The 144,179-nt window shown below is 41.6% G+C and overlaps 1 pseudogene; it reads right to left on the bottom strand.

Moving 5' to 3' along the window:
* Window positions 1–26,774: 26,774 nt before the first annotated feature.
* LOC102527126 (interferon-related developmental regulator 2-like) lies at window positions 26,775–87,710 on the bottom strand (annotated as a pseudogene).
* Window positions 87,711–144,179: the final 56,469 nt, after the last annotated feature.

Here is a 144,179-nt window from a genome sequence, read left to right as displayed (position 1 = left end):
ATAAAGATACAAATGGCAATTTTCACAGTACCGTGAACATAGGAAGAATTTAATCAATTGAAAGAGAATTACAAAGAGCTGAAATTTAAAAATCCAAAGATAAGAACAGAAAGTGAAAGACTGCAATGTTGAAGTATTTGTTTTTGATGCCATTCATGATGGGTTTTCTCATGTGTGGCTGAACGCAACAGACTCTGAACTGGGCTCCTGGCCCACTAAAATCTAAATGACACACAACATCTACCATGATTCTTTTTAAATGTTAAGTCAGATACTCTCAATTCTCAATGCTCAAAATTCTCTAATGGCTTCTAACCTCACTCAGAACAAAATCTAAAGCCTTCACCAAGGCCCCCAAGCCTCTCCTGAAATTTCCAGCTTCATGCCTACTCTACCACCCTCCTGGTCTTCCTCCAGCCTAGATGCACTCTGAACTCACAAAACAAGAAGGCAGCTCCCACCTCGGGTCTTGCACATGCTGGTCCCATCTCCACCCCACCCCCTTGCAAGCTTTCTCTTCATTCAGGTCTCTGCTCAGATGTCACCAACTCAGGTGTCACCCACTCCAACGTCACCTTCCCTGACCACTTCATCTAACAAGCTCCATTGCTCTTTACCTCTTGCCCTACTCTATCGTTCTTCTTAGCAGTTATCATTATTGCACATGAAATTACTTGTCCAGCTGTTAATCAGTTTATCTGTCTTGTCCTTTAGACTGGTAGCTGCAAGCTAAGGGATACTGAGGCCATAGCCTGGAATACTGGGTACCACCTAATATATAATAAATATTGCAGGAGTGGGGAGGATGAGAGGAAGGACCCCTTGTCTTCCTCACATGTTTGTGTCTTTGCTCCCCAAGTAACTGGACATGGGGCTGTTTGGACAGCAACTTCTTGTTGCCCTTGATCTATCTTCTAGAGACATTAACACCAAGAAAAGAGCATGGGCTTTGGGAGCAAAGAGACCAGAATTTAAATCTCATCTTCATCATCAAGTAGGTTTTTGACTTTGGACAAGTTTCCTGTAACCCCTCTATGGAATTTGATAGTTGATAAAACTTTAAACATCCATAAGCATTGGGCAAGGCACTTGGGGTACCTCAGAGAAATTATATTAGTTAACTTTCATTAAAACTAACTTGGCAAAAAAATGCATAATCGATAAATATTGGCTGTCTGTCCCCTCTACCCTCCACCCCATCCTCTCAGCAACCTTGCATGGTATTATGCCCAACAAATGCACCTAAGATAAGCTTTTGCTTTTGCTGCTGTGAGTCTAGGAAAAGCAGTGAGCAAACAGAATACGTCAGGTGAAAGTACGTGGGAAATGGTGGCACGATATACAAATAAACTGTGGGAATTATCATTACCGTTGTAAAAATTTATTTCAGACCAGTCTTCTGTGTCAGGAATTTCTAATCAAGTGAGTGAGCTTGAGGACAGCCCAAGTAAAGAGGACCTGAGGAAAAGAAGCCACGTGAAGATGAAACCAGGAAAAGAAGAGAAGGAGTTTCAAGTGGAACGGCTGCAAATGTGGAAGCACTGGGAACATCAGAGTCTGAATGCCGGAGTCTGGCCGGCCAGGGGCTTCAGTAAGTGCTCCATCAGATTCACTGTGACCAGAGTTTCCATCTTTGTAGAAGGAGAAACAGAAGCAGGCAACACTACACACAGGCACGAGGCTCCTCTGTGGCCATCTGTCCTGCTGTGGTGAAGAATGTGGCAAAGAGTCAAGCATGGGGAAGAAGGGGATGCGTGATTCAGTGCAAATCATCTCACCTGCTGACAGAGGTGAGTAGAATACAAGCAGCAGGAAAACTCAGCTCACATTCATCACCTGCCCACACGGATGCTCCCTGAATCACCTCCCCCAGGCATGCAGGGCTGCAGGGAAAGGAGGTAACATTTCTCCGAATTCCAGCAACATGTTGGGTCTTCTGCTGGACACCATCACATATCTCATTTCATTTTAGACTCACAATAATTCAAGTAAGCTTTAGGGTCCCCATTTTCTAAAGGAAAAACTGAGATTGAGGTAGCTCTTAAAATACTGGAAGTAGAAAATAGCATGGAGTTCTGTGGAAAAAAGAACCAAGTCATCCCTCGCATTTGTGAAACAGCACTTTATAATTTACAACATGTTTTCATGAGCAAATGCATGACCTTCACACATAGCTTGAGAGGCAAGTAACACGCTAAATAATGAAAGAAGTTGAGGCTTGAGTAATTGAGTGATTTGCCTAAAATTGCATGGGCAGTAAGTGGCAGAACTAGACATGGACCCATTTTCCTAATTCTAAGACTGGTGCTCTTTGCCCTAAGAAATGGTTCTCTACTTTTCAGAAGAGGCCTACGTTTGTTGAAGAAACAATATGTATTTAAAATCTGAGCTGAGGAAGAACACGGTCCTTGTCCAGAACAGCCTAAGTAGTAGGCCAAGCTCCATGAATTACCTGTGGTGACAAAAGCTGTTAAGACCTCAAAATCTCAGCAGTGAACACTGTAAGAGCTCATTTTTCACTCAGGCAAACATCCAAAGCAGGTAGTCCTGGCACGTGGTAATTCAGGGACCAAGGCTCCATTCATCCCCTCCTTGGCCCTAGAATCCTCTCCAGCCAGGCCAAAGGGGAAGATACAGACACACAGGCTTGCAGTAACTTTCCACTGGGAGAGCTAGTCACGGGCCACTTCCGGACCCGAGTGGGCCAGGGAGTCCGTAGCTGGGCAGCCACCGCCCGGGAACAACTCTGCGTCACATAGAGGGGAGAGCACACATTGTCAGTGAATAACTATTTGTCTTCACCACACCCTACTAATCCAACCAACACTGGAATGATAAGTGGCTGTGAGAAAATGCCCTAAATCAGAAGTCAGCTTAGAAAGTCTGACATCCCCTCAAGCAAGGATCACATTTTTACTTTGCTGTTGCTGCTGCTGTACATTCTTTTGAAGCACACAAATAATAACAAATAAATGTACACTTACCCCCTAGGATCATGGATTCTTATCCACCAGGGATTTGGAGATTACCTGGAATGCGTGCTTTAAAAAAAAATGTAGATTCCCAGGACCCAGACCCAGAAATATTTTTATGAGTGATTCTGATGTATCAGGCCCAGAGACCACACTTTGTGAGCTACACGCACAGACCACAGTTATTTCATGACTGGTGATTATACAATGGCTGCTTAATGCTAGATTGGAGACAGCCCCTCACTAAATGCCAGCAGAGGTCAGCTCCAGGAAGCAGCAGGGAATGGACGCAGTTTCAGATTTTCCACATTCAAGCAACACCCACTCCCACGAAGAATTTGTTTTGCTACCCAGGTTCTATTTTCTTGTCTCCTTGACAATGCAGAAACAACTTGGCATTTCACAGAGACTTGGCTTACTTCAAATGGCAGGAGCTGCTTCGCAAGGACAAAGGAGACAGAGATGGATTGGGCGGATCTAAGACCTAGAAAAAATAATGTCTATATCTAATAACTTCTATTTTACCTACAACACTGCAGCTCTCTCTGGAGCAGGGAGAAACTAGGGTACGCAGCGTGGGCCTCGCTCAAACCATGAAACAGTTGTTGCTCATTAACCTTGTATAACATGACATCTGATTCTTCCTTAACACGGGTAGCAAATCACTTCTCATATCAGGTAGTTGCCCCCAGAAGCCTTCAAACTATTTTAAGCCTAGCACTGTGTCCAGAAATCATTCAGAATCTTATCAACGGTGATCCTGAGGAATTCAAGAACAGCCAGCCAAAGAAAGTAATTCAAAATACTTTCCACTTTGAGTGTCCTGAAAAGACCTTTCTACTGGGGAAACAGAGAAGTAAGTTTAGATTCAGAATGCTTGGCTTCATCCTGATTATCAGATTTTACAATTATTTATTTAACTAGACAGGTTAAAAGAAAGAAGTAGTTGAGCTCCTGAATGTGAGCAAGGGGGTTTAGGGGACAGAAGTGAAACCAAAGAAATTGATTAGACCTGCAGCAGGGCCCAGCAACTGTGGGGAAGCCAGGAGTCGTGGGCTGGCCACATGAGGATGCCCCCACCTACCTGGAGCTCTCCTTGGGCATAACACTTTAGATAATGTGTCTTGAGAGCACTGGAGGGTAATCCAGTAAGACACGCACACCCTCCTCAGGACCCTGGGAAGACTCCCAGTTCTCCAGTAAGGTGCATCAAAATTACTGGCCGTAAGCTTCAAAGCACCCCTCAAGCTCCTGGCCTCTCCAGCACTCACAGCCATTATCTTCCCAGCTGCCTTGCAGCTCCAAGCAGTCAACCCTCCAACCATGTTGCTTTTCTGCTGCTCTGTCTACATACCTGGTCTGCTCAGGTCACCAATCTTCCCTCTTCTTTCACAAGTTATCTGCAGGCCTTCACCTACTAGGCAGGAGTGGTTACCTGCCTGTTATGATCACTGCCGCCCTCCAGATCACTGACTCCAGAGCTCACCTTGCCTCATTCATCTCCCTTGCACCCCTTCATGCATTGGGTAGCTGGGCAATATCTCCCACCGCTCCACTTCCATTTTCCCAGCCACCCCAGATTCAAGCATTGCTGTTGCTCCCCTGGACACGTTCCTGTCCATGCTCCCGGCCTCCACTTTCTCTCCACTCCAATCTACCCTTCAAACTATGCCCAGACTATTGGCCAAATAGGTAATCCTTAACATTCCAATTGTGTGTATAATATGTGGTGTTACTAATTGTATTAATGGCCCCAACTTCTTCCTCTCTCTTTGAATCCATGTGCTGTACCATGCAAACAAGCAGTTTCCCTCCACACGACTCTGGGCTCGGTCATGAGACTTGTTTGGCCAAAAAGATGCTTGATTAGAAAGCACCTGCACAATTGGTCTTGACTGCTCTCTCTTCTACAATTGCCATGAGAATAAGCACAGGCTGGCCTAATGGATGGTAGACATGGGAACTGCTGAGCGGCCCCGGTCATCCCAACAGGAGCAATCTCAGATCAGCCAAAAGCCCAACACCAGACATAGGAGTGAGCCTAGCTGAGACCAGAACAACTCAGCCAAGTCCAGCCTATCTCACCAACCCACAGACTAAATAAATACTTATTGTTTTAAACCCCTGACACATGGGGTGGTTTGTTATGAGGCATTATTGTGGCAATAGACAACCAATACACAACACAACAACCAATAACAGAGGCTATCTAGCCCCATCTTGGTCAGAATTGAAGCTGGCCCTTCACATCACCATCATCTCTCCACCCGCCCCCACCCTGGAGTTTGCACACCCCTGGGCTAGCAGATAGAATAGGTCAGATCTGGACAGACCTTCTCATACAGACAACTGTGGCTCCACACTGGATGAGAAAAGAGGACTCCTGGTGACTGGTGATATTCAAGGGTTAACAATGAAACCGGTAAGGCACTGGTGACTAAGTTTCCTCAGACCTGTCTGCACCTGATGAGAGAGGGTGTTTGCGTCAGTAGCAGCTGAGGTTTTATAGTCTAGACTTTCAGATCAAGGAAAATGAACACTAAAATGTGTATTAGAATCTTTGCCTTACACTAACTAGCAGCTTCCTAATTAAATAGTCTAGTTTCTTCAGGATTTGTTTCTGGTTTGTTTTATGCCTCTATGTGTGTGGGTTGCAGTGGGCAGAGGTTTCCAGGGGAGAGAGTAGGCAATGGATAATCAATACACAACACAGGAGAAGTCTTTGGGGGCACGTTGAAAGGATTTTGTGAGAGAAGGGAAGAAACCAACTGGTACTTTGAAATATTATCCCATAATATTTGTATTTTCTCTCTCCGACTTGCATATGAATTCTTTGAAAACAGGTTCCCAATCCAACACCGTTTTGAGGTGGCAGCAGAAGCAACGGAAATCAAACTAGATTTAAAATCATGAACTCTGCGATTCAGAAAAGTGACTTAATCTCTATTTTCTGATATTCAGTAGGAGTCATCAAGCCGTCTTCTGTAATCAAGGAAGACAGACAGGGCAGATGGATGACAGAGTAGCCAGACCAGCTAAGCGTTACCTCCTCACTCTGAGAACTCAGGCCCTGCGTCACCCCAGCCTCTTACTCTCTGTCACGTTACTACTTTTTATTTTCTTCATAGCGCTTCATCATTCTCTAAAATCATCTTATACATTTATTTACATATTTACTTCTGTTCCCCCTAACGCAAACATAAGGTCCACAGAGGGAAGGTCTCTGTGATGGAGGCCCCCACGAGGGCATACTACTTTACTCCTGCATCTCCAGGTTTTAGAAATATGTTATATGGTAGCTACTCAGTAAATAATAATCATAGGGAAGGAAGGAAGGAAGGAAGGAAGGAAGGAAGGAAGGAAGGAAGGAAGGAAGGAAGGAAGGAAGGAAGGAAGGAAGGAAGGAAGGGAGGGAGGGAGGGAGGGAGGGAGGAAGGGGAGTAAATGCATGGAATACTTTATTTTTAAGGTTATCTGACTCCTCATTAATAACATCCAATCTGTCAAAGAAATTGTATTTCTTTGGGCACACTTGGGCTTATAGAAATAACATCAATTCATAAAAAGAAAGGTAATATTTTCTATGCATTATAGAAAATTACTTGGTATTCATAGACATATTTCAGTACAAAGATTTCTGTGTTCTCTGATACTTAATTCATTCTCTAAATAATTATGAGTTTGGTAATTCTGCATATAGATGCACACCCAGACCCAGACCATAAAATAAGCCAGTTAACCCTTCTGAGCATACTTCCTTGTCTGCATAATAAAAGAGCTGAATATCGTGATTTTTATGGTTGCTTTTTAAATTCTATAAATTAATGATAATTGGAAAAACTACCATTTCTGGCTGCAAATTCTCCTCTAAGAACCCATAATCTCTATAGGCATAGTCTCAAAATTAAGTAGCACAGAAAAGCACCAAGTAAGGTTGGGTCAGCCATCATTGAAAACTCCTGATTTAAAAATACCCCTCTGCCAACATTAATTTTGAATGTGAGAGTCAGATGCCTTTGGCCAGAGCCTAAAGAAGCCTTCTATAGCCAGGGGCCTCAACCCTCACCAGGCAGGCCCTACCAAGAGCTCCAGCTATAGTGTGAAAGTACGAGATGCTCCCTGGCCTACAGAATAATCACATTGCTCTGAATCTTTCTCTGGGCCTCCGTGGAATAAAGCACAAGGAAGACCCAAAATGACATGAATGGAAACTCCCTCCCATCCTCTTGATTCATCTTCACCCCAGTAGGTGTTTCAGTCAAGGCCCTTTTGTCTGCGAGTAACACAAAACCCTCAGCAAGGTTAAGGAAAATAATTAAAAGGACATTTTTATGATAGCACAGTGTTATCTTGTGGAATCTGGGGCAGAGGTAAAAGTGTTGACTAAGAGCCGACAGAGTAGGAACATGGCTGTGACCTTCTTGGTCTTTCTTTCAGACCCTCGTTTCTGCTCTGTTCTGTCCATCAGCCTCAGGCCCCTATCCCTATAGATCTAATTTCTACCATCTTCATGCCTGTGGCCAGCACTCAGCCCCCAAGTTTCCACCATCTCAGTTCAAGCCATATGCAGAGGCTGAGACTAACTTCTCCCTCAACCTAATCCAAACTCCTGGGAGAGAGACTCTGATTGGCCCACAATGGGCCAAGCAATCTCTTCAAATTAACTGTGACCAAGTGGGCAACCCTATGGTGCAAACAAGACTGTGAGTGGTCCATTTGTGAGTCAAAAGGGGGCAGGCCAGAGAAAAATGAGGTCAATTTTAAGACACTCCAAAGGGAGGCTAACATAGCATATCTTCAAAAGGACTCTATTAAGAGGGAGGGTCTTACCATAAAGGCTAAGAAATTAAGACTATTCCCAATAGGAATCTTGAGAACAAAGGAAGCTATACCACTACTACATACACAAACTTATTATTACCATACAATTCTGTAGATCAAAAGCTCAACATGGGTCTTAGTGGGCTAAAATCAAGGGTCAGCAGGGTTGTGTTCCCTTCTGGAGACTCAAGGGGAGAATATATTTCCTTGCCTTTTCCATCTTCTAGGGATTACCCACATGCTTTAGCCCATAGCTCCTTCTTCCATCTTCAGAGCCATCAATATGGCATCTCTCTGATCACTGTCTACCATCACATCTCTTTCTATGACCACAGTCTGAAAGATTCTCTGATTTTTTCAGGACCTATGTGATTAGATTGTACCACTCAGATAGTCCAGGGTAATTTCCCATCTGAAAGGCTTTAACTTAATCCCATTTGCAAAATTGCTTTTAGCATGTAAGATAACATATTGACAGAGTCCAGGGATTATGATGTGGACACATTTGGGGAGTCATTATTCTGTCTACCACAGATGAGTCCTTGAAATTAAAAGACAGTTACAGTGTTTTCTTTCAAGCATTTTTTTCTCATTCGCCTAAATCTCATAATTATTTTCCAACTTTTCATTCTGTGATCAATTTATAATGGAGATATATAATCCAAGTGCATATGAAACAACAAAGTTTTCAGCCTCATCTATAAAGTCCATATCAGCATTTGATTTGATTATTATCAAATACCTGCAGTCACCAATTATCAGTTCTATTAAAAAAAAAAAGTAACACATTTTGAACCTCAGCTAACTCTTAAGCATCTTCCTAGGCACTTTAAATCTCTCATTTCACTTAATCTTCACTATCACCCTGCAACGTGGATGGTATTATCCCCATTTTACAAATGAATAGAACAACAGTAAATAAACTGTCCAAAGTCAAATGAATAGTAAGAAGCCAAGATTCAAATTCAAATCCTCTCCAACTTCAAAGACTTCCTCTTCTTTCCTTTACATCACACAACCACTACCCTCAGGTGGCATTATAATGGCTGTTCTCCCATAATCAGAAATAATAGCCACTCCACTAGGCATATTAATCATTCCATTAATAAGCAAATACTCTAACAATGTGGGACATGGAGATGCGAGGTTCACTATTGAGCAGAGCCTCAATGAGTAGGGGTGAGGAGATTCTGAGTATGATCAGGACCTTGCAAATGGCTGCTTTTTATGACTTGATTATCATGCTTTAGGTTTTCTTTCTAATCCTTCCTAAGTACTTAGACAGAAATAGACATGGAAATGGGGAAGAAAAAGAAAGAGAAGTGTGCCTCAGTAGCTTCATCCATAAAATGGACATAACCGAAGACATTTAACTAACCCCAAATTATTGTTGGGAGATTAAATTAGTTAATATATGTAAAGCGCTTAGAATAGCACCCAGCATACAGGAAGCAGCATCATCCTTACCACCACCACCACCATCATCAATGTCATACTTATCATCATCTTCTTCTTCATCAAGATTTCAGTCTTAAGGTACTAGTAAGTCAAAATATAAGGGCAAAAAGGTCTCTAGATATCAGAAAGAACTCCAGAGTATGAGCTAGATAAATTACCTTCTTGTATTTCTGGTATTCTTCGGTTTCAAATACAGGTATTGGTTAAACAATGAACATTCTTATTGAATTTCAATTGCTTTGTTACAATTACAGGATTTTACTCCTTAATGCTATTTCTTTCCCCTAGTAATCCAAGAAAATCCAATTCCCAGCATATCCTTTTTAAAAAAATTTATATATGTACAATTTTTCTTTTAATAAAATGGTATCTTAGGCTTCACTTTTGGGAACATCTTAGTTACAATATGGCCTTCTTAGTAAGCAGGTAAAATCAAAACATGTCATGCCACTTAAACTCTCATCCAAACTATTTTCTTTTAACAAAAATTACTACTATTTTCATTCAAAATGTATTTCAATCTCCATTTTCCCTACCTCTTTCAGATGCTCTTTACAGCTTTAACTTCTATCCCAAATGTTCTCTTTGAACTTTTTGTTTGTGCTTTTATTTTATTCCCTTCATCATCTCCCACTGTCTCCAATTTTTCCTTTCTTTTTTTGGACACTTAGGGCCAACTGTTCCCTGGCTTCTTGGCTTGAGTTCCCCATCTCTCTCCCCAGTAGAGCTCACCCTGCTGTGTCCATAGACTTCCCAGATTTCTCCCCTCCGTCTCGCAGCTTTCTCTCCCCTCTCATGCTGAGCCCCTCTGCTCCTTCTTGTTCCATCTGCCACCCCCCTCACTTCTCCTTGAGCTGTAGACAGTAAGAGACTGGCTAGAGATGCTCATCAACCTTCTTCTCATCAGCACACAGTTGTTTGCCTCAATAGAGTTGAAGCAATTTCAACCCTCTTTCTCCACCAGAGTCTCATGATTTTTATCCTGCTGTGCCACTTCCCACTTCCTCCCCTGCCAGGCTCCAGCCTCAGCAGACTGTCTCACCTGCTCTCCATTTCCATTTCTTCATCTTTATTCCTCCTCCAGGAGCTCCCAATGTCTCTCCCTACCTAAAGTCTGCAACAAAATCCTGTCTGCCAGGCTTGTGTAATTCATCTGCTCATGGCTTGCAACATGAGCCACATGTTCTAAGTAGAATGTGTACAATCTAAGAACAGAGGCCTGAAGCCAAGGTTTGACTACACAAACAGGCAAGGCTGACATCAAGAACTAGGAGGGTCCACGATGTAATAAACAGTGCACAGAGCTTCAGGCCCGGAACCCTGTGCTTAAGAATGAGTCTACCACTAAGTCCTTTTATAAATAAAATGATTTATTTGCACTCTCTGGACCTACGTAATCTCCAAAATATGACAGTCAAATTGGAATCCCTTGTTCCAATTATCTTTGCTACATAACGAACTACCCTAAATTCAGCAGCATGAAACAACCACCATTCGCTGTGCTTATGGGTTCTGTGGGTCAGGGGTTTGGAAAGAACATAGTGGGACAGCTCTTCTTTACCCCATGATGTCTAGAGCTTCTATGAAGAGACCTAAATGACGGGCTAGAATGGTGGGGTCTGGAAGATCTACTTGCAAAGTGGCCTCTTCATTTCCATGTCTGGTTGCCTTTCCATGTGGCTTGGACTTCCTCACAGCATGGCGGCCTCAGTAAAGTTGAATTTCTTACAGAAGACTGGGAACTCCAAAATGTGATGGTCCTGCTCAACCAGACAGAAGATGCATGGCATTGTCTGACCTAATCTTGGACATCACATAGTGTCTCTTTCCCTGTATTCTACTAGTTGAAGTAGTTACACACTTGCTTAGATTCAAAGGGGAAGAACTAGACTTCACCTCTTTGAAGAGGGGAACTGCAAGTCCACACTGTAGAAGAGCATAAAGGACGAGAGTGCTGTGGTGACCGTCCTGAAAAATACAACATGACCCATCCTTATACTCCCTTCAAGCTCTAAAAATCTGATTCTGAGCTTTATTTAGACCCTCAGTAAATGCACAATTAAAATTTACCTTCTCTCCAGAGGCAACCTGAAAAACACGGGATGCGGATTTTTTGTACAAACAACGTAAGTGGACAATGCAAAATCATTCTTATTCAAGCATCAAGGTGTGTGTCACAGACTGAAGTCTCGTAAATGTAACAAGAATTCTAACAAGGCAGGTGATGTTGAAAGGCAGAATAGTCGAAGAGTCCACCTTCAAGTAGACTGAAATTTACTGACCATTAATTGCTCACATTATCTCATTTAATCCTCATAATAATCCTGAGCAGTAAATATCACACTTCACCTTTTACAGATCATGAAGATGAATCCCACAGAGGTTAAAGAAACTAACCACTGCAGTTATGCCAGTCTCAATGCCACTAGAGGATATAGCACTAGACTGACCTGGGTTTGAAAGCGGGGTCTCTGTGTAGGGTTTGCTATGACTGCGTGCAACAAAGAGTCAATTTTAGCTTGGGGACAACATCAATAAAGACAACAAGTAGGAATGATCAGGATAAATAAGAAGGGCAGTGGCAGAGGCTGGAGGTCAGGGAGCATTGCCTGGACTACTCAGAGAGGAGAGCTGCTACTGGGTTGCAGCAAATCATAAGTTCTATCCTGGGGAATAATGTCCATGTGTAACAACACACAGTCTGAGGTGACTTTACTTTATCAGAGAAAAAGGACATTTGCCAGTCTCTATAAAGCCTCCCAAACACAGACTATCTTCTTGTTAACCACTTATGGCAATGGGATATAAAGACCTGGTTCCTGGTCATTACCATGCAAAATTACTATTATGGTTTAACATTTCATGTTTATAAAATATTTGCCAGTAATATAGTGGTACTACTCTCCATCCAAAAAGAGAAATGGGTGACAACCAGTATGATTTTCATTTGCCAAATGAAGACATTGGGTATTAAAGTAAAGATGGGTATTAGAGTTATAATTTCAAGTTTTTCATTAAATCCCTGGAGCCACAAAAACTCCCCCACTACTTCATCTTTTTAAAATCATTTTAAAATGTTGAGCACTCATGCGATTCTTTAAAATTTTATAATACCATGCAGTTCTGCCTTTGGTTTTAATTCTCGGTCATATTTTCAAGGTTTCTGCAGTTGCAGATAAAGAATCCAAAGGGGAATGGAATAGAAGTGAGAACTAATACCGAGAGCAAGCCCGTTCTTCCTTCATGGTTCAGCTCCATTTGGCATATATTTTTTGACTGTCCTGTGATGCAGGCCTACTAATTTGTTAGAAGGCAAACAACCCAAGGAAGAGAAAGGGTGTGGGGAAAAGTACTGGAGCCTGTAGGATGTTTAAATAGCTATCCAGGCTCTGCTGTTTAATCAAAAAAGGCTCCCCTCCCAAATGCCCATCAATTGGAGGACTAGTTGACCAGGCCATGGTACATCCACTCAAAGGAACATATGGTAAAAAGAAATGGGGAAGACTGACATATGCCTCCACAAGACATCATCAGGCAATATTGTTAAGTCAACAAAAGCAAAGTGGAAAACTGCACAGAATACCACATTTATGTGACAAGAAGAGGTGGAGAGCACATGTACGTATACTTATTGCCTCATATTTTAAACAATAAGCAATAATAATAAAATTGGTTATAAGTTGCAGGAGGTGGGGGAGGGGTCCCCTGCCCACAGGGCACCAGAAGCTTGAGCTGGAAATAGGAGGGCTTCTTAAGACAGCAGAAGTCCCTGGCAGAAGTCAGAGCAAGCCTCATCTCAGATCTCTCTGTCGCCATCACAGGCTCCAGAAGGCTCTGCCCCATTAATGTTTCTACCCCAGTCCTGAATGTGGCCCTGCAGCAGGTATGGGCATGATTTTGGATGCTGGGACTAGAGTTGTGGGACCCTCTGACTGTGACAGCTGCCATGCCTGTGCGCTTGTCTGGCTGAGCTGGTGTCCTCGCCCCTCTCTGCAATATGCATGTACCTTCTTAGGTGTAGGAGGAACATGTTTCAGCCCATGATATAAAAGTAGCTGCTCACCAGCCACAGCCATGGAACACATGGACTAAGGGCAGCATCTCATCACTCTCAGATCTACAAAGATTGGCCCAGATTTGCTAAAGAGATTCCAGCCTCACAGGTAGTCCTTACTCATTCAGGACCTAGACCTGTGGCCTTAGCAATGATAAAGACAGAGACAACTAACTCTTATCAAGCACATACTAAATCCTCGTCAATCTACTAAGAGTTTCAAACATTTATCTCACCGAATCCTCACAATAACCCTAGCACATATCTACTAATATCCCTCCTACTCTGCTGATAAGCAAAAGTGAGGCTCCACGAGGTGTAAAATGTCACTAATGAGTGGCAGAGTAGCATTTCAAACCCAGGCATCTTAAAACCATGCTCATAACCCCAGTCTGTCTTGCAGACTGTGAGGCTCTGTAACCCTCTGCTCAGACAAGGGTTAGCTGATGCAGAAAAAACAGCACTGAGTGGGGTGCTCTGGTGAAGTCAAAGGAATAATGCACGTGGTCCCTGTTCTCTAGGCAAAGGTACTGGCAAGAGAAGATACCCACACGAACTGGAACGAGTAAATAACAGCATGAGACAAGGCTACCAAACTATCCATCAGACCCTCAACATCCCAGAGAGATACAAGACACTTCCAAGAATCCCCGAACTCGTAAGTTCCCTGTTAGCCAGCAGTCTTCCTCATCAGTTGTGACTACACATGGCTGCACAGGTAGAATGGCCTCACCCCTGGTCAGAGCACAGACAGACCGGGCAGGAGAAGAGGCGTGCCCAGTCACTGGACGACTCACTCTGCCCATGGCTCCTTACAGACTGAAATTCATCTCTCAGCACAGTTATCAATCCCCAGTGGACCACAGGACACTCTCAGACTGTAAACAGTTGTCTGTGAATGATAATCCAGGAATTCCCAAGGCTTAGTATGTTTAAGGCCAAAACGAGAGGGTGTATACCTCAGCGAAGGTATTACCAAGTCCCCTTCTAAAGACTTGCCCACTCCCACCTCCTTGCCAAACTCTTGGTATTCACACCTACCTGTAAGGCTGAACTAGGTGCCTAGAGGCTCTTTTTGCCTTACTTTCAGCCTTCAGGACTCTTCATCAAAGGGGCTTTGGGCTCCATCAAACCACACACAGAGCATTTTACACCTTTCACCAAGACTGGGCAGAGGGAGACCAGCTACTGTTAATTACAGATGCTTTCTGTCATAATGGGCCAGATTAGGCTCAACTGCAAAAAAGGCTCAACTGCAAAGCTCCCAAATGCCAAGCACAAACCTGTTAATGGTCCATGCAAATTGAATACTTGGTGGGTCTGTGTGCATTCCATTCCAGGGACTGCTTTTGAAAATTTAGCCCCGTTAACTCCAAAGCATTTGTAGCATCGTAATCCGTCATCATTAGCAACAATGCTTGACTTAGTGCTCAACATTCTTATTAACCATGCAATTATGAATGCAGACAATGTTTAATCACTTTTACAAAAATACAGCTGTGTTGTTGGGGAGCTGTCATTCACTGCTCATTAATGATTGATTTTTTAAAACCATCTAGATTGTTTTTATGAGAACAGCAGATTAACTATAAAGAATTCATTACTGGTCATTAAGGGATATTAAAATGCAAAACCTTTACAAAATGTGTCCTGTCTTGCTGCATTCGGATGCCTGAGACTCTCCTGCCAATGTAGGGGAGGAAAAAAAATCTTTCTTCTAGAGCTCTGGCAAGGAGATCTGGTTGAGGAGAGGTAGAGGGAAGAGAGAATTAAGAAAAAAAAATCTCTTTTTGCTGTAATAAAACATTGATTACATTTTACAATGGCAATAATTTACCCCAAATAATTACTTCAGCTGTTGTCCAGCTTGTTTAAGGGCTGACTGAACTGTGGGTACCAATCGATTGGGTGCAGATTGCTAATAATGGGCTATTTTGAAAACTTATAGCTGTTTCTCCATACCTCCCATACATTGGAAGACACTAACTCCTTTCCCATATTGCACACTTAATTAATGATGAGTCAGGGCATTATTTCATAGCCAAACTTCCTTGTACCATTGATGCAGAGAGCTGGGTTTTACGCCATCGAATGTCTCCTGAACATATTGTGATAAAATGCACTTTACCACTGCCTACCCACAAATATAATAAGTTTTGAAACCTGTTCAGATATTGGAAAGATCAGATTGCTCAATGTCGTGCCCTTCCTGGGTTTACAGTTCTGATGCTCACAGCGTCCACACGCGGGGCTCTGTTTCTTCAATTGCTCAGTAGCTGCCAGGACCCTGGAAGACCTGGCCTGAGGGAGAGGTGTTTAATAAATCACAACTCCTCTCTCCTGTCCTGCTCACCCTTACTCTAGGTCTTCTTTGAGACTTCTGCTTTAGTTCTTTTCAGTATTTTGACTTTTTCTTTCTGATAGCAAATGGGCTACATATTTGTTTTGGAAAATACAGAAGAAATTTAAAGCTATCTGTAGTTCCTACACCCAGAAATAACCACTGATTACATTTGATATTTGCTCCCAGTATTTTTCCTATGAACATTTTTTATAGCTGCATGACCTTGGGCGAGTTTCTAATCCTCTCTATGTCCAGTTTCCTTCCCTGGAAAATAGGGAAATGAAAGCACCTACTTCATAATGTGATCATAAAGATCAAATGAGATAATATTTAGAAAACACTTAGAAGGGTGCTCAACAGAACGTAAGAGCTATGTGCACTTTAGTTACAATGAGCCTACAAATTGTTGACTGAGAGTATTATAAAGGAAAGAAAGACATGATATTTAATAGTAAACATTTTTTAAAGTTTAAATTCCTGGTGACATTGATTATGCAAGCCCAGGGAAGTACACCTTGAAAACCACTGCTTTGTGTTGTATTATTATAAAGAGAAAAAACAACCTGAAATAAGAAAAACAGTAATGAGGGATGGAAGTATATTTGGTCTAGTGAGCTCCTCCTTGGGAAAAGGTTCCAGAGGGATCTGAGAGGGGTGCTTCGCCATAAAGAATGTTGTAGTGAGTGGAAATGGTGACTTACATTAGGGAAAAGAGCTGTGAGTGGCTGACTGCTGAACTGTCACACCTCCAGTTGACTTGGGTCCAAGTCATTGCTGGGTAGAAAGCCTTTTAGTTGCATACCCACGTTGCCTAGCCCAAGATATTCCAGCATCATGCTTGGAAGGGATCACCAGAAATTGGAACCCCAGCCTAGGAAAAGCAGCAACTCAAACATCCTGTGCCTGGGTAAGCGTCCAAGGTCAGAAAACCACCATCCCTGAAGCCTACCAGCTTATCCATTGAAAGTCAAATAAACTGGGAGTCACAGTCTGTTCAAATTCCATAACTAAATAATGAAGGTGTAAAACTTTGATCTTAGAGTAAGAGAGTGACTTACTATCTAATTCACTTTATTACTCTCTCCAAATATATAGTTACCCAATGAAAATGTAAGATGGGCAGTTAGCAGAAAGAAGCACTGCTAGGTGGGGCTAGATTCTCATATAGGGTCTCTTAACTAAACAGATACTGACTCTAGTTAAATAATCTCTTTGTATCTCATTTTTTGCAATTTAAGCCATAGATAAGAGTAGGTAATTTCTTTGGTCCCTTCAATTTCAAAGCAAAACTTCTATGAAAGTTTATCACTCCCCCAGAAATGACCTTTGTGAGCTATGGGAGGATGGGTACATGGGAGACATGAAAGTCCGGGAACGCACACACCTACAATCAACTAATCCATGACAAGGGAGGCAAGAATATACAATGGAGAAAAGACAGTCTCTTCAATAAGTGGTGCTGGGAAAACTGGACAGCCGCATGGTAAGCAATGGGATTACAACATTCCCTCATACCACATACAAAAATAAACTCAAAATGGTTTAAAGAGTTAAATATAAGATATAAAACCATAAAACTACTAGAAGAGAGCACAGGCAAAACATTCTCTGACATAAATCACAGCAATATTTTCTTAGATCAGTCTCCTAAGGCAAAATAAATAGAAGCAAAAATAAACAAATGGGACCAAATGACTCAAAAGCTTTTGTACAGCAAAGGAAATCATCAACAAAATGAAAAAGCCTATGGAATGGGAGAAAATGTTTGCAAATGATGCAACCAACAAGGGGTTAATATCCAAAATATTCAAACAGCTCATACAATTCAATATCAAAAACAAACAACCCAGTCAAAAAATGGGCAGAAGAGTTGAATAGTCATTCTTCCAAAAAAGACATACAGGTGGTTAATAGGAACATGAAAAGATGCTCAGCATCACCAATTAGAGAAATGCAAATCAAAACCACAATGAGGTGTCACCTTACACCTGTCAGAATGGCTACCATCAAAATTCTACAAATAACAAATGTTGGAGAGGATGTGAAGAAAGGAGAACCCTCATACACTGTTGGTGATAATGTAAATTGGTACAGTAACTATGGAAAACAGTATGGAGGTGCCTTAAAAAACTAAGAATTGAACTACCATATGATTCACAAATTCCACTCCTGGATATATATCTGGAAGAATTAAAAAACAGTAATTTGAAAAGATACATTCACCCCCAATGTTCACAGCAGCACTATTTACAATAGCCAAGACGTGGAAGCAACACAAGTGCCTGACAACAGATGAATGGATAAAGATGTGGTGTACATATACAATGAAATATTACTCAGCCATAAAAAAGAATGAAATTCTGTCATTTGCAGCTACATGGATGGACCTAGACAATATTATTTTAGTGAAATAAGTCAGACAGAGAAAGACAAATACTATATGATATCACTTATATGTGGAATATAAAAATAATACAAATGAATGTATATAAAAAAACAGAAAAAGATTCACAGATATAGAAAACAAACTTGTGGTTACCAAATGGGAGAGGGAAAGAGGGAAGGACAAATTTGGAGTTTGGGATTAACAGATACAAACTACTATCTAAAAGTAATTAAGCAACATGGACATATTGCATAGCACAGGGAATTATATCTATTATCTCATAATAACCTATACCGGAATATAATCTGCAAAAACACTGAATCACTGTAATGTACACCCAAAACTAACACAAAATTGTAAATCGACTATACTTCGGTAAAAAAATAAAATTGAATAGGTAAATGACATTAAAAAAAAATATCCAAGGATTGCACAACCAAGAACCCAATGGCCACAGTCCTTCAGTTGCACCTGGAAAATGATGTAATGGTACAAATGCAGGGAATGGAAATATGATTTAACCTACAGAACTGTGATTTTGCAAACAGATTTTTCAGGAATATAGTCATAGTAATGTGAGCTCTAACCCTTTAGGAAACTTTTTCTTCAAAAATGTTTCTACTTATATTTATTAAGGAATTGATCAATATGGAAATTTTAATCAGGACCACCTCAAATCACAAATTAGATAATTTTGGAAACTTTATTCATGTTTCAAAGCATTAATAATAGAAAAGCCTAGTAGGTAATTAAAAGGCAGAAGATATATTATATCAAATTACAGATTTCCAGGGTGACCAGACTCTCACTTCCAAACCCAATCAATCAATGGATAAAGGTGAGATGTCATTTCCTCCTATAAAATGAGGCTTCCATGTTTTTAAAGGACTGAAGCTGGGCACTGTCATATGAATAAAAAAAATCAATAATGGTCCATCCATAAACAGTAGCTCTGGTGGTTTTAAGAACTTTGAATATGTTTTAAAGAAAGATACACACAGAGCTTTGAAAGGAATATTCAAGCCATGTCTGCAAATCCTTCAAACAATAGAATTCATAATGGAAACAATGGTAGACCTTTAATGATAGAAACATTAGCAGACTCTGTAACAATATTGTAAATCATTTCCAAATAACAATATTGATAAGATGGGCCTTTCAGAATCACCCAAGGCACCTCTTTAACAGCTAATTAAAACTAGGGAGTGAAGGCAGCTCTTTTATCATTCACAATATTGTAGCTCTGATCATCCCACAGTGAATGATTTTACTTCAGCAATAACCCTGATCTAATATTCAGTCAGCAATTACCACATCAGACTTTATCTACTGGTAACAACTGGCTGGGAAGATACTGCCCTGCATTCATTAATTTCATCATGCTAATAAAGTTCCCTGTTATAAAATACAGAAACATATTAACCTGTCTAATGCAATAGAAGAAACATATATATCTTTCTTGTAAAATGATGATACACCAGCATTTCATTTCTATTTTGAAACTAAAGTGGGTAAAGTATATGAGAGGAACAGAAAGTAACAAGCTATAATCTGCAGTGAACACAATAACATAACTAAGCACCAACAAATTTTCCCATGAGTAATTGCACTTACTATAATTTGTACACATTCTATTACCTTGGTGTTTGCATAACAATGCATGACTGTTTATTTCCAAACATTGCACTGTAATAGAAGAATCACCTGCATCTTATCCTTCCTACAGAATTCAGGGAAACCTCTGCTGAGTCCAGTTAACTCCCCGGGAGCACCTAGCAAGCATGGATTGATGAAAACATTTAATAAAGATGTGGATGTGACTAATGATGACAAGCTAGTATCCCCAGGGCACAATCCCTGGCAAGAGTAAGCAACCTGTAAAGATGTGCTGAATGAAGGAGGGAGGAGATCCATGGTCTTGCTCAGGAGGAACAAGCATTCTGTTTGCGATTCCAGAATCTGTCCTAGATACCCTTTCCCTTCCACCCTCTTCTTCCCCTCCCAAGCTTGCCACATCCCATCTCCATCCTCAAGTGAGCAATCCAAAGCAGAGATGTCTCCTTTTCCCCTTTCTGGTACCCTCCCCTGACCTCCCCCAACTTCCCTGTCCCAGTATTTACGACATGATCCATTACCACTGCCTAGACTACATTCAGCCTTGCTCTGTTTCTTCCTCTCCACCCCAGCTTCCCCACTGGCCTCTTTTCTTTCAGAATTTTAAACGCAAAGATGTTACAGTTGTTAAAATTCCAGTGGAAACATGAATCATGTGATTAAAGCTAATTCATGTGACACTGCACTCTCCTGTCACTAAGGACTCATCCACAATCATCAACTCTATTAAAGCCATGCCTTGACTTTCTACAGGAGATGGTTTCACTGCTGTTGCTGCCAACCTTGGGAAGCCCATTCATCCTGCTGGAATAAAAAAAAAAGTGTCTGTGACTCAATTAAACCTGAAGCAAAATGAACACATTGCCACCTTTCACAGTTAAAGCACAGCAGGTCACAGAGCCCACCGTCGGAGGCAGCTGAAGGCATCCATACACAGAGCGCCTGAGCGCTGCCCCAGGACACGGGTCAAAGGAGAGCACTGTATGAGCAAGAGCCGCTCCTGCTCCGCACCTGGAGGTTTATCCACACGGTCCAGGCGGCGGGGCCTAGCTCTCTTGGGAAATGTGGCATTCTCATGAGCGAGGTAGCACTGGCTGGAGGCCTACAGAACAGGCCCCGGCATAGGGGGGATTTATAGACTGAAAACGTGCACACAGACAGCAGCACCGTTTGCTCAGAAAACATATGTGCTGCGGCCGCACTGTGGGAGGCGGCGGTGGGGCCCCCAGAGCTTGGCAGAAACTCTAGTGGGGACCCAGGGTGGATGTACACAGATCAGAGCTGTAAATTTGGTAACAAACACTCTTAGTGGTCTTGCAAAGATTGTGAAAACACAGGCACTTTTAAGACCGCGATGTCAAGAAAGAGGAAGGCCATTTGGACAGCTGACTCGCACACGGAATCGTTCCTCGGCTTCCAGAGTGGACCCAGGACAAGCCAGAGCTGGGCTTTCCAGGGCCCCAAGGGGCAGCTGTGTCCACAAGGCATAACCTTCTGGAGTCTCCGAAGGGGAACACACTAATTTGATGACAGCTTCTTGTTCAGTCCAAAACGCTAGCCAAGACATCTCATTAAAATGTGTAATGAAACCCTACAAAAAATTATCCAGCCAAAAGCCTACCATTTCGTTAAATTGTCTATGCTGCATTAACTGTGGGGTCCCACTCAGAAAGCAACAAGTGGGCTAAAAGGAGGAGGAAGAGGTAGGGGTGGAGGCCCCAAGAAGACAACTCAGCGATTGTACTTTGCAATTCAGGGCAGAAAACTATGTTTACTCGGCCCCACACACACTTAGCCTGGGCTCTGGGCTTTCATAGCACTTTCCTTCTGGAATCCATTTCCAGAGTTTATGGCCTCCAAGGTTTTATGGTCCTTCCCAAGAAAGCTTTCTTCACCTATTAATATACATTATGGTTCCTCTTCTCGGAACAGTGGTTCCTGTGAACGCCAAGCAATTTTTATGTAATACACATGTTGCTTGAATGGGAACTTTTCAGTGGATTTGAATAAGATTTTTGTTTCGTGTTTTTGGAGTGTGTGTACACGTGTGTATATGTGTGATGAATCATGTACAGATTCTAATAGTTCTACCTGTGCATTTTACTTAGTCTGAAGAAAGAGGGAAAAAGAAGAGAGAAAAATGTTCAAACTATAATTTTCATTTCAGAGTCCTCTATTGCTTGTCTTGTGGGTTTTAATAGACTATTGGTCTGAAATTACAGCCCATTAACACTTAATTTGCCCAAACTTCAGCCTACAGACATAACAGAAAAACAGCCAAAACAACAACAAAATCTCAGGCCAACTGTTCTGCAAATAAAATGGCCAGTCATTTTATTTCCCATTTTATTTCTCCAGTCCGTTTCTCCAATGCACCCTCTAACAACTCACCTACCATCATCACAAAGGAATTCTGACCACCCAAGTAAGCAAATGTTATCACTCTGACTTTACTGATCAGAGGATGTTTGTCAATCAATGTCACCTCCAGGTCTCAGCTAGGAAGAATGACCACCTTCCATCAGGTTCTCCCTGTCTTTCCCAGAAGAGTGTTGAAGTTCATTTTCTAATTGTGTTTTGTTGTTTACATTTGACCAAACTGCAGCTCATAGATACAAGGGTTGCTACCTTCCAGAATCTGCCTGTTTTCAAATAAACATCCCTACCTTAAAATGATCGGATGGCCACTATGTAGATTAAACTAACTCTAACAGGAACATTAAAGAGGACAGGTGCCACCTGGGGTAAGCACAGTAAACAATGTCTTATCAACTAAGAATTGTTTTTACTGCTTTCCTGTGCTTTCTGAGTCCTCTCAATCATGTTCTCAAAACTATACGCCTTCCAAGGACCACCTCATGCCTTAACATACATATGCATGTGTGTACACACATACACACACACACACACAATAATAGAAGGAGATGGAGTGGTAATAATAAAAGCAAATTTCCCTCAAGTTCTTACAATGTACCAGGCAACATACTGAGTATTTTTCCATATATGCAATCTTATTTAATCCTTGAAACACCTCTGAGATGGGTACAATTATTATTACCATGTTACAGAGAGTAAAGGAAGGCATATGCCAACGTCACAGAGGTAGTCAGAGATTCAAACTCACATCCTTCTGAATAGGACACAGAAATAGAACTATTGGCCTTAGCTTTGACCCAAAAGAAAAAATATCATAAGTATGTGTATGTTTATCATTAAGTATGATATACATATTTAGATCATATAAATATTTTTAAACTGCAAAAGTCTGTCCACCTCTCCAGTATAATAGATACATCATTTGTGAACTAAAATTTAATTGAGGACAGCACTTTCAGCAAATTACAAAATCCTCAAAACTTACATCAACTCAGCCTCCATTCCATTATCAAGAGAGAAGCTGCTTATGCATTCTTATTCAGGCAATTAAGGACAAGTGTGCTTCCTAAAGTGAAGGTTATTTTGACTTTGATAAGTATATTGCTCACTGTCTGATCATAAAGGGCCAGGGCTGGCCATGAATAACAGAATACTCTGTCCTTCACTTCGGGCATGATGGCTGGACCTCTCTGGCTGTAAATTTACCAATATTGGATGGCCTCAGTGTCAGGAGCAAAATGATGCATAATAAACACAACGATACATTATGTGCCACTTCTTGATCTGGTGCCGAGTCAGGGAAGGAAACGGTCTACTTCTGAATGGGTTTCCTGAAATAATACACAGACAGCGTGTACTGGAGAGATCTGAAGAGGAAAATTAAAGCTTGTTTTTCATCCCTCCGTCTCCAAACTAGCCTTTGAAACTAACAATCTGGAGTGACGAGAACCCATCGCTGGGTTGACATCAGGAAGAGTAGAATACACAGACTCTCATCTTGCCAGAAAAAGAGAAACAGCCTATTCTGAACAGGAAGGAAAAAAAGATACTTGATGTAAGCCAGAGAAACAAGCTGCCTAAGTCCTTTGACAAAGAAGAGACAAAAAGAATGGGTTTGTGAAATAATGTGCAGACCTAAAAATAATGTTTCAATAATGTTTTTAATTGTTCAGTTTTATCCAGAATGTTTTTGGCAAAGTCGAAAATCTTGCTTTAGAGTGAAAAGAGAAAACATTACTGGAAGGCCTGCATCTATGAAATAGTATTTCACCACCACTAAGGAAACACAGACCACGTCAGGGGGTGTACAGATAGCTTCACCTCCATCTTCCTGCATCTGGATCAGACACTGCTAGCGCTGGCAGGGACCTCAGAAGTCACTGGGTCCAACCCTAATGTTTCATAGATGACAGGCTTACAATTGTTAAGTGACTTGCCCAAGATCATGCTTGGAACTGTATTCTTTTATTCTCCAAATAACAAATGGCAAGTGGACAAGAACAAAAGAGATCACCCTACAATTTACCCAAAGACTTCCTATAAGGAAAACGGTGATAATTATGGTTCTGAAATTCACTTATCTGGCAAAGCTTATTATCAGAAATCCAAGAAACATATACATACAACGTTTCCTAAGGAAGAATTATTTTTTAAAACTCAGACATCCTACCAGGTACACTTGCCTTATTCAGTATCACTTTAGGGCTGTCCACTCAATTGTTCTTTCCAGGAAGGATAGTGAAAAAGTCCAAGAGTTCTTCTCAGGGAGCAACAAAGGGGCATCTTTTTCTTTTGGATCTCATGTGAAGTCTACAAGTGTTAATTAAATCCTTACTGGCAAACCCCAATAGACAGAGCTTGCAGCAGAGAAAGGTACTTGTTTTCCAGCCTCTCTGCACTCTACCATCTCATCCCAGGAGCTAAAAAATGACCCTACACTTCCCTGGATAGGACAGAAATGGAAAGCCCTGGGCTGTTTGCCTTTCCCCACCTCATTATCCCAGAACCTAGGTCACATCTTCAAGTTCCAGACGACATCCCTCCAGCCCTGGAGACCTGCTTCAGTTCACAAGCTGAACACTGACCCAAGGCCACTCTCCATCTGGAAGGTTTCTTGGAAGATGAGATAGATGCTAAGCATGGCAGAGCTACACATGCTCCCTTCAGTCTTAGACCCTCATCCAGGAAACAGCATGGTGGCACTCAAAATGGTAGAAGAAAGACTCCTGACACCCCAGCTTGCCCTAACCCCTCCCTCCGACCATCATAACTTTTCCATAAAACATTCAGCAGTAACATTAGCACTGAAGTTCAGGAGAGTGACTTTTCCCCCGAGGCCAAGCTCACTTTGACCTGGTATTCAGAAACTGCCCAGGATTATTGACTGATGTGGGCCGATCCCAACATCTACCTTTACAAGTGTTTTATTCATTCCTATTTTCCAATACGGAAGAGTTAGTCAATGTCCAAGCTGTTCTCCAGCCTCCCCACCCCGTTTCCCTTCTTATCCCCTACCTGCAGTGAGGACTCTCACTTAGGAGTGTGGTTCCTGAGACAAATCAAATTTTGTTCTTCTCTTCTCCCCCATCCTCCTTGATCTTCACTGCAGGCAAATAACAGGGTGTGGAAAGAACATCAAAGTACAGTGATACACATTGCCAAGCAACCCAGGATACATGTTTGGACACAGAGGGAGGCATCCCCTCCCCATTTTCCTTAATGCTGGTGGGTGTGGGCACCACGTCATGTGTGTATAAGCCTCAGCTCTTTGTAAACACCAGCGGCTGGAGAGTATCTCTCTCTCCAGACAGCATGAGCAGCAGGAAGACCCTTCAAAGCAGAGGACAGAGCCTTCCCCTGATTCTCATACACATGACTGATAAAAAACACAAGCAAAATACTATTTTGCTGCTAACCTGAGTCATCCATCATATACTGGGGCCTAAATGTGTATACAGTGCTGGTCAGAACCTTTATTAATGAACAAGGGTCAACCGTGCCTTCCTGGATCTTAATCTAGGGAGGATTTAGACAAACACACATATGACTAGTTATAAATTCATAAGCCAAGATCCAAATTAATATACAAAGGAGATCTATAAAGTAGAATGACTTCCCTTTTTCCTTTTAAATAAATATTCTAAATGAATGTTCTCTCTTTCAAAACACCATAATGGGGGGCAACACATTCCAATCGCAACACATTCCAATCGCATTTCTATTGTTCAAAAGTTTTGAAAAGTCCTCTTTGTAATTGCTTTTTGAATAGTTGCATAACAAAGGGGGAGAGTGGGAGTGGGAAAGGAGGAGTATTTTGTCCCTAACATTGTTTAGAATCGCTCAATTGCGGTGATAATAAAAAAACAGACTGTATCTTCAGTAGTTCTATTATTTTTAAATTTCCTATAAACAAGACACCTTCTCACTGCCTGCACGCTGGGTGAACTGTCCTCCATAGCCCCCAGTCTTGCCCAGTCTTTGTGTGCCCATACAGCTTTCCTTATTATCCAGTATTCCTTTTATAGCCTTCCCAATTAGACAATTTTTTAAATGAGAAAGTGCCAAGCTACATAAGGACAGGAACTTAGCTTCATTCATTTTTATATGACCTGTAATGAGTGGCAAATAAAATATTCCTGCACATGGTAGGTTAAAGGAGATTGACAAGAAGAAATATTTCCTTAGTGATTCTCAAGAAAGGCAAAGTTGTCAACAATTTCTCTTATCAAGGATGTTCTCTAAGCAAAAAAATAAAAAATAAAAAGAAAGAAAAAGAAGAAGAAGGAAAAAAAAGCAGCTTCCACAGTGTAGAACTAAATGTGAAGATGGTCAGTAGGGCTCCGGGAGCTACCTGTGTTCCCACTCGAAACAAGCTCTTGTCAGGAACATACCTGCCATGGCAACAGAGCGAACCTCGTTTTGTTAGGAGACAACACACAGCTGCAGAGTTCCAGTCTCCACTTAATCCCAGAGATGAATTCACAAGTTGTCCTAAATGTATGCCTCCACCAGGGATACAGACTCTACAGTGCCTGCTGTTTGATGTATCACTAATAATTCATCTCTCTCTTTCTCTCTCTCTCTCTCTCTCTCTCTCTCTCACACACACACACACACACACACACACACACACACACACACACAGATATACACATAGCTTTCTATCTTTAAAAGGTTACATTTGAGTCTCCTTTAAACTCTCCGCACAGGATGCCGGGGGTCACCGGGCAGACCGTTTCCTTGCCAGGGCACGATGACTCTCTCCATGATGAGGGATCGCTCCTGTCACCGCTCCTTCCCAGAATCCTTTCTAAGCCTTTTCTTTTTTAAAAGCACCTGAGCTATGCTTTTAATTGGGCATTACATTAGAGAAGAATGTGGCATAAAGGAAAACAAAATGAGCCGTAGTCATTTGTTGCGAGGAGCTCATTCCAGTCGTCAACATGTGGGCCCTGCCGAAGTGCAGTTTCAGTTTCCCTTCCTGACAGTGGGTAAAGCAATGTTGACAACACATATTTCTCTCTGTCAAAACATTTCACTGACTCGGCAATCTGTAGACAGTTTGAGAGTCATATCACCCACGAGCAGTGCCCTGGCGCTCTTTCCATTATTCTGAAATCATAATGGCACGCGCTGCATGAGACGGGCATGATGGGGCCAAGACCCACACTGAAAAGAAAAAAACGAACAGAGTCAGCATGCAAACAGGGCCAGTAAATACCGGCTCTCGCTCTGGAGCCACAGAGAGAGACAGGGCCATCGTCTGTGCCCTGTTTCATCTGGAGAGCTTGGCTCCACTGCCCTTGGAGCTCAGTCTCCCAGGGGTGGCGCAGGGCATTCTCTGAGCTCTGAAGGACGGCTGAAGGACAGGCTGTGGCTCACATCTGAGAAATACATTTCATACCACCGGACCTAATTACATGATTATTTGGGGTTGGGAGTGGGGAGAGGAAAAGTGATCACTAATTAAAGAATTATATTCAAGTACTGGTGAAGGGCCGTCCTGGTCTGTGTCCCTGATGTAGGAAAGGAAAATAACCAAAAATACAGAATTGCACAGAGTTCCCACTGAAAGATGTTGACTGTAGTGTAATCTTCTCAAAATGGCTCACTTTCAGTGAGGAATATTTGAAAGAGATAATGTCCAAGGAAATGGAAATGTGCTGCCCAGATAACGGCCTTGGGCCGCAAGACAGATAGTGCAAGGCCTCCAGACCACGGCTTTGGCAGAAAACAAACAGTGAAGCCAAGCTGGAGCACTTGCTGTCCAGGCCGGAGAACAGCTACCAGTCACGAGGTTCAGATGCATGGCTGTGACTGCTAAAGCTCGTGGGAGAAATACGCTCCAAAGGCAGCAAATGCAGTCAATAAAGTGCCCGCCAAGCAATGAGCCGACTTACCAGTGGGCGGCCGTGCCTGTCCCTAGACTCGCGGGGGAGAAGGCACTTTACCAGTTATAGCCAACTGGCTGGGGTAGCGAAATTGCTCAGCCCTCCTACCATTCACCTCCAGCCTATCTTTCAATATCTCTCACTGGGTTTTGCTAAACTTATTTTCCTCCATTTGTAAAAGGTCAACTAGGCTGTGTGTTGACTTGACAGCAGTAAGTGCTTTTGCTGTAAGCCCTGATGATATTGGTCTGGCTGGGTTTCACAGGAGAAGTGTGCAGTTTATCTTTCTTAGAAAATTCCTTGATTTGTCAAGTTGGTACCAGCTGTTGCCACTGTAATAGAGATCACTGTATAATTTCAAAATATCTTCTTCTTTCTAAAATTATCTTGATGCTCAAAACTGTCTGGAGCTCTGAAATGTGCTTCTTGCTTCTGTCTCTTATCTGGACGGGTTAATTAGCTTCCCCCATCTTGCTGTTAAGCAGCGCTGCAAGCCAGGCATCGAGCTTTACCACGGCCTGCCTTCCATCTTGTCCCTGCAGATACAAATACATATGGCCAAGGGGACAGGTTTATGTTTCTCTATTTTATTCTCTCATAAAGAGGAGAAACCGAGTGGTAACCAACTGGTGGGGTAGGAGGTGGCAGCCCCTCCAAGTCCACACGTACGGTTTGAGGTAACACAGATATTTGATGGCAAAGGCAAAGTCAGTTAAAGGGAGGGCAGTAAAAGGGGAGATAATAACAAGTACATAAAAAATAATCAAGTATCTCATAAAAGAATCTATAAAGGACCTCTTTCCTCATGCTTCCCAAAACACACATATCCATCTCTACAACCCTAAGAAGTATTTTAATTCTTAAGTCTTAATATGCAAGTGATCCTGGTGGACGTACACCTTTAATATTACCCAAATTGCCCAGTCATTAACCACTTTGCCGCGAGACAGTGCCAAGGTCAAGGTGTTCATAGCCACTGCCCCCACCTCCTTCGCCCAGAGCTAGAAACTCACGTTTTAGGAGACTAAGTCAATCTGGCATTAAAAGAGCTAAATTCTCCAGACTCCCATTTACACCACAAAGGAAGGCCCTAGATGTTTAAGTAAGGCGGGAGCCCTCACTGTCACGGAGAAGTAAGTAATGAGGGATTCCTACCCATGTGGCACCGTTGGGCTGGGTCTCCAGGGGTTGAGGACACTTCGGTTTCTGTGTGTCCTAGACCCCTGCCAAGCTCTAGATCAAGTGTTCTATTATCCTCTGGTTTTCTCTGACTCTTTTTAAAATGTGTAAAGTCGTGGGAGAACAGGTGCAAGTAACGACAACACATGGAGAGAGGGAGGGGTTCAGGAGACAGTAAGCAGGTCTTGAGCTTTGAAACAGGTAGTTTCTTTTAAAGGTAAAACTTTATTGATACCAAATTAGGACCTCTGCCTATGCCAATGAACTTACTAAAAATCAAATTTTATTCGCAGAGACCTAAAATTGCAGGTTTGTAAGTAGGTCTGGGCTAAACTGTTCTGGCCTCCCAGTTAAAGGGTCAATGTAATCATTAAGGTTGACCATATTGAGTATTTCAAATATTGCCTCAGCATGACTTCTCTCCTCCTTCCAGTTTATCTGGATAATGTCCAATGATACCTGCATTTCTTTTCCTTACGTAAAATTTTACTGTCAGATCCCACCGCTGGCATTTCTTCACCATATTGATCTACCATGTTGATACCGTTTGGCTGCTCACCTCAGTCAAGGGGAGGACACCTGTGGTCACAGACGTATCCCTGCTGCCCGGACATCTATATCCCAGTACACGTTTAGGGTCCATGAGATCAACGGATGCAAACACTTCCCAAATAGGGGTCTTCCTGCCCTCACAGTCATCTAACGGTGAGGGGACCTGGGTCAAGCCCTCAGCACATCAAAGGCGAGTTTCTCTTGGTAGTGACTGACTCAGTATCATCCTCCCTCTTAGGAGGTCTGAATGTGAGACACCAAGAGCCGCGGAGCAGCAGCAAAAGCAACGAGACCATGTTAGCCACCAGTACAGGAAGCTGTGGGGTGGGGAATATTAGAAGAGAGACGGCAGTCAATAGCCACAGAAGGTGAGAGTCACAGTGAACACAGCAGAGAGGCAGCGACACAAAGGAAAGACACTCAGGCAAAGAGCATAAACTCCAGTGTTTCTGTCGTACCTGAACGCTGCTCCACTTCTCTCTGAGGGCTTCTTGCGGGGCAACTGAGATGGATTTTCCTTCTCCCTATTCCTTATATCCTAACCACCCCACCCCCTGCCCCTTCAGTGGAGTAACAACATGACCACTGCTCACAGTATTGGAGAACACTTCAGGGATTATTTCAAAGCCTGAAAAAGATTTCCTTGAACACCAATAACGTGAAATGAAATATTTTATCTCAGAAGACAAGTCTGAGTTTCGAAAATTAGAACAAAGTGGAGTCAGATCTGTGGAAGAAGACAGGGGATCTACCTGAAGACTATGAAAAAAAATTAGACATGATCCTAAAGATACAGTTCTGTAAAGGACCAGACAGTAAATATTCTCAGCTTTGAGGGCCATATGGTCTCTGTCAGAACCACTCAACTCTGCCCTTGTAGCATGAAAGCAGCCACCGACAGGACGTAAATGGATAAACATTGCCGTGTTCCAATAAAACGTTCTTCATGAACACTGAAATTTGAATTTCATATAAGTTTCATGTGTCACAACATATTATTCTTCTTTTGATTTTTTTTTCAACCATTGAGAAACGTAAAAACCATTCTTAGCTCTGGGGCCAGGCCAAACAGGCAGCAGGCTGGATTTGACCTGCTGGCCATGTTTTGCTGACCCCGGTCTACAGAAATAAAAGTGACAATGAACACGCCTGTGTGTGCGTATGTGGGGGCCACACATACACGTGTCAATGTGTTAAACTGGCTCTGAAAACAGTTCCGCAGGAGTGATCTCACTGAAAAAAGAGAACAGCGTCCCAAGGTGATTAGAGTGAAGTACAAAATTATTACAATACATAAGCTTCTTGGGGGCAGAGACGATGTCTTCTGCATTTTGGTTTCTCTCACTTGCCTTACAAATAGTCCATATTCAATTTATTTTTTGCCAATTGAATGATTTTTAACGAGTTTGTTAAAAGCCATCTCATTACATGATAGCTGTCCCTTGAATACTAAATGATTCAAAGATTCTTGAACAATTCAGAGCAATATTCCTTTAACAGAGTATTAAATATTTTTCATCATTAGCATTTGATTTATTTGTTAACAACTGCAATCTGGAAAACTATAACCTGTTTTAAAAAATATCATCTTAACACTACTGGAAAACTAAATCCCTTCTTTTCTATCTCTTACTATGTTATCAAAATTCTAATTGAAATACACTATGCAGACCTCAAGTACCCAATCACATCATGCAGCCCTAGACTTAAGGTGGAATCAAAAGTTAAGTTAGTTTTTGACTCCACAACACCCTTTCTACAGATTTTTAGGGTGACCCTCACTTAAAGTCACAATTATAGTTAGCATCAAAAATTATACATAGCATCTCAGTGTCTCAGATGCTGAGTCCAACACTTGGGACACAAAAGGGAGGAAAGTTGTGTGTGTGTGTGTGTGTGTGTGTGTGTGTGTTTAATTTTCTGGAATTTCACCCTCATCCTCAGCTTGTGCAGGGCACACCTTAGAACATCGTCTATAAAGCATTCCTGAAGATAAACTGAACTCATCAAAACACTGTCACATCCCCTCACTTCTTCTCTTCTTCCTCTGTCATCCTCCCTCCTTTCCTCGCCCCACTGCCCACAAACCCACACAGGTGTACACACACAAATGTGTGCTTTCTTCCCAGGATGAGCAACCTACTATGTGTGAAGCTTTCTCAAAAAATGTCTTTCAGGTCCAGTATTCCCTCACTGCAGCCCAATTTAGAGAGACCAGCCCCCAGGAATGGCCGGGATGATCGTGACACCATAAAACAGATACAGGAGTGAACTCCTCCTCGGTGCTTCTGTGAGCACTTCCACAGACCTCTCCTCACTGAGCCACACACAGCCAGGGGGCATTTTTGGGTGAGGAGGACCATCCTTAGCTAGTCACCGAGTGGCAACTTTCCGACCCCACTGAGAGCTAGAAATAGTGCCATGGTCAGTGTCCAACAAAGCTGTAAGACTGCCACCTGCACCACACGCCACACTAGGAACCTCAAACAACACCCCAGCATGGAACATTTAAGTGTGGTCCCGGACAACTGATCAGCCAGCTTTACCACATCAGGGAGGGCCAGGAGCCCGTATACAGTGACCGAATCCTACTGGGCAGAGGCTGGGGGGAGCCATGGGCCATGGCAATGGGTCTCCTAACGGCAGCCTGCCTCCACCTCTGCCTCTTAGAGTCAAGTCTCCACCTGAGCGATCTCCTCAAAGCAGACATCAGACCACATCACTTCCCTTGTCAAAATCCCCCAACGGCTCTCCATCATGCACAGAATTCAAATCCAAATCTGTCAGGAGGGTGAGCTGGAGTCTTTTCCATGCCCTTAGGCCCAGTGGGCTCTCCTAACCTCCTGCTTCTGGCTGGGTTGGCCAGTGGAGGCACCTGTGGGAACTCTGGAACATGGAGGGGAATGAGGGGACAGCTTCCCCCAGCTTCCTCTCTTGCTGCTGGGCCACAGTGACCTGGATGCACCCCTTCAGAGTCCGAAGCTGCCCTCGCCCCTTGCCCACCTCCCTTCGCCAGCCCTGGGGCGCTGCATTAACCCTGTTGCTTTTCCTAAACCCTGCCCACATCAAAGTCTCTCCAAATAATCCAATTTAATTATGCCTTTGGTTTCTTACCAGAACTCTGGCTGATACATACAGCCTTTAATACCCTAAATGACCTCACCTCTGCCTCCCACTCCAGCTTCATGTTATTAAACTCACCCTCACTCACTTTCTCCCCTCCCTCCCTACCCCTTCACCTCCTCCCTCCCCGCCCCAAGCCACTCAGGCCTTCTCTCTGGTCCTCAAACACTCCAAGCCTGTCTGTCCCTCTGGATCTTTGTCTTTGCCTAAACTCCCCCATGAACACCACCACCCTCTACTTGGCTGGGAGCCTTCCCATCTTTCAGGGGGGCTTAAACGTTCCCTCCTCAGGCCTCCCCTCACCACCCACCCTGTCACCCTCTAGGACATTGTGCACATGGCATCATCTAAAATGTCCTTGTTTACTTCTTTGTTTCTCAGTTTCTGCCTCTCTCCTCTTGCTCTCCAGGACAGCAAGGACCTTGCCTATCTTGTTCATCCCTTTAAACTGTGAACCCAGAAGCAATCCTGATACATAGACATGATGATGCAAAATCACTTTCTATTGAATTAATAAATAACATCTACTATGTTCAATCTACCATGGGAGAAGTGGAATACGACTACATAGAGGCCAAGTAGAAGAGAATCATTAAACCTATACTGGAAACTTCAGTCTTTCAAGAGCAGCAGGCTATTAATTTAATTATCAATAATTTCTTTTCAACCAGTAAGTACTTCGATCAATAAACGCCAGCCATTGGGAAAACAACAGTAAGCAAGACAGAGCTTACAGTAAGTAAGGAAGAGATAACTGAATAAGGAGTCAGGGATATAACAACTCCCCTCAGTGATGTGGAGCACATGAAAAGGGCCCCTCATCTCATCCAGAGACCCTCACGGAGAATCAAAATGCAGAGACTCAAAGACTGAACTGAGCCAACAGACCAAGATGCTCCCAGTGGGCAGAGTGGCAGAGGAAACCACAGCTTTGAAGACAAAGCCTCTGCCTTATGTAATAAGACAGGTTCTAAAGAACATCTCCACCTGCTCACCTGGGAGTCCCCTCTCCGTATCATCTCTTTCTCCTTCCTATGTCTTCTCTCCAACTCTCATCTCTCTTGCAGGACAGGAGTCATGTTTTACCTCTCTCACCACATGTCATAAAACCCAGCACGGGAAAGGAGGCAAATAGTCCCCCTTATCCACCTCCAACCCAAATAATGTTTGAGAACAACAAAAGGCACATTAAACAAAGCCAATTACACACGTAGCCTTGATAGCTTATCTAGGAGTAATGAGTTAACTCGGGTTATATAATTCTTTATAAAAATTAATAGAAATATTATAATATCATATTGAAATATTCAATGCATAGAAACAAGAAGTCCAGGATCTATTTCTTTTAACTCCAAAAGAAAGCATTTTTCGCTCTTTCTTTGGATAAGGAATCTGTATACAGTTCTGGGTCATTTAGCACCTGTGAGAGGCAGGATAGCAAAAGCGCTGAAACCTCAGTGTCTTCAGATGCCAAGGCCAGACCCTGCTGGTCCGAGCACCCAGGCTTGCTTCTGCCATCACAGAGCCAGACCCAGAACGAGACTAAAATCAGCCGCAGATCCACATTGACTGCCCAAGAGAAAAGAAGGCAGAATTACAGCTCGTGTGGCCCTCCAGCCTTAGCCTGCCTTCCAGCATTTATAATTTATAAGCGAAGCAGCCAAAGCCTGTGAGGTCCAGCGATTTCCAAGGTCACACAGCCTTGAGTGGTAGGAGGGAACTGGAGTCACTAGGTTAACCTGGTGACTCTTCTGAGAGAACAGCTCGGTTATTTGGTCACTGGAAAGCTCTGTCGAGCTGGGAAAACAATCTCTCATCACTCAAAGCTTTCCTCTAAAATCTGCAGCCACACGCCTGAGGTAAACTGGCTTAACAGAGCTCCTTCAGGCATGGTTGTCACCCTGTCTGAATAGCATGAGGTGACTCCCAGAAAAGGAAAACAAATGAGGGCTTTCTGGCTCGGTGCTGAGGAAAGTGGAAACCTACTCAACCCTCAGCTTTTCACAGCGTTGCCAGCGTATCCTTTTAACTGTGATTGCTTCAACAAGCACCGCTGAACTGCATTAAGTCGGGATCAATCCATCGCACAGTTCTGAGCCTACAAATGCAGGTTTCAGTGGATTTCAGACGTGACTCCCTAAGTCCATCTCTCTTCCTCTAAAAAGTGCAGCCTGGTAACAGGAGAGAGAGTCTTTTTCTGAGATGTGCCCACAGTCTGAGCCAAAAACGAGTCTCCCTTTTGTACAGACCACCTTCTCCGTTTCACCCCACACTGCCCCTTCTTTATTTCAGCAACAGCGCCCAGAACAGCAGTGGGAGGGGAGATTCATCATCCACCCGGGCTGCGGCTTTGAACATGACCCCTGACCCACGGCCAATTCTCACTGGTGTAGCAAAGAACCCTTCAGGCCATGGCTGGAAGAGAGATTTGAGAGTGAGGACAGGAAAATGGGGTTAAACTGTAAGGCAGAACAGAAGTTTGGCCTTGAAAATGCTAACGGAATCAGAGCAAAGCACCCCTTGAGCCTGCATTCCACTAAACAAGGAAGAAAGGCCAGACATGGGTGAGGGAGGCAGGTCAGAAGGTCCCCGCATCATGCCCTGTCCACTCTAACACGGCGTCATCACGGGGAGGGGTGCCGCGGAAGCACCCCTAGCGTGCATGGAAGTTTCGCCTTTCCAAAGACTGGCCAAGAACATTTTAAAAGATTGCCTAGGGCTCTCTCTAAAGCAACCCAGCCACTCTGCACTGTACACCGGGAATGGACAGTGACTGCTGTAGCTGCTGAATGGAACAAGCCACACGTTATGGATGCAAGCAGAAAACAACGAAATCTCTCATTTACTGTCCATCCAAACCTCATCTGCAGACCCTGTCTCTTGAATGAAATCTCTGACAGATCCCTTCATATTTTTCCTGTTTATTTTAGGCACAAGAACAGTTTCATTTTGGAAATAATTGCCAGTCAAATATGAAAATCAACGCCCCAAGCTCCAAGCCCCTGTGCTTCTCCAGCATACTACTGCTTTAGGCCTGGAAGTCGGGGATGGGGGAGGTCTGAGGAGCAGGCCTGACGGGCTCCATCTCTTTTCCCCAGCTTTGTCCCCCTAGTCCTCCCCCCTCAGCCACAGCCAAGGTGTTTGCCCCTCCAGAACTGGGCCCAAGGAAGGCAGGCAGTAGAGGAGAGGACAATCTTAGTTAGCATGGCTGGTTATTTTGTGATCTGACATTTTCCAAATGCTGACCCAGCACCTGGGGTCACAAGGCCCTTAGAGGGGAACATGGAGACCCCCTCCTGGTGACCTTTAACCACAGCTCCCTGGATGTGGGTGATGTCTCCTCCAGCAGGCCCAGTCCGACCCTCTCAGCTCCTGGACTCCCCCAGGCTCCCCATATAGACTCCCCTGTGTTGTTACATCCTCGTGGGCTTCCTGGGCTGAGCCCCGGCCAGGTCCACTCCACCACCATCATTCTAGAGCCACACGCCCACAGGAAAACTCAAGCCTTTTCTGTCCTGCTATGGTAGGAGGGAGAAATGGCTTCCAGTGTAGCTTTGTGTGTGTGTCATTGCGACCAGGCACACAGCTCTAGCCACCTCCTCAGAAAGGTACAGACAGCTGTTCCTTACGTCCCTACAAACTCCACAGGAGAGCTGGAAATTCTGCAAATGGACTTTCTAGAACCCCTCTCTCTCAGCTTGAGATGAAGGCAGCACGGGATAGGGGAGAGGAAGACGCAGCTCTCTGACAATCTTTTTCCTAAGATGTTCTCTCCTCACCGCCCCAGGCTCTCCGGTACCCTCCAGGTAAAGATACTGAACTGATCTGGGGCCACTTCCTATGAAGTCCTGCAGGGCAGGGCTGGTACTCACTTTGAAGTGTGGGTTCTATTATTTTGTTCTCAGCAAAACTGAGTGGGAAAAAAAAATCCCATCTGACAACTGATTACACAGTCATGGTCCTGCCCTGATGTCAGTGGGTCCTTTACTTGAGCCAAGGGGGCAAGGAAAGCAGAAATCTTACTCACATAACCAATCCCTTCTACTTACACGTGAAAGTTCTTGACTTTGAAAGGGTTCCAAGACCTATTATTTTAGACTTTACCATTTCCGATGCCACAGTATAGCACTGAGTGCCTAATGGAATTTAATGGGATTTTTTCCCTGTTTCTCCAGCTTTAATTATTAAGGACCAGAGCTGTGAACAAAAGCACCAAGTAGCCCGTGTTCTCAGTGCACAGAACTTCTGACAGATATGGCCAGTCCCATGTCACCTTGCCTCACCTCTCTCTGTCTCTCTGTCACATACACACAAACACTTACATACAGAGAAGTTGCCAAAACAACTTCCACAAACTTGGTACCTCCAAACACACACATTTACTCTCTTACAGTTCTGGAGGTCAGAAGACCAATGCCATTTTCACTGGGACAAAATCAAAGCGTCAGTAAGGCTGCATCCCTTTTGAGGCAGGAGGCATTCTGCTCCCTGCCTTTTCTAGCTTCAAGAGCTGCATCCCTTGGTTTCTGGCTCCTTCTTCTATCTTCCAGACCAGAAACATACTACCTTGCTTCAGTCATCACACTACCTCTGTCTCTCCGGTCCAATCTTCCTCTGCTCCCCCTTAGAGGAACATTTGTGATTACATTTAGGTCCCACGTGGATAATCCAGGTGCTCTCCCCACCTCAGGATCCTTAATTTAATCACATCTTCAAAGTCTTTTCTGCCATATTAGGGCTATAAGGATCCAAGGCCAGGCTCCTGGATTAGGACTTGAGAATCTGTGGGGACATTATTCAGCCTTCTACAAGGAATAACTGTGTTCCTGGGAAGAGAACCTCCTTTTCCTGGCACTTGCCCCAAAGCCAATTCAGTGAGACCCTCAGAAAATCCAGAACTGTAGAAGACACTGCTGGTGGCTTCACCCCACAACCAAGCCCAAACCACTGCTCTTCTGCCTGTTCAGGGATAAAGGTTACAAAGCTAAATCTTCACTATGCCAGCTTCTTCTGCAGCCAGGGAGAGCCACGAGGCAGCTGTAGCCTGGAAAACCTCGGAGAAAATCTCACATGAGCAGCCTTCCTGCTTGATCCTCGTCTTGAAGGTAGAATGTGATAGCTCAAACTACAGAAGCCACCTTGGAGGGAAAGCTCGGGAGACCGGCAGAGGTATCGGCCCGGACACGTCTCTGTCACTAAACTAATTCTGTGGGTGAGAGCATGGGCTCTGAGGTTAGGCTGACAGGGAAAGAGCCCAGTCGTACTTCTCAAAGGCTCAGTGACCTTGCGCAAGTCACTAAACCTCTCTGTGCCTCATCTTTCTCTTCTGTCATCATGAACATTATATGGATAATGCAAACAAATGCCAGTACACCATAAGCACACGACAAATGTTAGCTAGCTATGATATACTTTCAACTTCACCTTAATAAAAGATTGGGTCAATTCCCATTCAGAAGGGATTCACAATTAATATAATCCTCTACCAAAACACATGGTTCAAAACGTGAGACCTATGGGCCTGTCCATGGATATAGTGAACTAAAGAGTGTATGAAATCACCGAGGCCCTGCCACCAGCAGCTGAACCCGGAGGGAGACTGAGGTTTCCTACCTGTAGCAGAGCAACTGTGCTGTCCTGATGCCCACCCACCCCCATATGCTGAGCACAGCACCCAGGCCTCCATGCGCCATCCAGACCACAGTCAGGGTCCGTGACGACACTCTCTTATTTTGCCCAACCACAAACCATATAACCATGGGACTGGGATGAGAGAGTCCGTAGGAAGCAAGACGAGTGCTTAATTTTCTTGTGTTGCTGAGCTCAGGACATAAATACTCTTACTAAATATTATCCCAAAGTTAGGACTAGAACAATACAAACAAGATGACTGTCCTAGCTATTAAGAGTCATTAGAAGGAGTATGTCATTCAATGCTCTTTCTACTGATAGATCACCAAAACAGGACGACCAGGGTTTAAGGACATGATTGCCAAGACAGAATGGGCACCAGAGGGGGATAAGTGAAAAATCTAAATTTGGCCGTTACCATGACAGCCCATTACTGGCCCCCTTGTGGTAAGATTTACCCACACTCTGCAGAGCATCTTCTCCCTTGACGTCCTGATCTGAGTTACACTGGGGAGGTCAGTGAGCATCACGGAGTCCATGGGTTGGAGGGAAAATGCCAACCCTGGGTACTGGCCTTCAATGGGCAGGGGCCACGAATGCTGGACAATTGAGGGGCTCGGGGGCAGGAAGGGAAGTATGAGCAGAGGCTACAGTAGGGAAGAGCATGACAAGGGAACCACCCAGAAAGGAGGACGACCTGACTGGTGGCCGAGAAACAAGTTTGGTGACAGGAGAAATAGGCTGGGACAGAGAGGGGGAGCCAGAAGAAAACAAGCAGTAAATTGTAACAATTTTTTTTCAAAGAAGTCAGTCAGTCTGACATCTTGGGCAGTTCTCCTGTGGTCGTTGGGATTGCTCACATTTTTCTAAGACTCCAAAAAGATGGCCAGGACTGGTGTGACTTCCTGAATGCGCTGGGAATGCTCCCACGACACCAGAGCAATACACAGAATTTCCAGGATCAGCAGAGCACGATTACTCTGCAGTGGATTCAGAGAAATCTGAAACTATCTCACAACCATCCTCTGGAATGATGTGTCTCCAGCATTCTTTGTTTTGAATACTGCAAGACATTTCTTTTCTTACAGAGGGAGTTAACTTGGCATACACTAAACTCATCTGAATCCTGTCGCTTGGAAGGGCAAGAGTGCTTCAGGTGGGGAAATAAAGATGCTACTAATAGGAACTGCCTGTGGAGGAGCCGACTGGACAGGGCCTCACCTGATTTACCTTCAGTAATAGCTTCTCTGAAAAGAGAGACTACGGTGGGAATGAACTGCATCGTATGTAATGTTTTGCTTCAAAGGATGCTTTGCCTCATTTTCCTGCTGCTTACACATGCTGCACATGAGAAAGCACCCAGCTGACAACCTTCCTCCTGATTTATGGAAAAGGTCATTTAATCTCAAGTAAGCATTTTGCTAAATATTAAGCTCTCCCATCCTTGCCACCCTTTTCCTCATTCCCTTTATGTTTCCTCAGTGTACCTCACCACTGTGATCTGTACCCATAACAAGAGCAATGGAAATGTTCTAATTACTATTGCTCAGAGTGATTTGTTAGCATGAACATGCAAAATTTTGAGGCGAATAATTCAGGTCCTCTATCTATGACTCTTGTAATTACTTTGAATATAAATATGATGACACTACATATTTGTCATGCATGTAGCTAGAATATTCATGGAATTAAACAATAAATACATTTGGATCAATGATATTTTCATCTAATATTTATGGCCTTGACAAAAAAAAGGGGGGCTGCTGATTTTCTGCAAAATACATTAGGAAAATATAACCTATTTTCCCTTATTTGTTAACTTCTGAATTTTAAACCATTTTCATTGGTTCAAATGTTAAAACTGCATAGAATTATTACATATAATTACTATATTTTAACAAGTATATCCCTTTAAATATGAGTAATGACCATTTCTCCTTTCAATCCTTAATGACATCATTTGCAATTACCAGAGACCCCCAAGGATAGAAAACAACAGTCTCAAAATAATTATCTTCCTTAGAGGCAAAAGCAAAAAAGAAAAAAAAATTACCACCACCAGAGATATCAGAAAATAAATGAACAGAATCAGAGATATTTGCATCTCTTCAATAAAGGTGTATCATCAGGAAGCCAGAGCATAAATAAAAGCCAGGGGGAAACCCTTGCACATGCCCTCAAAAACTCCTGCTGAAGTGTCCAGAACCTCACCACTCTATAACACTTTCTATATTAAAATAGTATATCACACCTGCCAGAAGACCAAGGTGAAAGCAGAAGGTCACTGGCGATCTTTGCTATTGTGTAATTGTTTGCCAGGCAGCAACGTTATCAAGAAGTGGATCCTGCGAGTGGGACCAGGCAGAGGCTGTCTGGCCTGATGGTCCCGCATGTGCACGCGTCCAGTCGCAAGTCAGGACACCAAACCCACCCAGGAAACTAGAAAAGGGCAGGTCAAATCACGTTGGCCATCAAACCTCAACAAAGCCCCAGATTATGTGCAGCTCTGCTGAGCGCTATTATTATTCCTCTTCAGGTTCTCAAGGCTTATTTTCAATTCAAATGGCTATTCTCAAAATTAAACTGAGCTCATTTTGAAAGCCAAATTTCATGAGACACTGCATTCCAAGACAATACTTCACCCTGTAAAAATGTGTTCCCTCTCCTATGTCCCCTTGATCCAATTCCATCAAAGTAGTTCAGTTGTACAATTATATTAAGACCATTATTTGTCTTACATTTGACATATCCACTTGGCTTGTACATTAGCTAACCTGGGGGGAAGAAACCTTCCCCGAAGGTATTCCTGCCTTCTATAATAAATCGTTTCAGATTTCCCTTTGATATCTGCTCTGATATTGTGTTCACTTGGGCCTCAGAATATTTTGTGATTTCTGGGGTCATTCTACCCTTCATAATAATGCAGTTGCTTTGTATCAGAACAGATCTCTGTAGATTTCTAAAAATAAGTTCAGCTTAGCATTCACTGAGTTATGCTAATTCCCTAGCACCTGAGAATTTTGGTTGTTCTCCAAAAAAAAAAATGGTCATCTATCATGTTTAACTTGCTTTTCAGGTATTTTCTATGTGAAAGATATATGAGTTTAGTTTCTCAGCCATGGTAGACTCGTCATTTTACTTCAGGTACCTAATGGCCACAGTAAGCATCCCCAGACTGCAGAGGAGACAACAGCATGCTCTAGCACCCCTGTTTTCCGAGTGTGAGCCTGAAAGCGGGGTGATAATTTGCTGAAATCTATCCCTGCCAAATTTCCCACGTTGAATGACAGTGGTCTTCAAAGTAGAGTAATGGACACCCCTCAATGTAACACAAAGACATTCTAAAGAGTGTGAGGCTGATCTGCAGATCCTCAGCCTCTCCATGAATACGTTCCTAAAACTGATTTTCTTGAGACGGTGCCTGAGGTCATACTGGTCCTCACCTCTTTCGCAATATACCTTTTGTTACTTAACAATAGAAAAGTATACACAGCAAATCTTACCTTGGCACAGCAGAGGAACAAGATGAATGCTCTTTTAAGCAAAGCGTTTTAACAATCTACCCCAATCCATTACATTATGGGATGTATTCCCGATAAAAAAATCATATTTTTGTGCATAATAATTGACTGTATTTTTTAATAATTGCATATTGTTTTTTTGCTCCATAATATATGAATAATAATTGTAATGATAACTCAATCTAGAAGACAAATATTCATACTTTGGAGCCATAAGGTCATAGAAATTTTTTAAATTTAAATTTATAGTTATTTTTGTTCTAGAAAAGTATGATGAGGTTAAAGACTTTGAAACATAATGATATATTATGTTAGAATACACTTCAGCACAAGAAGTGAAATAGAAATATGTCAAGATAGAATATTTGCTACTGAGCAGAGATGAATCTGACAGTCTCGCTTCGTTTATGTCCGAACATCTCAGCTAAGCTCTCAGAGCCCTATGGTGGAAATCTGAGCACGGCAGTTCAAGTACACAAGGCCAGTCCCAGAGGTGTATTCCCCCTGCTCTCCACACTCAGACTTATTTGGATAAACATGCCATCTGTACCCCCTCACACCTCGCCTTCTCTTTCCTTTCTCCCTGGAGGTGCTCTATGGTCCATGTACGGTCTACTGGCATCAGGAGGAACGGGACACCTCGTCCGCAAAAATTCTCTGCCCACACTGATCTCTGCTGAGATGTAATTTGCCTCATCTGCGTCTCCACATTCCATGTGTGAAGTCTGCAGTCCTGCCATGGCCTCAGATGGCCAGGTCACTCTTCCTGAGTCCTTCTCAGTCTAAGGTGGAACTGAGCAAACTTGTATAATACACCACCAGGGGAATGTCATATGTGGCCTAGACTCAACAGGACTTACACTTGAAGTGAGGACTTTATTAACCATCCTTTTAACTTCTGTAAATCAATGCTTTAACACCTACACAAGGCCTACTAGCTGCTCCCAAACAGACCCTGGCTCCCCCCAAAACATGGGAAACTTTAGATGGCCCCAGACAACACACTTTAACAATCGCAGAGAACATGAATCTCAGAGGACCACTTTCAATTTTAGGTGGCCAATCCTGAGATCGCCTCCCTGCCCCTGCCTTTCCCATTCCTTCCCATGGAAACCAGAGCTCTGCCCCCTCTCTCTGTCCCCTGAAGACCTCAGTGCTTTCCCTGATGGTCCCCGTGTGGTGTGCTGTGTTCTCCCCAGGGAACTGCAATTTGAACAAAACTGTGAAACTCTGGTTTCTCTTTTAGGGTCTGCATTTGGTCTCACCTTTCCTCATCCAAGGAAATACGGTTAAGACAGAGATGGGGTCAGTCTTGCCAGGTCTCATCGCTGTGAGGAGGGCAGACATCTTAAAAAAAAAAAAAATGGAGTTTATATTAGGAAAGACACAGTGTCAGACAGCAGAGGATGGAAGCTGAGCTGGCAAACAGTGTCCAGTTCAAGGAGCAAGGAACTAAGGCAGCACACCAGTTTAATGTTCCTTAAGTGCTGCTAGGAAGGCAAAATAAAAATCTGTCGACTAAAATTAAACAGTGAAAAGAAACAGGTAAATTAAGCAAATTGGTTGTTCACTGAATTGTCTTTTAGCAAATTAACCTAGAACGGACATAATTGGTAATAAAGAAGGAACAGAATTTAATGAAGATTTAGTAATTGTCCCTGAGGGATGGCCTAACAATTGCAAATGTTGGATGTCATTGTAAACAAGACTCTTAAAGATCACTTTTAAAGGAAGACAGTGAGTGGTTGGACTGTGGCAATAATAAATACATACTCAAGGGACAAAAAAAACAACAAAACTTGTTCTAATGTTACACAAATGGGTTCTAGTGGCTTGGGATAAATTTCCAGTGACAGCATCATGCATGATTCAAAAAGTGCTATATCTCAAACAACTTAGATAAAAGTGAAGGTGACAAGCCTCACATAACTGCATTAGAGAATTCAAAAAGTGGCCTTAGTGATGATGAAGACACGATGTCAAAGAAGAATGTGAAGAGCATGGAAAAAATGAAAGCAGGAGAAAGCATATCTCTAAAATCACATTGTCTTATGCATCTTATAGAACGTGATTTTAAACGTGTAGTACACTGAAATTAAACGTAATAACTAGACTCTTGAATGTTTCATCTAGACCTCTTAACAATTCACCGATCCATATTTGAAAAAAGTTTTTTTTTATTTTTTTGAAGGCTGAGAATTCTGTTTAATTATCTCCAATAATCTTAAAAAAAAAAATTAGCACATATATCCATTCCTCTCACCTGCTGTAGTGGCATCTGTCCAAATACTATCCTCTTTAAGGAAGTGGTTCATCCCGAGGGATCAAGACCTGAGAAAGGAATAAACAGCTCTTTTCTTTTTGCCCCACAGGCCTGAAACAGGGCAGGAAGAGGCCACAGGGCTGAGTGCAGGGGCAAAGCACCAGGGTCCCAAGCGGCCTGGCTTCCAGTCACCCACTCAAATGTATGTTTGTTGTTTTGTTATTAAAAAAAATAAAGTGACAATTCCTGTCAAGATCCAGGGGTTGCACTGTCATCTGTTAAAAATATGGGCGAGGATGTGGACAGTCTCCTCCTGAGCTGGTCCCGCCTCACAGGATGTCAGCCCGCTTGTCCTGCACACGCCTGCGTGCCTCGGTCTGGGCTTTTAAAACAGGAGCGTTGTATGGGTGCTTCTTAAAAGGTGGTATCTTGCAGGCCTTCAGGGCAGTGGCATTCAGCACCAGCACAGGACCCAGGCCAAAGATATCACGGAGTAGCTCGTTGTTCTGGAGGTGATGGTGCAGGCCGGAACCCGGCACGTCCTTGAAGGCGGTGTAGATCCCTAGATCCTGCGCCGGGCCCAGCTGTCCACGTAGAGCACCTCGTGGTAAATAAAGTCGTCTAGGCCCCCGGCGAGCTCCAAGGGCAGTGCAATGGTCTCGCTGGCAGCGATCCGCAGGTTCACACTTTGACTGGACAAGAGCCGGGGCAGCCGCAGCAGCCGCCTGCTCAGGACGTGGCTCATGTGCGTGCTGGGGCGGATGGTGAGGCGCACTGCCCAGGCCTGCAGGGCGGCACAGAGCAGGCTGTGGAGCCACCCACACCACAGAACCGGCTGGAAATAACATCCAAGCAGGTGGGCCAAAGACCAAGTCCTGTACACCAGCGGCAGCCCTGTAGCAGCCCACGCCAAGAGCGGAAGCGCAGTGGAGCCAGGCGGCAGGACCAGCTGTGCCATCACGGAGCACAGAGACCAGCGGCGGGTGCAGGCTGTGGGACAGCTCCTCGCCCTTGGGCTCAGGGCCCAGCTGCATACACAGCAGGCCTAGAATGGCAGCGACCAGGGCCTGTTCCTCGCCCTTCCCTTTCTTAAGGCATTTTTCCAAGGCATGGGCCAGTGTGAGGCGGCGCTCCAGCAAGAGCGGGGAGGAGGTGGGCCTCCAGGGGCCAGGCGCAGGCTCCCCAGAGCACTCCGCACGCTCGTCTGTGAGGCAGGCCACATACTCCTTCAACTAACTTCTCCTCAAGGTCTTCCTGCTGACCCTGCTCACCCACGGCATCCCCCCCAGGGCTTTCCTCTGCTGCGGCGCTAACAAGGCCGAGGCATTCACTGGTGCTGCCTGCGGGCCTCGCTGAAGCCTGAGTCCGCCTGGGCGCTGCTCCGGGAACCTGCTCCGCGGCGCTGGCCTCCTCTGCGGGGGGCGGGGCATGTCGGGTATACGGCGGCGTGGGGGGGAGGGGCGAGGGGTTGGAGAAGGGGGCGGGGCCCCAGACCAGCGCGCCGTCGGCCAGTGCGCTGAGCTGAGACTCGGGCAGACGAGCGCGAGAGCCACACGCCACGCGCCACCCTCTTCACGAGGCGCCCCGCCCTGCCCCGACAAAACATTCTAGATCTTCTCACGGAGAAAAGAGACAGCTAAGGTCACTTTACAGATGGATGTTTACAGTAAGCGGTAAGTAGGAGGGGGCCACATTCGTAAAAGCCCGTGTAACAAAGCACATGATGTGACCTCGAGAGCCAGGAAGACTGCTCTGCAGAAACACTCTTTATAATCTGCTGTCAAGATAAAGAGGGAGGGAGGAAGTGGTAGAGTGTGTGCTTAGCATGCACGAGGTCCTGGGTTCAATCCCCAGTACCTCCATTAAAAATAAAGAAATAAACCTAATTACTCCCCCCCCAAGTAAATGAATACAAATAAAATAATAAAGAGGGAGTTAGTTAAGGGGAGAAAGGATGTTTCAGATCAAGTTAGAAGCAGATACAGAATTCTGGGGGCAGGACCCAGTACCGAAAAAAGACTGGCTGGAGCAGAGGGAACACAGGGAAATGTAGAGCAAGATGTGGCTGGAGAAGCAAAGGACACACAGCGAAAAGCCAGGGAGGGATGCTAACCACATTGTTTTCATCTAACAGTGAGAAGAAGCCAAATAAAGAGGTGGCTGTTCCCGTAATCCAAACAGGAGAGACGCTGGCATCTTCACAGGCGATGACCAGATCCCAGATCCCAGATCACACAGACTCCTGCAGGCCATGGTAAGGATTTAATGAATTTTGATTTTGGTTTTGGTTTTGGTTTGGCTTAGTTGTTTTGTTTTTTTGTTTGTTTGTTTGTTTGTTTTGCTAAAGTGCAACTGAAAGCTTGTAAATATAAGAATGAAATGAACTGACTTGTACGGGTGTTTCCACAACAGCAATCCAGTTGCTGGAAGGAGGAGACAAAGGGCAAGAACTGCAAAGGAAGGACGATTGGGCGGTTACTCTCCTGATCTGTATTACAGATGGTCGTTTAGTCATGGTGGCAGCAGTGGACATGAAAACAAGTAAACGCCTTGGCAAGAAGAGAGTTTCAAAGAGCTGTCCTAGGTTTCTGTATTAACAGGACGCTGGTGCATTGCACTGTGATAGAAAACACTGGGAAAGAACCAGCTTTGGGGGTGAAACAAAAGCACAAGAGAGGACACAGCGTAAATGAGGTAGAGTGACATTTCCTTTGCACTGCAAAATGAACAATATTCATGATAATGTCCTGAATATTTCAGGTGTGGAAACTTCCATGTTCCGCATGCTGTATAAACAAAGGAAAGTTACAGGATATGTTGTAGAATCACCCAGTGTGTTCCATGGGATGTGGAATTTTAAATGATGGATACTTGACCTGTTTGGAAGAAAGGACGTATTTATGTATTGAAGCGAGCCCCGTGGTCATCACTGTATGACAGCACTCTGTCGCATCCCAGTGGATCCTGGGATCCCGGGGAAAGGTGCTGAAAGATTAAAACCGCTGTGACTCATCAGAGAGGATCTCCTGAAACTCCTAATGACCCTAAAAGATTATATCTTTTCTCAGAAGAGAAGGCTGGCTTTAATATAGAAACGTCATACACAAGAAGGAAGTTTTTATGTTTGTTACCAGCTCTGATGGCCATTCGTGTAGTTCGGTATTTCTCTTCAGTAAAGGTTATTGTAAGAAGAGCCCTGGGGCAGATGGAGAATGAATTTGTCTACAACTTTGGGGCTACGGGACAATCAGCCATCACTAACACCAGGGACCAGCATCTACTCAGAACCCCAGGCTACATCACCTACTCAGCTGCTTAGCAGACAACTCTCAAGGTGAGAGACACATAGATTTGGGTAAATGCTCTTTCTTGTGGGAGAAGGGAGAAAGCACATCTCTGACACATTCGGCAAACAGAGAGTTAAGTGTTCCAGGCCATCTCTCCTAATGTGTGGATAGTGAGAGAGTCAGGGAGGTCACCATGGATACATCTGGTTGCATCTGCCTGAGTTATTTGTATTGAACAGATTGCTACAGGGTATTTTTTTTCTGGTCTCATTATGTGTATGTAATGCCAATTAAATAACAGGAATGAAAATTAAAAAGGAAAATATCTGCCCCTGCTGGGTATAATCTCATTAGTGCAAAGTCAAATGATTAGTCCTAAAAAGGGCTCCAAAAGGCAGCAAAGACAGCTTTAAAGTTGCAGGAATTTTTTGCATCACAACTGGAAAATGAACCAGAATTGCTCACTCTGTTGAAGACACCAGCATCATGTCTCTAATAAGACCACATTACGGCTTGAGTACCACTGTGTCTGCACGTAAATGAACAGCATGGAAACTACCATGACACATCCCAAACCTCAAGTCCATAACATAAAATGACCATGTCAGTCACCTTAAGGACAGGTGTCATGTTTCCCTGGGTTGATTGTGAAACTTGATCAGTGCTCACTTTATAGTGCTCAAAGACTTACATAATCGTCAAGCATCAGACTTTCTCCTGCTTAACCAAACCAGCCAGCTATAAATTTGCCAGCAGCACTGGGTGTATCTCTCAGAGAAAAATGCGGACTAGAAGGGTCTGTCCAGTTTAAGCCTCAGAATGCATTTAGAATGAAGGGCCTGAGCGGCTGGGCAGTCCACCAGCAGGCGGCTGGTCTCCAGCTACGCCTCGGGTGGAAGACCAAACTTTCCTTTCCTTCTGAAAGTCTGAGGAATGTCAGATACAGCTGTTTGGAAGCAAGATGATTCCAGAGGAAGACTTGGAATGTCAGGCTATGTACCAACTGGCCAAGCCCAAAGGATTTTCCTCAGAGACACTCGGGCATGTAGCTTCTCTTTCAAAGGGCTCTCACACCTTATCCCCTTTTACCTTCAGTCTGAGAAGCAGAGAAAATAGGAATCATGCCAGTATTTCAGGTGGAGAGAGTGAGGCAGGTACAGACCTCAGCCATACTGATCATCTCTAGTTAATCGCCCCACTGAGCACCCAGTCCAAGGAAGCCAGGCACACATCTGCAAACATTTATCTAGGAAAAACTTCACCTGCGATAAGGCATGGACTCTGTGCCCTCACAGGGTGCTGAGAATATGAATTTGCCCACCCAGGATAGGGAAAATTGGACATCTTCCCAGGCTCTGACCTGTGAAAAGTAATCTTCCTGATTGAATAGCTTTTAACAAGGATCCAGAGTTAGGCCTCAGGGGGGCCTCTGAATCCCCTGTAATTATTATGCAAAAGTGTGAAGTGTGGGTGTGTGTTTAAATTCACGAGGAAAACTTTCATCAGATTTTCTACCTCCGTGAACTGTAAAAGTTTAAGAATCCTAATCTCTAGAGATGAAGTGAGCTCACACTTACTCTGGAGAAGCTGAAAAGAAAGTTGGGACTGTGCCTTAATGTGGAGTTAGGAATAGTGAAGGCAGAAAGCCCTGTGTGAGGCACCAAGAGCCTACTCCTCGAAGCTGGAACATGGTCCACTCTTCAAAGCAATGGTTCACTCTCCAGGGGGTGGTGCTCTGCAAACAGAAAATCACAGACTTTTAGACGTAGACAAATGTAGGTTTGCCAATATTAACCATATGATTTTGGCCCAGGTATTTCTCACCTCTGATGTTCAGTTTCCTCCTTCTTAAAGTAAAACAATAAAAATATGAAAATAATCAGTCCCATTGCTCAGCATTGTTTCGAGGATTCAGTGACATAAGTCAAATTCCTGGCAAACAGAAGACCCTCAATAAATGCTGATTCACTTCCTCATCCCTGTTTGGGAGCCTTGAGAAAGAATAATAAGAACAAAAAGAAGGAAGGAAGGAAGGAAGGAAGGTAGGTAGGTAGGTAGGTGGATTTGAACCTGCCCCCTGGCTTGGAAAAATTATAAGGAATCAAAAGAAGACAGAAATCACATGGCCTGACAAAAGAATAGAGCAAAGACATGGGGATTTCACAGAATGAACCAAGCGGTGAACAGAGCGTCAGATATCCCTGGACCAGCCTCAGCAGATGGGAACCTGGACAGCAGAACTCAAACCCACACCTTGGGATTCCTAGTCCAGCACTCTTCCCTTTATTTCTCCCTCAGTCCTGCTCACATACATTTTTGTTGCTTCCTGTTTGCATTCTGTCCCTCTCCGTTTAATCACAAGACTAAACATGGTTTGCAACGAAATGAGTAGCTCTGTTAGCTCTAAACAACAAGAGGTAATGTATCTGTACAAAGTAATATCCGTACCACAAGCCGACTATTAGAGCAGAATGAGCGAGTGAGCGAAGAGGCTGCTGGCACCAGAAGACCATGCCACGTGGAGCGGTCAGTGCACAGTGAGTGAAGCACTGCCAGGAGAGGACCCAACGCGGAGAAGGCACAGGCCTGGGACCCCTCCTCCCCACCCCAACTGCGGTGGCTGGCGGTAATCCAGTACAGTACTCTCCAACACATCCTGCTTTCTGTGACCTGGATTCCCTAGGACAGTTCTGGTTTTAAATCACACAGGATGACACTTCCCTTGAATTCCTTGCCAAAGAAGTGGAAGCTAGAAGATCCTTGACACTGGGCCTCATAGAATTTGACGGTCAAGAGGCTGAACCTGAGAGACTCAGATGACGATAAAATCTCATCTTGACCAGGAGGAAGAGATGGTGCAGAACATCCCCAGGAGCCAGGACTTCGTGGCTTCCAAAGAGGGTAAGCACTGAGATTCAGAACATGTCCCCACACACTGCTGGTGTACATTTTATTTTCCTTTGTCAAGATAACTAACACCTACACAATGCAATAATTTAGAAAGCTTAAAAAAAAGATACAGTTCTCCATTTCCTTCCTGTTTCCATATTCTGGCGATGATTTGTTCTAACCCATGCTTGTTTATATACTTTTATTTCATCTGCACATCTCTTTAAATACTTCTTACTGGAAACAATCAAATTGGCCCATCAGTAAAATAATGGATAAGCTGTGTTTTATCATTTAAAAAATGGTATGTATGTGCGCGTGCACACACACACACACACACACATATATATATATATCCAGTCAACATCTACTGTCCTAGCTTATTCAGAGCAGCAACCACCACCACACACACCCCTAATAGCTAAGGTGCCTAGACTTATTAGAAGCAGCATAAGAGTTACATTCTTTCCTAAATGCATATTGATCCCTACCTCTCCTGACTCATACAAATGTATGCATACATGCCTATCCTGGAATTAAAGTGACCTTGAGGTAGCCAGTGTGAGTAACACTGCTTATTTCTCTGGTGACTATCAGAGAATGAAGACAGGAGAAGGATACAGCCTAATAAGGTTTAGATTGGTTGGAGAAGAAGGAGTCTGAAAACACTGGATTCCCCAAGAACTGAGGTGGAGACACAGGGAATGGTGAGCAGAGTCTGAACCCCCAGTTTCCTCCCAGTGAGGGTAAAGCTGACAGAAACCACAAAGCACAGGGAAAAGGGTGGAGGACAGGCCTGTTGTTTGTCTCCATACAAAAGAATGCAGCCTGGGCACCATGTTTTTTTTTCCCTTTGCTTAGGCTGCCCAGTCTGGGTGCTCTGACACAGTTGGATATTTTCTTAGTAGGTGAAACTGAGAGAAATCCACTGTTTTAAATTTTGTTTTGTTTTGTTTTGTTTTCCAGTATAGCACTCAGAAAGTTCCCATTGGATCTATTCTGGTGCCTGACATGGAGAACATTTGGCATGTAATGCTTTCTGATTTGGAAATAAATATTCTGAAGGTAAATGAGTATTTTTCTCCCTTGCACATAGCAGGTGCTAGGGAAATACTGACAGTCCTGGTGGGATGGGAGGTAGCTCTCGTGTCAGGACACTTTGACATCAGTTCAGTTACTCTCTACGTGGAGCCAAAGATGATCCTGTAGACCCTGTATTAGATTTTTCAACAGAAATTCCATACTCAGCAAACCCACAGATTTGCCTCCAACAAGAACATGATTGTGTCACATTTGTGCAGCCAAGTGGTAACAGAGAACAATGAGGTCTCTGTACATATCTGTGAGATGACCCCCGCAGGAAATGCCAAAGCTGCTGGAAGACTTAGACCTCTAATCAACACTTTGAATCCTTCTTGGAAATAGGGAATAAAATATATACAAAGTAAATAAAGGGAAATTTATCCAATGTGTAGCAGAGAAAAGAAGCAGAGGCCTTGGGAATAAGCCTAGGCCTTCATGTAAGGAACCGTAATCATTCCACGGCCACTAAAAAATGTTTCAGGGGTACAAAGTTGAGTAGCCACTGATAGGCATGACATTTGGTGGTCTGTACATCAGCAAATGACCCGGGTCTGAAATAATGACAGTCACAACCACAAGCACTTTTTGAACACCTGCTCTAAGACAGGCATACTTGGGGCTATTTCCAACACATGTTAAACATGTACTGGATATACAACTTGAGTTACCACTGACATTTAACTCACAACAACTTTATGAGGTAGACTCTTTAAGTCACAGAGAGGTTAAGTAACTTGGCCAGGATCACACAGCTAGTCATGTCTGAGCCAAGATTCAAAGCCAATCCTGAAGTCTGTTTCCAGAAGTATGCTTTTATCTACTTACTTTCTTATTTGGGGGTAATTTAGTAATACCAAACTTGCATTTCGACCCTATCTAGCATCCTGTTTATTCCTCTAAAGCAGTCCTTTCAGAGGATGAACTGTGAGTAACTTTACAATAACTGCTTTAAAAAAAAAAAAAGTCCTGTTTATTCTTCCCAGGAGCACCATCTTCTAGAAGAGGAACACTGGAAATAACCATACATCAGACACCTGAAGCAATCAGGGTGAAGAATGTAACACTATTAAACAATCTCAAGGTGGGTTAGTACTCAGACATTTAATGTTTCATTACCAGAAACTTCAGTCTCTATATAACCTTCCCTGGAACAAATATGAACATTTTTTCCCCTGGAAGTATAATGTATTATGTTTAACATGTATTGAACATAGCCCCATTTGATCCTACATTTCTTTCACCTGCAACAATGAGTTTGAAATATAAAATGCATGTGCTCACTGGGGAACTGCAGAAAATTAATTCCCAGCAAATTTTGTCAATGACTGTCACTCACTTTCTCCCTTAAAGGATTGTTCTGTTGTTGCACAGACACATCATTAAGCATTGCTGCGAAAGGCGATAGAGAACGCATTCCTATTTTGCAGGGCTCGAGTCTAAAGGGAAATCAGATCTTGCTTAGTGTTGTCATAGCTGCATAATTGCCCTTAAAATCCAGCTGTGAGTCGTGTTCCTACACGTAGTTACATGTGACCCAAGTCTTTTCTGAGCTGAGTACATGAATACCCTCTCCTCTGGCTCGTTTGTGTGACAGCTGCTCACAGGCGCTGCCACTGTTCCCACTTCAGTTCACTGGCTTCGCAGTCAGCACTGTCTTTGGTTAGACTAAATCACTTCTAGGTATATTCTCCTTGAGGGCAGGAAACCCGTCACTTACCTTATATATCTCATATGTTGTTATGCAAATACTATGCATTCAATAACTAATGATGGAGTGAACTGTTTAACTATACCAACAATGGGTCAATAATCTATCATTTATTCTTAGGAGTTCATGACAATGTTGTCAATCTGTTTTATGCTTCAGTGCATCCCTATGTTTTTCTTGTTCAGTGGTTTTTTGCTAAACATAAGACAGGAGGCACAGAGTGCTTCATTTCAGCCTGCCATGTGACTGTTGCTTAAAAATATGACCCAGGAGCAAATGAGAGAAGACAGTCATCTGATTCTATAAATTTTTTTTATAAAGACTCCCGTGAGTTCTCTGACCCGGTTTTTCCAGCTTTGGCCCTCAAGATGTGAGTTCAGCTCCCACTCAAGTCAAACTCTCCCAGACTCCCCAGGCAAGAACCCCAAATCACAAGGCAACTAAATTCTCAGCATTGACTGACAGTCTGGCTACCAACCTGAGGAAATAAGCTCTGACTGCAGAGGTTTCAAAGTCCCCAAGAGAGAGTCTGTGAGGCAGACGGGACACTGTAGGAGGGAAGGGCAGTCGTAGCGGAAGGGCACTTGGCACACAAGGAACAGATGGCCCTGGACGCTCTCCATCTTCGCTATTTGTTCAAGCAAACGCAGAGAATTCTGTGGTCTCATCAGTAAACCCAGAGCTTCTGAACATCACAAAGGGTACATTAAACTCTTCAGCTGTTTCATTAAAAATAATGGATTGCACTCAATAACAGGACCCAGGAAATGGCAGGGATTTTGATTTAATCTAAAAGCACTGTTGTCACGGCTCTTGCCCAGTTATTAACTGATTATTTACAAACAAAGCCCGGCGTTACCCTCATCTCTCCAAACACCTGTTACACGGTAACTACAAACTCAAACACAAACTTACTCAGAAAAATTTTTAAATATACAAAATATACACTTGAGAGTGGAGTCTCCAAAATTTTATTCTGAAACTCTAAACATCACATTCATCTCCTGGGAGACGGGATTTCATATATCCAGTAAATGACCGAGAAGCATTCTTTACCTTTCCCAGAATTCAGGATGAAATGAAAGCAAAAGAAAATACTGACCGTAAACTTTGTTTCAAGCCCTATTTCACCCAACAAAGGTACCAGGAAATACAAAGGAACACAGTTTGACATCATGCCATCACCAGTTTTGGTATCAGGCAAGCTTCAAAACATCCATCTGGACATCACAAAATACTGGCCAACAGTATGCACACCATTTGGAGGGTCTGGGACAAATGTATCTGCTGTAATGGATAGTCATACGATCTGAGAGCCTCCTTTTCCTGTGCTCGTGTCTGTAGCAAGATAGGGAAAACCACCTGAGATGGGAGCTCCATCTGAGTGTGGCCTCTGAAGGTCAGATCCGTAGAGAAACACTGATCGCATTTGGTGGCCTGGAGTGGCAGTAACTCACCTAACAATACTTCCCGCAAGAGGAAAGCGTATCAGTTAATTACAAGGCTGGCTTCTGAACCCAGGGGGACTCTTAATAGACAGAACTAATTAAAATCAATACCCATATGGTAATTGTGAGAAGAGAAGGCTCAAGATAAATTTTGAAATGGAGAAGAATGAACAGTGTCATTTCTTCATGCCAACCTTGCTCTCCAGCTCACCAGCAAACGTGTACCAACAGGCAGTCTTTCTGGGGAGGCCGAAGCACATGGTAGGAAAGAAAGTACACACAGGAAGCCCACCTAAGGATTTCCTGAGCCTCTGGGCAGTGTGGTCAGAAGTGGGCACTGCATTTGTAAAGATGGGGTCATGCTAACTGGAAGTGTTCTGATGATCAAAGTAGGAAATTTCATTTCTCTGGGCCCAGTTTTTTTCTCATCTATAAAATGAGAGGGAAAAAACAGATAGTTTGTGATTCTGGAATACCATATTGCAAAGATGCAGATGGGAGACTAGAATATATGTTCAAAGTCATGGATGCAAAAAATGGCCATCCCTTTTTAAAGACTATAGTCTTTTATTCTGAGTCTCCTTGAAAGCAGTGGAAGTATGTCACATTGTGTTCTTCATTAATAGCTTCCCCTGCTTCATACTAATGTGTGACTTTATAGAAAAATGTAGAGTGGGTTTTTGTTTTCAAAAATATCTTTTGCAACATGATAAATGGAAGCTTAAAATCATGTCCCAAAGCTTGATTTGTAACCCTATACTCTGGTTACTCCCTGGACTGTTGCAGCACTGTTCATTACAGAGCAGAGTCTGGTAAAAGGCAAGTCTTCCTAATACAGCAAAAAAATTGTCCTAGCACAAGACTCCAGTGTAGCTGAAATAACATTTCAGATCTTTTCCTTTTCAATTTAATAATGTGTACTAATGCCAGCCAAGGACGGTTCTACAGGACCATATAGCAGGATGGCAAGAAATAAATTTGGTGCATAGTAGCTGTGGTGGCGGAAGGGAAAGAAATTTTTTTTTACTGTATAATTTATCTTTTAATTGTTAATTTTTTATTATTCACATGCACTCATAAACATATAGATATGCTAAACATACAGATAATGCTAAAGGAAACACTGAAACATATGAAACATGAAAATGCTAAAAGAAACACTGAAAAGTCAAGTCTCCTTCCTACGCCTGTCCCCAAATATCCCTCCACTGGGTATGTCCCCAGGGGCAGCCACTGTCATTGGTTTCTTATGCGATCTTCCAGAGATACAAATGACACGTATGTATGGGACTCCTTCCCTTTTTAAAATACAGATGTTAGCATATTTTACCATTGTTTTGCATCTTCTTTTTTAACTTAAACTTATATCTTGGATACTGTGCCTTATCATTACATGTCTCATTGTTTTAAAGGCATACATTTAATTTTATGGATAGACATACTTTACATAATTGGTCCCTTATTGATGGGCATTTATGTTGCCTCCAATCTTTTGCTATTACAGTCATTGCTTAAATAAATATCCTGGAATGTACTACTCTGGCCGGGTGTGACTGTGTCTGATACACATTAGAAAAATAGAGCTGCTTTCTGGGGCAGAGGCACACACATTTATGACTCTGAGAGATGTAGGTAATTATCTCTAGGAAGGTTAAACCAGCTTCCATTCTCATAACTGAAGGATGGGGAGAACCATCTCTGTCAACATAGTGAATTATCAAACAGTTTAATGTTTTACCATATGAGGGATGAAAAAAAATTTCTTGTCATTGTGCCATCTTGAAATCCATCTATTGTGAGGGAGGTTGCTCATCTCGTCCCATGTTGAACATCTTTAAGTTAACAGTGGTGACCAGAAAAATGTGTCTTGCAGACCTCCAACTACAGGGCCTGCAGCTGACCAAGGCTCCCAGCCAGCAGCTGAGGATGGCAGGGGCACTCCAACTGGCCCATTCTGGGGCCTTCTCGGATGGTGACTTTGGGTGTAGGCCTCCCCAGCAACCTTGCAGAAGTTTCCTTAGACTGCGTGATGGTTTAGGACACTTCTTCTCAAACTTCCTGTCTTTTCTTCTGCACTTAGCACCAGACTCACCTTTTGGTCTGAGAACTGTCTCGGCCTCTCCTAGCGCCTCCCGCATCTCCTCTTGTGCATTTCATCCCATCTTGGCATCTACTTCTTGGAGGACCCGGACTAACACCCTGTTCATATCCTTTGCACATCTTAGTATTCTGTTGGATTTCCCTTTACTGATTTATCAGCGTTCCTGATATTACAGTGACTTAGCCCTTTTCTGTCATGTGTTGCAATCATTTTTCCTTAGTTGGTCTTAGGTCTTTCACTTAGTTTATGATATTTTCTCCATGCTTAAGCATGGCTAGAATTTCTGAGCAATACATGAGGGTTCCTGTAAAAGATGTAGCCGTAACTCCTCTTGATCTAGAAACCTAGGAGCCAAAAAGATGTTAAGTTGTAGGCCCGACTCCCACCAAAAGACAAAGATGAAATGAATGGAAAAGTGGAAGACCTGTAGCAGTCACTGGTCTGCAAAGGTTCAGAAATATCTTTGGGCGGGCACAGGTGGAGGATACCCCACACATAGGCCCCAGGTACGCTCTGTGGGAGGAGATCTCCAGCCACTGTTCTCCGTGGCTGTTGGCTCTCACCCCCTGGTAGCTTTTTCCTTTTCCAGTATCATCCTTGGAGATCAATAGTACAGGTACTGAGGAACTTGCCTTCAATGAGGGTGGAGCAGCGTTCTCTGTCCACTTCTACCCAAAAGTCATTTTAGGTCTTCAATAATCAGGTTTTTAAAACAAACAAACAAACATTTAGGCTAGTGGTTCTTTTACTAATACAACCGCAAGCTCCCTCTTCTTATGCTACTCCCTGGTAACAATAGTCCTGCAACTCACAGACACTACAACCAATAGTCTCAGCGTCGAGTAAAAAGTACCAGAGGTTAAAACGTGCAGTTTGGTTTGGTTGCTTGGTCAGATTCTTGGATGGAAAGGATTCAAGGGCCTCCTGAAAACTTAACTTTGTTACTATTTGAGGCCTGCTCGCGCCTTGTACCAACAGCCATGCCCGTGGTTCTCTTTCTGACAGGCTTCTTAGACCTGCTGTGATTTCTTTGCTGTCTCACCCCCACGCCTCCCTTTCCTTCTCTCTCTCTGCCTCTCTCTCTCCCTCTGTCTCTCTTTCATTTTAATTGCAGGGACTGTAGGTCCATCAGACTACAGAGCCATAGCCACACATTTAGTTTCTTTTCCTTGAGCCATTTTGTCCCACTGAGAGGACTTTTTGGGTACCATCTCATTAGCTGGAACTTATTCCAAGATGCTTTAATCCATCCAAATGTTTTAGCAGCTGATGCCAACCATACTCATGATTTGCTATTTATCATGAGGATGAATTTTAATCAGCCTTTGCCCAGTGTTGTCTTTTACCAGTTAGGCTTGAAAACATTTGTCCCTTCCAAGCCCACAAGTCCCCAGGTTTCTGGACTCCCCCTCTTCGCTTTCACTCCTGCTTGCACTGGCCAGTGTTTTTCTGAGCTTGCTAAGCACAGTCAGTAGCAACCAACACACACTAAGATTCTGTTCTCCAATCTCTTACAAATTTATTAAGTAAGTGATCTGCCTTCAAGGTTACTGCAAGCAACACTTTTACCAAATGTCTGCCCTCTTCATAATATAGATCATGGTCTTTCCAGCCCCTCACTCAGCAGTGAGGCCAATGCCACCTATTCGATAGTTTTGTTATACCAGTTCCCTCCTTCAAGGTCCTAATCGCTGTGTTAGATGGGATACATTAGCTTATGCTATGGGAGCAAAATCTCAGGGCCTTAACAAAGGTTTACTTCCTGGCTCACACATGCCCAGTGCAAGTTGGCAGGGGGACTCTGCTCATTACTACCACTCAAGGATCAAGCTGACAGGGCTTCATCTCATCAGGCACTTCTGAGATGACAGCAGAAAGCAGGAAACATGGAGAGCTGTATTCTTTATGTGTCTGCCTGGAAGTGGCACACACCACCTCCACTCGGGGTATAGTAGCCAAGGAAGCCACCAGCCATGACTAACATCAGGAACGGGGGTGTGTAACTGTCCATTTGGACAGGCAAGGAGAGCTAGAAATGCACAGAGAACAGGATTCTAGTTACTACAATTACTGTCTCTTTCTACTCACTCCCCTCCCAGTCTCGGCCCCCACACCACTCCACTGCCTCTTCCTTGTCCTCCTCCACTGCCCCTCAGCTCACCATCTCTCCTGAGGCGTCACTGCCGAAAGGCTTCAGTTGACTTTAATACAACCTTCACCATCCCTTTCTATGCCAGCCCCAAGCTCCCTCTTCCTATGCTACTCGCCCATAACAACCGTCTTGCAGTTCACAGGCACTAAAACCAAAACTCCTAGAGCGGAGTAAAAAGTACCAGAAGCTGATATGAATTGACTGGAATCTCACTTCAAGGAAACCTGCAGTTTGGTTGTTTGGTCAGATTCCTGAAAGGAAGGGATTCGTGAGTCCACTGAATGAGGCCAGAATGAGGGTGCTTCCCGTTTGCACAGAGCCTATATCCTGACCCCACGTGAAAGCCAGGGTTGTTAGGGCTGCCCGGCCAAACCCACAGCTATGATTTAAGACACATTTACTGACGGATGTAGGCATCTGCACAAACCAACACCCCAGTGAGCTCCTGACAAGCTCACAGAAGTGCTTCTAGTTATCACTTTCAGCCAAGACACTCAGGGCTCAAGGTCAGCTAATTAGGTTTGGCAGAAATGCTGTCTCCTTTGATAAGATGTCACTATTCCAGGTAACCTGTTCGACTCATTGATAAATTATTTCCTACTTAACTTTGGGGAAAGTGGTCTCAATTAATACTTTTTAAAAACGTATCCAAAGAAATGCTATTCCCTAAAGTACCACCTTGAGACCCACAGGGACTTGGGGACCTTGTCATCAAATTCATGTAAATTCAGCAAGAGAGCAATCTCTGTGGCTCTCTGCTTGGAGTCCATGTCTCAGCCTGGAATGCAGTGTTACAGCACCATTGTTTTAGGCCTTTTAGAACATGGGCAGCACCAGATGCCAAGACGAATAGCTCAGATGCTAGTCTTGGTTGTTCTATAAAGTCATGGCAAAGTTTGGGGAAATTAAACTTTCCTAAGACAATTTCCCCAACTGCAAAGTATGTTCATTGGACTGGGTGGTGCATAAAGTTTATCCGAAGTTAATTTTCTGTGACTCAGACAGCCACTGGAGCCCCCGACACCCAGAGATTTAACATTTCCATCATGCCTACCCCAAATCAAGTCATAAATTGAACAAAGTTAAAACATTTTACGATTTTTTCAGTTGGTTAAAACAAATTCTTAAAAATTTTGTGTAATACTTTCTAAGCACTATTCTTAAGAACAAAAACCATCACCATCATGACAACTCTCCTTCCCACCCGTCCCCATCACCTCCACCCCCCTCACCTCCACCAAACCCACCGAACCCGCAAACTCATCTGGCCTTACTTAAGCAAATTCTGAGTTTTATAATCATCTTCCTTGATCCCTTGCTTCTGGGCTGCCAGCCAGAATGTGCACAAGCAATGGGAAGGGTCATTTCCTGAGGTGAATGCTGGAAGTTTTTCAAAGCAGTCGTGGGTGGCTTGGACTGCCTGAGCTTCAAAACCACTCTTCCTGTTTTCGTGCTCAATTTTGTGTGTCCCTGACCAGTGTGTAGGAGAGCTGAAGTCCTTTCAGCGGTGCTGGGTGCAGCTTCTGTTCCTCCCAACTTTTCCCCAGCTTCCTCTCTATGGGTCAAGCGCTGCTTCAGACAGTGCCCTTCACTTTCCACAATTAACTGCTGCCATATTTAAACCTAGGTAGCAAAAACTTACAGTTCTTCCTTCTTACAGCAACCCTACTCTTGGAGAATTCACTTCCACAGAAATGGACTCTCCCAAGTCCTAACTGCTGACCCTCATGTCTGTTACCTTAAGTAAGACTTTTTAAATAAAATATTTAAGAAATCCCTAGATTTATATAAATCTAGATATATCCAGAAATAAAATCATGGCTATATTTATATATATTACATATATAAACACATTTATATATTTGTATATATATTTTAATTTCTTTAAACTGATACTCCCATTATACAGACATATGTTTTCTTTTATATATAATTTTTAATTATACATGTTTGAGACAGAAAACCCTGCCCTCAAGAAGATACCTATTTTTTCTTAGATATTTTGTCCATTATTTGAATATGCAACCCTCAGAAAGAGGAAGAGTGCATGGTTACAGCATCAAAATTTATATCCTCAGTACAGCCCTAAGTATAGTGAACTGAAGAAAAAGGAGAAGGGGTGCTTTTGCTACTCAATAGTCCTTTTTACCTAAAAAATAATAATAAGAGCCTCAATATTAAACCCACTAAAATTTATTCTGAGCAGTATTCTTAGTCTCTCTATATTTTTAAAGATATCCAATTAAAACAAGATATAAAGAAATACAAATATGTGGACGACTTTTAGTTTTGTTACTAAGTCTTGGCAGCTAGTAACAAACACTGTTTCTAACCCTGTGTTAGTAGAATACTGTGCTCTGCACCAGATCTTCTGTCAACACGAGGCTGGACATCCTTTCCATGGGAAAGAGGATCACAGAAGCCAAACAGTATGACCTGATCATCGTTAACATGAAATCTCATGATAGCATTTTATAAGTACAAGGCAATCCTTTCAATCCCTTTCATCTCAGTTGTTTGTAGCAAGAGCTTGTTCTTTTTCTGACTTAGACTGAGTAGGTCTTCACTCTCTATCATAAATGAAAGAGTAAATACACAACAGCTTTCTCTAAGTCTGGAATTGAGAAAGCAAGCTTTCAAAACATAATGCTTGAAAATACATTGGATCATGAATAGGAAGTTTTTTTTAACAGTAACATGATGGTCTCAGCATCAAACAGGGACTCCCTGTGTCTGTCCCACTAACGCTCAGATGTTACTGGACATATTTTTTCCCTCCTCCTGACGTTTCCCTCCTCCTAAGGGTGTGAATCAGTGTAACCCCTGACCCCAGACCCACACTGCTCCTAGCGGCAGGTGAACTGGGGGAGCACGGAAGTGTGCGAGGCTCAGCCCTATCCGTCTTCTGTAGAACGGGCTTCCTCTGAGCAGGGCACACATTTTTCTATACCCCCCACCCCACCCCATGGCACCAAGTGTGCAGAACTATCCCTGCGGGGAAAGGCCTGCCCCATTCTAATGCTAACTTGAACTGAATGGTTAAGTTAACAGATTCCTGGAAATAAACATGCATTGTTACACTCTAATAACTAGAAAAGCGTTCACCTGTAAGGAGATTGTCAATAAATTCTGGATTGTGCTACAAACATCACTCAGCATTAGCTGTATATTGAAAACCCAATAATACTCTACAGATGATCCAGACTTTAACCATCGTGCATTATAGACAGCCAGCATGAGAAAACAGCCCTGGAACACGCTGCACGCTCCCATAGACACAATGTCACAGCTGCCAGTGTAAGCCTACCTAGGAGGCATGATCAGATTGATCAGAGACCAGACCAACACATGTCTATTCCAATATTAGTTTTGGAAAATGCAGGTTAAATAGATCCTTTGGAGCTACTTTCCCCCAAGGATATTCTATGAAATATGAGTATCATCAGATGTTTCTTTAACTACGGAAGTTTCCTTGAACAACTAATCTTGGGGAACATTTACTGCTGTTATTTCTCCTCTTGAAGCTTGAGAAAGGCCACTATCATTTAAAGGCTCTACGAAGTCCTGCTTAACTTGTTTTAATGCAATATTCACCAAACATAAACTACAGAACATCATTTCAAGGAGCATCAGTTAACTCCCATGGAATACACTTCGGAAAATGCTGTCTTAAAACAGCAAGTATTAATAAATATAACACCTGAATTCCAGAAGGAGCGCTGACAGCATATTGCCCCCTTTGTCTACACTTGAGTTTTTATGAAATGCGGGGGAGAGAACCAAACACAGACTTCAGTGAGTTTACGTAACATGAAATTTTGCATAACGCACATACCAAGCATTACATGGTGAAGCTCTATACGCACGGAGATTATCCAGGCCCTTTACTTGTATGAAACCCATGCACCTCACCAGCAGCCTCAGAGGCTGGACACCTTGGAGTGAACTTGGCTCTGTCTTCCTAGGACTTTCAGGGTATTCCCTGAGTCAGAATAAGCCAAGAATTTTCTCTCAGCTCCTTTTCAAGATAGCCATCAACATTTTCCCCTGCTAGTTCCACACCTGCCTTCCTGGTGGCTCAGATCGCAATTTCTCTTCCCACCAACTGGATAGTGACAGGCAATGAAGACATTGTTAGCAGCTTAACCCTCTGCTATGGTGGAATTTCTTAAAATCCAATCATTAAGTTCCATTACCTAATCTTAGAGTCAGTTCCCAAGCTGTGCACCAAGACACTACAGTGTTCTCAGTTGTTTTAAAGTTTTGAGGAAAAAAAATACAATATTTGACTTATTTGAGACAGCACAAACTCCTGGCTAGAGATAGTTTCAACATTAGATCACACCATATTCCTTTCAATGATGGTCACATCTCTGCAAAGCTAAGTTTGGGGTGGCTGCTGTGATAAAAAGCAAGTATTTCAGAAAACAAATATGGAACAGGAAGTGCAGGAGGTTCAATCTGACTCCAAAGCCTGGGAAACTGGGAAGTGCCCAACAGAGACACACATCCCATTAATAAGTAATTGTGGTTATTTAAGAATTTTTTTAAAAATTCAGTTCATGTGTATTACTTTTTCAGATGTCCATTAAGCGGTTGCGTATAAATACTCAAGATGTTTGAACCTAACTAATTAATAAACAGAACTGCTCGGTATTTCTTTGGCCAAGGTGTGCCATAAGAAATGCACTGGAACACTAAGGTCACCATGACCTGACACGTTTGAAAAACTGTCTCAGAAGTTTAGAGTAAGAAAATATAAGAGATTTCAGCCTAGGCAAGAAAACATCCCTCTACAGGTTTTTTTTATTTCCTCCTTTAAAAAAAAAAAAAGTTCTTTGACAACGTGAAAAATCTAAAAAAATGAGAATATATCAAAAGATAACTTTCTAGTGTGATGCACTGAAACCAAACCAAAAAAAAAGTACTTTTTAAATGTATTAAAAATTGTATCCCTATGCAAGAGAAAGTAATTAGATACATTCTCCATTTTATGAGTCTGAGGAAGAAATAAGCCAATGATAGGTCATTTCCCACTTTTGATGCTGTAAGGAAGAGAAACCAGGGAGAAGATGGTTCACTCTGCGGCACAGAAGCAGGGAGACTCACAACTGCTGCAGCTCGTGTGTCTCTGTCCCCCAAGACCCAGTTCTGCTCCTCAGTTCTCTTCAAGGTCACAATTGTACGTGCCACTCATACAGCTATAACCAGGGTCCACAAGGAGTGATTAACATCTCCTCACTCTAAGCCACAATCCTCCCTAAAGAAAGTACGCCTGGATTTCTGAACTACTACATCCTGGAGCCCAGCACTGGGGACCAGGAGGCTAAGAAACTTGCTGCAACTCTTTCTGTCTTTTCCCTTTGGCCCAGGAACCTAATGCATAGTTTCTATTCTTCTTTAAGTCCTCGGGGTTAAGAAGATAAAATAACCTAAGGAAATCAGAAATAAGCTGTCAGATATTTAGTCCACAAAAAGTCAGCCTGCAAATGTACCCCAAACACGAAGATTTCCAAACCCCCACCTGACATCACCACGGAGTAATTACTTTCTCCACCAGTCACCATCTTGTCTCTCCTCTCCATCTTACTGTTTTTCTTTCTTTGACAAACTTGTCACCCTTGTCCCCAAAGTCTGCTCCAAGAGCTTCTCTCCTTTTATCAGCCCTCATTCCTGTCAATCTGCAAGGCAGAGCCCGATAGTATAATCTTGCTTCAAAGATCTTCTGGAAGCATGATCTTCTGTAAGCATTCAAAGTCATCAAAATGAGTTCTAAGTCGTAACTGGCAGAAATTTTTTACATCATCTTAAAATCCAAGCATGATGAAAAATGGGTAACAGTAAATGGCTTGCCTAAGTTCATACAGATTTAGGGAAATATACGTAGAAACTATACCTCTTCTGTCTTGCTACAGGATAAAGCATTCCTTTTAAAAATCTCTGAAATAAGCACGATATATACCAAATATTAATGCGATGTAGGGATCATTAATCACTGTTAGAGCTCAGGAAGTTTTAGGATGCTTCGGTTCAGCGCCACAGTAAGGCCCTCTCACCCGTCTGCATGATCACGGCCCCACCACCGTTCCTGATCTCAGAGGTGTGCCTGCTGGAGGGCTGTGAGAGGAGTGCGGATGCACATATGGGGAGTCTCTGTGCTGGGGAGATACCTCCTCATGGAAGGGCTGCTCTAGATTTCAAAGTGAAAGCTTGCGGAGTTGTCCATGGAAAGGAGAGCTTGCCTAGTCCTCACGTGCCAGCGTGGGCAGTGCACCCTCTAGTGACAGCCGTCCAACCTGCAGGGCAAGGCTCAAGTTGGAAAAGGGACCTACTTTGACCGCCCTTTGATAATTCCATGATGGAAATCTTTCCATCAGGAATCTTTCGTTTTTTAATTGTCAACTATTTTATTGGTTTTCCTATCCCATCCTCCACCTAATTTTTCCAAGAAAAGGATTAAAAATTAGGTGCTCAAAGTCCTATACATATCTTTTAGGGAAATACACATGATATTTGAACTGTGAAACATTGTACTCAGTTTTCGGGTCTACCTTGATTTAATCCAGTTGGCATAGTATTTGATAGGCATTTTTGACAAACTGTAGCTTGAGGTTTGTAGCCATTTTCAGTCTCACTGTAGCTAGAATTTTCATCTCACTTTTTCCTTTTTTTAAAAACATTTTTTATTGAGTTGTAGTCATTTTACAATATTGTGTCAAATTCCAGTGCAGAGCACAATTTTTCAGTTATACGTGAACATATATATATTTATTGTCACTTTTTTTTTGTTGTAAGCTACCATAAAATCTTGTATATATTTCCCTGTGCTATACAGTATAATCTTGTTTATCTATTCTACATTTTGAAATCTCAGTCTGTCCCTTTCCACCCCTCGCCCCCTTGGCAACCACAAGTTTGTATTCCATGTCTATGAGTGTTTCTGTTTTATATTTATGGGTTTTTTGTTTGTTTGTTTGTTGTTTTTAGATTTCACATGAGCGATCTCATATGGTATTTTTCTTTCTCTTTCTGGCTTATGTCACTTAGAATGACATTCTCCAGGAACACCCATGTTGCTGCAAATGGCGTTATGTTGTTGGTTTTTATGGCTGAGTAGTATTCCATCGTATAAATATACCACATCTTCTTCATCCAGTCATCTGCTGATGGACATTTAGGCTGTTTCTATGTCTTGGCTATTGTAAATAGTGCTGTTAGGAACATTGAGGTGCAGGTGTCATTTTGAAGTAGGGTTCCTTCTGGATATACGCCCAGAAGTGGGATTTCTGAGTCATATGGTATAAGTCTATTCCTAGTCTCTTGAGGAATCTCCATACTGTTTTCCACAGTGGCTGCACCAAACTGCATTCCCACCAGCCGTGTTGGAGGGTTGCTTTTTCTACACAGCCTCTCCAGCATTTGTCATTTGTGGACTTTTGAATGATGGCCATTCTGACTGGTGTGAGGTTGATACCTCATTGCAGTTTTGATTTGCATTTCTCTGATAATTAGTGATATTGAGTATATTTTCATGTGCCTATTGATCATTTGTATTTCCTCCTTGGAGAATTGCTCGTTTAGGTCTTTTGCCCATTTTTGGATTAGGTTGTTTGGTTGTTTCTTATTAAGTCGTATGAGCTGCTTATATATTCTGGAGATCAAGCCTTTGTCGGTTTTATTTGCAAAAATTTTTTCCCATTCCGTAGGTTGTCATTTTGTTTTACTTATGGTTTCCTTTGCTTTGCAGAAGCTTGTAAGTTTAATTAGGTCCCATATGTTTATTCTTGCTTTTATTTTCCATCAGGAACCTTTTACAAAAGTGTCTATGCCCTCACGGGCACAGACGCACCAATGAACCATTCCACTCAGGGCTGTGCTGCTAGAAAGCCAGACCCAAGGCCATTCCCTGACCAGGACCAGCGGTTTCTCACACCAGCTCAGGGGATCTTGGAGACATAAGCAGCCTTCTTCTCCATCATGTTATCTAAGACATTAGATATCAATTCCTTTTTCTTCTTTCTTCTTGACATACTAAAAGAGTACATGTAAAGTGCCTGGAAAAGAGCCTGACGCACAGTAAACACTCAACAAGCGGGAGCTGTTATAATTCTCCCTCTCTAGCCTTTGGCAGTGGGCCTGGAAAGCACATCATTCAAAGATCTTGAGTCAAATAACTTGAGATACAATCATAGGTCAAAAGTTATTAGTAGTCATTGGCTTTTGACTAATGATAATATCCAATGTTAACTGAACATTTACTGTATGTGTGCATTGTCCTAATTGCTGTATATGTTAACTCATTTAATTCCCATGTCTACTGGAGGTTGGTATAATGCTCAGTCCCCTTTTATAGATTAGGAAACCGCGGCACGCAAAAATGAAATTATTTGCCCAAGACCAAGCAGCTAAGTGCTAGAGTCAGGATTTGAATTCATATGAGTCTGTCTCTAGAGTTCACACTCTTAATTCTCAGACCCATCATTTTTTTTTTTTTTTGAGGGAGAGGAATTTGGGGGAGGTAATTCGGTTTGTTTATTTATTTATTTATTTAAATGGAGGTCCTGGGGATTGAGCTCCGGACACCGTGCATGCTAAGCGCACACTGTACCACTGAGCTATACCCTCCCCCACAATACTCTTCATTCTTACAACTAAGCAAACTTTCCAAGGTCACCCTTCCTCGAAGGCAGGAAGAATTCATACTTTAGACCTTGTTAAGGAAACAAAGAATGGAAAGAACAACAAAATTGTTAAGTTCCATATTAAAAGGACATTCCCATTAATGCTGATATATTACTTATATGAGAAAACCCGAAAGTACTACAGCGTATAAAATGCACAGCTCTATCACAATTTTGACAATTCTAAATACAAACTACTAGTTATAATAAACATTAATCCAACAGTTGGTTAACAATTATTTTCTTGCCTTCTTAGAATTTGTACAGTATTACAGAATTTATACTTTTACAATGTTTTAAATGCATATTTATTATTGAAAAAATTATTTCTAGATAAAATAAGTTATATGTGGTTTTGTCCAAATGCTTTAAATTTTCCACTTTCCCTAAAAGGAACGTTAGATGTGAGATCATTTCCCAAAGCATATTTATCACAGAAAGTTTCATGCTTAAATGATATAATCCAGCATCTTGAGTCATTACTTTGGGAAAAATATTGATTTTTAACAGTAAATGCTTAGCATTAGAAACATTAATAAGGGCTTAAAATCTGTTCATTTAACTCTGTCATGATCTGATTAACCACAGCTTAAAAAACTACTTAATCATATGTATTTTAATTTATGACATCTGACGCTTCTATTAGACCTAAAGACATGTATATAATGCAAAAATGTCTGTCAGCTGGGATAGGCATAGATTACTACCTGTGGACATTTCCAACCGGCAAGTTGTCACAATAAGGCCCATCCAGGGTTCACAGTCCCCACAAGTATATGTGCCTCAAATAGCAATGCCACCTGGCATTAGGATCATGCATCTTGGTTCTCCCACTATTGCAGGTGCTCACTGGGCACTGCCGGTATAACACACGCATACTGTATGCACCCCTTTCTCCCATACTGTTTCAGCCTCCATCTGCTCTGTCATCACTAGCCCTTACAGCTGGTGATGGAAACCCACCAGATACACTTCACCTTCCTATTGCTGGGTGTCTATCCTGGCTCTATCACTTATGGGCTGTGTGATCTTCAAAAAGTTACTTAACCTCTCTGTGCCTTGGTTCCTTGTTTGCAATAGAGATGATAACAATAGTATATCGACTTCCTAGAGTTGATATGATGATTTAATGAGTTAATATTTGTAATGTGCTCATAACAGTGTCTAGTATATACTAAGTATTATGAAAATGCCTATTAAATAAAATTTAGCATAGTCCATGACACTAATGATATAAACACATACCCTGACTCAATGTGTTCCCACTCAACTTTACTTCCAACTTCTCCCCCACATCCTTGCATCTTTGTAAATATTAGAACTACATGCAGAGGCCACAACTTACCAAGTTAATCATTTTATTTTATGGGTAAAATTTCAGTTTAAATCTTCAGTATGTGGATTTCAAATTAAGTGTATGATCAAGCATTAACGGTGGGATGATGTTTAACCTTAAAATGGGAAATACTTTTACAAAGAAATTTTCATTCCTTCTGAGGCAGCGAAAAATTATTTATTATGTATTAAATTTTTGCTCTGCAAAGCAATAGCAGATTGATGAGCTGTTGGGGCCTGAATTATTCTCCAGGTTGAAGGATGCCTTTTGGTTGTATTAATCTTATAGCCCAGAGCTAAAGTACACACGGAGCCTTGCTTCTGATGATCCCCTGCAGAGTCCAGCCCAGCCCAGCCCAGCCCAGCCCACGCCAGCCTGCACCTTGCAAAAGCAGATTCCCTTCCTGCAGCACTGGGTAAACCAAAGGTTCCCTATCCGGGTTATCTTCTCCATCCTGCAGTCTCCATCAAGGTTCCAAGTTTACATTAATTTAGACAGTTTGAACCAAAACTTAGACTGAAGTTTAAAATGTCATTTTAAACAAAAGAAAAGCTCACTTCTCATCCTGCAAAATCCTTGTGTGAAGAATATTCCTCTTAGAAGCACAGTTCCACACCACTGACCCCACTGGACTCTTGTTCTTTCTTTTCCTCCTCACTTCCTCCTCCACCTGCCTGTATTCTGTGGTCACTTATAAGGAGAAATTGCCAGCAGCCCTCACACCTTAAGTAAATTACTATTTCAATAAAAGTGCTAAACACTGCTTTAAAAACTGAAGCATGGATACTTTCTGATTGGTGATTAACTATTTTTACAGAGAGATGGTACATATTCATTTTTATTTATCCAGCACAGACTCTGAAGATTCAGGGGTGGATAAGATGGACATGGTTTGTGCCTTTACAGAGCTATGTTCTGCAAGGAGGGCAGACAAAACAAGGTGTCAGATAATAAATAAAACGCTCACAAATTATGGCTAAATTAAATGATGAACTCAGATGAAAGTCTGGAGAAAACAGAAGAGAATCTACTTGAGAGCCAGGATTTTCAAAACTAGTCACCATATCAGAATCTCCTAGGGAGCTTGTGAAACTCCCAAGTCACACCTCAGATCAATGGAACAATATGTCCGGGAGGTAGGATCAGGCACCAGTTTTGAAAGCTCCTCAGTGATTCCAAAGCATAGCCAAGAATGAGAATCATAATTTTACTCCTCCAGAAAAAAAAGAAAAAAACTTCAGAGCTACAAACACCTAAGAGCAATACGGTTCCCCTTTTGATTATATTTAACTTACTTTTAATACTAGTTGTATGACCTTAAGCAAGTGATTTAACCTCTGTTGACTTTGACTTCCTCATTTGTAAAATGGGTGTGATAATACAATCTTTCTGTGACTACTGTATTAAATAAGATCATGCATGTCAAATGCTCAGCACAGTAACCTACACCTAGAAACTGCTCTGTAAATGCAGGCTGTCCGTACAATCACTGTGGCTGCCACTATCTTTGTCATTTTTATCATTACTGTTACCTGCTCTCTGGCCGAGGATGGGAATTTCCTTAGGGCCTCGAGCTGTCTACCACACAAACTCAGGACCAGCACTTCAGCAGAGTTTTCTTGGGCCTTTAAAAACCTGCAAAGATTTGCTTTCAGATTTCTCCCTCTTGCTTGTACCTGCATGGCTCCATCTTTCTGTTCCACACGTTTCCCTCTTGCGTTGAAGAAAAACAATTGCCAGCTCTGCACAAAAGAGACAGGAGGGTACATGACTTCCCCGGGGCCGTGAGACACTGCGAGGACAGTCCTCTCTCTGCCTACATCCCATCCAGATCTTCTGACAGCTGACCGTCCCAACGCATCCTACAGTCCTCTTCCCCAATTAAATTCCCACTGCCACTGCATCTATGTCTTTGCTAATAACCTGAGCACATTTGTACTTTTCTTTCCTGATCTCTAGATGCAACCTCAGAAAAAAAGAAGCTAGTGCTTTTTTCCCCAAGCATGCAAGTTGGGTGTATATGTAAATATATATATAAAATAATGATCTGCACTATTTCCACACAACTTCCAACTTACCTACAAAATAAGGATAATGTCAAGAATTAGCAGGCCTTAGAATATAAAAACGAATATATGTATGTTCCTATATAACTGAAGCATGGTGCTGTACACCATAAATTGACACAACATTGTAAACTGACTATACTCCAATAAAAATATATTAAAGAATTAGCAGGCCTTTATTTAAAACATACTGCCATCCGTGGTACATGAGTGATACCACCGCACACAAAAATCTGTCTCTATGACAGAACTATGATCTAGTCCCAATTGATAGGATGCTTATAAGAAAATGATGTCTATAGAAGATGTAGACACACACACAGTGAAGCTTGCAGGGGGTACATGCACCCAGCTGCTTCTGTGTGAGAGGATCATTCATATGTCTGAAGACTCTCAGCCATGTGTTCAGAGTCCTTACCAGCATTACTCAGAATGAATTACAGCCAGCGGCCACCTTTGCAATAGATTATTAATATTCATTTTCATCTCCAGTCACTTCTCTTGGTTTCACATATAAAGGCTGAGATCCACTGTGGTTAGCAGAGTGGAGGAAGCAAATAACCAATGTGTCAAATTGATGTACTGCAAGCAGTAAGCGCACGGCCCCCACCACATCTGTGGGAGCCCAGCCTTGGGTGCCTAGCAGACAATTATGAAGCACCTATTGTTCAGTCATGAAAAGGTAAGGTGTACCATTACTTTCAAATTTGGCTATAAAGGATGAAAGGAAATTATCTGATAGAACTACACTGGTGGATGCTAACTTACATATCTACAACGTAACGCTGACCACTTGCAAATGGTTAGTACAGTCATATGGGCTATTGGATTCATAACATTCAGAGAGACAGGGAAATTTTTTCTTCTCCCTCTTCCTCCTGCTCCTTGTCTCTCTGTAACCCAGGATAGCTCCCCTCCTGAGAATAAGAATGCGCTCAGGGCTCTCTGACCCAGCAATCAGACTCCAAAGGTATGACCTCTCATTCAATTGTCTGATAGAGACTGGGATGGAAACATCAAAGGAACTGCTGGTCAAGACTTTTACTTCAATTCTGAGATACAACAAGATGGGGAAAAGCAAAATAAAGAAAGAAAAAATCAAATACAGTGAGAGCATAAGACATTTTCCAATTCCCAAAATATTGCCAAATGCAGCAGAGGACTAAAAATTGGCTCTTGCATTGGCCATTTAAGTCATTTGTCCTAAATCAAAAACAAAGAATGGTCTCTATACTCTAACAACTTGTATTTCTCTTCTTCAAATGATTGCAAAATAAAGGCTCTATTTCGAAAACCAACATAATAAATACAACAGATGCAGGAGGGCAGCCACTGAGTGGCTGGTACATATATGAGTGAGGGAAAGTGCAACATATTGGAAACATACATTACAGGCCATTCTTTAACCATCAGATTTCTGTTGTTTCGAGGATGCGCTCTGGCAAAGAATGGTTGCCTCTGGGCACATACTACACGGTGAAACAGAAAGAGACAGTGCCTGCCAAAAGAATTTATAATCCTCAGGAAGAAGATAAACATGCCGCACTCACACCTTGTTAGTATGCATAAGCGCACAGCCTAATTGTGTAAAAAGGATTTAATATTCTGGGTGCCGACGCTCCATCGAGTTAAGCATCAATGAGCACATATAAGGGAGCTCAGTTTTTCAAGAAACTTTCTTTCGTAACTTTCTATTAAAACCTATTGTTTACACATTATCAGCAGGAAATGCACAACAGGCCAGGGATCTGAGTAAGTGTTCTACCTCATCTTGACCTCAGGCATCAAAGTAAAGCCAGGGATAAGCAATAACCTTTGAGAAATGTGCTGAGAGCTGCCTCACGTTGCTTAAAAACGAAGCGTCCTCTCTCATAATGAAATGCCTCAGGGGAACTGTGCCCTGTCCCAGGCCCCAGGTGTTTCAGCATCCCCTGAGCATGTGCTTCTCTCCTCTTGGTCTCAGAGAGAATTTGCGATGTAGCATTCTGATTTATTCTTTTTGGGTCCAGCATGATGCCATTAAAATATCTCAGATAAGTAAGCAAGTTGGGAGAAAACAAGTAATTCTAATGAATTACCATTGGCACAGAGTTGATGTAGCTCATGGAGATGCCAAAGAATACATCTCAGTGCACAACTCCAGGGGTCACTCTTGACATCGAATTAAAGGAGCTGTTCACACAGAACACACTGCAAATGCTGCTTGGGGAACTGAAGAGTGGAAACCCCAGGCCCCTCGCCAAGCTTCATATGATCTGTTGTATAGAGAGTGTTCAGGTAAGATTTGATGAAACTCTGAAAACACTGGTCTAGGTTACTTCGAGAGAAACTATATTGTCGTAAAACTAAAAACAAAAAACTGTGTTTCCTCTACTTGCGGTTTTCCTGCTTGTTCAGGAAAAGTAAAGAAAGAAAGAGGAAAAACATGTATTGGGCATATGTATGTGTCATACACCGTGATAAGGGGCTGAGCACTTTAAACAGGCACAATTGAAATCAATCATACCAACCTTATGCTTTGATTGCTCGTGTCCCAATTTGCAGAATCTGTGAAACCCAAGATCCAGCGAGGTGAGAGGGTTCCCAGGGGTGAGCAAGCTCGGAAGTGGAAAAGCCCAAGTATGAAGGCAGGACTTAAACTCCAAGACAGCAGAACTCATGATGGCAGGGAGGTCTCTCAGCGCACTGAGCTCTGGCAATCTGTTGAAATTAACATGCTATCATTTGAGATTAAATTTTAGACCTTCTTGTTTCAGACTGTATTGCAGAGAAGCAGGGCAGAAGCCAAAGATTTGACAACTTAGATTTCTATCCATTAACTTATTTTTCAATAGAAATTAGGGAAACCACGATTGTGGTTACTCAGCAGAGCAACAGGGAGAATTTCACATGAATTCCAGGGAAACTGCAGGCAGCCCTGACACGGCCCCTTCCCCATAGCGACACTGAGCAGAGGTCATTTCTTCCTTCCGCCTAGCCTAGCCCCCTCTCCCCCCAGAATCTTCCATTCTACAGCCCTGCTTCACTGCACAGGGGCACGTAAAAGCCTAGGAAGCTAACGGATCTGTGTCCTTTTCCCTTTTAAGTGAGAGTTCCATAGCAGCATCCTAGAGTTTCGTGTTCAGTGTTTTTCATGCAGTAGTTTTGTGAAATCACTCTGTTTTCCTACTTTGCATTTGAGATCATTCTGAATCGGTTCTGTTCAATTTTTCTACTCCCCATTCACCCTGCTGCAATCGTAACTGTATCCTCAAGAGCCATCAAAATAGGGCTGCCTACAACTACCACTCGATCTGCGTTCAAGAGGTACCTTTTGAATAGAAAAATTCTTCAGCTGTACCAAGTTCTAAGACCTTTATCCTCCTTCCTGCCACCATCTCTCAGTCTCCTTTCTCAAGCCCACTCGCTGGGATCAAGTCCTCTGTGACCAGTAGGGAAGAAGAAGAAATGAGAAAGAGAAAATACACTGGGACAGAAGGGGGAGAAGAAAAGTGGAAGGGTGGTGGCTAAGACTGTGAGAGTGCCCCTTTGTGCTGGGTATCTACAGTGGAGTGTGAGGTGCCGGGGTGGGGGGTGTAGCATGGAGAATTTGGGGTGCCAGTGCAGTTATTGTGAATAAATGCACCCAGCATACACATACAAATAAGGCAGGAAACACTAAGGGTGAGGGGAATTAGAATTTGTAGCATACCTACCTTGTAACAGCCCTGTATGTACTGATCAAATCAGTCTAAACAACTCAGTAAGCATTTACAAAGCTAAGAAGCATTTTCTCTCCCACCCAAGAATCCCGATCGCCTGAGAATCTAACGTGTCCACCCTGTGCCCCATTTGCTTCTCCTTCTCTCTAGCTGGCAGGGAGCAGGTTGAACAATTCATCCACATGAGATCTGAAATTACAAATGGACTTTTATTATCCCTATCATTCCTTTCTCCTATTTTCATAAATAATCGGGTTGACTGTACAGAGCCACTTTAAAAATAAGCTGGCATTCTTCATCACACAGCTGGCATAGATTGTTACTCACCCTTGGTTACTCTGACTTGTGAAACTGATCTATATGTAGACGTAAAAATCTGCATAAATACAGTGACATTTTTAAATGGTCTCAAACTTGGGCCAGGAAAGCACACCTAGAAATAAGCGCCATCCTTGGCTAAAAGGTTAATTCTTTTAGCAGCTGAAGAGTGTGCCCTCTTGGGCATATCTCAAAGCTGAGAACTTTTACATAAGGCACAAGCTCACTGGGCACCCAGAGTAAACAACCTTGTTGAGAATGTCGTGTGAAGAACTGCTGTTCAACAGGGTCAGAGGGGGTGAGCAAGGTACAGGGTGGAGGCAGTGAAGTGTAAGGCCACTGCGGGATGGAATTGAAGGCGCTTTAATAATTTGGCCATGTCCAGTGTTAAGAGCGCTATTTGCCTGGCACCAGACATGGGCTAGTGAAAGCACCCAGTGAGTAGGCTTCACTGTAAGAATGCTAAAAACCCACTCCAATGAACTAAAGGGACGATGGCAAAAGGGCTCTGCAGGGTCAGCCAGCCTGCTGACCAAACTGTCAAAAAGGCCAGGCTGGAGGCAGCTAAGAAAGAGCTTAATTATCTAGCCGTTTTCATTTGAGTTGGGGCTGAACAGCAGGAGAAGTGTGCTGGACAACCAATTAGGTTAGTTAGGAGGTTATCCTGTCTAAGATCAGAAACAGAGGTGAGGCAGAGCCTGCCAAGGTCAAACATCAAAGGTCCTCTTGGCCATCAGGGGGTTCCCCTTCTTACTGCGGGCCTGGCCATTCCCACGACCTCACACTTCAGTAGACCTTGATTTCTGGCACCACTGAAATTCTGACCTCCTCACTCAGAGAGAATGTTGTAACCCCTGATGCCCACTGAACTTTAGTCAGTACAATTTTTAAATATCTTACTGCATATTGAGTTTTACTGCCAAATCCTATTCTTATTACAATGCTCTTTTTCAAGGAAATGACAGGATAACAGAAGCACGTTTTTCTGATGGCTGCCATCATCTTAGTTTACCACGTCAACTTCAGGGGCAGGGTCACTCACCAAGACATTTCAGGCAGGAAATATTCATCCTGGTTCCCACCTCAGTTATGTTCCCAGAGAAACCCTTATCCACACTCTGAAAATATCCCGAGTCCTTGACAGTAACTAAATGTAGGGCTAGCACTGCATTGTGCCCCAAGTCACTAAGTTACAACGGAGAATTTGGTACATGACAGAGCTGAAGAGGATTTTAGCCACCCAACTATTTAGAGGGTCTTAGTTTTACTGTACTATTAAGTGCAGACGCACGTCCAGTTGGTTAAACACTCTAAACTTGAAATGGATCAATTCTCCCTGTCATACACAAACTCTCCCTGAAATACACAAACCATCTGAAATGTATAAACTCCAGTCCTCGCCAAAAACAACCCTAAAACCTTATGCCCTCACTTTTACTTTTTGGTTCAAAGATATATTCATACTCACCTACCAAGATCTCCTAAGATGTTTTGATCTCCTACTTCTGGTCGTAAATAAGTGGGCAAGAGAAAGTTAATAATCTATTTGATATATATCTTTTTTAGTAACTTTGACAATTTATACTGTGAACATTTGGATTTAATTAGTAAAGATTTATTTGTGCAACAGTAATTAATAATTACAAAAATGTGATGTATTTTATTAAGGTTATGCTTAATCTTAATAAATAATATTAATAATTAAAGATTAATAATGGCTAGGATATAATAATGCTTTCATTTTTTATATGTTAGAGTTAGCCAATATAATGGGTCTGACTGCTGTAGAATATAATATATTCAGTTTTAAAATACACTGTATTTAAAAATATATGTATATATATATATTTCTCTCTACTATGAGTTTTTTTTTTCTTTTACTTTAAAATACACTTTGAGTTCTGTGTTGGTTTGAGGGGAAAGAAAAATTCATGTTGCTTCAGTGAATAGGATGTGGATAAGAATAAACCCCCACAATTTTACCCCTTCATTAAAATTCATTATTTTGGTATTTGTGGGGGCAGAGGAAGGAATGGTGCTGTCCTCTGCATCACAGCAGATTCCTCTCTAAATGGAGGTATGAAATGCTGCCTGACCCAGCACAATAGCACAGGATAATACATGCCACTTGGTGGATTAAAAATTTATAAGATATTTCCTCATCTCTGCTTGGAATACAAATGAACATATTCTTGTCTCATTTAAACTGATTTCTCACTCGGGGCTGAAGAGACGTGTAACACCTTAAATTCTACAGGCTTTGCTTTTCCGATTATATTACCCAGGAAATAAGCTAAATAACTAGAGTACTTGGCAAGAGACTCACATACCACATAGCAAGCACATATAAATAATCTCCCTTTACATAAAAGTCCCAGTAGGTTGGAATGATAGAGCTTCATCTCACACATGCACACACACACACACACACCTGCACCATATCACTATAACATTTCTCAGTAGACTTCATTCCACATTAAGTATATGTGTGTGTGTGTACTTAACATGCACTATATACACATAACAGCAATTTCATTTTTCCAGATGTTTTTGGCCAGCCACGTGGCAGCACCCTGATGGAATTCTGGTTGGGGGAGCTGTGGGGAGTCATCCCTCAGGAGCACAAAAAAATTCTAGGGCCTGTCTCTTGTCCCATAAGTTACATAGAGGGGAAACATTTTGTTGTGGGTAGTCAGGTATTTGTTTAAATATATCAATAGAGAAAATTCTTTTTCCCATTTAAGGCAAGGGTTGGAGCTAATCTACGAATACATGTTACCTTTTGAAAGATTTATATTAATTTGGCTTGATCTCTGATCGTCTTGAGTAGCAACACTCCTAATAAGGAGGTGTCCTTCCCCCAGGCCCTTCTCTTTCTTGCCTTGCCTTGTGCTGCTGCAGCTACTATGAGAAAACTTAGTAATGTCATCAATTTTGTAATTAGAAATAACCCTGCATGTAAGTAGATTCAGAAAGGACTACAATCATTGTAATACTTGAGTGATTTTATGCTCGGAGATTTTTGTTAAAAATAAACTACTAGTTTTTAATGAAATAAAAGTATTATTCATGCTACCCGAAAAAAAAAGGGGGCTTTTTTAAAGGCATTAGTAAAAGGATAGGGGTAGGGAGCAGAAAGGAAAAATGTTTAAGACCAAATAAAAATTGAATTCCTATAATCATGTAGCAAGAATGAAACGTAAGCCCCAGGCTCCCAGAGATCGAAGAAAAAGGCAGAGAGTTTCAAGGGGAAATCCCAGTTGAGAAGATACTCAGCGAGCCTGTGTAACCATCTGGGGTGACGAATGCAATTCCAAGTGCCCAGCAGAAGAGAACTATCAGAAGCCAACAACTTTTTCCTACAACTTGTCGTGCTCAGGCATACACGGTCCCAAGTACGTTTAGCAGCTGTGCCCTCTGAATCACGTACCCTTTTCCTTACTCCTTGTATCACATCCTTGGAAACAAAAACGACACACACACACAAATCATTCTGCCTCTGTGATTCCCAGTATTACAGATAAGTTCTGATAAAATTCCATATGAAATAAACAATAAGACTTTAGATCTAAACATTCTGCTTTTTTCAAAAATTTGATTTCTACAGCTAGAGTTTTGGAAAGAACTGTAAGAGCTCACTTGGAGCTTACTGCCATATGGCACTTTAACTTGACAAGGAGAATGACTCAGGAGAGTCGGCTGAAAAGCTATCAGAGTTAATTTTTTAAATGCTAAGTAAAAATAGTTGCAAGGTACATCTTTATAGGTTACATTTAGTAAACCAACATAGACCAGTTAGAAAAGGTATTGGAATAATAACTGACATTGAAAATAGCGATTAAAAAACATTATACCTAACAGTAATCCATATAACAAATGTATACAGTTTGAATGAAGAAAAACACAAAGTTTTCTAAGAAATGTAAAAAAAAAAAGGCAAAAGAAATGAAAAGGGATGTTATTTCCTTGGGGAAAAAAAAAAGACTCAGTCTTATAAGATGTCACTTGTTTTAAAATCAATTTATAAATTGTTTGTGATTTAAATCAAGGTCCCAGAGGGATTTAATTTTCTTGGAACCTGGCAAAAAATGTTTAAATTATCTAGAAGAATAAACAGACAAAATAACTGAGGAAAAAAAGATAAAGATTAGAGATGAAAGAAACTAGTTCAATCAGATCTGAAAACATATTATAAAGCTGCAATCATTAAATCTGCAGACAGCACTGAGAGAAAAATCAGTTGTACAGAAACAAAGCCTAACGTATCGAGCAGCTGTCCAAGAGGAATGTAATATGAGCCACATGTATAATTTTAAAATGTTCTAATACCCACATTTCAAAACATAAAAAGAAAAAGTGAAATTATAATTTTAATAATGTTTATATAGTGTTTATGTCATTAATATATCATATATATGCTCAAAATATTATCATTTATAAATATCATAAATATCAAAACTTGTTGAGGTGTTTTCATTCTTTTGTTGTTGTTGTTCTAAGTATTTAAAATCCAGTACATATTTCACATTTACAGCACATCTCAGTTTGGCCTAGCCATATAGTGAGGTGCTTAATAGTCACATAAAGTCACAAGCTACTATACTGGACAGGGCAGGTATAGAGCAAATTTACATGTGATCAAAGGAGTACCATGGATTTAATAAATAGCATTAAAACATTTTCTCCTTTGTTAAAAAAAAAGTTTAAATATCTATCTCAAGCAATGAACAGTATAAGCTTTAAGGAGATAAAAAAAAAGTTAAATGTTTCAACAAGTCAAAGTTTATAAACTTTGTCACAATATAAGTTACTGCCAAATTTTTACAGAGCCGAAAATTCTCCAACTTTAGAAGCAACATAGGAAATCTCAAAACATGTGGCCAGCAGATGTGGTTAGGTAAAATTTCAAGACATTTTCATACATACCTGAGATCTAAAGACAAATGTTAAAAACAAATATTTCCTGCAAATATGACAAACAGGTTTTAGTAATTTTGAGCAGCTCATGTAAATCAAGGTGCAAGCCAGTAAGAACCCCAACAGATAAATGGACGAAGGACAGGAACAGGCAATTTAGAAAAGAAAATAATCAATTGGTAAAAAAAAAAAAAAAAAAAACTAATAGGAGGGGCCACCTCACTAGCAATCCCACAAATACAAATTTAAACAAAAAGGTGGTTTAATGATGTTCCTTCCTCTAACATCCAACATTCATCTCTGCTGTCTTTTCTCATCTTTGATGCAGCATTTCAGGGTGTAGCTATGATTAGCAAATGCTGATACTATATCTCCAGCAACTTGAAAGAATTCTGTAGATAAATAGATTCAAAAATGACTAAAATCATTGTAATACCTGAATTATTTAGTGCTCAAAGAATTTTTAGAGACAGAAAGAAAGAGGCAAAAGGAATATTGTGACACACTTGAGTGGACAAGACCTTAGCCATTTGAAAAACAGTGAAGGATTGAAAAAAACCTGGAATTAAGGGGGTTTTGGTAGAAAAACCCACTACAAATAAAAGCATTACCTATCCCTTATTACATATCAAGCACTGTTCTAAATACTTTCAGGTGTTTAGTCTGTTTACTCCTCATAATCACACCATGAAGGAGAGGTTGTTTTTTTGTTTTTTGTTTTTTGATCATCTCCATCTTACAGATTCAAAAAATGAGGGCTGGAAAGGTTAAATAACTCAGTATGGTTGTACTGCCTTTAAGTGATAAAGTTCCACAGTCTACCCTTTAATTGTCTTCTCTATGCTATCTTTTAGACAAATGAGTCACTTTCAGGCTAAATATGTCCACTTTTCCATTAGTCCTCTGTTCACTAAAGGATGCTTATCAAAGATCAGATGCCTCTGAATGACCTGTCCCCTGGGACCCAGGAACTGCCTGCTGGATCTCTCCACTTGAACGTGCCATCCCCACCTCCAGCTCATCATGCCCCAAACTGACCGAAGCCTCCTCCTCCCAGAACCACTCCTTTTTTCTGTATTCCCCATTTCTAACTGGCACCAGTATCTTCTCAAGTCACACCTGACGTCAATCCTAGAATCTCCTTTCGTTTCTCTTCCCCCACATCTAATCTGTCATCAGGCCCTGGAGACCAGACCTCTCTATAATCTTTCATATTCTGCTCCATCTCTCCCTTTAGTTCATCTTAGTGGTTAAGAACATAGGCTCTAGAAAAACAGCTAGTTAAAATCCTGACTCTGCCACGAACTAGAAATACGACCTTGAGATGTGTCAGCTCAGATCGCTATAACAAAAATACCATAGATTCACAGACTGGATGGCTTAAACAACAAACACCTATTTCTGACAGTCCTGGAGGCTGGAAGTCTGAGATCAGGGGGCCAGCCTGGTCAGGATCGCGGGGAGAGCCCTCCTCCGACTCTGCACGTTGCTGCCTTCTTGCTGAATCCTAACATGGAGGCGAGAGTGAGCGCTGGTCTCCCCTTCCTCTTATAGGGGCAGCAATCCCAACATGGGGGCTCCAGCCTTGGCCTCTCTACGCCTAATCACCCCCAAAGACCCCACCTCCAAATATCATCATATTCAGGATTAGGGCTTCCACAGATGCACCTTGAGGGAACACAAACATTCAGTCCACAGTAAATGGTTTATATAACCTTTCTTTGCCTGAGCTTCTCCATCCGAAAAATAGGGGTAAAAAATGGTACCTATTGCTCACAGTTGATAAAAGGCTTAGATCATATCTGTAAAATGCTTGGGATGGTACCTCTTACAGAATAAATGGAACTTTTCATCATTCCTGCTCATGTTCTTTTTTATCACCCCATAGTGTGATGACTGAGTTTCAGCCCCTCTCACCTTTCACCTGGAAAAGCTACAGTAAACTCATAGTTCTCCTTCCAGCCCCACACTTTTCCACTCCAACATGTATACTGCTGTAACTAATACAAGAGTTGGATGGTGTCAGCAGATAATTTCCCAACACCAGAAAAATAAAGGAGAGGCCGTCTAACACAACAGGCAAGGCCCTCCAGCCTCAGCCCCAGCCGCCATCTGAACCTCCGTGTGTCTCATACTCTGCTGTAGCCCCACTGAATTACTCACAGCGCACTGAAAACCCTGTTACATTGTTTGATTCTCTGATTTTGTTTACAATCCTGTCCACAATCCTCTGCCTGACATGTTTTCTCCTTCCAACTCCATCTTTATCTCAGCACACCTAGAAATTCCTCAATATTTCTAAAAACTGAGTTCATATGTTATTTTTCTACAGAGAATGCCTTGTTTCTTCCTTTTCCCATTTCTTCTACCTAATTTAGAAATAGAAATAACGATTTTTGTTCCACATCACACTCCATACACAGTGCTAGCAAGCAAGTCCAGAAAGGGAAGCCAGTCCTGCTTCCATGCCCAGAAGTGACGGAGCCTTGGCTCGTTGGCTCACACAGTCCACATGTACTTACTGAGTGCCTGCAGCAAGCCAGACTCTGTGCTAAGTGCCAGGGCCTGACTCACAAGTTTGTTGTGTTCTGATGAAAGACTTAGAGACACACTTTAACAGGAGCACCAGTAAATATACAATGACAAACTGAGTGAAATGCTCTGGCGAAAGAAAACATGTTTCTACAGGAGCTTTTACAAAGTATACCAGACTTGGGATGTCACAGACACAGTGTGCCCCAGAACCTCCTATTTAAACTGCAAAAGAAGGGAGGGCAGGGTGTGGATCAGAGAAGACTTCTCTGAAGTAGTGATGGTTCAGTTTACATCTAGGGGTGAGAAGGTATTAAGACGAAGGAATGTGGCAGGCCATATCCAGTCCTACTGAAATTTAAATAAGCCCAGAAACATATAACTGGTACATACACCAGGAATTTTTTTTATGATTATAATGAAGGCCCATGAACTCAGATGTTTGCTACCCTCCCCTGCATCCAGCTTAAAATAGGCAGTGGGTCCTATTTAGTTATCCAACTCCCCAGGTTTCCCTCCTGCACCAGAGAAGGATCAGATCACTTATATCATCATGTAATGTTGATCTTCATTTGCTAGATCAATCAATCATGTGTGTGTGTGTGTGTGTGAAAATAGCCTAAACAGAGTTCAGATCCACATTTTGCCAACCCTCAAATCCAGTATAGCCTTTGGAATGTGCTGTAGCCCCCAGGAGGGAAGAGCCTTTCAGGCAGAGAGCATGACACAAGCCAAGAACCTATAGCAGAAGAAAATCTGATGGCTTTAAGCATCTGAAATAGGGAGAATGTTGATCTGTGGAGTGAGATGAAGCTTGAAGAAACAGTCTAGACAATGTAGGGTCCTGTGAGCCATGTTAAGGATTTGAGCCATTATCCTAAAGGCAACAAAAAGCCAAGGAAAGGTTTTAAACAGGGGTAATAGTATCAGGTTTGCATTTTGAAAATTTATTCTGGCTACAGTGCTGAGAAAGGAACGGAAGAGTGACACAGTGGGTATTCGTCATCAAGTCAGGAGGCTTCTACGTTCATCCAGAGAGGATGTTGGTAGCTTGGACTCGGGAGATAACAGAGGAAAGAGAAGTGGATAGACTTGGGAGAAGTTTAGGGAGTTAAAAATCAAAAAGACTTCTTGATACATTGTACGTGGGGCAAGGGAGGTGTGAAAAGTATCAACTCCTTGGCATCTGAGTCACTTAACTGATGGATGATGGTGCCACGCATAGAAAAGATAGGCTTGAATTATAGACCATGAGTTCAGTCTTGGATGTGTTGAACAAGGTGATTTAGAAATGTCAAGTAGGTAAGTAGAAATAACAGTCAAGCTTGGAGGAAGGTTCTAAGCTGGAGATAACAGATGGAAATTTACCTGTCTGAAGATGACACTTGAGGCCATGGAGTTTGCAACCAATTTTTTTTTAATGAAAGCAAGTTAATTCAGGGAGATACACACTCCACAGATAGAATGCAAGCCAACTCAGAAGGCAAGAGAGACCCTGGGAGATGGGGTCGTCTTAGAAAGTGAGAGTGGCTTAGGGGATGCACATTCCATAGGCAAAATGTGGGTCATCTCAAAAGGTAAGAGGCCAAGAGGTGTGGTGGTGTCCAGTTTAAAAGAAAAATAGATACACTCTATAGACAGAGTGCAGCAGTGAGACAGAGAGAGAGCAACCAAATTTTTGGTTGCAAGAATTAGAAATTCTCCTTGGCTAGCTTAAACAAATGAAGAAAGTGATAATAGATAAAAGAATTCTGTACAAGGAAATATGGTATCACTCTCAAAAACATGTTTAAACCAAAGGGGAAAGTATCAGACCAGCTTTGGGGGTTCAGGCAGTAGAAATCAGTGAAGAATAAATTCAGAGTGCCACACCACAGGAATGATTTAACCCCTAGATTTTTCCATCCTCTGGCATTTGAGGTAAGTATTCCCAGAAGTGAAACTTGCAAGTCTGATTTGTTGCTCAAGAGAGAGCAGGGAACCCTGACTGGTGGTCCCATGAAGACCATACACACTGTGTATGAAGGATATGGCTCCCTCTTCCTCCAAAATAGGGGTGAAATGGCACCAAAGGAAGAAGTAAGAGATACTGGACCAGTAAAAACCAGCAGAACTCCACTAAAGATGTAGATGAGAAAGTCCAGTTAGAACAGAAATGAGGTTAGGTCCGAAGCTTGGGGAATTCCAACACTTAATGCCTAGTTAAAGGAAGAGGCAAAAAGGCAGTGACCAGCAAGGGAGAGGAGAACCAGGAGGGTGTTGCTTCATCAGAGCCAAGGGAGAGAATGTTTCAAGACAGAGGGCATGCCGTTTAGTTGTTAGATAAGATGAAGGCTGAAAACTGCCACTGGCTTTAGTGATGGAGAAGTCATGGGTGACTTTAATGAGAGCTGGTTTGGCGGCTTGATGGGGCAGAAGGCATGGAAAGTGAGGAAGTGGAAGGTAAAGAAATGAAGACAGTGTACGTGCAAAGCTTTAAAGAGTTAGGTCTTAAATACTGTATGACAGCACTTATACATGGAATCTAAAAAACACAACAAACTAGCGAATATAACAAAAAAGAAGCAGGCTCACAGATATAGAGAACAAACTAGTGGTTACAGTGAGAGGGGGCAATGCAGGCGTGGGGAAACGGGAGGTACAAACCACCACGGGGTGTAAGACAGGCTATAAGGATATATTGTACAACCTGGGGAATGAGCCAATATTCTGTAATAACTTAAGGGAAAAAAAGCTAATTCTTGAAGGCGATGAGACACTTATAGCAGAAGATTTGAGTTGAAGGATGTTTTTTTCTTAACCGTTTTTAATGTTTAAATCTTGATGGGCAGAGTAGAGCTGAGGAATCACAGCTAAACATATAAGCTTGAGAGGGGCTAATTATGGAATGTTCTGAGGATAGGAAGTCCTGGTCTCTGCCAGGAGAAAGAAATGTGCAGGGAAGACCAGCCACCTGTCACAGGGCCAGCCATAGCTGTGGGCTTTCCCTATGGTTCAGCATCACATTGCTTTCCTGCCACACTGCACAGCCTACAGGAGAGCAATCCCCTCGAATAATAGCTTGGCATGTCCCCATGCTTGTCCCCAAAAGGCCCACTGTCTCCATGAAAGCTCCCTATTAGCCCAGATTATCAGATTCTTTAAACTTACAAGCTTTTGCACAGCAAAGAAAACCATAAGGCAAACAAAAAGATAACCTATGGAATGGGAGAAAATATCTGCAAACGATCCAACCGACAAGGGCTTTATTTCCAGAATATATGAACAGCTCATACAACTCAATAACAAAAAAATAAGCAACCCATTTCAAAAATGGGCAGAAGACCTAAACAAACATTTCTCCAATGAAGACATACAAATGGCTAATAGGCATGTGAAAAAATGCTCAATATCACTAGTTATCAGAGAAATGCAAATCGAAACTACATTGAGACATTATCTCACACCAGTCAGAATGGCCATCATTAAAAAGTTCACAAATGATAAATGCTGGAGAGGGTGTGGAGAAAAGGGAACCTCCTACACCATTGGTGGGAATTATGGAAAAGCCATTATGGAAAACAGAATGGAGATTCCTTAAAAAACTAAAAATAGACAACATATAATCCAGCAACCCCATTCCCAGGCATATACCTGGAGGAAGCTCTGATTTGAAAAGATACATGCACCCCAATGTTCATAGCAGCACTACTTACAATAACCAAGACATGGAAGCAACCTAAATGTCCATTGACAGATGACTGGATAAAGAAGTTGTGAGAGAGATAGATAGACAGACAGACAGACAGACAGACAGACAGAGTGGAATACTACTCAGCCATAAAAAATGAAATAGAGCCATTGCAGCAACATGGATGAACCTAGAGATTGTCGTACATAGTAAAGTAAGCCAAAAAAGGAAAAAAATACCACATTATATCACTTATATGTGAAATCTGAAATTCTTTAAAAAGGACACAAATGAACTTATTTACAAAACAGAGGCAGACTTACAGATGTAGAAAACAAACTTATGGTTACCAGGGGGAAAAAGGGAGGGTGCGAAGGGATAAATTGGGAGTTCAGGGTTTGCAGATACTAACTACTAAATACAAAATAGATAAAACAACAAGTTCCTGCTGTACAGCACAGGGAACTATATTCCATACTTTGTAATAGCCTATAATGAAAAAGAAGTTGAAAAGAAACATATATGTGTGTGTACATGAATTGCTACACTGTGCACCAGAAATTAACACAACACTGTAAATCGACTGTACTTAAATAATAAATAAAAATAATTCTAAACAGTGGCGACCCAAAGTAGGGAATGCAGACCTTAGAGTAAATTCAGTCTTCACAGGTGCTGGATTCTTTATTGTTAGTCCCACTTCATTCTTCAGCTCAGGCACAATGATCTTTGTAAAATGTCTTAAGAAACTTACAGTAAATAAAAATGATCAATGTTGACCTTCATGGTCTCTTTCCAGTCTTAAAAAAATCTATGATTTTCTTTCTCTTGAGACATTTTCAAGGCCCAAGCTAGCTTCAGTAACAAACCAATGTAAATAGCAGGTGATGGGCCCTGATAAATATCCTGAACTGAAAGAGTAGCCAAAAGGGAGAAAATAGTAAGAAAATTTAATAAAGTTGCAAATATATTTGTAGTTGTCACCAGAGGTGGTAGGAAGCCTCAAAAACTGCCTTGAGAGCAGCTCAAAACTAAGCAGCTGGTTAACACAAGCAGGTACCATTTCTTACCTTTCCCAAACTGTTCTTCCAGAAAGTCAGCGGCTTTAATTTCACTATTCCAAGGGTCAAGATGAGACTCTAGGCAGCCAGCTGTCCCCAGCATGTTGTACTATCAAGACCTGGGTTTGCCAAAAGGGTATAGATTGTTAGCAGCCAAAGGGTGAGTTTTATTGTGGCCATTCAGCCTGGTAATCAGAAATGTATTTTCATCTCTTTGCAGCACAAAGGGAAGTCTTACCTAGAAATAGGACCAAACAGAAAAAAATCAAATCTATTTTTGACTCCTGGACTCTCTTACCACAGCTTCCACATCTTTCCTCCAGCCATCGTCCCGGCCAGCCTTCCCCTTAGATACTCTGGGACCAGAGCCAGAGCTACCATTTTCATTCTACCTTTCTGTGTCTGCTGAAAATAAAATTGCCCAAGAAATGGAACAATTCCTCTGTAATTCCCGCAGCATCCTTCTCTGCTGCACTTCCGGCCTCCGTTTTCCTGCCCGTCTCACACTTGAAATCTGTATCTAACACCTCGGCTGTGGGGACATCCTTTAGTCTTTGCCCTTCAATTTCCTCCATCGTCACGTCTTCTGTACACAGACTGCTCAGAATACTCACTAATGGAAAGCTCTTACGAAATGCAATAAAACTAGTAAAATTATCCACTTTTTACATCAACTGTTCACCCCAGAAGCCTGGTGGGACATCGGACGGTTCCCTGTCAGGTCAAGAATGAAATCACAGGCTTCCTAACCAGTCCTTTTGCATGCTGGTCTGTGTTCTTTGTTTAGAATCATCAGTATACCATCCAGAATAGTGAGTCATTTTTCCGTCATAATTTTTATTTAAAGAGCTAAAAAAAATAGTGATTTTCATTTGGCAACTGATAGAAATGACTAACACTATAAATTCTATGTGTTCTTGTTACAATAAAGCAAATATTTCTCTTGCTGGTTTTTGGTACAGTGCATTCTCAAAGGGCTAACGAGCTTCATCTTTAATCTACTGGTAGCATCTAGTTGGTCCTCTTCTTAACACTTTGTATCTGTCTTTGAGTCAGGGAGAGCATGGTGTTCTGACCGACAGCTTTTAAAGTTCTGTTTCCCCAAAGTGCTAAAGAGTAAATAACTTAGAAGGGGAACGTTTGCCACAGTATCGTACTAATGAAGAGGATCTCAGCTGTTTCCAGAATATTCTTCACAAGGCGACACAACAGGGTAAGTATTCCACTTATAAGTACGTAAATGGAGCCTAGACTTATTAATCCTAAAAACAGCATTCTGTATTTCTTTCAGTTGCCAACCTTCAGTGTGTAACGACGTTGTATACAAATCTGCCCTTTTTTTTCCGCAAAGCCAATTTCCTCCCTATTAATTAACCTCAGTGCTAATTAGGTTATTTAAGACCTATTTGTAGAGTTTACAGAAAATAACAACATATCCATTATGTCAGTAATCAAGCCAAACAAGATTGGGAAGATGCCAGGGATCAAAGCTAATCAGGAGATTCAGAGACAAGGAGAAAAGGGTGCTGTGACTTCAAAAGGCTTTGCATGATAGTGTTACAGCCCTTTGCTTAGTTGTGAGCCATTTCAGAAGGAATCACAGGAAGAATTAACTGAAAGAGGACACTGTAGCTATATGCCAGCGCCACTTCACCTTGATCCTTCCGTCCAGTCACCCTCCACCCTTCCCAAATCACCAAGCCATGACACAGAACATAGGAGGCAGGAATTGTCTGGTTTCCCCAAAATACCTAATTTGCCCAGACTAGAAGAGTTGCTCATGTTTACTGAGAGTCCAATTGTGGTGCGCAGATTTAAAGAAATCCCTCCCCTTGGTAAGTCATAAAGCACGATGTCTGTGCAGGTTTATTTGTGATCAATCAGATGGTATTACCTTAAGTCCTGGGGTCAGTCTGCCCTCTCATTTCCAATACAAGGTGGGATAGGGTAGGGAAATAGAGAAACTACCTTTCAAATCCCACCCTTTTTGAATCCTTTGCAAAAAAATAAAAAGTTCCCTGTACCACCAGTCGTCCTCAAATATCAATGTTACCCATTTCAAGTGCTTACTTATCACTCTGCTAAGTTCCACGAGGCAAACAGGAGTAGGATAAAATATGGTCCCTACGGGTCCTGCCTGGGCATTATAGGAGTGTGTGTGTGTGTGTGTGTGTGTGTGTGTGTGTGTGTGTGTGTGTACATGCGCGCATGCATGCGCATGCGTAGCTGTGCCTCTGTTTCTGGTTTTGGTCTGCTCTCCTGTCCCTAACATCCCCAGCGAGACTCCTTCCAGCCTGCCTCGTCTACCGTCACCCAGCCACAACCACTGATTATTCCGAGGAGTTCCGCACATAGAAGTCAGATGAGCAGCCAGAGAGTAAAGGAATTTCACACAAATCATATTGCACTGAAGTACCACAATGCTTACACTTTCACATTGTACGGTCAGCACAGCTCAGATTTAATTAAAGCATTCAATCGCACCATTACCATTTTTGGTGACAGCTCAGGTGTAAATATATTAAGCACAATTCTTTCCAGGCACTGCTTGTCAGCACTCTCCTTAAATGGCCTTTTGTCTTCTCCAGCCTCTTTCTAAAGCTCTGAACTTTTAGCTTATAAATGATTACTACCTACACACTTCCACCTCCAATTCTCAAGTTAAATTACCATCTTTAGCTTTTTTCTGGATTCCTCCAGAGTAATAAGTCTCCTCCATTGGACCATAACTCCTCCTTTTAACTTTAATCAAAACTGCATTGACATCCCAACCTCATTCCTCACAGCTGACTTCTCTACATCCCCTCTCTCACTGGCCTGGACATCAGTTTTCTCTGTCTCTCCACTGGACACTGCCTCCTGTGTTCTCCATAGCATGCACTTACCATGCAGTTTCCTAGTTTTCCCCTCCAAACTCTGTTTCTCTAGTTTCTCTGATGTTGGAATCCTTTTTCTCCCAGTCACTCATTCATTCAATAACTATTTATTGGGCACCAGCAATGTGCTAGGAACTGTCCTGGGGGCTTGAGGTACATCAGTGAACAAAGATTAAGATCCCCCTGCCTTTGCAGGATTCACAATCCAGAAGGTGGAGACAAACAAATTAAAAATGAGCATCCTACGTAAACGTACTTACTAGGTTGTGGTAACTACCTTAGAAAAAGAAAAGGTAGATCAAGGCAAGGAGAACAGAAGTATGGTGGGGGTGGGTGTGGGGGTGGGGGTAACCTCATGGAGGAAGACCTGCATCGACAGGGGAATTAACTAAGCAGGTATCTTGGGGAGGAGCATCCAAGGGTGAAAACAACCAGCTCAGGCAGAGGCCCTCAGGCAGACGGGCAGGCCTTGCCTAGAACATTCAGTGAGCAAGGTGGTGGCCAGAGTGGCCAGAGCAGCACGGGTGAGGGGAAGAGCCGGGATCAATGACCCGCCTCCCTTGAATATCAACCTGCCCTTCTCTACTTGCTGGTGAACTCAGTGTCTCCCACTCAAATTAGAATCATATTCCTTTAAAACCTCACAATACGCACCTGTGTATAGGTAGTTCCCGTATCTTTTTTTAAAAAGTAGTGGCTCTGAGTTAATTAAAAAAAAAAAACCCTGGACACAGACTACTTTGTATCACTTCCTATAATGTGGGTTATCTTCTTAAACTCTCAACTCTCACATTCCTGGGGAGCATGGAATATCCTTTCTCTGAGTGAACAGGGTCGTGTCTGTCCCATAGGATGAACCAGAAGAAGGCAGAGACCGAGTGGAGCACAACGGAAGGGGAAACGGGTGAAGAAAATGGGTTCGCCACCAGGCAAGGGAGATGAGGGCGAAGCGACTGTCCTCTCCACTGAAATCACTCAGCCCTTCTCTACCCCTTCCTGGCAGCCCTGACAAGTTTGAAAGGTCCACAAACATCAGAAAGATTGCAAGCATCTTGTAGTAGACAGCATTGAGGTGAAAAGTTGCATAAGAATTTTTAAAAAAATATTTATCCATGCATTAAATAAATATTTATCACACACTATCCTCTATTGACAAATATACGAAAAACATGGCCCTGAACCTGAGGAACTCGAAGTCTCTGTAGGGTGAGAAACTAACACATAAGCAGAATGTAAATTAATAAATCCTCTTAACTTTCTATGCAGGAGTTCCAAATCAGGGTGCTCTTTAGATTTCACCTCTGGAGATGTTGTTAAGCATACTCCCTAGACCCCATCATGGAATCTCTAACGTTCACTACATGCATGTTGGAGTCACCTGAAGAGTTTTTGATATAAGACTGCCAGGGTCTCAGCTCAGAAATTCTAATTGTTCTGGGATGCAGCCTGGACATAAGGATTTTTAAGCTCCCTATGTGAGTCTAATGTTCAGCTGAGGCTGAAAACCCCTTGTGAGAGGTTGAAAAATTGTCCAAAGATACCCATGTCCTAAATTCCCAAAACCTGTGAATTTGTTCCCTTACCTGATAAAAAGACTTTGCAAATATGATTATATTAAGGATCCTGGGATGAGATTACCTGGATAACCAGGTGGGTCCAATGTAATCAGAAGGGTCCCTATAAAAGGTAGGCAGGCAGAAGAGTCAGAGTCAGTAGGAAGAGATGGAAGACAGTGGTCAGAGTGATGCCAGGAAGGGCCATAGGCCAAGGAATGTAGTTGGCCTGTAAAAGCTGGAGAAGGCAAGGAAACAGATTGTCTCCTGAATCCTCCAGACGGAATGCAGTCCCACTGGCCCCTTGATTTTAAACTTCTGACCTTCAGAACCATAAAATAGAAAGATTTGGTTGTCGTTAAGCCATTAAGTCGCTGGTAACTGGTTTCAGGGGCAGTAGGAAATGACTAAACCACTGCTCCAATCCAGTAGGTCTGGAATGGAATCCAGGTATTGGTATTAGTGTATGCGTGTGTTTTAAGTTCCCCAGGTAAATCACAATGTACGTTCTCATTTGAAAACTGCCGAGGGAAGAAAAAGATCACTCCCGTCTCCTTCCTGTCCCCCACTGGTGTGCCAGCAAAAGATCTGCTCTCTAAGCTTCAGACGGAGTAGAGAGCATGGTAGGATGGGGGGCACTGCTTTGGAAAGTTTGCCTCTTTCTCTGGTACAAATAATTCCGCCATGACCATGTTGAAGTCTAACATCTAACTTGCAAATTTCCCGAAAATTTAATGATGGTCTCTCAGGAACAAGTACAAACTGGCCCCAGCACATCGCAGGTAGAACACTGGGAAAAGAACAGAGCAGGTCCCAAGGCTTATTTGATCTGAGCCCATCTGAGGCCCAACTTGCCTAAGTAAAAGGAATTTTCCCCCAGGAGTAGCCCAGAACACTGGAGTTTACTGGAGTTTGAGACCAAAACTCAGCTAATAAGGTGTTACTTTCACTCATTCAAAAAGCATTTTATTCACCTCCAATTCGTCTAGACACTGTTCTGGACACTAAGGACTTAACATTTAACAACATATGCTCTTTCCTTTCAAATATGCAAGACCTACTCTGTACCAAGGATGATCTAAGCTCTGGGGATGTAGTATTTAAAAATAATTTTTAAAAATCCCCTTCATGGAGTTTTATTCCAGTGGATAAAGAGAGTTTTATAAACAAAACAAAACAAAAGTAAGATGTAAGAACATCGGATGGTTTATAGCTGGAGAAAATGAAGCAAAGACATAATAAATACTCTCTAGGAGTATTAATTATACTTCTTTTTTAAATTTTTAGTGATTTCTATAGAGTTTGCAACATACATTTTTAACTAATCTAAATCCACCTTCAGTACCACTATACTGCTTCATACGTAGTGCAGGTACCTTATAACTAAACACTCCCAACTCCTTCCTTCCATTCTTGTGACATTGTTGTCATTCATTTCACAAAGCCATGTTATAATCATCCAATGCATTGTTATTACCACCTTTTTGAAAGTTAATTTTTAAATAAAATATTTTGTTTTATCTTCATTTATTCCTTCTCCAATATGTTTCCTTTCTTTATGTGGATCCATATTTCTGACCTGTATCATTTTTCTTCTCCTTGAAGAACAATCTTTTATCATTTCAAAAGGCAGGTCTGTTTGCAATGAGTTCCCTTGGCTTTTGTCTGAAAAAGTCTGTTTTCAATTCTGAAGGGTATTTTGGCTAAATATAGAATTCTAAGTTGGTGAGGTTTTTCTTTCAACGTTTTCAATACTTCACTTTGTTTTCTTATTTTCATGGTTTCTTATCCTTGTTTCTCCATAGGTAAGATTTTTATTTTGTTTTGTTTTGTTTTTTTCTGTTTTGTGTGTTAACTCTGAAGAATGGTGTTTTATTTAATAGAAAGCATGGACTTCATACATATCCATTATCAGTGCCTTGAAAAACAAACAACTTTAAAAGTTAGCAGCAGTTTCTGCAAGTACAAAACTACACATTTATTACAGAACATATGGTAGTAAAATTTGTCGAGATATATTATACAAACCTGAAAGTATTTTAGATAAAGCATCACTCTAATATATTATAGATTGACAGAGTATAATAAAATGACATGTAGTCTGTCTTCAAATCATGCCATATAATACTTTACAGCAATATTAACTATTCACATTAAGTGTTACAGGAGTATCTAAGGTAACACAAAGAGTAGAAATGGTTATTAAAGAACCTCGGTATCTATTCTTTTCTATGCTTCAAACTGGGTGAATGACTTTCTACCTGCCATTATGAAGTGAAAAAAAGGCTAGAACTATTATTTTGTTAAGCAGAGAAGCAGTTTCTTCCGGAAAGACACTCCAAGCCATAAGCGCTTCATTACATCTTGCAGTTCTGACAGTAGTACGCCCTAAGGGTAAGGGGAATCCCTGTTGCCTTTATTTATTATACCACGTACGATACACATGGACACTGAGGAGTCTATTGGGGTGGTTAGTTATAAGGTAAAATCTACTTCACATCTGTGACTGAGATGGCCAGTGTCAGAAAGGAGCTGTTTGGACACAGAGTTCTAAAAGTTAATTATAATGCCTAGGACAAACAGGGCCATGTGCCCTAGAGGCAGGTAGCACCTATAGCTTCTTGCAGCTTCCAGAAAGCATTATTTTTTTTTTCTATAACTGAAAAATGCAATCTTTAGGACAACAGGGAAAGGACATTTAACATGCAAGTTTCTGGGTGGCTAAGGAAAGTAACTTGGAATAAGGAAGTTTGTGGGAGAAAGGTCTATCTGATTTTGAACTAAAGAGACTAAGTGGGTTCTCAGCAACTTTTTATAAGCAAGTAAAATGAAGGAAGATGCACAGTCATTCCTAATTCTATCCCTTCGTACTGTTTGGCAGGACTAATAACCCATGGAGGTCCTCCAGGAGATGGACGGTGTAAAATCTTTACAAGAGACGAAAAATGTCCGTGGATATGAAATAAACCAGTGGGGTATACGCCATGAATCATTTAAGCTTTTTATGTATCAGAGTGAAAACGAAAGTCCATTAGAAGATTTTAAGCACAGGAGTGATGCCATACGCTTTATGTTTTTAAAAGACCATTCTATGTGTTAAACCTCCCTTGAAGACCTCAAAAGGAAGTAGACTAAGCCAAGGAAAGTTCCAGATATTTTAGTTTTCCTTAACAAACACCATCTTAATTGCAACCCAACATTTATAAAATGAATGGAAGAAGAGCACACACTGGGCACTTTAATTCCATCTGGGAACATATGGGATGTTCCATCAAGGAGGTAATCTTGGGCCGTGAGGGTTCATCTGGCACACACTTCCTGGTGATTTCTTCAGAATACCTTATCCATGTTACCACTGCCTCAAGTCAGAATACCCGCACGGTGTGGTATGGTGGCAACCATGAGTGTCCCATAGCAATGTAGTTTGCTTGCATGAGTAAACCCCCTCCACTCTCTTTCCTCTGCTCATGGCATGACTGATAACATCTCCACTCATTTGCTTGTGTTAATTTGTTCCATCCTCTTACTGGAACTTGCCTAACCTTCCAGGTCCAACTCATGTGTCACAAACTCAAAGAAACTTGCTCTAACAAGAACCACTTTTTATTTTTTCCTCCTTCTTAAATCCCTAATATGCACACAAAGAATGTAGCACTGGTTTATTCTTAATTGGACTGAGTTTTACATTTCTTTGACTGCCCTAGAATTCCTAGCACAGTGTGAACACATATTGGATGCAAAACAATAGCTTGTTAATTGAGAAAGGGATTGCTAGGAGCTAACTTTGGTAGGCTATTGGTTTTGCAGGCTGATTAAATTTATAATAGGGTCATAAATAATTGGGCTAATGGAATGAAAATTTACTTGCAAAGTTCAATTCAATTACTAATATAAAAAGATGATTCTTTTAATGTGTTGGGTATATGTGCATTTATGTATCTGTGTGTATGCAAACACATTCCTTTTTTAATAAGGGAAATAGATAAGTGCAATGCTCCTGTCCTGTAGGCTTTACCTATCCTACATTTTAATTTATGTAATTAGACCTAACCTGTTCTAAGAATGGAAGTCCTGAGGCAGCAGCATATAACCCACAGAATAATGGCGAGCTAGAAAGGATGCGACAGTTCATCTGGTCCAATCATCTTACTTGAAAAAGGGAAATCAGGGTTCAAAAGAGATTAAGGAACTTTGCAAAGATCTAAGTGCCAATGTCTGGAATCCGAGTTCTCTAGATCGTGCTCCATCAGCAGGTCTAAGGTAGATATGACAGCGTGATCTTGGAGTACAAGTGTCCACCAGTTTCTCTACGTTCTCACTGAAATGAGACACAGTGATGTCATCCCTGCTGTCTGTTCCCGAAGACTAAAAGCACAACCTGTGGACAACGATTTCAACATGCATGGAAAATATTTATAGGCCACTTGGCTTTTCTACAGTCCTAGTGTTAATTCCTTTGTAGAAATATCTACAGTGTAAAAGGTATTTCACTAAAATGAACTGTCTGTTAACGTCATAAGAGGTCAGCCGAAGTGGGGGCCAACTTAACTATAAAAGCACATTCTAAAGAGTACCTCACACAAGAAGAGGTTTTTTTTTAATAGAACACTAATTAACATCAATATCTGCATGTGTCCACTGATTAGCATGCAGAAAAGCCAGCACCAATTAATAAAACAATATGCCAACAACACACGGCATAGATAAGCCATATTAGGAAAGCATATGGCAAAGAGCTCTGAGCTCTGGCTCTGACTTCTGTGTCAGTCTCCTCCAGGACTTCTTATTTTATATTATATTTCTAAACTAAGCTTTTTCAAACACACACTTGTACCAAAAAAGAGCCTGAGAGAGAGGGCAAATTTTCCTGTAATCCTAAATGCTTTGATTAAGCCATGGCATAAATAGCGCTTCTACACTAGAGCAGATTTCTGATTGATTGTGCTACCGTGTTTTGTTCTGTTTTTTGGTTCTTGTTTTTCCAGACACCTGGGTGCTATTTAAATCCAATCCATTGGAAGGGACTTTATGCCATTTTCTTCTGAGGTTCCTTTTTCTCCATCAATCACTAAGGTCGTGAATGGAAACAGGAGAGCAGATCCAATGAGGAAGACAATGAGGAAGAAGAGAAAATAGGTTAACTGCCCTGAAGCCTGGGCTTCAACTGCGTCTAACTTCTTCGTCGTCCCTCTGGCAGTTTCACTTTCATGTGCCAAACAAAGACTTTTTAAAGAATTTTAAAGCATGTCTCCTTAAGGATTTTCTTTCAAAATGAAGCCTTGCTTTAAACACCTCTTTTGTGCACGCCCCGCAGGATGCTGGACAATTTCCAGTGTTGCCTCTGCCTGTAGACTCTGTCATATTTCCTTTTTAACAATTTCTGTCCCAGGCACACTACAGAGGCAGCTGACACATAAAGACCTTCAGCAGGTATAGTTTTAAGGAGAGTAGCCGTGGGCAGAGCTTTGATTCTTTATCACCCAACGACAGACAAACAGGCCCGCAGAAAGTCACCACCAGCCCTTGAATCAAGTGGAACAAAAACATCAGATTCAAAGGCTTCTTGCACCTTAGAAATGTGTCTCTCTCTCTCTTTTTTTTTTTTTTTTTTTGTTCCAAGTCTGTGCACTACCTGCTTTGGCCATTGCTAGGATAACTTAACTATTACATTTCCTACAAAATGTGTTCCTTGGTTACAAAAGCAGAAAGCATTGAAAGATAATTCCTCCATGTCATCTCTCCCAGTTCTGGGATTTAGCTCTGCTTGGTCAAATCAGGAGTTTGAACTTTGTGGGGGTCACATATAACCTTTGTATTTTTCTCCCTTCAAGATTTCCAATTGATTTTTTTAAATCTCTCTTTTAAATCATTTGAAAAACTGCCAGGCTGTTTTCCAAAGCAGTTGTATCATTTTCCATTTCCATCAGCAGTATAAGAAGGTTCTGGTTTCCCCACCTCCTCACTAACACTTGTCATTACATCTTTTTGAATATAGCCATCCTCGTGAGTATTAAGTAATAATATCTCATTGTACCTTTGATTTGCATTTCATTGAGGGTTATGATGTTCAACATCTTCATATGCTCGTTGGCTACTGTATAGCTTCTTTAGGGAAATGTCTATTCAGATCCATTGCCCATTGTTTAATTGGGTTATCTTTTTATTATTGAGGTATAGTAATTCTTTATTCTAGATACAAATACCTTACCAGACATATGATTTGTGAAACTCTTCTCCTGTTCTGTGGGTTGTCCTTTCACTTTCTTGATGGTATCCTTTGAAGCACAAAAATGTTTTATTTTGATGATGTCAAAGATGCATTCTTCGCCCCAGGCTCTCACCAAACTTGGTGCAGCATAAAGCCAGAAGCTCATATTCATACCATTCCTGTGTATCCACTTCTTAACTAAGAATCATTTTAATGACTGCAAGAGAATGGTTAAGAAACACCCCACGGTGATTTTTGAGCAAAGCCTTATTTCAAGATACTTCACATCCCAGGAGCATGGTTTTTCTCCTCCTAAAACCTGTATCTGAGGTCTGATGATGACTGGACTCTACAGAAAAGAAGGGCAAGTTGAAGATTTCAAACCCAGGCCACAGATAACTCTCACCCATAAGATCTGATCCAAATAAGCTCCAGCTGCAGTAACTACTGCCATTCAGAATTATGCGCTTTATTCAGTCTGAAAGGGACTTCAAGATAAAAGATACCATTTGGAAAATGCAGCCAATATTCAATCAAAAGGCTTGTTTCACATTTATTTGTTTGGTAAGGTTAACTCTTCTGCAATTTTCTTTAACTTAACTCAGTTAAATGAGTTGTGCAGATAGCAACCAAACAATACAGGTTCTTGAAAGCCAAGTTACTAATTTGAGTTGTTTCAGTCAGTAGTGCTATTGAGAGCCTTTTCAACAAAGGAGACAGAAGACTGAAATGGATTTAATGAGGCTAGAGTATGTGGTGAGCCAGGAATGGGTCATTATAGTCTGACGTTGTCTCTCTGTAAACAGATCAATTCTCACAGCACTTGTTTTGCAGGGGGAATAGTAGTGAAGCCAGGTAGGGCTATAATCATTTGTTCTGCTGCATGACCACAATTTATCTTTTTTTGTTCTCTCTCTGTCATGGTGGACTTGATCATGTAAGAGCCATACCTAAAAGTAACCACTCACAGCCTCACTGGATGAATTAAACCTGCAGGATATGCTCACTATGCAGGTAAAAACAGACAATCCACGGCTATTGGTACCTCTCCCCCTCCAAAAACAATCCAATCATTTCTTCTGCCAACAGAAAAGATTTCTAAGAAACTATTTCTACTATCACCAGGAAAATGCCTTTAATTAGATTGGGGGGTTTGTTTACCAGACCCTTTCTAAACAAAAATGCCCTCTGCCTCCCACCAAGAAAACATAAGGAAGACAGATAAATTAAAGCTACATGCTAAATTCTTTAATTCTACCCTCATCTTCCAAAACACAGTCCGGAGGGGACTTTGCGGCAGAGGAAAGCGAACTTTCTCTAGAACTATGAATGTGATGCTAAAGAGCATCTTTTACTTTCCCAACAAAAACTCAAGGATTTTGGAAAACTGTGTCTCAACTTCTTGACCGTGTTCACAAGAATATATCAGGGTTGTTGGCAGAGCAAAAATTACAACATTATAGTAATAACACGTTGAGTTCATACAGCTCTGCCAAACCTCAAGTGCATTTGAGAATATTGACTTTTCCATGTACTCAAGTCCCCAGGAGGAAGGAATGATTCCACCCGTTGTAAAGACTCAGAACTGAAACACAGATAATTTCAACAATGTTAGTAATTAGTGACCCTTTGGCTGCTTTATCCCTTGCTGTTTCTAGACTCCCTGTCTTCTACGCCTGCTGCTTTTCCCCTTCAACTCCTCGATCTGGGGCAACCATGCAGGGAAACAGCCTTTCTGCTCCCCCAGATGAGTTTGCCCCCTCTTAAATGAGTTCGTAGCACAAGTGTGACTATGTGGTAGGCATTAAGTGCCACCTGCTAAGGTCACCTTACACAGAGTCCAGACAAACTCACCAAGCTCTAAGGTTGCTGTTTATGCCCCTACAGCTGTCAGCCAGAGGGTGCAGAGATCTGCAGGCAGCAGCTCCCTGCCCCAACACGTACACACTTCTGCTTTCTATTGTCCTGCCCAGAAATGGCCCCTGTGCCAGAACCACATCTCTCTTCCTTTTGTTCAAGGTCACACCTGGACATACCTGGAAGTTATGGCAACCATTTGTCATTACCCCTGGGCTAGAAGGAGGGAGTCTGAAGTTTGTGCTAGTCCTCCACTTGCTGGGGCATCCTTCCAGGAAACAAATCCCTGCACACACATGCCTATCCTTGGTCCTGCAGGGTCAGTGCAGCTTCCAGGGATGCTGGTCCACCTGCCCAGGACCCAGTCCCACCAACACAACCGGCAAGTTGTGCCATGAAAGAAGAGCTTTGGGGTCAGGGAGCTCTGGGTCCCAGTCCCAGCTCTAACTAGACAGAAGCTTGAACCAAGGACCTAATCTCTGTGGGCCTATACGCCCACATCTTAAAAACGGCAACACTACTTCTACAGGTTGAGGTGAGAATTCAGAGATGTTGGGTGTAAAGCACTGAGCATGGGGCCTCACATGGGGAATGTGTTGCGAGATGATGACCGATGATCAATGAATGGTCTACAAGGCCATTGTGAATATGTGAAACTACATTTTCCATAGATCTGCCCATGGCTGTGGATTGTGAGCCCCCCAGAAATTGTTTTGTGTGTGGAATGTCACCTATCTTGAAACTACCGAAGTTTGGAATCCAATCATGGAAAGCACGTGACTTACGGCAGCATGTCCTGACTACAGGACCTCCCTTCCCTATTAAACTCTCAAAAGTCAAGCGCGTAGCACATAGTCTCTTTTATTCAAGGAAGCATTTATTGGGTACACCCTGGGTTCAAGGCTCACTGCTTAGTGCTTCTAGGAAAACCAGGATGGATAAATGCATTACTTTTCTCAAGGAATTACAGCCTACTGAGGGAGTTAAACACACAGTCACATGTAATGGGGACAGATAAAATGCAACCCAAGATAACACATTCATAGCACCCCTTCAGGAAGCACAGGCCTTCCATGGGCCCAAACTGGCTCAGCAAGGACTGACACCCAGTGACTGCACCTGAGGCCCAGAAGCAAAGCACAGCAAAGGAGAGGTACAAGCACTGATCTTTATGAGTAGAGAGACTGGCAACCCTTGTCCCCCAACCCCAGCCCATTTTGCAGGAATCTGCTCTCCTAGTGTGAGTGGGATGTGGTCCAACTGCTAGATATTTATGTTCTCATATATGTGCACTTCTGTCTACCTGGTCTCAGAAGGTCCTTGAGACACAGGAGACCTGCCTTCTTCTGCAGCCCTGCAATCTGCCTGGATGTCTGTGATGTCTGCCTGGATGTCCTCGTCCAGGGCCCTGCAGCCCTTTACAAACATAATCAAAAGGTCTGCTTCCAGCAGAGGGGGAGTTTGCACATTCTTCGGCAAGTCCAAGTATCGTATGAGTCCACAAAGTAAAAGCTGCGGGTGACAAGGTCATTCAAGGGCATGGACAGAAACTGTGGGGCATATGGCCTTGTTCAGACAACTCAGCCAGGCAATGAGCAAATCCTGACTGATGATGCCCCGTGGAGCCTCAGCTCCTTCCTCTCAGCCTGCAAGGGAGCTGGCTCTTTCTGTCCACTCCTGGTGAGGCTGCAAATGCCAGCCCCAATCTGGACAGGAGACATGCCTCAGTTAGTGCCTAAGTTAGGAGAGGCAGTGAGCAGCTCCTCTTGGCCTGCTGCGCGCTCACAGAGGGGGCCCAGGTTTACAGAGCAGCAGCTGGTGCCCTCTCATCACTCACTCCTAGCGCAGCAGCCTCAGGATCCGCGTCCACCAGCCTGGAAATCTCCTCCAATTACACAGCTGGTGGCCCTGTCAAGAAATGGAAGCATCTTGACTGGTTTCCCCCACCAGTCCAGCCTTCCCCAGCCAAGCTGCCTTCCCCAACCTGACACCACCTTCTACACACATAAGCCAAAGAGCCTCCTAAAGGCAAGTGCTGATAGCCTCACTCCCCTGCTTCCAAAGCTCCCACTTCTCTGCCAGTCTTCAGAATTATATCCAACTCCCCGGCTCAGAGTTAGTGTACTTCCTGCCCTGCCCTCACCGCGCCTTCCAGCAGGCTCCTCCCATCGCCCCTTCCTCTCTATGCTGGAGCTTTCAGGCTGAGTTCCCTCCAGTCTCACAGAACATTTTTCACTCTGTCTCCCTCTCTCTCTTTTTCTCGTTCACTCTCTCAATCCTTGTGCAAACCCTTTCCTCTGAATATGACCCAACCTGCAGCTCTCACCCTTCATCATCTTGCTCAGCAGAACTCTTTCAGGGCTGAATTTAAAAGTCATTTCCTCCTGGAAGCTGCCTTTATCTGTTTCCACCTCCAAAGACTAAGTGAAGGATCCCTTCTTTGCATTCCCAAGGCGCCCTATACTCCATGATCTTATATCACATTGTAGACTTGTTATTGGTTCATCTATATCAGTTATCAACCCTACTCTCCACATACATGTTATATGTTGGACTCCTTAGAAGCAAGACTCTGCTATTCACCAATATAGGTGTATCCCTTAGGCTAGCACAGCACTTGAAACTTGAGCACATCATCTATAAATATCTATTGAATGAATGAACAATAGGAAAGTGAATCAGCATTAAAAGTGAGTAAAAGACTTTCCTAAGACTAAGGCAAGCTCTGGATCAAGAAAAAGATCTAATAAAGCATCCAATTCAACCTTCTCTCCTTTAAAGATAAGAGAATGGAGCCACAGAACGTAAGTGATTTTTTGGTTGACAATCAGAATCCTAGCCTGACTAAAACCTTGATCCCTAATTTCCCCACGAAAGCTCATGAACACCAAAAATTCAAGAATCCACCATAAAGGTGATAATTTCTTCTTTTGGAATAGGATCCTTAAGACTCTAGCCTCGAATCAGACTGAAATTCATTAGTACAATGCTAAGTGTTCTCTACAAAGGAAACCCCCTCTTTAACCTGTTCTGCTGGGCTCATCATATTATGTAGAGACCCACTCTAAAGATTTCACACTGTTCCTCCAAACTTTTATTTTATGTTAAAAAGATGGGCACGGACAACCAGACTATTCTGCCATCATCATACCCTCAAAACCCCTTTATGGTTTATCATAATAAAGAGCAACAAGAAAAATCTTGGGCTCATCACTCTAAGTTCTATTGCTGATTCACTGAGTAATTCATGACAAGTTGATATATGACAATACTATAATCTATAGGACAAGGGCTGACATAAATTCATAATACCACATTTTCTTCCTATGGAGATTGATTTCAGCAGTATATTATAATCCAACTTGCTGCACATGGTAAAACTGAGTGGACTGGATTTTACAAATATTCCATCTGGAAGCTGAATTCAGCTCCCAGCGTCTTTCCGTGCTGCAGGGACATGTGAGCAGAGGGAGGTCAGTTGGCCGCTGGTACTGGACAGAGCGGGGACGATCAGAGGTCCCTGATTGTTAGCACCAGCTGGTTGAGGAGTCCCTGCAAGAATGAGTGATGTTACACTACCCTTTCAGTTCACCAGGAAGTCCTGAGTGACTGACCTTAATAAAGTTACCCAGGATCCTACTGAGCCCAGCTCCTGGCCTCTGGTATTGACAAAAACCAGAGTTAAAATTGTCATCAATTTTGAGAAAATATAAGTTTCCCTGTTCCAAATAATCTCTCTGAGGCCTTCCCTGAGTTTTCAAAGTTCCACTCCCTGATGGAGGCTCCCCCGGTTCCGTGGTGAGGGCCAGCGGCACAAGCCATTCCTCTGGGCCTGGTTCTTTGCGCTTCACCCTCTGATCACCCACAGGGGCTCCGAAGACTGCTTCCCCCAGGAGAGAGCAATGCTGGAAACTCTTAGATGTGTCCTGCTCCTCAGCGTAGGAAGAAACAGAACAACCCTGCCTCCAGAAATATCCTGAAAACACCAGATGTTTGAATAGGTAATGTCATGTTCAAGGAACACTCTATTTAGAGAAAGAATCCGCAGCCAGCTCATCGGTGACATAAATGTGTTTTATGGAGAAAACAACAGAATTATTGCTCTCTTGGGGGGAAAATCATAAATAAACAAGTTTGGTATGAGGCGAAGAAACATAAACAATTGTTCTACTTTCTCCCCTTTTATTTAAACTAACCATTTCACATTCTTTATAGAGTAGGCTAAACTAACTTCTCTTGAAAAATCATTTTTAAACTAAAGGAACAGCGCACTTTTAAAACCTAAAATAGGATTCAATTACCGATGATGCAGTGCTCGATTAACTAAAGATACCCCTAGCAGATCCTGCTTGGCACTTCGCTTGATCACATAGTTCTGCTGGGGCTGCTCTCAGAAGGACACCGAGCCCACTGCCCAGCCCTTCCCAGTCTAGTTCTGCACAAGGCGGTTCCTTCTGCGCTGCCCTCCTTCCAAAGGCCTTGGTTGGACAGAAGCCACACCGGTTTTCCGGCTCTGTGAACATGACGTTTTCTAGGGTCACTGTTATCACGTCAAACAAAGTTACCTACCCTCTGAAATGCTCTTTAAAAACAAAAACAAAAACAAAAAGAAGGATGAGATCTCTCCAGAGCACGGACACATTCTCATTTAAAACACTGCAGATGTTACCCTTCCTTAAGGAAAATTTTCTCTCACATCGGAAAACAGAAGTTTCTTTCATCCTGACTTCCAACTCTGTTCTTATTCGTTGGATGTAGAGGAGGATCTTGAGAAAGTGCCAACAAGGAATTTCTAAGGCTGGGCTGTTTGTTTAGATGCTGGTTAGTCTCTTCTATGACAAGGAGAGTGACCTGTTCATCTCTGCGCACTAAGCCTTTTACACAATTCCAGAGTCTTTACAGCTGCTCAATAAATGCTGTGAAATATTGACTGAATGACTATACTTAAGAAGAAACAGCACAGCCAAGGAGCTCCTCACAACGCTTGGATAAAACAATGTTTATATTAGCAAGTTCCCATCGAGCCCTGACTCTCACCCAAAAGGAGGAATCGCTTTTACAATAGCCTGGCTTCTGTGTGAGTTCCAGTGACAAGAAGTTATTTCAGTACTTGGAACCCACCTTCTTGCTTTGGAAAATCCAACTGACTCCATTAAACTGAAAGCAGCCTCCCTGAAATTTCCATTTGATTTGATACAAATTAAACTTGAAATCCACATCTTAAAATCATCTTGGAGACTTTGCTTGGATTTTGATTTTTAGCAGTGGAACACCGCCTTCCTTTCCATACTCTAAAAACTTGGACCTGGTGAAAGAACTTTGGGAAGGCTAACTTATTAGCTGATCATCACATATACCTCCCCATCCTGGGAGGAACCAAAATGAAACTGACAGAAACCCTTCATAGCTAAGGCGAGAGAGTCATCTATATTGTAAGGGCCATGACAAAAGGATATTTCCCCTCATTCTGAATTTTAATGTGGCTAAAGTCTTACCAGGTTGTTTAAAAATATTTGGCCATTCATTTATTCTCAAGAATCTTTTGCATACCAGGCACCGTGACGGGTTTGGGACATACAGAAATTGAAGCTATAATTGAGGCTCTCGAGAAACACACATTCTAGTTTTAAAGAAGTAATCCAGTAACTATCATACTCTGTGATCAATGCTCTGATGTCTAAAGACACAGGGTTCTAAAAGAAATTAACTAGAGAAATATTCAAATCAGTTAGCAAAAGTCATGAAAATCTCCCCCAAATTGGAAAAGTGTGACTTGGTTCCCTGGATGACAGAGGAAATTCTTTGGCCAGCCAAAGAAAAGAAACGGTATTCAAAACAAAAAGATTATCTTGCATAATAGTGTGGAGGATACAGAAACTAAAAAATGTTCAGGCTTACAAATGGCTTAGTGTATTTGAAATATGGATTTAAATAAGGAACTGACAGAAAAGTGAAGCTGGATATATACGCAAGGGCCTGATGATGAAAGAATTAATATGCCATGCTAAAAAGTTTACCTTTATCCCTAGAAGACAGAGCCATTGAAAACTTTTGAGAAGGGAAGTCTCAATATGATATTTGCATTTTGAAAAGATCATTCTAGTGGCATGGTAGAAAGTGCTTTAAAGGGCACAAGAGTAAGCCGAGGAGAAAAAAGACTTAACGGGGATGAGATAGCGTAGAATAAAGGGAGCAGCAGTGGGAACAGAGAAAGGGACTAATTTAAGCACACTGAAGAAATGGAATTAATAGGACACGGTAGCCCTCTGAACATGAGTTGAGCAGAAGGGATGGGTCTAGGATGATTCCAAGATTTCTAGTTCATGTGATGAAGTGGAAAGAGGCACATTCATTAAGCTACTTTTATCAGTACATATGGGGACCACAAACATCAGAACCACTAGAGGTGTTTGCAAACAGTGTCGATTTCTCACCCCTTTCTAGACTTAATGAATCAGAATTTATGCATAAGGAAGTTTGGTACACACTGCACAAAAGTAAGAAATGCAGGAAGAGGAGCAGGTGAGATATTGAGGAAGGTAATGAGCTTAGTTTAAAGCTGGCTGTTTTTGAGAAGCCAAAGGAACATTTACAGGGATGGCGTCCGTGAACAGTTGGTAGTAGAGGACTCCAGCTCAGGGGAAAGAAAAGGTCTGAAGTTGTTTTCTTTAGGAGCTAATAGCTTTTAAGTGATAGTGAAAGATATGGGTGTTTTTAAAACAAAATCACCCTGGAGCACACAATGGCTCTGTCTTCTAGGGAAGCTACAAGAGAAGCCCTGAGATTAACCCTGGGCACACTGAGATGTAGGATACTGTCAGAGGAAAAGCAGCCCGCAAGGAAACATGCCACGTAATAGTACAAAAAGTATAGGGTTCAGCCCTGGTTTTACTGAACCAGCAGAGACAAAACTTAGGGCAAGCACAGCTTTTCCGATGATTCGAATCCATTCTATCTCTAGAGAGGGCAGGAGAGTATGTCAGATGGCTACCATTTAAATCTGTAGTGAGAGGTTTCCTGATGGCTTAACCAGGAGCTGCTCAGGTCATTTTCTAGCTAATTACTCTCCAAAACAAGAAGGCTTTAGTCACTACAAAGGAATGCACAGTAGCCAGTAGTGTGGCTGCGCGCATACAAGCTTTATGGACACCTCTTAGATCCCAACTTAGCCCAGGGACGTGGGGAAAAGCAATGGGAAAAGCAGGCTACTAACATAACTGTTCCTCATGTCTTCTCTGCAGCAGCAGAGGGTCAGAGTAGTCACTGGGCTCTGGGCCCCAAAAGACACAGCCCAGCCTCCACCTGCAGGAGGAGTGGATGGCTACAAGAAATTCTTCAAAGATAGGCATCAGGAACTGGATCTTCACATCCACTCCAGGTAACGTCCCCGCTTCAAGCTGAGCAATGTAGCCCTGTGAGGTCCCTCAGTGACAGGCATGGAGAGGATTAGTCGCTTCTTACACCTCACTCAGATGCATTCCAGTCAAATACTTCAGTCTATGCAGACTTCAAACAGCAAACCTAGCACAGTGGAGTCGTTCTTATCATCCAAAACGTCTCTTCTTATAATCAACAAAACTCGTTGTATTTCAAAATTCAGACAATTCACTTATCACTTAGCCATAAGAGATCCAGCCCACAGCCATCATTTCAAAACAATTTATTTACAGCTATTAGAATGCTAATGACCTTCCTAAGCCATCCGTCGTGGAAGCACTTTTAAGGTTTCTATGTGGTAAAACAAATCCTCAAGGGGTTTTTTTAGTGTCACCCGTGGAGAACAGAAGACAGCTGACTGGTACAGCCAGATGTAGATGGTAGAAAGACTGGTTACAGCACATCCAGCGTCCTGGCTAGTATTCATCAAGGCTCAGAAAGGTAGAAGGCTAAGCTGCACTGACAGTTCTGACCCCAGTGTACCCAATGGTTTTCCAAGTAGTTTATTCATCTGTGCCTCAGTCTCCTCATCTGTAAAATAGGTATAATTTTACCCTTTGTATGGTTGTTGAGAAGGTTAAGTAAGGTAATCTATATAAACACATAATAAGCACTCTGTAAGGCGTGCCCTTATTTTTATTGTCAAAAAGAGTACAGCACTATTTTGATCTGAAAATCATGTGGGTTAAAAAAATTAGTTTAAGGAAAAAAATCCTCATCATGAATAAGGCTTTTTCTTTCGTTTTCTTTTCTTTTAATTATCAGAGGCTCTTAAATACGTGTTTCTAAAGTCAAAGTGCAGCCTATTTGATTAAGCGACTATACTTTATCTCTTCAGTAATACTTGACTTTTAGCCTAGATGCCACAAGAGTCTGCTGGAGGGGCAACTCGTGGTAGAGGAGAGCGAGGACTTTTACATAAATACAAGTCCAGGGTCCCTTCACTTCCAGCTGTACAACATTGAGAGAGGTTCTTAACTCTGAGCCCCCTATCCTCATTCATGGAAGGAGACCATATTACTAACTTGGAAGGAGTTTTATTTTAAAATGAGACAATGAAATAGTTTTCAATTACCATATTTCTCTTTCCCTTTCAATGACAACACCAAACCTGTCCCACAGTTTATCATTTAGGGATTATGTGTCTAAAGTCAAGAGCTAAGGCCTAGCAACGGTGAACTTCAGTCCTCACCCACTAATAAAACCACCCTTTATCTTCCTTCCTATTATTCATTGCATTTAAGCCATGATAGTTCGAGCAATGCCCTGTTACATCTCATCCCAGTGAGGGAAGGGGGAAAACTTACTAAATAGAGTTCATTCAATATTGAGTATAAAACTGAAGCTTTGTATTTGAACCAGGGATCATTAACTCAAGTTATCTACAGGGATCATCCATGTAGTAGAAATAGGAAAAGCTGGTTGAGTGTTACAGTAGGGAGAGGTGAGAACTGCGGCAAACTAAAGAGTATGTGCCTGTCTGAAGTGAGCAGTGGCAACAATGTGGTTAACCCAACTGTCCTTATGCAAGCTCCGTTGCCGGAGCTCAGTTTCTTAAAAGAAGCCAGAAATCACATTTGTATGTGAAATATTCTGAATTCTAAACATTAGCATCAAGTTCTATTAAAAACAAACAAATAATAGAGGCCAAATAAAGATCCTTTGCGCCAAATTCAATCCGTAGGCCATCAGATTGCAACTTCTGATTTATAAATCATCATTATGATCGCCATATGGCCAACCCTGGCAGAATCTCAGAAGTGGCCAGTAATGTGAGCCCTTTCTTTCTTACCGTCTATAACTAGCTTTGTTCTCCTCACCTTCGGATTCAACCAAGACTAAACAGATAACGTTAAAGAAAACTTGGAAAGGACATTCCAAAGATGTAAACTTGCCCGGACTAATTATCTCCAGGCAAGTTTTTTGTTTTGTTTTGTTTTGTTTTTTAATTTTACCCAAGAACCACTCAAATGCTTTCTTTGACAAGTCCCGGGCCTCTGGTGTTAAAAGGTCTGCCTGATGATACAGAGGCAGTGGACAAAGAGGCAGGGCCGTCTCAATTCAGGAGGGCCCCTCCCCCGACACGCCAGCTGACCTTGACAAGGCGGGTGATGGAAAGCGGCTGGCTCTGAAGCCCACCGACATTTGGAAGCACAGGTGCGGCCCAGGGCCCCGGCAGGACGCAGCCAGGCGCTCCTGTGACGAGCCCAGGCCTGCGGGGGGACTCCCCTGACAGTCTAAGCAGGAGGCTGAATCTGTCACTGTCTGGCTGGCGTGGCTGAAGCGGCTGTCTGGGACAAGTGCTGACACCGAACGCCTGAATAGGGGCTCAGTCAAGCGGGCATTTGTTACAGAAAACTCCCCCAACTCATATTTCACAGTGATCACAGTGGCTCATCACTGGAGTATTAGCCATGGTGGTTATCACACAGGGACAGCTGGGCTGAAGCCAGAGGAGCCCTCTTTGGCGATAACAAATGTTCAGTGCCCGGGGGTACATCCCCCCAACCCCCATCCACCAATGCATGGCACTCCAACACCCCCGTGAGGCTCCGAAAGGAAAGAGCACAAGGAGGCTGTGCTGGGCAGGGAGGAGGGCGGACCCTGGGAGCTACGGAGAGTCTGAGACCTGCCCAGGGTCACTTCAGACCCAGGCCCTGGCCTTTTGTTTCCACAGCCTCTGCTGAGTGGAAGCAATGAGGGCCCTTTAGGACTTATCCTTCTAAAGAAAAGGTTTTATTTTCCTTCCATCAATGCTGCTCTCCAGTGCTCTTTTCCGTGCTCAATCAGTCTGATGGAATCAAAAGATAAATGAAAGAGGCAGAGGAAATGCCATCAAATTCAGTTTTTGTCTCAGGAGTTTCACAGACAAACCAGTTCAAACCCGCCCCCGCCCTTCTTTCTAATTATATTGGCATGGCAATCAAGAATGGCGACTATTTCCAAGTGTCTTGCCCACTAAGATGCCCCAGAACCCTGCTCCAAAGCCCATCCTGCATTGTTAGTGACTTCCCTCCTTTGGGAAACTTGAGAGTCAAGTTTAAAATAATAAGCAAAAGATGAAGTCTTTCTCAGAGTAACTATGACTCTTTTGAATTCAGAAGCCAAACAGCTTGGACATGAGTGCAGACCTGCAGTTACACAGTTACAAACTGGACAGTAGAAAGAATGAGAAAGTGACTAGAATACTCACATTATCCAAGTCTCATATTCAACCATTATGGTGACAGTGATAATATTAAGAATAACCACTCACTTCACTGGACACTTAGCATGTAATAAGCCTTCTTCTAAGCATTTACATGGACATCACTGAACCCTCACAATAAGCCATGAGACAAGAATATTATTACCCCAGTATTATAGGAGAGGAAACCAAGGTCCAGGAGGCTTAATTAAATTATTAAAGTCACATAGCTTGGAAGAGGCAGATTCAGGAGTACAAGCGAACAGCGCCTTACACATAGTACTAAAAATGTGTATCGATTAGAGTGGCTAAGGAGTGGTGGTGAAAGAACTCAATTTAGAATCAGAACACCTTGATTTAGTTTCATAGATAAACAACTCCTACCAATTAAAGGAGGGAAAGATGACTACTCCAACAGAAAAAGAAGCAAAAAATAGAAAATTCACATAAAATTTTGACAAATGACCAAAAATATATATTTAAAATCTCAAGAGTATTCAGATATTTGAAAATTACAGCAACATGATATTCTAGCTTTTGCCTATCAAGCTGACAAACGTCCCCTGAAGTTGTAATATTCAGTGTGGGTAAGAGTGTGCTATCAGCCACCATGGGAAAAAGTGTTGATTTATATAAAATTTCTGGGGGGGCAACCTGATAATATATGTCAGAATCCTGCAAGTGGTTTATATCTTCTCTGGTATTTTTAATACCTGGCTGTGAATTCTTTGACACGCCTTCCACCGAGAGGCAGGAATCTGTATTCCCTCCTCTCAATCGCGGCAGGACTATGACTGCTTCAACCAATGGTACAGCGCAAGTGACACCATGGGACCTCCGAGGCTAGTTCACAAAGCCCATGCACACCTGCTGTGTGCCACTGGGATACCCTTGGAGCCCCGAACCAAGTCTTAACAGTACTACACTGAGATCACCAGGCTGGAGAGGCCACACGTAGGAACAGCCGTTGACAGTCCCAGCTGAACCCAGCCTGAGTTCCCAGGCGAGTTCCCAGACGAGAGCAACCACCTGTGCTGTGTCCTCTCTGAATTCCTAACTGACAGCACCCATGAGCATGATGAAATGATGGTTACTTAATGAGGCTAAGTTTTGGGTTGGTTTGTTACATAGCAATAGATAACTGGAACAACCTCTTATGTAGGAATTATTCTTCTGAAATTTATTCTAAGGGAATAATTAGCGATATACACAAGAATCATATACAAAGATGTTTAGGGCATCACTCTTTAAAATAGGGAAAAATGGGAAACATATGTTTGAATAATAAGGGCGCTCTTCATCTACATGATGAAATGTGGCAATTTAAAATAGTTTTAAAAAAGGACAGAAAAGAACTTTTTGGCAGAACAGAGACAGCCTCACAGACATGGAAAACAAACATGGTTATGGGGGAAGCGGGTGGGGAGGGCTAAACTGGGAGTTCTGGATTTGCAGATACTAACCACTGTATATAAAATAGAAAAACAACAAATTTATACTGTATAGCACAGGGAATTATATTCAATATCTTGTAGTAACTTATGGTTAAAAAGAATATGAAAACGAATATATGTATGTTACTATATAACTGAAGTATTGTGCTGTATACCAGAAATTGACACAACATTGTAAACTGACTATACTTCAATAAAATATATATATATATATATATATATATATATATTAATAAAAAAATAAATAAACCATCCATTGAGATTTTATTGGAAAAAAAAAAACAAAACAAGGTCTGGGCACGTCCTATAAGGAGCTTACATTTGCGTGTGACTCTGGGCGTGCAATCTCAGATGGGCTAGCGTGAATTCAAGCCCCCTGCAGGCCACTTGGCACAAACAGATGCCCAGGCATCGATTTTATAGAGCAGGTTAGCTAAAACCTCGACACCCGTGCTCAGTCTTGGTAACAGCTAGCAACAATAGCAGCCAAGCTCTGTCAAGAACGCCTCTGTGACAGGCAGTGTTCTCAGCACTCGGCTCGTACTGCCTCGCTTAGTCCTCACCACAACACTGGGAGGCAGGTACTGCTATCCTCCCTGCTTCTCACGTGGGGAATCAGAAACACTGAGGAGGTAGGTAAGGGACCCACGGTCACACAGCTGGAAAGCAAGGAGGGGAACCTAGTCAAGCTGCAAGGCACATATTATTTCTCTCTCATCTGTACTGCTGCATGTAGTCAGTAAGATTTTCTATCCACCATACAAAAGTTGGCGTGGGAAGAAGAACATCAGAATACTTGTCACCAGGGTGACAGTGGACCCCGGAGCCTAATCCAAGTGATGCTTATTCAGTTATAGACAGAGAGAAAGAATAACCACTCTTCCACCCTGACCCCTGGTTGGCCCTCCCGCTACTCCCCTAATGCCACTACCTTTTGTAGGATCCAAAGCTCTTTGGGCGTGTCCTATTGAAGTCTATGTCCTCTGGGCTTCGTGCACATCTAGCCCATCTCAGGAGTTTGAGAACAGTTTGTTTGGCTGAATTGAAGAGATTCTGCCCATGTCAGCAGCACCTACCTAATTCTTGTCTCCTAAGAGTTTCTTTACACACACACACATGTTGTTGAATAAATGCTGATCCTTCTAGCGTGGTGTGGTCTGAGCCTAGAGTTAATGCCTTATGACACTCTAACACCTGACCTTTAGGATTGAGTGGAGATTGACAAACAACGTGCCTAATCCCCACCTGGGCTTTGAACCAGTCGAGTTCAAGATGGGACTAAGATTAGAATCAAACAAATGGACTCCAAATACAAGCATCAACATCTGACTAATGAAGCTGATACTGGAGAATGTGATTCTCCGGTGGGCTTCCACAATTAGACTGACACACTCGGTTCTAGGCAGCACTGCACTGGGACAGGATTCCCTCTGGTGGGAGAACTCGGGCACTTTTTGAGCACGTCTTCCCTTAAACAGAAAAGAAAGAATGGAATGCCCATGTGCATTTTCTCCTTCCAAGTCACCAATAATACTTAGTGACTCTTCCTCCCCTGGGGAGGAGTAAGTGAGAGGGTGGGGAGAGGTGGTAGAAATTTGACTCTACCTGCTATGACGCTCGGGTGAGTGAGAACCTGAAGGTCGTGAAGAGAAAGCTTTGGTAGGACTGAGGACAGCTGATAGATTTCATCCCTGGGTTGAGCGCTCAGTTACTACAAACTGTTTACATTCCTATTCCTCTCTCATCTGTGTAATGTATATATGTTGCATTTAACATCAACAATTAAAATTTTTCAGTTTTAAGTGGGCGCTGCAAACCCAGAGGAATTATATATCACATAAACAGAGTCTTCTAGAAATTCAGCCCCACTCCTTAGTGTACAATACAATCCTGAAGTAGGCTTTTTGAAAATATTCTTTTACTTCATTATATTCTCTAGATTTCTATGCATACAGTAATTTATTTACAAAAGCTTTCCCAACAGTGCATATATGAAGGAAGAAATAGTAAGGGGGAAAAAAATCTCACTGACTATTCAAACTTGTAACTCAAGGAGGAAGAAAATAGTCAGCTCGACTTACTAAACATTCATTCATGTCGGCCGGGGGCGCTAGGGAAAGACTTCCCACAGGTCTACTATGTGGATCTCTGGGTACAGAAACAACTAGAGTGAAGATTCATCTAAGTGTCAGGTGACAGCACTAACATCTTACCCCAGAAAGAATACTCTTGCATTTCATTTCTGGACCTAGGATGAGGCACAAAATATAAAGACTGGAGCCTGGAGGAATGGGAGCGGGGACTGAAATGTGGGAGAGAGAGGCAGAGGGCCATGAGTCTGGAGACTGCGAGAGCAGCCCAGGGTTTTTGCCTCTCCTCCCTCCTTCCTCCTTTACTACTTAGGACGGCTCTCCTCCCCCACCTAGATCCATCCCTGCAGCTCTCCTACCCGACCCTGGTCCATCACTGAAGACAAGTGGGAAGCCAGAGAAGGGGGCTGCGGGTGGGAGGAGAGAGGAGGCGGGAAGGAAAGGGACAGGGGAGTAGCTGCTGTTCAGTAAAGAGGAAGGCAAGTCCAGCCAGCTGTGGCGAGGGAGGTCTTTCTTATGTGAGATACAGTCACTGGGCAAACATGACTGAAGGTAACCTATTCAAGCCAACATGGACTCTAGCATGTTAGATATTTGCTACCGTAACTAAAAATGGACTGGAGAGGGTCAGGCCCAGGCTCAGGCCATCTTTATCACTTACTACCTGGGAGTCCCTGGGCTAATTATTTAACCTCTGCCCCGTACACAGCAATAATCAAGTATTTACTCCATGCCAGCAGAGTTCTAAGTTCTCTGTGTGTATCATTTCATTTAATTCTTAAAATATTCTTGGGGAACAGAGGCCCAGAGAAGCCATGTCGTGGACACTGATGCCACCCAGATCTCCCTTCACTGAAGGACTGTTGCCCCAGCTGCTGCCAGAGAGCCTTCCACTCCCAGCCCTCAAGGATGCCGCAGCAGCAGAGCCGACTTGACTAAAGTCACTCCCCGTCTCAGGGTGGACCCACCTCCAATGACCGGCCATTGAGAGGGTAGCTCTGCCCAGCTCGAGATAATTCTGTGGGGCCATTCTGGCTGCAGAGCCCCGCTGCATGGCTGCCTGACTTGCCCCTTGGCCCAGTCCTGCTTCTGGCCCCTCCTTCCCTTGGGGGTTGGACCAAGAACACTCCAGAATAAATGGCCTGCATGCTAAACTCATCTCAGAGTCTATGTCTTAGAAAATCCAAACTGGGACACTAAGTAATTTGCTCAAGGGCCCAAGGACCCACAGTGAGGACACAAATCCAGGCAGAATGGTACCAGAGCCTGAGCTCCTAGCTGCCCCACACACTGCCTCCACCGCCTGTTAGCCATTGCTCCATCACTACCAAGCACCCCTCCCACCACCCATACAGCCCTTCTCACCTAGGCCTGCCTTTCCATTACGTAGGTGCTTCAGGGGAAGGTTCTGCCTCCAAACTGCCACGTAGAATTGTAGCTAAGCAAGGGAGAGGCATGCAGCCCTCCGTCTTTGGGACTAGATCTCATATTAACAGAATCTCCCCTAAAACCATCTATAATCCTTTTACAAAGTACTTTCAGTGGCGTGCCATGTCAATGATACAGCAAGAAGTTAAGACTTCCCAAGCCCCAGAACTGAAGATCAGAAGGAGGGAAACTAAAGACCACAGAGCAAGCCCCTTCTCTGGAAATCCTAGTTTAAAACTGATTATTTTATAAACCTGGTGAGAGACTGTCCACCCAATCTAAGAACCTAATTTTCTAAAAGATCACTTTCCATTATGCATAAGCTGAAACATTTTCCAAGTTACTATTTTCTTTCACTTTGTGGGTATCTCAATTTAAATAGCGAGCCCAATTTCCACATTGTAGAAGGCCAAAACTGCCTGATGTTGATGTAAACAACTGTGAGTTCCCAAATGTAATATCTTGTTTTGACTTTGTTACCTTTCTGCTTCTGCTGTGGGGTTCATAGCCACCTCTTCCAGGATTTTCTACATTCTGTCCATGAAATACTACAGTATTTCATTTACAAACACACAACACTGCCTAAATTTGACCTAATATGCAAACCAGAGCAGCTGGTCCTCAGGCATTTTCCTGCTCCTCCAGCCCCCCAGCTCCAGTACTCTGAGCTGTCAATGTAAAGTCATTTCCAAAAGCCACGAAGGACAAATGGAAACCGGTCTTGACCACAGAGAAAACAGTCGCATCCCATCCATCTTCAGGGACCGGACCTTCTTCAAGGGTTTCATCTCTCGTTAAAGAGTACGCACAGTTCCGTGGCTGCCAAGGAGCCTCAGGATAACCAGGGCACTACCCCGAATCCCATCATAGACCCATGGCTGTTCTGTGAAGTAAGGAAGTTCAATCACCATGCACTGCATTTTCAGCTTGCTTTGATTGTTCTGGTCACGTCAGAGATGTCGCTTTGATGCATACGTTGCATTGAAATAGAGGAGAAAGTAACAGAAAGGAGGGAGAGGGATTAACAGCTCAGAAGCTTTTAAAATCTTGATTTCACTGAAACGAAAACATACTTTGTCTACCTTCTTTAGATGTTGCTGATTGCGTTAATTCCAGATGAAAAGTAAGTCAGTGGGTGTCATTTTTTTGGTTTTTTTATTTTCATGCTGGTGGAGTTTTTCTGCAGGGAGCCTGTAAAGGAAAACTGTCTCTGTCCTAGTGCTCCTAGGCAAAGCACTGAAGTACAATCCCAACAAAATCAAAGTGACAGCCAGAAGGCACCCCTGATCATCAGTGCTCTGAGTTCTTTCAGGACTTGAATACAACTGGCAATTATCAAGGTCTCTTTGTAGACCAGACAAGTAACAATGAATGCAAAGTCTAAATCAAACTTTTCAAAAAGACACTGTTACCTTTTCACATCTGATAATAATATCCAATAGCAAAGCCAAGATCAAATGGTAAATTAGGTTGTTAGAAAAAGCCATCAAAGCAACTATACAATAATTTATCAAAATATGCTAGTTTAATAATTTATTAAAATACGGGTTTAATGCAAAGTCGCATGGCCACAGTTACCATATTTTCCAAACCAAAAAAGAACACATATTCAACACATGATTTGACCCTAAAAATGACTCCATAACTTTCTGGTGAGTGACGACTGTGTGCTAGGCACTGCTCTCAGCACTGTAGATGAAGTTGTGGACAAAACAGTCAATATCCTTGCCCTCACAGAATTTACATGCTAATAACAATTGGATGTAAAATTTAATATTCCATAATCATAAATGCTGTCACATCTCTTCCATCCCCTTCACACCTAAGTCACATCTAAGTCACAAGAAAATAATGCAAAAGGGTTGCAAGTTGGAGCAAGAAATACTTAGGAATTAAGAGATTCCACCATTCCCTTGGGAGGAGGGGCTGGAGGAAGCTGAAGGGGCTCACTCTCTCTGCTGTCATCTCACTTCACTGACTGAATGACAGGACTGTGTGCCTACCCAGCCCAGTCCGCCTCAATGCCAAATGACACTTAAATCATTCTGGTCTACAGAGGATCTATGCCACTTTAAACATCTCACATGGCATTTTAAGGAGATTGGGTTCTACAGGACAAGAGAAAAAGGACTAAATGAAGTCATTTGGGTTTGTCAACTGAACTGGAAACCACAGAGAATAATGAGAAAACGATTCAACAAGGAAAACTGGAGATAAGTCTCTTCCTCCCTAAGCTTTCAAGACTAAAGTTATTTTTACTGGGGGAAATGAGAAAAGAATCATGTGACTTACACAACCGCTTACAGGGGGATCTTACTGGATAAAACGTCATTATTAAATAGGGTCTTCAGCCAGCTGAAGGGGAGCAGTGTCCAGGTATTGGTGCTTTTGCTATCTTGACACTTAAGAGTATTTTTTTGTCTGAATTTTTTTTTAATGTTTCCCCCTTTGCTGTTGACTGGTGTAGCACACAAAGTAGAAGTAGGGTTAGCAGGTTGGGATACTGTCTCACTTCAAATACTGGGAAGAATGGGGATAAGAGAACTGATATTTCTCTCCCTCCCTGTATATACATTCCCTAAGCATCTTCATCTATTCTTTTGGTTTCACCCATCATCAAGGTCTAGCTCCAAATCTCTGCATCTAAGTACTTTTTGTAGATGCCACACTAGTATTTAAAACCCAGTAGGACCAGCAATGGATCATGGATTTCCCCACGTCCTGCATATTTCTCTTCATGAATCCTGTACTTAATGACAGGCACCATCATCAAATCCAAAGTCACCCACAACTCAATAAAAACTATAACACAAACATGCAGTCACCTATAACAACACTTGAGAACCACAAAATGATACTGATGAGAGAATTGTTAAAAGACACAAACAAATGGAAAAACATCCATGTTCATGGATTGGAAGACATAACATGGTTAAGATGTGCATTCTACCCAAAGTGATCTGCAGATCCAATGCAATCCCTTCCAATGGTGGTAGCCATTAAAAAAAATGAGAAAGAGAATGAATCCGAGGATACATTATTAGAAAATAACTTTTAAAAAAATTAAGTCTATAGGACTTGATTGGATGAGAGAAAATGGGCAAGAGTGAAAAATGGCCATTTGGCTTGACATGTGAGCCTCTCTAGTCTTTCCTGCCTGATGTCTAAGTCTGGGGAGCATTGAGATGTGGGAAGAGATGAAGGTAATAGATTCTCACATCCACTTCCTTGTCCAATCCCTATTTAAGTCCTCTTTAGCCATGGTATTTTTCTATTTCATTTAAAATGACTGATTTTTATTGTTATCTTCTCCTCTGTCATCAACTCTGCCCAACAGAAAATACAGTGATCAATTATCTGTTCCAAGTTATTTATAAATGTGTTGAAAAATGTGACCCTCAGATGTGATGTGTTCAATGTGCACTTCCTTTCTCTTTGCTTTTTAAACTGAAACCAATATCCCATCAGTAACTGCCTGATGAGCTGTAAAAAATATTCCAGGCTGCACCTTCTCCATGTAATGGAGAGATTGCCATAAAATGCCTTAAGAGAAAACATACACTTCAGAATAATGTGGAATACAGCGAAGGATGGGGAATAAACTCTCCCACCCCAAGGAAGAAAAACATAAGGCTACCTTGTGTTCCCAGTAGATGAGTTAGCAGGACCTGTGCAAGTAATTTTTGCATAAATAACAAAGACCTTCTCAAGCATTTCCTTCAGTACATTGAGCAATATGCCCCAAAGCAGCCTTGACTGGGAGAAAGAAGCAAGAGGCTATCAGCCAAGGGACACTTGAGTCTTTGCTTTTATGTAGTATACTTCTTGTAAGTGACCTCTGCCACTTTGGCTTTATGTATGGGCACTCATCCTTTACAAGCAAATACAATTGTGAGGCATTTTCCTCTGTGTATAGTTAGATAATGAATTCTTCCTGTTGCAAAGTGACCTCAAGAGCCTGGGACCTCATTTCATTTCAATTTGTGCCAATGAAACGCTTGACAAATTGCTCTTTTAGAGTCATGTATAACTTTGGGTTTTAGTCCTAAGCATTGTTGTGCTTCTGACAAGGACAAATCGGCTGTGCAATTTGCTTCCTGTCCTTTGCACTGCCAGTGATTTCAGGACCAGCTGGGTGGGATCAGCACTGAGTATTTCTCTGGGATTCATTTGCTCTGAGTATGGTTACTATAAAATCACAAAGCCCTGGACGGGCGAAAATCGCCAAATGGAAAGCAAAGCTTACTTGTGTACGCACTCAAAGACACAAACGTGAAGAGTACTGCTTCGAGTGTATTCTTGGAATGTTAGCCACCCTTAGTCTCTAATACAAATAATTTCACATTTCTAATCAGAGTTTTTGTTCTACAAGAGACCTAAACAGAACAATGTTTCTGCTGGGGCTCTTGGCAAACACCGAAGCTCTCCTGCTAGAATCTGTCATCTCTTTTTCAAACACAGGTGATTAACCAAATTTGCACATTGTTGATCTAAAACCCAAGTCTTTAACCTGAGCATAATGAAATCACACTAGGAGACATGCCTGTCCAAACACGACAGTAACTGAGCCAGGGATGCTTGGAAGAGCTGCCGTTTGCTCATCTCTTCTCAGCCTGAAACTACTTGAGTGACACCTGTTTCCACCTCAAATTATCCTATAATTGCCTTTCATATTATCGGGTTATACCAAAGTAGCTACCATACCAACTGTCACCCAGACATCAGGGACATGGAATCGGCTGTCCCTTTTTCCTCACTTCATGTGGTCTGACTGGTGTTCATAGAATTATCTAAGGAAAGAAAAGCTTGCTTTAAATCTAGGAATTTACTAAAGGGGCCACCTAGTACATTTTTCAGCACAAAGTGCTCCCCAAAGTCACAAAACTTTATTTGTAAAAACTGCCAAGTTGTTTGCTGTCTAGAAAATATACCTACATAATTTGCTTCTTGCTTTCTAAGGGGGAATATCAAAATTACATAATGATCATTGTGCACTATTTTCAAGATTTCTGTCTAAATTATTTGCAAGTTAAAAGCTACTCTCGAATTTCTCAAAACTGACTTGAAAAAATCTCATGCATTATCCTCAGCTGGTTATGAATTTTTGTTGGGTTTGTCTCGAAATCAAAAGATATTAATGCCTACTCTGTCTTCTTAATAAAAGATTTTTTAACAATCAATTTGTGAGTACCCTTACAAATAGGAAAAATGCTTTAAAATCTCATAGAAAATGATCTAATTGTATGTGTATTATGTTTCTTCCTTTTTACTGACGGCTGAAGCCTTCAGAAGGCCAGGAAGGGACAAGAACGATTGGCATGGGATCAGCAACCCTCCACCTAGACACCATCAGGTCCTGTGACCTGGGACAGACACGTGGCCTCTCTAAACTTGACTCTCCTCTTCTCAACGTGGGAATTATTGGACTTCATTTCCAAACAGTATGGTAGAACAAATACTCTGAACAGTCCTCCCACTGACAATAATGGAAAATACTGAATACTGTATTTTAAAATCGTTTAAAATTCATCACTGACATGGCAAGCAAATAAGGACTCTTCAGAGTGGGAAAAAGAAGTAAAAGCTGAGAAAAGAAAGGTGAACAGAGGAAGGTTTTCATCCTGAGGCCATCAAATTAATCCAGTGACCCTGAGCCTCAGTTTTGAAAGGGGGAAGGAAACATGCCCGGAGCTGCCCGGAGCTGTCTAACAGGGGATGCCTGCATAAAACAGACTCCAGAGGCCTACGGAAGAGTGAAATATGATCAGGGGAAAAACAGAGGCATCAAACGACAACTTAAGGCAAAAGGAAGGTGAAGGACTGAAGGCTGGGGAATTCAATGCCAGCAAAGGATGGTGTGACAATTTTAGAAAGAGGTTCAGTTAAAAAAAAAGTCAAGATTCACAGGAGCAGCAGCTTCTGCTGACCAGGATGCAGCAGGTGAGCCTCTAGGTCTCATTAAGAAAATCACTGAGGAGAAAGTATGACTTCCTGAACAGGTGTTTAATGCAGAGGAAAGTGCTCTATTTTGTTTTTTAAAAAATGCCACAAAGGAAATTTGTCAGTGAGGAAGAGAAGTGAGCACCAGGATTTAAGGCGGGGGCGGGGGGTGGGGGATAGGCTAATTCTACTGTCTTGTTCAAATGCAGTCTGGCTTATGGTCAGGACTGCCCTTATCTATAAAGCTGCTAACTCTCAAGCCTTGAAGAGCAAGGATAAACACCAGCTGCCAGTCTTTCGGTTGTACAGCAAGAAGATCTGGACAACAAGAACACTTTTTCTGGACTGGTTCCATCAATGCTTTGTTCCTGAAATCAGGAAGTACGGTGTTAGTATGAGACTGCCATTTAAAGTTCTTTTGATAATGGACGATGCCCCTGACCACCCAGACCCCATGAGTTCAACATCAAAGAGGCTGAAGAGGTCTTCTTGCCCCCTAAACACAGTGTCTCTAGTTCAGCCTCTAGATCAGGCAGTCGTAAAGGGCTTTAAGGCTCGTTACACACAGTACTCTACGGGAAGGATTGTCAACACTGTGGAAGAATACGATGACAGAACATCATGAAATTCTGGAAGGATTACACTACTGAAGATGTCATCATTGTCATTACAGAAAAAGCTGCCAAAGCTGTCAAGCCCCAAATAATAAATTTCTGCTGGAGAAAACTGTGTCCAGAGGTTGTGTATGACTTCACAGGATTTAAGACAGATCCAATCAAAGACATCATAAAAGAAATTATGGATATGGTATGGATCTTGGAGAAATTGAAAAGCTAAAAGACATCACACCAGACAAACGAATAGAAGACAACCTGATGAAGATGAGGGCTTCTGAACCAGTGCCAGACGATGAGGATGAAGATGCAGAAGAAGCAGTGCCACAGAACGAATCGACACTAGACAATCTCGCAGGAGGGTTCTGATTATTCAAGACTGATTTCACCTTCTTTAATAATATGGACTTTCTCTGACATGGGCACTGAAACTAAAGAAAAAGGTGGAAAAAGAATTGGTACCATACAGAAACATTTTTAGGGAAATGAAAAAGCAAAAGTCACACTGAAATTATGATGTATTTCCATACAGTTACACCAAGCATGCCTGCCTCTCCTGCTTCCCCTCACACCTCCGCCACGTCTCCCACCTCTGCCACCACTGAGACAGCAGGACCATCTCCCCCTCTCTTCCTCCTCTTCAACAAGACGACGACGAGAATGAAGATCTTTATGATGATTCACTTCCACTCAATAAATAGTAGATAATCATCATGTGGTACAGTTAATAAATGTATCTGTTGTGTATGTGTGTGTGTCTTCATCTAAAAATCTAGTGACAATATGACAAAACTGTCTGCGTTCTTCTTATGTCATCATCAGCATCATCTAAGTATATATCGTGTAGAATATTGCACCTAACACAAGACTCGTATTGAAGTGGATAGGCTATCCTTGCATGGCCATAAGGTGAGTGATACTTAATATAAAATTAATAATGTTATTATTAATTTTAATTTAATTAATAACTACATTATTGTAGAATGCATCTCTCTCATGATTGGAAAAAACTGCATATCATCCTATCATCATAGGTAAGTGTTTTTTTTAATGTTTTTAGTGTATTGTAATGTTTTCAATACTGTAATATGAATATGACTAAAATACTATTTACTATGGAAATTTTATAATTCATTCATTAATGTATAGGCTGTGCTATTGTGAGACAATCATGTTGATCACACTGGGCCACCATAAAGCACTCATATTGCTGCTCCTTCATTCCAACACATAAATTGTTTTACCAGTAGATAAATATGAATTCCTTTTTCATATTATCACTTTTGATGTCTAGTTAGGAATATGCACAACATATTTTTGTATGTGTAGTTCTGTATCATATAAGACAATATTGATATAGGTACTGACAGATGAATGAGATTTTGTGAACAGATGATGTAAACTCACAGTATGAATAAATACAGTACAGTACTGTAAATGTATTTTTGCTTCCTTATAATTTCCTTAATAACATTTTCTTTTCTCTAGCTTACTTTATTCTAAGAATATAGTATATAATACATATAACATACAAAAAGTGTGTTAATTGACTGTTTATGTTATCATGAGGCTTTTGGTCAACAATAGGCTATATTAGCAGTTAAGTTTTGGGGGACTTAAAAGTTACATGTGGATTTTTGACTGCACAAGGGGTTAGTGCCCCTAACCCCCGCACTGTTCAAGGATCAATTGTATTTTCAGGCAAATGAAAATTGAGTTTGCAATAGAGACCCTCTCTATAGGAAATTCTAAAGGATGTGCTACAGGCAGGAAAAAAAAAACAATACTAGTAAGAAAAGCTAAAATGTAAAATAGAACAGTGCAAAAGGAACATGGCATACATGTGGACAAATCTAAACAAACTATATGAAACAACAATGTTATCTAAATTGACAGTAAAAAACTAAAATACAGTCTAAGAGGAGAGTGTAAGTCAGATGGTAGATAACCAAAATTAAAGTGTCTTCAGGTTCACATACTGCTCTGGATGAGAGTGAAGATATTCATTTCAGACAATGCTAAGCACACATATTTCATTTATGTACTAAAATACAGAATGCATAATTTTCAAACTAGAATATGAAGGGAAAAAGTGAAAAAAAGAAAGAAAGTCAGTCCAAAATGAAGACAAGAAGGGAAGAAGAAGAAAAAAGAAAGAAAAGGCAGGGCAAATACAAAACACAAAGCAAGTTGGTAGAAATAAAACCAGAGCATCTAGTTTCACAAAACTTTTTACATAGAACATATTCTCTGACCATGATCAATAACAGGGTGATAAACAGAAAAATTGCCCAGATTTGAAAATTTAAAATCATACTTTCAAATAACATGTAAGTTAAAAAGAAATCAAAAAAATGTTTTAATTACTGTATACCAAAATATGTATGATGAAGCTAATTTGTACTTAAAAGGAACTATACAGCCTTAAGGGCTTATTTTTAAAAGGAAATAAAAGCAAAAATTAATAAACTAAGCATCCAATTTAAGAATTTTGTATAAAGAATTCCAACCACACCCCAAAAAATAAATAGAAGGAAAAATATCAGATCAAAAGTTAACAAAAAAGAAAACAAAATCAACAGGCCAAAGCTGGTTCTTAGAAAAGACATAATGGATAAACATCTGATAAGTTTCATCATGAAAAAGAGAGAGAGAGTAAAAAAAATAGTAATGCAAATAAAGAAGGAGGTATAACTCCTGGAGATACTATAATAGAATACTATGAAAAATGTTTGTGTCCTCGAGTGTGTAAACATAGTTAAAACTATCAAATTCCCTAGGAAAAAAATGACACGCCAAACTGACTCAAAACTATATAGAAAATCTGATTTCCCATTATCACTAATAAATCAAATCAGTACATTAAAATATTCCAAGAACACTTAATCCAACATCTCATATCACAGGTGAGGAAGCCCATGTAAGGGTTTCAACATTTGCTTGAGGTCACCAGTTACCACACAGACCAGCCAAGACTAGACCCCAGATCTGCAAACCAGTATTGAGTTAGCGCATTGCACATGCTCTATGACTTCAAGCTGGGAGAAATGTCTGCCTTCAACAGTGCTCACTGGGAGTACTTTCTGTAATATAACATTGGGAGGTCCCTGGAGGGTAGAGGAAAGCAAGGAGGATGCCTACCTGTAATCCCCAGATGACTGCTGTCTGTGGTGACCACACAGAAGAGCTGCCCATCAACCTTCCTTCATTGATCAACTTGGGGAATTTTTCTGAAATATTTTCTCTAGTTGTGTTCAATTTAAGGAGAATTCCTGGGGAAACTGCTCCTTGTTGGGGGCTTGTTACTTTTAAAGAAGTTTCATAAAGGATACTAAATAATCTGACTTTAAAAAAAATCTTCTGGGGGCGGAGGGTAGGAAGGGATAGACGGGATTTCAAAATTGTAGAATAGATAAACAAGATTCTACTGTATAGCACAGGGAAATATACACAAGATCTTATGGTAGCTCACAGAGAAAAAAATGTGACAATGAATATATATATATGTTCATATATAACTGAAAAATTGTGCTCTACACTGGAATTTGATACAACATTGTAAAATGATTATAAATCAATAAAAAAATGTTATATTGTTAAAAAAAAAAAGGAAGTTGGTTGCAAACTTAGAGACCATACTGACCTAATTTCAGAAGCTGAAATAAATGGATGAAATTAAAAAAAAATCTTCTAATAAAAAACCAGATAGATCAAATTAATGGTAAGTTATTTTTAAAAACTACATTCTTACATAAATTCTGTCAGAATAAAGAAAAGAGGAAAAAAAAATCTCCAACTCTTCTACTGAGTCTACCAAAAACCTCAATGATAAAAGCAGAAAAGGACAGTACATACAAAGAATGTTAGGCCAATTTCACTCGTAATTATAGATGATAAAAATCTAAAATAATAATTAACAAAATGAATCAATGTATAAAAAGATAATGGATAATAATAAATTTGAGTTTATCACAGAAATGCAAGGTTGGTTTTATATTTAAAAAAACAATTAATATAATTAATTACATGAGCAGAGAAAAGGGAAAAAAATCATGTTGTCACAAGGTGGAGTCCCCAAAAGCAAGCATTGAGACTGAGTTTGGGATATTGAATGTTTATTAGAAATCAGTAGCCATGAAAGAAGGAAGGAAAAGCAGGATTGGGCAGAGGGAAAAGTCAAACTGCAATAGAGACCCGACAAAACCTTGGCGAACCAGCGGGGAGCCCCGTCAGAGCTATTCCACATCAGAGGAACCCTCACCTTGCTCAGTCGCTGGACGCAGGCTGCTCTGGGAAGGGTGTGAGCCTGGGCCAGGAGGCTGTAAAAACGCTGACTGACAGAGGCCCTCTGCTGCCTGCACGCCCTTAGCCAGACGGCACGTCCTACTGTGAAGGTGGCTCTGGCAGCAAGTCTCCATGTCTAATTCCTATCTCAAGGGATGAAGAAAAAAATCTTCCATATAGTTCAACATCTCTTTGTCGTCAAGAAAAATTTAATCATAGCAAATTGACAGAAACTTCTTTAATATGATAAAAAAAAAAGTCCACAGAAAACATCATACGTCATGGCAAAACTGAAAACAACCCCATTAAAATCAAGAAATATACAAGGATGCCCATATAACCATTATTATTTTCCTTTCCAGAATGTGTTGGACGTCCTAGTCAGCACATTATGACAAGGAAAATAAATAGATAAGGAATGGAAAAGAAGAAACAATCTGTCATTATTTATAGATAATTTCATTTTCCATGTACAGAACCTAAGAGAATCAGATGAATTATTAGTTTAGCAAAGTAGCTAGACAAAAATCAATATATATAATTATATTGCTTTACTTTATCCCAAAAAACACCTATTTAACTAATGTTTTTTTAAATACCATTTATAATAGCAACAAAAATACAAGGTGTCTAGAAAAAATGTAATAAAAGATATGTGAGCACCATATGTGTAAAACAACAAAATTGCTTTAAATGAAGTTAAAGAAAATCTAAATCAATAAAAATATACAGTATGTTCATAGGAAGACTTAAAATCATAAAGAAGTAAATTCTTCTCAAATTGATTTGAGATAAATTAATTTCAATAAAAATCCAGGCTTTTTACAAAACTTTATAAGCTAGTTCTAAAATTTATATAAAAACTAAAAGATCATAGAAACAGACTCACAGATATAGAAAAAAAACTTATGGTTACCAAAGGGGAACGACAGGGGAGGGATAAATTAGGAGGATGGGATTAGCAGATACACACCACTATATATAAAATAGATAAACAACAAGGATTTACTGTATAGCTCAGGGGACTATATTCAGTATCTTCTTGTAATAAACTATACTGGAAGAGAATCTGAAAAGGAATACATATAACTGAATTATTTTGCTATACACCTGAAACTAACACAATATTGTAAATCAACTATTCTTCTACTTAAAAAAAATTTTTTTAAGATAAAATATAGCCAAGACATTCCTGAAGAAGAAGAATGTAGATGTAGAGGGATTTCCCCACCATAGATATATGTATTACACAAGGAAAATACGACCTTGAGCGTGGAGGATTTCTTTAAAAAGACACACACACACACTCACACACACACACACACACACACACACACACACACAAGTTGTACGGGAAAAGATTAACGTATTCCATTCAACTAAATTAAAATTGAGAACTTCTGTTGGCAGAAGAATATCATTAAAAAAAAGCGACAAGCTGAAAGAAAATTTGTAACACATCAGACTGACCAAGGATTTATATTCAGAATATACAGAGAAATACAAATCAACTGGAAAAATACCAAAGTGGAAAAACAGGTGAAAGACAGGTGCAATCACTTTACAGAAGAGGACATAAAAACATATAAAAAGATGTTCAGCGTGAACCTCATTAAATGCAAATTAGAACCACACACACAAACTATTTTAGGCCTATCTGCTCGGCAAAAAATATAAAGTCTAAAACTGACAAAAGTTAGGAAGGATTTAAAGCAACAGAGATTTATACAACTGCTGGTAGGAGTATAGATTTGTGCAATTGCTTTGGGAAACAATTTGGCATTGCTGTGTACACGTGTATTTGATACATGCATATCCTACAATCCTAGTATCTAAACACAGTTCACTCCCAGCTAACTACAACAACAATTTATAATAACAACTTTTGCAATAGGAAAAAAAAGAAAATAGTCCTGCTATTCATATCAGTAGATTGGAAGATAAATTGTAGAATTGTTAATTGATGAAATACTTCACAGCAGCAGAAAACAAATAACTACAGGTAGCCCCATCAACATAAACAAATCTCAAAAAAAACTACAAAATTCAGCAAAACTGTAAGTCAAGAACAGCCCATACAGTCTAATTTTTATACGTAAAATTCAAAAGCTGCAACACTGAACAACAAATTTTCATATATTCAAACAAAGCGAAATGATAACAAACACAAAACTGATCGTATCAGTCTCCTCTAAAGGGCCAGGGAAAGGCGGATGGGTTCTTGAAGGAGACATAAGGGCCTTCAAAAGTACTAGAAACTTTCCATGTCTTAAAATTCCATATCATAAACTGAGTAGGACCCACACATGTGTGTTGTGGTGTTACGCTGAATAGCTTCCACAAAAATTGCAGTATTCCTTCGTAGCTATTCAGTATTTAATAAAAATATTTATGTGGGATTGACACTTCCCCCTCTACACGGAGGGATACTGTGATATTGTCTGATGATGTCACTTTGTAATCTGTTAACTCTTAATCATATGTGAAAATTATAAATATGTAAAAACGCATATCTAATGTTAGAAGCATGAAAGTAATGTGTTTAATCATCTGTAATGCATGGACCATGAGTCAGGTGAGCTTAACGAGGACATGGGATGAAATGCATTAAAAGCAGAGGCGCAGGCAGCAGGGAACTGAAGAGAAGTGAGCGCCAGAGCCCACCAGAGAGAAGCGTGTGGAGCTCAGGAACGCTTGGAGGCTCTGCGTTCCGGAGGGGAGCAGAGCCGACTCCGGTGAAAACCTCTCGCCCCTCGGGGAATGCTGAGTTCAATGGGCAGCCAGGCTTGAGGCCTGGGAACTTTCCGAGTGACCCTGCGGAGAGAGTGGGATCTGGGCAGACCCGAAGTGAAACAGGAAAGAGCGACTAAAGTAACAGCAGGTCATGTACAGAGCCAGGGAAGAGAGAAGCATAAACCAGAAAGGGCCATAATGCTGGACAGAACATACATTAGTTGTTGCTACACTTTTTTTATCTGATGCATAGTTATTTTAATTATTAGGGCTCCATTAATGTTTTTTTTCCTGCTGCACTTTAAATCAACAACTGTTGCGTAGCCATGGGAGATGGGAAAATAGAAAACTGTTAAGGGTACTTCTTAGGCTCTAGTCTGAAGAAAAGCAAAATCCAGAGGTAGCACCCAGCGACCGTGGCCCACCCGCCGATGTGTCCTCGTTGGCCTGCCCTGAAGTGGTGGTGGTGGTGGTGGTGTTTTAACTTGGATTAGCCACCAGCATTTTAAACGCAGACTTCTGATCTGAGTTGAAATCAGAAGATACGGCATCATGGGGCCTGGGTTGCTGAGGCGCCATGTGGAGTGGGGCAGCCCCTGCCTGCTTTGGGAGTGGCAGCATTCTGCAGCTCACAGAGGCCCCACCCAGGGGACCCCACTTATGCATGTTACCTTCTGTCCCCTCCCAGTATCTGACTTTGGTAACCTTGTTTGTAACTTTGGGAGGAAAACAGAGATGACCATAAGCTTCAAAAATGAGTCACTCAAAGTGGGTGCAGCCTTTCACCCTAAAAATGGAAGAAGGGGGAACAGGCTCTATTCAGATCTCCCAGCTTGTCTTATGGTTTTAATTTTCGGTGCACACGTTTATCATTTCCAGCCCAATGAGAACAATAAAACAAGAATCTGTGATTACATAACAGTTTCATTTCGAGAAGTTCAATGACCCTTTTAAATGTTTCATTTTTCTTGTTATTATTTTTATTGACCTTGCTAACATCTGACCTGAGCAGCTGCTCCTTGGGGAGCTGTCAAGGGTTACCACAAGCTGGTGACCAGACACAGGGAAACATGAGGCAACAATTCAGTGCAGCTGTGGTCTGTCTGGAAACAAAAGGCACTGCCGGTCCAGCCTAAGGGATAGCCACAAGGAACAAGGGGTTCTGGGTTAAATCGAAGGCAGATCAGGGATCTAGGAGGTACCGTAACACCACCCACAGCGGCAAATCAAAGCAGAGCTGCAGGAAGAACACGCAGTGATGTTTGGGTCTCTAAGGATGTACAAACACACCCAGCACTCACTGTCCCTGGAATTAAGTTACTCTAACCCTTAGAGAAGACCAAATTTTATAAACCCATCGAACAAAATACCAGGGCTGAGAAGAAACAGGTACAAATCACCAGGCCTTGTGGATGGTACCACCCTGTTGATGTGGTATATCAATACAAACCCACACTTTTGGGGTGTCAGAAACCCAATAAGGTGGTCTTGATTGACTATTTTCATTTCAATACATGTCTCCCCCTTGCTGCGAGACCCCCAGTTTTTCCCACTGAGTCCCAAACCCACTATAAAGCAGCCCTGCAGAGTAATACCACACAACAGAGGATGAGTAGGCTACCTCCTCCCACCACCTAAACTTTCCACAGTTCTGTATTAGGCACTTAGAGAAATTCCCAAAATTTAAATTGTCACTTATTATACCAAGGCAAGAAAGTACGTGGAGCACCTTAATCTGGAGACACATCAGGTTCAAATGGCATTTCTTCTTTTCCTTGCTTCCCTTTAGACACTGAAAGCAGAATACAGTTACTTGAACATACAGTCAAAGTGGTCAACTCAGCCACAGCATGATTTTATGACTATTATCAAGAAGAGAAGACAAGATGAAGAATCAGAAGACTTAATCTATAAACAACACATAATCTAGAACCTGCTCTGCCACTCACTAGCCAGGGCAGCTTGGGCAAGTCACTTCACCTCTCTAAACCCCAGTTTAATCATCCATAAGATGGGAATAAGAAAAACTGAGCCATGTAACCACCAGGGCTGATGGAGGATCCAACAGAATAAAGCATGAGAATACATTTCAGCAGGATGTGAAAATGCTTCACTCCGGTAGAAGAGTGTTAGTGGACTGTTTTATATGATGCCTTGCACTTGAGCCAGGTTCACTTGAGCTGCTTGACAGGAAAACACATAACAGGTACAGAGAAACCCAGTGGTAACATTGTCCCAGGGAAGGTTGCAGTCATAACACCAGTGCAATGGTTAATTTTATGTGTCAACCTCACTAGCCATGAGATACCCACATTCAACATTATTTCTGGGTGTGTCTGTGAGAATGTTTCTGGATGAGATTAGCTTTTGTCTTGGTGGCCTCGGTAAAGGAGAACGTCCTCTCCAATGAGACTGGGCACCACTCAGTCCACTGAGGGCCCAAATAGAAGGAAAGGCAGAAGGAGGAGGAATTTGCCTTTTATTCTCCCTGCCTCACTGTTGAGCTGGGACATCTCATCTCATCTTCTCCTGCTCCTCAGTTGAGATTTATACATCAGCTCCCCTGGTTCCCAGGCCTGAGAACTCACAATGAATTACACCACCAGCTTTCAAAGGTGTCCCCTTTGCAGACAGCAGATCATGGGACCTCTCAGCCTCCATTCATCGCATGAACCAATTCCTCATAATAAATCTCTATCTCTCTATTTACACATATACACACACACCTGTGTACAAATATGTATTTTCTATTAGTTGTTTCTCTGGAGAACTCTGGCTAATACAATGGACAATGCTCAAACCTTGGTTATCTGTTCAAAATAGATCAAAGAAGAGCAGAATTAGACATCATTCCTTCAGAAGCGGCCGCCTTAGCTGGCAGTGAGTGCCCACAGCCTCACCAACTCTGAGCAAGAAAGGCCTCCTTCCCACCCCATTTCCTACCACACTAAAACCCAGACTGCACAACTACTGAATGGCACTCAGGCTGTTTCCAAAATAAACGATCAGTTTTACTCCTCTGAATTAGATCTCTCGTGTTTTGAAAACTTGACAACTTCTGGTTTGGATGTGGAGCCAACAGTCTGAAATTCTCATGGAGCATTTCAGAAGTCCTCAGGACAACTGTGACTCTTTTAACTAAGTCACACAATGCACTATCTAGCCAGACTGTACCCTAGTAAGAATCATAAGTCGAAAACAGAAAGAATAAAAAAAGGTGCTTCCTGTTCAGATACTGGCTCTCAAAAGTACGACATAATTTTGGCCAAGATATTTTAAACGTTTTATTTAAAATACTGACACACATGAAAACTTTAAATAACCCCTATTCTCAAGTCTCTGTTGCATGTGATAACTTTTTAAAATATTTTATTATGTAATATTTGATATATGAAGAGAATACATGTGAAACATATACATACTATGAAGCACAACAATACAAAGACATACACAAAACCCTCTAACCAACTTAAGAACTAGAATCTGTTTTAGTAATAGGAATGGAGAGAATAAAACTAATGATTCAGGATCTTTCAATGCCTGAAAATCATCATTCCAAACATGAGAATGCAGGGCAAACTGTCAGATATGTGAAAACTGTTTCCTCACACCCACTTTTCCAGGGGTATATAAATTTTAAAATAAAAATAGCCAGCTAAAGACAAACTTCAATCGAAGGAATGGCTCTCTATTGGCAGTATTCAGACAATGGCAATAGACCAGCTGGTGACACCTTGGACAAGAAGCCCTCTTATACATAATCACTACCTCCTTCATCTGTTAGGAAAACAAATAAAAACCTCGCAAACGACGAGATTCTAAAATTCCATTATCTTCAAGGTTAAACATGATGAGCTGAGGGCCAAGCTAAAAATGGACAACTCAGTCAACTGTTGTATTTTAAAATCTTGATTTGTGAACTACTCTTCCTAAGAGATGAATTATCACGGGGCTACAAGCTTCAGTAAGTCACAGAGAGAGACAGTATTGAGCCACGCCCCTAACTCTGGTGCTGCTCTGCTCACTGTCAGTCTCTGCTGCTCCGTCTCGGGCAGCAAATATATGTAGGTCTTTTCTTAGAGCAAAATCTTCTAGGTCATATGCATTTGCTCTTAGTGACTCTACTACTGGTAACTGTTTCACCATTTCTGGCTTTCCTATAAAGGAGACACCACTCAATTCCATTATTAATGGCCTCTCAGCACATAGATCTTCGTGCAGTAGAAGATCTAATGGACCAGAGGCAAAATCCACCCTGTATGACCTTGAGGAAATTTATCACTCTTCTGAATTTTTCAACTTCCTCCTCAGAAACATCAGGGAATAAGACTAGATGAGTTCTAAAGTCCATTCCAACCCTAAAATCCCCAAACTGCCTTTGATTCTAACATTCAGTTTGTTCAAAGCAGTGCATAATGCTTTTGTGCTAGCCCTGAAATCTTAGAGGAAAGAAAGCCTCTCACGTCTCCCTTCCAATATCTTCTAATTTAGTCCTTCTCTTTCCTGAATTCCAAGGAGCTTTTGTGGATTCTCTTTGGGATTAAAAACGAACCTTCCTGCAACCCGAACCAATGCCTAAAACAAAAAGGGAGACCAGGACAAAGAGTCTAGCATCCTTGTGATTAATTTTTCTCCAGAAGAGAACAAAGTTTACCCTGTTCCACTTGAAGAACATACAATCAACCTTATCAGTGTGGTGAGAGTTTTTTTTTTTTACTAAGTCTTGTATGAAAAATACTAATTTACTCTCAAGATCCTTCAATTTTAAGTAATTTTATTCAGACTAAGAGAAACTGTTTCTCATGAGTCTATTCTTAGAATTGTCAAGTCTTTTTCACAATGAATACTGTTAAACATATTTTGAATATAATAAAACAGACTTTAAACACAATTTGCAAAATGGTTTGATTACAAAGAGGTTTTCATTAATAGGTTTGGAATAGCATGCATTATGTCCCCTTCCTTCCTTATCCACCTCCTTCTCCATCTCAGCTAAGAAGTTCAGACGTATTGCAGCGTGAGGGTATTCCCAGGGAGCCTCTGCTGCAGCTGTGAGAGAAGAGAGATCCAGCAAACTACAAGTATCTCTCACGCGAAGTTCTAATATTTTATATCTGATGCCTTCTCTCCTAATCATGACCCTTTCAGTTCAGTTCACATAAATGTTGTCATTCATATTAATAATCATTAGGAAAAAAAGAAAGAATCCAGAATAAAGATGGGTTCTTCTCAAACAGGTCCAACATGGTGCCACGTTCAGAAAAAGACATTAAATTTGAAAGCCATAAAAAATTGAAAGGCAATTTAAATCACTAAGCCAGCCTCTTGTAAAATGCCAGAAGGGTCACAGTGCATTATACTCGCCCACCTCCGTGTTGTGAGTAGCCCTCAGTACAGCATGGCACTTGCACCACACACCCAGTTCTACCCGTCAGCCCTCCCCCGGATAGTTCCTCAAGATTTGACCCAAACTGAGTCTTCTCTTTCCATTATTTGGGGTTGTTCTGAGCTGGGTAAGCCATTTGTCCAATATGAACTCTTTACCCTTTCCAGTATAAACCTGACGCAAATTGAGCCTTTCTTGCTTCCTTTCAATTCGCAATTCTATCCACTATACTTTCAACCAAAGGCCAGACCCATTGCTGCTACTGAGAGCAAAAGATCCTTTCTACTCAAGAGATGGGGGAGAGGAAATATTCATAATCAATGTTTTCAACCAGGTAATAAGGGAATCAACATTGGCTGGTCATAGTCTATAAGCACATAGCATTAATTCTCATCCCTTTAATATACTTTCCCATATAGACGGGTCTTGAACATGAAAAAATTAGGTTCTAGATGCATATTAAGTTATTCCAATGAGATACATTTGCAGGAGTTTGGGAAGTAAGGAGAAGGTCATCTTTCTGCTGCTGACTAAAAGGCTCAAAGGGACTTGAGGGGTTTGGTAGGGGCTGGAAGAGAACCAAGGTTTTATAGCCAGCCTTCGGACTCCACATGGAGACAGGCAACTGTAGCAGCAGCAGAAACCACAGCTGAAGCAGCTTCCTGATCTTTGGATTCCAGCTACAGTCTACACCCCTGAAATCAACAGACAAGAGGCAGTCTCTTGACTTCTGCTTCTCTGGCCTTTCCAAGTCTCTACATCCCTGTATTAAATCCTTCCTGATTGAAATATCTGTGGCGATTTGTGAGTTCTGCCCTGAACTGACTGATATTAGGGGATGTAAAGAAAGAACATAAAGCAAAAGCAAGGATAGAAGAATGGCAATTTCTCTGCTGGCACCTTTGGAATAGACAGCAAAAATTGTGGCAAAGTAAAGTTGTCATTATCCAACAGGAAAATGCAAATTGAGACCACAATGAGGCACCACTTCACACTCACTAGGATAGTTAAATAAAATATTAGGTAACAGCAAGTACTGATAAGGCTGTGGAAAAATCGAAACTCTCATACACTGCAGGTGGGAATGGAAAATAGAACAGCCACTTTGGAAAACAGTTTGGCATATTAAACATAGAGTAATCTTATGACCCAGCACTCCCACTCTTAGGTGTATACTCAAGAGACGTTAAAACATACATCTACACAAAAATGTGTACACAACTATTCACAGAAGTATTATTAGTAACAGTCAAAAGTGGAAATAATACAAATATACATCAAGTGATAACTGGACAAATAAATTATGACATATCCATACAATGACATATTATTCAGAAATAAAATAAGTGAAGTGCTCATACGTGCTACAAAATGGATGAGCTTGAAAACATTATGTGAAGTGAAAGAAGGTAGTCACAAGGACCACTTATTGTGAAAGTCAATTTATATGAAATGTCTATGGTTGGCAAACCTGTTGACACAGAAAGTAAATTAGTGGTTTCCTAGGATGAGGAGATGGGGACTCAAGGAATAAAGGATAAGGGATGCAGGATTTCTCAGGGGAGTAATAAACATGTTCTAAAATTGTAGTGATGGATGCACAGCTAAATATACACCAAATACTGAATATATACTCGTAACCTAGCATACTGAATATATTAAAGCCACGGATTTCTCCACTCTATATGTATACCAGAAATTGACACATTGTAACTGACTATACTTCAGTTTAAAAAAACACACACACACAAAATAAAAAGATGCAAGGCAAAATGAGGACAATATTAAAAATAAAAAGTAAAGTTGGACCACGTGTAAGGAAGGCATTAAGCAAGGCACATGTGGAGGAGGAGGATGGAGATAATTCATAGTGCTCTGATAATTTCTCCTCATGTTCTTGCAGAAAGATTTTCAGGAAGGATTAAAACTCAGGAACCCTGCATATGAGGAAAAATCTACTCATTTGGGGTGACAGCTATAGTATTTTCTATATCAGTCATCTAAGTATTTTGCATCTCGGGAACTCTGATGGCAGTCATAGCAAGACTCAGACGTGAAATGATGAAGACGTTAAACATTTGAATGGAGTATCTGGTACATGGGTCAGATTTACTATGAAACTAATAAAGCTTAAGCTTCATTGCCCCTCACTTGCATGGGACTCTTCCAAGGCCCTGGGAAGAGGCTTGGCAATGAATTCACAAGATGTCATGTCTTTGTAAAATTTGCAGAAGTAAGATATTTTTAACAATTGAGTAAATCTGGTGTTCTACTTTCCATCCATCACTCTTCTTCTTACTTGGGGTGGCACTGGAGTTGCTGCAGGCATTTTGGGGATCTGGCTGTGGGAAAGTTGAGTAGATATATGTTTAGTTGGGGATCAATGTGATATGTTTATATGGTTCAGAATCATCACCATGTATCTCTTTTCTACTATCTACATACTTCCAGTGCCAGGTGCTATAGGCCACATCCACATTGTAGGACCACCTCCAGTCCTCCCAATTATGTGTACCCTATCACCCCAAACCTCTCCTTAAACAAAGCATGCTAGAGGAAGAACTTATATACCTTATTATCTCTATAGAAAGCTAGACTATAAAATTGTTATACAAAATGTAAGGAAAAGTATGTAGCCAAAATGCATCATGTAATTTATTAATAAAAATATTATGTTATTTTCTAAATTTTGTAAAGTTTGTAGCACTGGCCAGCTTTCCTTAAATGTGTTATTTGTTTTCACTTCTTCTCTCATGCCAAATAAGCATTTATATCTAAATGGTAGCTAAGAGTGTATTTTTAAGTTTGTATTCTTTTTCTTAAAGACGGTCCCCCAAATTGTATAATCTTCAGGCCCTACAGAACCTGTTTCCATCCCTGGGGGAAAATATTCCTTTCATCTTTGAATCCATCTTGTATAAACAGAGCAAAACAAAAATGCGTGAATCCCATTGAAAAGGTTGAACCTGACAAGATTGAAGGGAGGTGAATGGCAATGATCGGCACTGTGCCCCTTAAGATTAAGTGGGCATTAAATGTCACTGGCTTTGTCATTATTTTGAGTAGGAACTTACATGTTTTAATTTGGGGAATGGAAAAACCATTTCAAAGAGCCTTCATAGATTTACTTAGAATCTAATCTCCTATTTCTTTTTTTCTCTCATACCATTTTCTTTTCTTCAACCACAAATTCTTCTGCCATATAATTTTAAAAAAAACATGACTCTCACAGTTGAGCAGCAGATGCTATATACATTTGTGATACAGTTAATTATGTGTCTGAATAATAGACGTAAAAATATTCTCAAAATTTTAGCCTGAAATCCCAACAGTAGCATCTGAAAAAAAATTAAAATGAGTAAAAGAGTTTAATGAAGTTGTCAAACACAGAATAAACAAAAGAAAATACAATGTAAAGATTGAGATAAACAGATAGACTGATTGATTGATTTGGATCCCTATGTCACTCTATACACAAAAAAGTTCAAACTGAATTAAAAGATAACAACATCAAAATAAAACCCTAAAAATACTACCTGAAAATATATGTAGGACTTTCTAAACTCTTTAAATTTCACTCCAAAATTAGAAATCATAAACAAAAATAATGAGTAATTTGACCACATAAAAATTTTAAAATTTCTTTTAATCAAAATAAAAACCATATAATAAGATTTAACAGAGTATGAACTGGGGAAATATTTACAATATATATGGCAAAAAGTTAATCTTCTGAAGTTCTAAAAACTACAAATAGTTAAAAAGTAAAAGACTAGTGTCCCCAAAATATATGAACGGAGGCTATGAATAGGAAATTAACAGAAGAGAAAATCACAGGTTATAGGGAAAAAATTCAAATTAAAGAAACCACGACAAACCACTTTTCACCCATTAAATTGTTAAATTTTTATCCTATGGGCTAATAATAATACTCAGTTTTGGAAAGGAAGGAAAGGAAGAAACATGTTCACACTTTTTTGAAGTGAGGGCAATCCCTCACCCAGGACCTCAGCACAGGCTCAGCCACTGAGCTTTGCTCCCCGCCCACCACCACCCAGACACTTTTATGGAGGGCAGTTTCACCGTACATGCGGAAAGTTTTTAAATGCTCATGAATTTTGACCCAGCAGTTTCATTCCTAAGAATGAATTTTAAGGAAACGTGGTTTATAAAATAAAAAAAAAAATTGCAGATGACCTGAAAACCCATCAATGAGAGATGAGTTAAATAAACAAACTCTAGTCCTTATAATGGAATACAATGTATCCATTAGGAAAAAAAATTATAAAAGAACATTTACTATCATAAAAGGCAGACACATTATGCTGCTAAGTAAAAAAAGGTATATTATAAAAACACATGCAGAATAAAATTCTTATAATTAGAGAACAATAATGTAGTAGTAGGCGTCATAAATACTCACTATGGGTTTGGCATTGTTATAAGCCCATGGGATGCGTTATCTAATTTAATTTTCACAACACTGCTATGGAGTAGGTACTATTACTACCTTCAATTTTAGTGGGGAAAGTGAGGCACCAAGAAAGATAACTCGTCCAAGGTGAAACTAGGATTTGGGCCCAGGCAGTTGAACTCCAGCTCCTGCCGTCTCAACCACAGAGCTAATTTCTGAGCTATACGATTATTAGATTAGAATAACTGTCGGTTTTTAGTAAGAAAGTCTCCCAAAATATTAATAATTTTTACTTCTGGGAAAAGGGATTATGGGTGATATTTATTTTCTCATTTTTATCCTCTGTATTTTCTAAATTTTCAACAAGAAATGTAAACTTTCATAAAGGGAAAGCAGAAATATTAGTTGTTAAAAGCTATTCTTTCTGTTCCTTTCCCTATCAATAGGGAAAAAGATAACTGTTCTAAAAATCACTCCTTTTTCCACCTGTATATCAAGAGAAAGACCATCCAAAGAGCCAAAATATTTTAAGTATTTGCTACCTACCCTTAAAAGCAAGGAAGTCTACCATTCTGGATTTCAGGGTTCCCTTTCACGATGGAGGGGTAAGGGTGATCATGGCGGGAGGGAGAAGTGAGCAGAGGGGGCATGGTTTTAATCTGTCCTGTGCTAATAAAAATTCTGTTGCCTACAGAAATTGTTTTATTTATTCCTTCATTTTAAAGTTTAAATTAGTAAGTTTAGAAATTATATTAAAATTAAAGTGGATCAAAGGGACAGATGATGCAGACAGGATGACTAATAAAACAGAGCCTGGGTAATGTGCTGCATGCCTTGCTCAATGGGAAGTAATTACTCTAACATTAGCTTTACAGTGTTTAAACAACCATTTCATTATATTTTTTCTACACTGATTAAATTTCCTCGGCATTTCTAATGCATCATTACATCTGCCTTGCATTTAGATAACGCACAGCATTGCTACCCATTAAAAAGTCCCTATTCTCTTTCATCACCCTAATAAATCTAATTTGGCTTTATTTGCATAAAGTTTGATAAAGAGTGATTAGTTCTCTTATGAATAGCATACCTTGGATGATAACATCCCTTCCACCACTTGACTAAAACAGTTCTTCACAGATTTATAACCCCAAACCCACAACAGCCACCTAAAAGAGGTAAAAGAAAATTTATGGCAAAAACACCGTTGCAGAATTACTGTCTATGCCTTCCAAGACTGCTGAGGGGTGGATATGAGAACCCTGGGACCATCTAAGGCACTTTGCTTCTTATTCCTTAATATACAGCCTGAGGAATTAAAATGGAGAACAACCACATCAAGAGTAATAAGCTCATATTTTTAGCCCTCTACTCCAATATTCATATTCACCCTCAACACAGAGAGACTCAGGACATTTCAGCCCTTGCCCAAGTAAATGGACTGTAAAGTAATCTCTGAAAGATATTAGCCAAGATGAAAAGCTCTGCCAGGGTGTCAGATATGCCAGGCAATCATTTATGGAAACTCAAAAGTTCTCACAGGAACTTTTTTAAGCACTGCAAATAAATGCAATGTGTGCTGGTGAATATTATGTGATGACATTGATTCTGCCCTTTGAACTTAGGGTTTTAATAACAGAAACCCCAAACCACTATACAAGTGCCCTTGGCAATCTGAAACAGAGGGCATGTGACCCTAAAAGGAAAGAGAATGTCAACTTAAGTCAATACGCCAAGTTCTGTCTTTGCACTAGAGATGTAGATATAAGGACTGGAGTGAAGACAGCAACCCCTCCTTTAATTCTTGTGACAGGATAAAGCACTGCAAAAACAGATTCCACCAAGGTTTGGACTCTACCTTATGAGTCAGTGACTCACTGTCCAATTCTATGTTGCTATTCATTCGCCTCAGCCTAAGCCACTGATTTTCACTTCCATTGTAGGAAAAAACACCATGTTGTTTGTAGAATTTACTAGATTCAAGTTCAAAGTCATGTATTTCAAAAGCCTGGACTTTCCCCACCTACACATCTCTCTCCCTTGTGTTCTCCCCCCTCCTCTACTTCCCCTAGTTCTTGAGCACCCTCATGGGTCTACGGCTCACTTCAGAGCCCCACTCCACCTGCTCCACTTCACCTCACTCTCTCTGAACAATGTATGAGTCCTAACACAATGACAAAGTTTGTAATCAATTTTGTGGGACTTAACCTCCACTAGGCTGATGGCCAGTGGTGGGCAAGGGAGGCAAGGACAGGTTGCATATTCTTAAACAATAAAACTCATTCTATAGAGATAAACTTGACTGTAAAACCAGCCACTTAAATAATTAACTATGAAACCTTTAAGGTATGAGAAGCTGAAGAATCGTGAAGGTCATATGCTTCTGTCACCTGTATCCTGCCTGGCTTCCTGCAGGCTTCTTGCCTGCTCCCAGCGTCTGTCCAGATCACTCACCCTGTTTTCATACCCTCCCATGCTCTTACCCAGCCCTCGGACCACCCTGGCTCATCAACAACCAAGCTTATCCTTTTGCCTCTTCAGAAAGTGAGTCCCCCAAAGGAAAATCTCTCTGGTCCAGCAGCACATAGACCAGGAGGGAGGCAAGCACAATGGCCCTGTTTGAGGTAGAAACTGTCCGCTCTAGGATGAAAGAACAGGAATAATGGAACACACATGTGCAGAAAAAGACTAAGAATTTAAAATTAACTGTCTGATTGGATATAGCTTCACAAATGAGAGTGAGCACCCAAGAGTAGGCAAAGGGTCACAGAAGTAGCAAAATAAGAAGGCAGGGAACGAAAATGAACTCAGCTCTGTGACACGTTGCTGATTTCCCAATACCCAGCAAACATACAATGATTATTTGTTGACAGATTAAATAAAACAACTTTGAGCTCTGACTAGATAAAGTTTGGGGTATTTGCATTGCAACACGTCATAATCTCCTGACTGATGTTTTTACATTTTTAACTTGAATTTTAAACATGTAGCTGTCATTTTAGTAGACCAAATCAGACAAACAACAACAGCTATTTGCTTCCCGGCCTTTGTTCTGGCCTCAATTCTTTAGGAAATGTACAAGAAGATCCCATTCACTGTAGTGGGAATGGCAATAAATGTAACTGATTTCACCTGAAATACAGGGACACTCATGCAAAGCTAGAAATCTGTCACTAAGCCTAGAAAAACACTCATTTTTCAGTATTGAAGGTATTTCTGAACTGCAGTGTTTCATGTCTCAGGATAAGAGCATTTGGTCTCTCCAGGCTCAAGAACTAAGCTCAAGCTGGATCCAGAGACATTACCACAGGGAATCCTTAGATTTCTCCAACTGTGGTTAAAAGTAGGTTTTATGGTGTTAGTTCTTGACTTTTTGTATGTTTGTACACTTTTTAAAAATTATAGCTCAAGTAGTAAACTTTAATTGAGCCGATAAGAAACCCAAAATAATCTTATTAAGGATTAAATATTTTCAAGTCATGTGGATCCTACTAAAAAGGGAAGGAAGGAAGGAAGGAGGGAAAGAAGGAAGGAAGGAAGGAAGGAAGGAAGGAAGGAGGGAAGGAAGGAAGGAAGGAAGGAAGGAAGGAAGGAAGGAAGGAAGGAAGGAAGGAAGGGAGGAAGGAAACGTTTGTTAGATTGATGTGGCTCTAATGCCATGATGGCCCATGTAAGCGAACCAAAATCTAAGCCTGTAAATGCCTCCAGGTTACAAAAGTCAAAATGCTAAGGAAAACCAATCCCAGTCAACTATCCTTTAAGCTCTAGCCAACCAAGTAATTTCCTTTCTTTGCTTAGCACTTTCTCTACATAAGTCTCTCCCCAGCTCCTGTCAGCGGAGCACTTCTGAACACTTCTGGTTTGGCGCTGCTCGATTCCAATTTTTGCTCAAACTCTTAGAATTTTTAATATGCTTCAATTTATCTTTCAAAGGAGGGAAGAAAAGAAGGAAGGGAGGAAGAGGGGAGCAAGAAAGGAAAACTTCTTAATGCACTGACTATACTTTGAAGTGTTTTCCATCTGTGTTTGTTTACCTGATGCTTTTACTTCCATTCCCGTTTGTCTTACAAATTCCTAAAACACTGCAACAATCTCCTCCAAAATAGTGGACCCTGCATCTCAGGATTTACGGCCAGTTGGGGTACTTAGCCTTGCCTACCATCTCTACAGATGGTGAACTCCAGAAAAGGCAGTCAGCATATGCCCGATGCATGGTAGGCGCTCAAAACAGTAAAGAAATTAATGAAGGAATAAACAGATGAAAATGGCTCTGTTCTGAAGCAGATGAGCTCCAGTAAGACACCAGAGGTTTCCCAAACTTCAGATTCTACTGTAATATTTTTCTTCATATTGCTCACCAGTTTTATTAAATAAGATTTCTTTGAACGAAAGTTTCATATGACTATAGTAAATGAAAAACCAGTATCAGCTGATATAAGCAGGCAGCAACTATAAAAGCAAATACAATAAATGTTTGATTTCTTCACTTGGTACAGGGGAATTTGCTTTGTCGTTTTTGTTTTGTTTTTTTGTAACAGCTCTATTGAGATATAGTTTACATACCATCCAATTCACTCATTTAGAATATACAAGCCAATGGATTTTAACACATTCACAGAATTCTCTACCCTTCCATACATAAAAGACGTCTTAATCCTGAACTGGGATTAGTTTCCTGTGCAAGTCCAGCAACCTTGTCCACGGCTCTTTCCTTTGAGAAGATGAAGTTTAGATTATAGTAACCACCTATACATCAAATCTTCCACAGTGTGACTGGGCATCTTAATCAATTGAAACAGATTTTCACTGGGTACTTGCAGCACTGGGTAGAGTGGAGGGAGAACCTTGTGTTTGCTGTGCTCAGTTAAGTTCACACTGCATGCATTTCCCCTTCCCCAGACAGAAAAACAGGTGGCAGCTCCACAACACCACAGAAGCTTCCTGAACATCAGTTCCCCAGTGGGATCCCGATGAGAGGATTCCTTTCCCTTCAGTGGGTAAAATTCAGGATCCCTTAGTTCAAGTATGTGCATCAGACACTAAGCTGCTGGAGTCTACCTGTCAAGGATCTCAAGTTCTCTGATTTAAAAATAAAGCCCATTCATGGACCTGAGGGTTGCCTGCCAGCAGGCTCCCTGCCATAGCTATTATGAAAGCTGGCAAAGAGGCGGGTGGAAAAATCATTCTTCACCCTAACAGGGGAGTCTTCCCTCACAAAACAGATGAATTTAGAACATCTTCTTAGTCAGACTCATAGAGGCAAAGGGACAGGGGATTTTCTAGAAAATGCTGACATCCTAAGAATTAGTTTTTAAATCGAATTTTCCACTTTCGAGATATTTGATAAACTCCTTGTCTCTCCTACGAAAGGCCATGCCAGAAAGTAACACACATGATTATTCATAATGATCACCCACCAGGCGAGTCCCTCGAGCATTTCAAGCAGATAGCATCACCATCAAGAGGCCGAGGGGGGACACATCAAGTCACTCTCCAACTTCTCTGAATTAGAATTTATTCCCATGAAATGAGAAAAATAATAATTGCTAATAAACATTTTAGCCTGGGATAGGCAATGGAATT

The sequence above is a fragment of the Vicugna pacos genome, chromosome 3 (assembly GCF_048564905.1).
Source record: "Vicugna pacos chromosome 3, VicPac4, whole genome shotgun sequence".
In the NCBI taxonomy this organism is placed as follows: Eukaryota; Metazoa; Chordata; class Mammalia; order Artiodactyla; family Camelidae; genus Vicugna; species Vicugna pacos.
This window is presented reverse-complemented; position numbering and strand designations above follow the sequence as displayed.